This window comes from Anoplopoma fimbria, chromosome 13 (genome assembly GCF_027596085.1).
Source record: "Anoplopoma fimbria isolate UVic2021 breed Golden Eagle Sablefish chromosome 13, Afim_UVic_2022, whole genome shotgun sequence".
Classification (NCBI taxonomy): domain Eukaryota; kingdom Metazoa; phylum Chordata; class Actinopteri; order Perciformes; family Anoplopomatidae; genus Anoplopoma; species Anoplopoma fimbria.
The window spans coordinates 3,947,183-4,075,926 of NC_072461.1; the positions used below are offsets into that span (position 1 = coordinate 3,947,183).

The 128,744-nt window shown below is 41.0% G+C and overlaps 8 protein-coding genes across 9 annotated transcripts in view; 5 read left to right on the forward strand and 3 right to left on the reverse strand.

The window, feature by feature from the left end:
- Positions 1 to 10,953, forward strand: part of ssh1a (slingshot protein phosphatase 1a) — an 18,375-nt gene extending 7,422 nt beyond the window's left edge. The window contains exons 3-15 of the mRNA XM_054610486.1: positions 1,091 to 1,191; positions 3,031 to 3,095; positions 3,822 to 3,943; positions 4,141 to 4,209; positions 4,381 to 4,446; positions 4,756 to 4,950; positions 5,083 to 5,176; positions 6,021 to 6,149; positions 6,346 to 6,392; positions 6,490 to 6,636; positions 7,119 to 7,319; positions 7,543 to 8,236; positions 8,355 to 10,953. Coding sequence (XP_054466461.1) covers positions 1,091 to 1,191; positions 3,031 to 3,095; positions 3,822 to 3,943; positions 4,141 to 4,209; positions 4,381 to 4,446; positions 4,756 to 4,950; positions 5,083 to 5,176; positions 6,021 to 6,149; positions 6,346 to 6,392; positions 6,490 to 6,636; positions 7,119 to 7,319; positions 7,543 to 8,236; positions 8,355 to 9,446 — 3,022 coding nt within the window. The 3' untranslated portion in view covers positions 9,447 to 10,953. The remainder of the gene's footprint in view (positions 1 to 1,090; positions 1,192 to 3,030; positions 3,096 to 3,821; positions 3,944 to 4,140; positions 4,210 to 4,380; positions 4,447 to 4,755; positions 4,951 to 5,082; positions 5,177 to 6,020; positions 6,150 to 6,345; positions 6,393 to 6,489; positions 6,637 to 7,118; positions 7,320 to 7,542; positions 8,237 to 8,354) is intronic.
- Positions 10,954 to 17,317: 6,364 nt separating this feature from the next.
- Positions 17,318 to 50,231, forward strand: coro1ca (coronin, actin binding protein, 1Ca). Its single transcript, XM_054610781.1, has 11 exons — positions 17,318 to 17,454; positions 29,951 to 30,147; positions 42,334 to 42,456; positions 43,828 to 43,957; positions 44,111 to 44,292; positions 44,626 to 44,745; positions 45,149 to 45,253; positions 45,352 to 45,497; positions 45,727 to 45,784; positions 45,928 to 46,161; positions 47,438 to 50,231. The coding sequence occupies exons 2-11, from the start codon at positions 29,953 to 29,955 to the stop codon at positions 47,555 to 47,557; spliced, it is 1,413 nt and encodes a 470-aa protein (XP_054466756.1). The 5' UTR covers positions 17,318 to 17,454; positions 29,951 to 29,952; the 3' UTR covers positions 47,558 to 50,231.
- Positions 50,232 to 51,926: 1,695 nt separating this feature from the next.
- On the forward strand, positions 51,927 to 57,114 carry tmem119a (transmembrane protein 119a). Its single transcript, XM_054611494.1, has 2 exons — positions 51,927 to 52,040; positions 54,463 to 57,114. The coding sequence occupies exon 2, from the start codon at positions 54,478 to 54,480 to the stop codon at positions 55,213 to 55,215; it is 738 nt and encodes a 245-aa protein (XP_054467469.1). The 5' UTR covers positions 51,927 to 52,040; positions 54,463 to 54,477; the 3' UTR covers positions 55,216 to 57,114.
- Positions 57,115 to 59,625: 2,511 nt separating this feature from the next.
- On the reverse strand, positions 59,626 to 61,275 carry iscu (iron-sulfur cluster assembly enzyme). The gene is made up of 5 exons (XM_054610268.1): positions 61,148 to 61,275; positions 60,857 to 60,970; positions 60,666 to 60,776; positions 60,496 to 60,574; positions 59,626 to 60,142 (listed from the first exon to the last, which is right to left on the reverse strand). Exons 1-5 carry the CDS (start codon positions 61,247 to 61,249, stop codon positions 60,048 to 60,050), a joined length of 501 nt encoding a protein of 166 aa, XP_054466243.1. The 5' UTR covers positions 61,250 to 61,275; the 3' UTR covers positions 59,626 to 60,047.
- Positions 61,276 to 61,818: 543 nt separating this feature from the next.
- Positions 61,819 to 71,681, forward strand: sart3 (spliceosome associated factor 3, U4/U6 recycling protein). The gene is made up of 19 exons (XM_054610266.1): positions 61,819 to 62,144; positions 62,961 to 63,087; positions 63,189 to 63,293; positions 63,383 to 63,567; positions 63,879 to 63,984; positions 64,557 to 64,681; positions 64,796 to 64,951; positions 65,924 to 66,062; positions 66,183 to 66,290; positions 66,380 to 66,457; positions 66,549 to 66,607; positions 66,887 to 66,996; positions 67,122 to 67,234; positions 67,338 to 67,414; positions 67,864 to 68,035; positions 68,141 to 68,598; positions 69,049 to 69,201; positions 69,350 to 69,522; positions 69,636 to 71,681. Exons 1-19 carry the CDS (start codon positions 61,932 to 61,934, stop codon positions 69,826 to 69,828), a joined length of 2,850 nt encoding a protein of 949 aa, XP_054466241.1. The 5' UTR covers positions 61,819 to 61,931; the 3' UTR covers positions 69,829 to 71,681.
- Positions 71,682 to 71,763: 82 nt separating this feature from the next.
- Positions 71,764 to 74,129, reverse strand: ficd (FIC domain protein adenylyltransferase). Its single transcript, XM_054610267.1, has 2 exons — positions 73,552 to 74,129; positions 71,764 to 73,261 (listed from the first exon to the last, which is right to left on the reverse strand). Exons 1-2 carry the CDS (start codon positions 73,820 to 73,822, stop codon positions 72,180 to 72,182), a joined length of 1,353 nt encoding a protein of 450 aa, XP_054466242.1. The 5' UTR covers positions 73,823 to 74,129; the 3' UTR covers positions 71,764 to 72,179.
- A 14,365-nt stretch (positions 74,130 to 88,494) lies between these two features.
- Positions 88,495 to 90,876, forward strand: cmklr1 (chemokine-like receptor 1). Its single transcript, XM_054611190.1, has 2 exons — positions 88,495 to 88,546; positions 88,673 to 90,876. The coding sequence occupies exon 2, from the start codon at positions 88,692 to 88,694 to the stop codon at positions 89,736 to 89,738; it is 1,047 nt and encodes a 348-aa protein (XP_054467165.1). The 5' UTR covers positions 88,495 to 88,546; positions 88,673 to 88,691; the 3' UTR covers positions 89,739 to 90,876.
- A 1,237-nt stretch (positions 90,877 to 92,113) lies between these two features.
- wscd2 (WSC domain containing 2) lies at positions 92,114 to 124,831 on the reverse strand. 2 transcript variants are annotated; one of them, XM_054610854.1, is made up of 10 exons: positions 124,497 to 124,831; positions 115,613 to 115,729; positions 106,424 to 107,330; positions 102,660 to 102,774; positions 100,689 to 100,873; positions 98,259 to 98,380; positions 98,007 to 98,181; positions 96,790 to 96,954; positions 96,486 to 96,686; positions 92,114 to 93,932 (listed from the first exon to the last, which is right to left on the reverse strand). In XM_054610854.1, the coding sequence occupies exons 3-10, from the start codon at positions 106,812 to 106,814 to the stop codon at positions 93,580 to 93,582; spliced, it is 1,707 nt and encodes a 568-aa protein (XP_054466829.1). In that variant the 5' UTR covers positions 106,815 to 107,330; positions 115,613 to 115,729; positions 124,497 to 124,831; the 3' UTR covers positions 92,114 to 93,579. The 2 variants fall into 2 exon arrangements, with proteins under 2 accessions (XP_054466829.1, XP_054466828.1); XM_054610853.1 differs by lacking the exon at positions 115,613 to 115,729.
- Positions 124,832 to 128,744: the final 3,913 nt, after the last annotated feature.

Below are 128,744 nucleotides of genomic sequence, written 5' to 3' on the forward strand. Positions count from 1 at the left end.
TTGGTCAATGGTTTGTGTGTTTGGAGATGTAGGGGATGTATCCATATAAAAGTTTAAAAAAAGGATATGCACTTATGTAGGTTATGCTGTTGAAGTTGATACCAATTTACCATTTTTCCACTCGTTATTAGTACTGCAATACAGATTTTTAGTATTATAGTAGTGCAAACTGCAGATGCAGAACAGGTTAGGCGTTTCCAATGTCAATCTTACGATATCATCAGTGTATAAAATATTAGGGCTGATTACAGTTTTGCTCTTTAAAGCTGACACTAACTGGTAATGCTGACACTACTGTATATCAATAAATTGATTTCACAATAGCTGTATTTAGAGATTGGTCTATCTTTTTTTCCTGTTTGCATTTTGTTTTGTTCCTGTCATTCCTCCGTGCCGTCATTTGCTAATGATGTCCTAGTTTGCGAGACTGCACACAGAGAATGCATGGTGCATGTGCTCCACCCTGCTGCCAGGTAGATTTATGAATGTGCTCTCATTGTTTTTCAGTGAAACACCTCACTTATTTTTATTGCAGTTCCCTACTTATGTCATCTGTTGACAGCTCCTAAGGCCTAACCTGAAAAACGCACGCTTTTTACAGGCAGGTGTGAACTGGTAATTGCTGCTCTTCGACGATGGTGAAAGTTAATCATCACAAACAACTGCAGTGGGGCTCATTTTTTGTTGCATTACACCAAGCCAGCAGAGGCCTGACGAGTCAAATCTGAGAGCAGCTGTTGCAGCAGAAAAAAGACAGATAAGCATTCAGGATCAAAGCTTGATTCATGGCTGCTGCAGACCTGAGGTCTGCTTCTGTAACGTGGCAGCTGGGCTTTTCCACTCAGCTGTTGAGGTAATTCACCGGCAGCAGGCTGCCATGATTTATGCTCAACTCGCTGGCTGTGTCTACTGAATTGAACGGTCCTGTTAAAACTGAATATCTCATTTGTCTTGTGTCCCACTTCTCGGCCTCGCTGTCCAATGAATAAGCCGGAACGATTGTGCTGAGCTGTTGCTCTGCGGTGTGGTGTGTGATGTATAGCGTCTATGTTTCAGTGCTTGTAACTCCTCTCTCCCATTTGTTTTGCAGCCTGAGTGAGAGCTTCTTCATGGTGAAAGGTGCTGCTCTCTTCCTGCAGCAGGGAAGCAGTCACCAGGGCCAGAAAGCACATCCTCACCACAAACACGCAGGTGAGAAAAACCCTGTTATCCACATGATTTACCCAAACTGTAGTTGTGATCTGATTAATCTCCTCATCAGTCTATTTTTCCAGGTTATGCAGTGCATTTGTGTAGTGAGTTCATGTGTTGCATGTCTAACACCACAGCAGATGTTTGTAGCTGAGGTAAAAGGATGGAGGCTGCTTTGTTGATAAGCATGTTCCAACCGTATGGCTTAGGCAGATTAGTGTTCACATCTAGCGCGTGGTAGCATTGTGAGCACAACTTCTGTTGATGCTTAAAGGAGGGAATTGAGTTTTGTGTTTGTTGTGGATAAAGTTACTTACAGTGTCCATTCTCTGAGAGTCTTGATTGATGGTTGTTTTACTGTGATGGCAGGTTGGGAGCTGATAACAGCATCAACTTAAACCTGGTGATATATGGCACCATTTTACTGATTGACGGCTGAAGTCACATGACAAGTTGGACTGAACAATGAACTGGTCGGATTAATTAATCAAAGGCTGTCACTATTGAAGCCTTACCTGACAGTCTACTGGCATGCTGGGAAATCAGCATCAGCCAACAGCCGAAATGCTGCCAAGTCATTTGGCATGTCATTGCTGTGGTTGGCAGCTTTAACCACTCTACAAGGAACTTTGTCAGGAAACCCTCATTTAAGCTGGTTCTCAAAATGATTTGGTTGGGGAAATGGATTCCCAGCAACCAAGGCCCTCAGAAAAGAAACCGATAGTGAGGTGATTTTTGTCATCAGCCAGTTGTCACTACAGATCTTTGATGCATTGCTGACCAGAGCTGTGATACTGGTTTGAACGTCTCACATCAACATGGACACATAATACCAATTTGACTGCAGATATATTTTGTTTCTGTGTATTGAACCTTGCAGCATCCACTTAAATCAATCAAAACCATAAAATACACACTTAAGTTGGGTTTTTTTACCAGTTTTTACCAACTGTGCAACTATCTGCCACCTTAATTGACAGTACCACAGTAGTTGCTTTATAAGTGGCTTAATAAACTTCAGAAGGATTTATTTATATATCAGTTTCTATCAATTTAGTTTGACATTAAATGCATATACGTTCCAAACCTTTATCCAAGCAAGATTTATTATGATTAGACAAAGACAAAGACATGTTGTGGAGAAGCTCATGTACTGTTACTTATAACATGTTTTAACTGCAATTTTACTGAAGATAGATGCAACTGTGATATGAGATACAATGACGACATGGCCAAGCAGAGTCAGGCACTTTCTGTTTCATTGCCAGTAGCTGTCTGTTAACACCAGTCAGGGTGACATGATTTGTCTATCTGTTTTGACATATTTCAACATAGTTGGCTCCGTATCAGCTGCTTCTTTGCATTGCTGTTGTCTCATCTCCGCACCCTGTTTTATTAACTAGTTTCACCGACATGTCTTACACGCAGACCTGTCACAGGAGCACTGAGGGATGTAAAATGAACAAAGACAGGCTCTTGAATTGTGGCTTTGTGCTACTAAATTTCCTGGAAAATGTGTTGTCAATTAATTTACTCTTCAATGAACACATGTCAAAAAACATGTTATGGGTAATTGTCTCCAGGATGAAGGTTTTAGTGTTAAACACTAGGGAGCACTGTTACTTCACATACCTTCACTTCACATCTGCAATGCCTCCATTTTTTTTTCTCCAGCATGCATTATGTTTCAATGAATATCAGTTTTTTTTATCATCTTTGGATCCTCTATCCTCTAGAACGTATGAGTATGTATGACGAGGCAGACTGACAGTATAATCACTGACATCAAGCAGCCTCTGCTCACTAAGGATCGTTTCTCTTTATGACCTTCTTCAACAGGCGACTTACCTCAACACTTGCAGGTGATGATAAACATTCTTCGCTCGGAGGACAGAATCAAACTGGTGAGAGACAACAGAAGTGTATATTCAAACATCAAAACATGGACGCACACACATACAGGAAAGTGACTAACAACCTGGCACAGGAAACCCTTCAGAATGCATTTTATTGTGCACTTAAGACGCCTATTTGTTCACTGTAATTATTAGGTCATGAGAGGAGGTTTGAACACACTCCGGAGAGCATTACCCAATGTTTCCATGGTGTGTGTATGTGTTAGTGTGAAGCTTAGTTATTACATTTTATGTTCAACAGCTCTGTGTTCTCTCAAATCCTCGGGACTCAGTTACCCAATTACATGAAATGTGTATTCCATTTTTTCTTTGCACATCCAGCTGTGAGACTTTGTTCGAGGTAGATTTCAGCAGCAGGAGGGTCAGTGCGTTTGACATTTTTGCCTCTCTTGGGCATTTGCTGTTGTGTCCAATCAGAGTTTTAACTTTTATGTAAACGGGGCATGAAAAGTGAAAAAAAACTGCCACACAAGATTTATTTGAAAAATGTGTCAAGTCTGACTGGTATTATCTTGTATTTAACATGTTTAAATTAAAGCATTTTCATGCCAGAAGTACATTTCAGACAAACTGTGCCTTTAAAAAACACAGCAATTGAGTGTATTTAGCTTGGCAGCTCTCAGGTACTACGACTAAAACAGGAAATAGGATTTCTTACTCTCCAAAAAGTTCTGGCTTTGAAATGAAAATGTAAAATGTCTGAACCCTATCCAGGCGGTGCGGCTGGAGAGTGCATGGTCGGATCGTGTGCGGTACATGGTGGTGGTGTACACCAGTGGGCGACAAGACACAGAGGAGAACATCCTACTGGGAATCGACTTTACCACCAAAGACTGGTTAGAGTAAACCCTTTGTGATCAAACACTCACCCACAGCTCTCTGCCTCAAACTGGAGCTGCTATACGTGCACTGTACAGTCAGAAAATATTACAGTAGTTTGTGTTTCTTTTTCCCAGTGGGCAAATGAGAAAGTAAGAAAATACTTGCTTGTTTCAAGTAAATCAAACATGATTTATATCCTCTCCTCTTCCAGCAAAAGCTGTTCGGTCGGCATGGCGCTACCTCTGTGGAGTGACACAAAGATCCATCTGGACGGAGATGGGTGAGTTGTCTCTGTCAGTGTGACCCCTGCTGTGCGGCTGCTGCATATAAACCAGTGATATTTCCCTCTTTAGCAAACACTGCAGCTACACCTGACACTCTGGATGAACGTGGTACACACATAGCTACACTGTGCTCAGAGGAATAAGCATCTGTTCTGTTTCCTCCTCAGGGGCTTCACTGTGAACACGGCAAGTCGGACTCATGTCTTCAAACCCGTGTCGGTGCAGGCTATGTGGTGAGTAATAAACAACCTCTGGAGCCACAGTGGCTGTCTGAAGAAATTAAGTGTCATGACACACCACCATAAATCTCCTGACGAACACATGTGCCGCTCTGCTGCAGTGAGGCAGCTTGAGGCAATGCTGATTAATTCTGCCACCTGCTGACATGAAGACGCATGTGCAGAGAAATGCATAAAACCTTTAACAGATTATTGAGACTGTTGGTAATATGAATACTTTCACTCAAATTCCTCGCCAAATTTGACTTTAACTTTAATCATCTACAACTATGACCTTTACCTTTCCAAACAAACTCAATCTAGGTCAGCCCTTCAGGTGCTGCACAAGGCATGCGAGGTGTCACGCAGGTACAACTACTTCCCTGGAGGCATGGCTCTCACCTGGATGGGCTACTATGAGAGCTGCATCGCTTCAGAACAGAGCTGCATCAACGAGTGGAACGCCATGAAGGACTTGGAGACCACACGGCCTGACTCACCCACCATGTTTGTGGACAAGTCAGTACTGTTGTATTCTTTGTGTTAAGACTTGTCCAATCACACCTACACCTGTTGTTGAAATAACTCGACATTGCACAGGACTGGACTTGTGTAAGTGCTGAGATTTTAATGTGACTTAATCTTTGGTAGGCCTTCAGAAAGAGAGAGGACAGGGTGCCTCATAAAAGGCAAACTCAGAAGCATCATGACGTGCAGGGACCTCGAGAACGTCACCTGCAAACAGGTAAATATAGTAGTAGTAGTAGTAGTAGTAGTAGTAGTAGTAGTAGTAGTAGTAGTAGTAGTACACACACACACACTGGAATAAACCACTGCTTTGCATTTCTTTATCGTGGAGTCATTTTCATTGGCTGCATTTGCATTTTGCTCTCTAAAGCTGGAGACATAACTCACTCTCTTACTAGTTTTCAACCCGGGGAGTTGACTTTTATTGAAGTAAGTCTGTGGATGCCCCTTGGAGAAGACGAGTTTAAAATTACAGGGATCTGACTTATACTATACGATATAGAATTATATCGACCGGTGAATCCGATCAGGATGAAAAATTGATCCTGTTGAATTTCCGTTAGTGGGATAATTATTATGAATACTCTAAAATGAGTGACATTAAAAAGCTGTCTAGCTTGCCATCATGGTAAAGAAGTGAAAAATAAAGCCTGATTTAAAAAAATAAAGAACAGACTCACACAATGTTGCTATTTGTACATATTAATTAATGCAGAGGGACCTTGTGTCCTTTCTGTGCTGCAATAAAAACAAGATTGGATGGAGTTTTAAGCATATTTTGATGATGATCAGAATAATATCATCAATCCCAATTATTTTGGCCAGGATAAAAATGACATGACATTTTCATATTGCCCTTTGCCTACATTTAAATTGGTTATGATATACAATTTAAATGTCAATGCTATTTGAAACTTCAAAAGTATTACCCACCCAAACTTTTTAGGGAAATATTTTAAAGTAAACTTATCCCAGTGATTATGACGGAGTACCTTTTAAAACAACACAAGAAAAAACCCTCCACACATGAATCAACACTTACTGTAAAATTCTCTTGTCAGATCCGTACAGAGTTGGAACAACACATGAACTGTAACCTGAAGGAGTATAAAGAGTTCATCGACAATGAGATGCTGCTGATCCTGGGCCAGATGGACAAACCCACACTAATCTTTGACCACGTCTACCTGGTGGGACAACTGATACCGTCTCTTACAGTCACACAATATCTGTTACATCTCTTCTTTCCTGTAAATAACTGAGATAAAAAAAAAAAGAATCCCTCCCTTTCAATCCCAAGGGAAGATTGTTTTTGGAGCAAGATCAAACTTACAAAGATTTGAAAATATACTGAGTCACACAGTTATTTCCTTCATTTGTTTGTAGGGATCGGAATGGAATGCATCTAATTTGGATGAGCTGCAACAGTCAGGGTGATTTATAAGAAATAAGCGCTAAAAAACACATTTTCATTATGATTTGAGCAAGAAAGAATGTTGCTGATGAGTTAACATTATCCTTCCTCCCCAGGGTTGGCTACATCCTCAACGTTACCAGGGAGATAGACAACTTCTTTCCAGGCACATTCAGTTATCACAACATACGCGTCTACGATGAAGACGCCACTGACCTGCTGGCTCACTGGAATGAGACGTACAACTTCATTGTTAAAGCAAAGTGAGTCCTGAGTGGAACAGAAAACATGTTGCTCATGTTTGTGTCAGTTTATAAAGACAGCTCATCGTCAACGGTCAAATGATCCTAATGTCAGTCAACAGATTTACTTTATTTAAGGAATCAGATTACTTTTCTACCTCTATTTGCAAAAAGAATTATGATAATTTATCCGACTCCTTGAGTGAATGAATGAGTCAAATATTTCCTCGCATTGCATTCATTTTAATTTAATATTTTTTTTGTAATGTGCTGTAGCTTTTTTTTTATACAACATTATTGTCAAGCTTATATGTTATGGATATGTTTTAACTGTTTTTATTGAGCGTGAAAGATCATTCTTGACCTTTTGGAAGCAGTAGTTTGACCAAAAAAAATCTGAACTCAAGCTCCAAATTCCTAAAGCTATTTAGTGGACATTGAGTTAAGATTTATTTTGTCAAAATACGTTTATTGATTTATTTTTTTATAATTCTTCACCATAGAAAGAACCGCTCCAAGTGTCTAGTTCACTGCAAGATGGGTGTCAGTCGGTCTGCCTCCACTGTCATCGCTTACGCCATGAAGGAGTTCGGCTGGTCGCTAGAGAAGGCTTACAACTTTGTCAAGCAAAAGAGGAGCATCACAAGACCCAACGCAGGCTTCATGAGGCAGCTGGCCGAGTACGAGGGCATCTTGGATGCTAGGTACAGCGTGTGTGTGTGTGTGTGTGTGTGTGTGTGTGTGTGTGTGTGTGTGTGTGTGTGTGTGTGTGTGTGTGTGTGTGTGTGTGTGTGTGTGTGTGTGTGTGTGTGTGTGTGTGTGTGTGTGTGTGTGTGTTACAGTGTTGTTTTCTAGTTGTCTTCTCTCAGTGGATCTATTTTTCTTACTTTTGCTCTTCTTCTGCACACTGTATTTGTATCTTTCCAGTAAACAGCGTCACAACAAGCTGTGGCATCCAGACATAGACTGTGAGATGGCAGAGGGGCAGCAGGGGTTGTCTCAGTGTTGTGGAGGGGAGGAGGGCTGCCACCTGACTCCAGAGCCAGGGATGTCTCCCTGCTGTGAGGAGACGCTGTCTGATAAGGGGGCTGCATGTCCCTCCCCGCGCAGGACTGCACTGGAGATCGACCCCGCCTACAACAACTACTATTTCCGCCGACTCTCTGACTCCGCACTGGACAGCGAACCATCAACGCCTGTACGTGGCCCTCCCCTTATCGGGATGGAAAAGGTCTTTATAGCGATCGAGGATGTGGAGCGCGACGCTCTGCTGGATGATGAGGCCTTCGATGGGCGTGAAGGTCTGCCGCTCTTTGGACCTTCAGCGGAGGGGACTGCAGCCCAGACGTGCTCTCGGGGCCCTGAGCCGCTGGAGGAGCTGCGTTTGAGGCTGGAGTTCAGCACAGTGCAGGAGGAGGATGAAGAGGAGGTGCAAAAGGAAGAGGCAGAGATGGAGGTGCTCATGCAACCAGATGATGTAGGGGGTGGGGAAGGAGGCGGAGGAGAGGAAACGCAAGATGTGGAGGTAGAAGGGGATACAGAGGGTAATGGGATGGACCTGGCAACCCTAAATGAAAACTCCAACAATAACAACCATTTGAGCACTCCACATAACCTCAATGTAAGTTTGAATTATATGAATACCCACTTTGAAAATGCTGATATTGATTTCATGAATCCACTTTGAAAAAACAAAACAATTCCCTTAGACATACATTTTTTTTTCTGTCTTTATTTAGGAAAAAGCTTCCCCCCTTCCTCCTCCAGTTGATGCTTCCACACTGTCCTGCAGGGATTCCAAACTGAAAGAAGACTCTCCACCCCTGGTTTCTAAGCTTTGCCTTAACCCCAGTCCTCCTGAAGTTCCAAGTGCTTCATTCCCACTGTCCCACACCTCATCTAAAGGCCTCACATCTTCAGTGGGACTGCTGTGCCCCTGTGGCCCTCTGTGTGACTGTGCCAACTGTGCTGTTTTGCCGCCCACAGCTCTACTTGACAGAGAGGAGCAGCCAGGAGACTCACTGCACTTACCGGATGGTAGTTTATTGGAAGTTAAGACTAAGAGTCAGAAAAGTACATCTGCAGCTGCCTCAGAGTCTCTGCCTGAGCTGATGAGTATGGACTTGGAGGAGGAGAAGCTTGATGTGGCTTGTTACGTTGGAGACCAAAAGGAACCCCTGTTACAGCTGCAGAGGTCTGGACTGGTCCGCCGGCGTGCAGAGAGACTAGAGAAACTTTCAGGTTTATCCCAGGAGAGCTTGCTCTCTCCGAAGCTTTTGCAAGAATGCCAAGGGTCCACAACCAGCCCTATTCACACAGAGGAGGAAGAGAAGTGCTCCAGCTTCACCGGAGACCTCCCTAAATCTTCTACACCACGCCAAGTGTGGTTAGAGCCGCTGGTGGTGCCACTGACCAACGAAGCCTTGTTGGGGGTGGTGGGGTCCGGGTTGCTTACGCCCACCTCCTCGCCGCATGGCTCCACACTGACACGCAGCTCCAGCAGTGACAGTCTGCGCAGCGTGAGGGGGAAACCCGGCCTCGTGCGTCAGCGTGCGCAGGAGATCGAGACCCGCATGCGTCTGGCAGGCCTAACCGTGCCCTCGAGGCTGAAGCGGTCCAACTCGCTGGCCAAGTTGGGCAGCCTCAACTTCTCCTCGGAGGATCTGTGTTCAGCATGTTCCTCAGACGCAGGAACACTACTGCTCCTCTCACTGTCCCCAGAGCCAGACCCGGGCCTGGAGTGGGACTCCCCCACCACCTCTGCTCTGCCCCGGCCCTGCAAGGACCTGCACACTCCAGAGAGAGCACTACCAGGTGAGCCCAGAAGCTGACATATCAAGTGGAGGATACATACACTCCACCCATCCCCTCATCTGTCACCCTGTGTTGCTGGATAGTTGAGTCACAGGAAACAAATGAAAACAAAAAAAAACAATGCCAACTGTTGTTATAGTGTACACTCTCCTTTGCCACATTGTTTCTCAAACTGCTGTTCATAGTGATGAAAGTCATATTGTTGTATCTGACAAGCGTGTAAGGCCATCAGTTCACCTCTAACTTTGTTTGATTCATGGACAAACAAGTGCCTTACCTATGAGACCAGAGGCACAGAGCTGTATGTGAGACTGCAGGATGAGACGGTACGAGACGCTCTATAACCTTTAACTTCAAAGCTGTTAGTACCTGATATTTACCAAACTATGGTATCCATTGGCACTAAGATTATTTTTACCTGTCTGGTACAAAGTGGTAGCCTACATGGACAAACTTTCCTCAATGGAAGTTTACAGAAAGCAAAGTGTTAATAAATGTAGAATTGTTTACCGCACACTTTATGTTTTAGACGCTAGAGGGTTGTTAAATTAATGGTTACCTCATGTTGCATTCATGGAGCTCTTCCACGGGCTAGAGTTTAGACTCAGTTCATTTGCTGATGTTGAATTAAAGTGAGGAAATCATTTTTGAGGTGTATGATAATGCATTAATGTGTGACTATGTGAGTCTGTGAGTGAGTGAATGGGATCAAAGTGAAGAGAGAAGGTTGTGACTTTGTTTTGCCAGAGGCACGCTCACTGTTTTCAACAAACAGAACAGAATCATTTCTGAGTTTGTTGTTCCTTTGCACTGCTTTTTTTTATATTGAGTGGACACAAGCAAGCTATCTTCCAAAATAACATCAGAGTAATGTTATTGACCTCATCATTCCCTAAATGTTGCTGGGAGAGCAGAGTGAGGAGTCATGTTGCATGGCTCCAAATCCCCTAGTGTGACAGGAACTGATGATTTATGGCAGTCAAATCACATAATGTATTTGAGGCTAAAGTTATCTGGATATTTCTGACGAAATATGAACACAAAACATGAAACATTTTACATCCAAAACTGTCGTTACCTTAAATTAGCTCATCCTTGAGGGTTGCCAACATTTTAAACTCATTTGTGCTTTTTGAAATGTGAAAGACCAAAGTTCTTTGGCTGTCTCAGCAAATTGAAAACACCATTGAAGCTGTACAAAATATGTGAACCATACACATATCATACACACACATACACATCTTTTTGCACCTTCTGGGAGAATTGAAAGAGACTCAGTGTAGTCTTAAGGCTCATAGCTGTTAAGTTTTTATGCTAAAATCATCAGTGAGTCTGAAAGCTTTTGTGACACTCACTCGACGATCACAAACGGTTACTTCACAGTTTTGTAACCATTTTTCTTTTTATATTTAAGTATGCAGTAACTTTTGTACTGTACATTGCTGTAGTTTGAATGCATATTGCACTTTTTATGTTGGTCAAAATAATGTACTGTATTTGTTAATTATGGAAATAAACATTTCTTTTACATAATAAACCATGGAGCTGTGTGTTTTCTCATTACCCACAATTCATTCAAAACTAATATTATAGGTTATGTGACATCAATGAACAACAAACAAAACAGAAATGGGATTTTATACTGTATCACCCTGCATGTTATGAATGTTTTGTTTAAGACCTTCCTGAATGGGAAAACTATCACAAGCATAACTAAATATCTGTGCAGTGACTCGACCTTGATGGTGTGTTTATCCTTTAAATTACATCATCTGTGCCCCCATCTGTATGCTTTGGCGTTTTTTTAACAGCCAAGTTATGTAACATTTGGCTTCCCGACACTGTTTGCATGACATCAGTGAATTTCTTAAGTTACACACTCTTGTTCCTCCTTTCCTATGTGACGTGTCTGTTTAATGAATGGAAGGCCCTGTTTACAGTATAGCATGTGGTTCGGTATTGAAGCAGCAAAGACGTTACTTTGTGTTGTTTATGTGTGAATGGAGGCTGCATGTCAACTCCTAATTTTTTGTGCACATACCAGAAACCTAATATTTCCAGAAATGGAAAACTAATGTGTCTGTTAAAAACATTTTAATGACAAAGGGACTAACGAAGAAGCTTTATAAAACTCATTTATAGTGTGCCAAAAAGCCTTTGGAGTCTGTTTTTAATTAATGATGATCTTAAATTAGAGACAGATTGCCTTTTGTCTAGACAAGTCTGAGGGTGACCTGTAACACTTTTCAAACACGAGGCTTGCAGGCGGGTTGTCTGCCCACACAGCAGCCTGCAGTCCTCAGCCTCTGGGTTTGGGCCCGCCCCTCTTTCCCTTCTTCTGCTGGTGAATTCTTGGCTGACCTCCACTTTTATTTTATTATCTGAGGATGTATCCTGTTTTGGACGTCACTATAGAGACCAGGAGAAACAAAAGGATAAAGTCTGAGCTATTTTTCAGCTAATTTCCTTCACTCCTGGACTTACGCATGTTGGCTGCCATTAATCACCATTTATCCCAGACACAGGCATCCTTTTACCATCTCCTACTTATCTTAATTAGGTTGCTGGAGTGGAGCAGCATGAACTGTGCAGACCATGACACCAGCATGCAAACAGAGTTGGGTATGAGACACAAGTAAAATAGGACAGTCCTTATATTTTCTCATTGTGTCAGAATGTGCATTGGTCACTAAATCATCAGGTTTCATTCCTGTCTTCTACTTTGCTACAGGGTGAAACGGTAAACACATATGTATTTAAAATCTCCACTCATGATGAAACTTATTCACATTCTCCAAGTACCTGAATCCCATAAACAAAACAAAGAAATAGAGACATTAAAGATAACTTTTTCACGGTTTCACAAGGCAGCAAAAAGTGAAGCTACGAATCTGAGTTTCCCCTGATTGAATTAGTCAAATGTGCTGTGACATCACTTGGATGTAATATAAGGCTCCCATTGCTTGTGCATATGAGGGAGGACTGAACATCTCAAAACATCCAACAAAGAGCACTCTGTCGGTCCTGAGGGAGAGCAAACAACTCCGCTACGACGTCTAACTGGTAAGTGTCCGCCGCAACATATGATGAAATCAACATTATATGAATTTACAATGTAAGCGTAGTGACCTGTGACGAGCCAGGCCTGTGCCCAGCTTGTTGTACTAATCGAAGCTCAGAAGAAATTGTAAGTTGTCTATTTTCAAGATGCTGAAACTTGCGAGAAGTTCTTAGTTTTTCTGTTTTTAATTCCTTTATGTGTGAGTATGTTGAGGCAGCAGAGCACATGGTGATCAACTGATCAGCTTCAGGCATTCAAGGGGGATGAGACAGGATAACAGAGCAGCTGTTAACAGGGGTGGACTGTTTTAAGAGAAGGAGTAGGTGGTTAATGATCAATGACTGCAAATACCATGGAATTCAGTTAATGAGTTCTGTAACTTGTATTCTTTATTATTTTGTCTTATCATGTATTCCTGCTCTCTCGATATAACAGCCTGCAAAACAACATGATTGTATCTTCTCACACAGCTGTGCCACCATTGTATGGTGATAACATTAGCTCCCTTAGCCATGTGTCTGGCCAGTGTGCAGGCCTGTCAGATGATAAGACAACAGCAGTCATATGTTGTCACACAGGGGCATGAGGCTGCAGACAGGAAACACACTCATGGTCCAGATCATTGTTCATTGTGCAGCACCATTATTCTCTGCTTACTGCTGCAGTTTAGTGGGTGAAATCGTATTTAAACAATTAGACAATCTCATGGAAAAGTTGGGTGCTGCAGCATGGTGATTCAGGTATGGCCTTATGTTTGTCTTTATAGTTAACAACAGCTGCTCTCATTCCACCTCCTCCTACTGCTTCTACTAATACAACAGCAATAACTGCAGTCACCAGCACAGGATACTGTTCCTCTGAGAAGCCGGAATAAAAACAAAACACACACAAAGCTACGTTAATAACATGCAGGGCTTTATCAAATTCATACTTTTTTGTCAGTAAATGGAATACTTGCATTGACATTGTTTTTGAAATGCTAAATGTCTACCTCATACATGCAGGAACACACAAAAAAAAACTGGACTGACTGACTTCAGCTGACTTTTACAAAGCACACTGTGGGGTAAATATTTGCTGGCAGACTCTCGTAAGACTTTGTGATCCTTCAATACTAACACAGAATGATTAATCAATCGGTCAGACTCAGTGTTCCTGTTGTCCCTATCTGTAGCGACGTGGATAATCACAAAACATTGATCACAGATTTTACATGAACACTGTTATTCTGAGGATGAGGTATTTATATCTTGAATATTGATACTGCTTACCAGTCCAGTCCAAAGGATTAAAACTCACAAGTGAGATTGATGCAAAATCTTGTGACTGACTTGAGCTACTGTGGACATTGCAAGTGCCTGAATGACCCAACAGACGATATACTATAGCAGTTAAAGTTATTAGATAATCTAGATCAGTACTTCCATGAAAATAGCTCCTGTCTGACTATGAGTTGTTTTCTGCATGGTCTCTTCCCAAGACCAGAACTCTTTTTAATGTGTAGACAGTGATGTTAGTTCCAGGTGTAAGCTCATTCATCTTACTCTTCTGTTTCAGCAGCTTTTTTAGTGTATTATACAAAGAGGAAATATGAGAGGGGATCAGCAGACAAAGAAACTACTTCTGTGCTGGCGTTTCTAAAACGTTGCATGATTTGGGACAATTGGTCTTTTGGTTAACACCATGTTTTTCTCCACAGACAAGAATGGGACAGAACCAGGATAAACTAGAAGGAGGAGAACAGATCCTCGATGAAGGGTTGGAGGAGACAAGGCCAAGCCCTGACTCTGGAGCAGCAGGCAGACATACAGGTGATGTCATGGAGGGAGGAAGCTCCGGCGAGGAGGAGGCCGGTAACTACAGGGAAAATTCAGAGGAGCCAGACGCTCATGATCCGGACGTGAGCCCCGGCCAGGAGCCAACAACACCTTCTAGTGAGAAGCAAATTAATTTGTGGGTTAGTCCTTTCCCTGCAAGGGAGGTGAGGCAGGGAGGGGCTGCAGGAAAGGAGGGAGGAGGAGTTGGAGGAGGAGAAGAAGGAGGAGAAGGAGGAGGAGGAGGAGAAAGAGGCAGGGCTGCTCCACTGGTTGCACAGAAGACGGACAAGAACCAAAAGAGCAGTGCAAAGTTTGAGGAAAAAGCCGGAGCACACAAGCTGTTCAATCAAATAAGGAGAGAGGAGAAGAAGACTGAGGAGGAGCTTAACACATCCTCAAAGACCAACATGGAGTATCAGGATGAGGGAAGCATCCAACATGAGGAGATCCAAGATGAAAACTTCTCGACTGGACCTTCATATAAGAAGTCTGGCTCTGCTGTTACCTCAGAGAATGCAACCTCACTTGAAAACACAGCAGAGGACTCTGTTATGATGGCGAAGACGAGCAGGTGTGGAGCTCATGCAGGAAGTGAAGTGTTACTGTCTGTTCAACCAGATCAGCATGGCACCATCATGGCTGAAGTGGAAGATATTAACGTCCGTATAGGAACAGTGGGCCACTTGAGTGAGAGGAAGGAACCGCCTACAGCTGAACCCCAACATCCTTTGAAAAACAGTCTACAGAGAGAGTCTCTATTAGACGTGAGTGATACCATTCACCGTAGACCTCCACAGGAGAGAACAGAGAATGATACAAAAGAGGAAACCTATGAGGTGAAGCCAGTTTGGAATGACTGCTCTTCAGAAAAGCCAAAGGTCACTGACACTGATGATCAAAGTGAGTCAGTGAGGCCTTATCTACCAATGGACACAACTGAAACAACCAAAAATCAAAAGATAGACTCTTGTTCAGCGTCAAATCCAGCCACTGAACCCAGTTCTATTTTGGAGAAGTTACTGAAGAGAGACAGGAAGGACGCAACCCCAGCTCTATCGATTATAGAAGAGGTTGACACAAACGACAAGGGCAGCATGAATGTTACTGGAAACGGGAACCTTGACTGTGCGGCAACAGAGCTATCCAGCGCTAAAATCAATCAGTCAGGTGTAAATACACCATTGTCAATATGTGGCATAGAGGAATTGAATGAAAAGATGCCTAAAGAAAATGGTGCAACCAAAGATCATCATATTAAGGACGTGGACATGAAACAGACAGCTGCCACTGACAGTATGACCTCAGATTGTTTTCAACATGGAGTGAGTTGGAATACTACGTGTGAGAGTTCACTCACAAAACCCCATTGTTTCAAAGATGATGGTCAGAGTGCAGGGGAGAACATCAACTCAACAGATGCTTCAGTCAATGAAGATATGGAGATAAAGCTGAACACGGGCCCCTTTAAAAACCTGTCTTCAGACAACTTACAATCAGCTGTTTCTCACGAGAGAATGTCATGTGAAGTGAGTTGTGTGATAGCTGAGGACTCTGCACCTTCATCAATATCTGATGTAAAGTCTACACCCACAAAAAGTGACAGACAAACTGCAGACTCATGCTATTTACTTGCTGGCGAGAAGAGAGCCACCACAACTGTAAGACCACCTCTTCAAATACAGTGTGACAGTGAGCCCAAAGCTGATCCGCAGTCACCTGACTCTACGAGCTCCGTTGCTCAATTTGTGAATAGGAAGAAGGAGAAGGACTCTACTGGGGACATTGCTGCACCAGCTGTGGATGCTGGCTCAGATTTGGTTGCAGCCGACACAGTTATCTCAGAGGACAGCCACCAGGTCATGAAGCAGGATCAGAGTATGACACTTAACACAAAAAATATAATGCCAGACCAAGCTGATGAACAACTTGACAAAGCAGGAGATGACAGTGTCTCAATGAGAAATAAATCTCAAAGCCCTCCCAAATCTAGGCCTGTTTCAGAACTCATAAAGGAGACCATTGAACTGCATGAAAAGCTGCAGCACCAGGACAGGCAGAAGCCAGCTGAAGTCAAGTCTGATGAGCAGGGCCAGTCTGTGAAGGTGGCACAGATGAAGGCGGCTTTCGACTCAGTTCAGAAATCCCCAGACAAGGCGGTCGAGAGGAAGGCCTCGGTGAGAAGAGGTAAGAGTAGAATATATGTTACGGCAATGTATTCAACAATAAAAAATGAATAGAACATATGAGAAATAACTCAACGGGTAAATTAATCAGACACATTTGTCATTAATACAATTTACCCATGAAGTCTGCTTTACTCATCCGTGAACCATGATAATTCAGCTGCAAGATTCACCACAAACACTTGCATCAGCCCTATTTAACCTTGTTAAGAAGAGTGGTTTATAAGTAAAGTTTATTATCATGTACAAGACTGGAGGAGGGGGGAATAGATGGGATGATGTAATACAGCTGTTTTCTTCTGTCAAAGTTTTGCATCACTGTGAATGTGTAAAATAACGCCATCTTGTGGTGCTGTATTACGCTTGTGGTACATTGTGTTCTTCAGGAGAAATGGGATTTATTTCTGATGTTATAAAATGTAGAACAGTAATCTTGTATAAGCATGTTCTATTGATTCAGTGCGTATCATAAACTGGATATTAGAGTTTGTATTCATGGAAATTAGCAGGAGCCTTCATAAAGCAATATAAGAGCATCAAAGGAATTACTTTCTCTCATAATATAATACTAATAGGGAGATAATTATTAAAAATATATAGTAATAGGAGTGTGGCTATAGCACCACATGAGATTAAAATGCCATAAAGCCACCATAAACACACAATTGATGGTGGTTTTCGATAACTGGGAACCTGAAGAAAAGAGGCGTGAGCTCTGTGCCTTGTTATCAAAAACGCCTCTCTGATTGGCTGTTGGAGCTGTCGGTCAAAAGCCACTGATCCATACAAACCTCGCCAAGCCCAAGGAGGGGGCGGGACTAGCGTCAGAGTGGGCAAAGAGCACACAGAGAGAGCGGTGTCAGCACAGCAGCGGCTCCGGCAGAGGGAGGAATCAAGAGGGATACGCGTAGGACTGTGTGCTACCATTAGGCTTTCGGGAATACTTTCATTTTCCTCTCAGAAGGTAGGTTACAGACTATGTGGATTGTTTAGACTGTGTTTGATTGGTGTCACCCCACCTCCTCCACCTCCTTTTTTAAATTAGGGACGATTAGTCTTCGTTTTTCAAGCTGTTTTTTTTTTTTAAGCTAGCACGATCCTTCTATGGCTAACTGACATTCCCCCCTAAAAAAAAAAAAAAAAAAAAAAAAAAAGTTTCTATCCAATACCAAAGCAATAGATGTGTCTAAGCAGGTTAATTTGATTTGTTGTGGTTGGGTTGGGTCTGGTGGGTGATCTGAGCTGCTCCACGTTGGTGTGCTGGGTGGGGTGACGTTAGCTCACCATAGTGCGGCAGGAAAACTTCTCCCCGGAACCATAGATCCACAGACACGAAGGTGCAGGCAGCACAACCGCGCCCTGGCCCCTGGCACCCTGACTGTGGCTAACAGTGGCTCCTGGAAACCGGACAATAGACTCAAACCATCCACATTTAAAAGAATGAACTCAATTTTGTCAATTGAACTTAATGATTTAATTAAATTATCAATGTTCATCCAGATTCCTGGTTCAGATTTGACCCACTAACACACTGTATGGGGGGAGAGGATCATAGCATTGAAGCAGTCGCTGCTTCCATGTAACCAGTATGAATAATCACTGTGTCCTCCACCAGTGCTTCCATGTAACCAGTATGAATAATCACTGTGTCCTCCACCAGTGCTTCCATGTAACCAGTATGAATAATCACTGTGTCCTCCACCAGCTCTGCTTACTGGGCCATAGCACGTGTAGGATTTGTTGGTATGGAATTATGCAGGATCTCTGCAGATATCTGCCTGAACCTGCTGTGGGCAGACTGGACTACCGTGTAAGCAGCACCTGAGTCTGTTGCTGAGTCCATCGGTGTTATGCTGACAGGTGTTTTTAATTTGAGTCCTTTTGCAGCACAACACTGGTCTGGTTTAGTGTTAAAGTTAAAGTAAGAGGGCACATGACTTGGCCTCCTGGCTTGCATCCAAAGGCAGCTGTTGCCTTATTAGTCTAATCTACCTAACGTTACTTGATGTTTTTTTTTAAGTTTCCAAAATTGGACCAACTATGTTTTGATAAAATTGGGTTTGCACATTGTTTTGACAGGGAAATGTATTATCGGAGTGTGTTTATAAGTAGGGCTGCCACTTTAGATTATTGATAGATTTTTGATTCATCATATAGTCTATAAGTGAAATAAAAGTATATTTTCAGGATGTGTTCAACGATCATCCCAATGCCCATACATATTAAGTGAACAATCATACAACATAGAGAAAAGCAGCATATCCTCACCTTTGAGTAGTTGGAATCTAGAGAGTGACGAGCTGTGAGCCCTCCATCTGTACGCCACCACCGACTCATTCGCTTGTTCATGACAATACGGCAGTAGGATTTGTAACGACTGTGGCTAGTGTCCCAAAAGAGCATCATTATTAATATTATTATTATTATACTTGGCCCCTGTCTTGAGCTAGGTTGGTAAGATCCCTTGTGCAATCAGCCTTGAGGTTGCAGGAGTTCCGCTTGCCAAGACTTGCTGTGGGATGCAGAGCAGGTGAAGGCTGACAGGGTGACCCCAGGGTGAATAGTCAACAGTACTACAGCTGTGTTTGGGCACGTTAACCATTCCAGACGCATCAACCTCTACTGGTTGTGCTGCAGTGCAAGGTCTTTAGACGTGCGTAGCCTGCCTTTCTTTACCAGAGCTAGAGAGGAAGTGGGTCAGGAAGCAGAGGGGGGAAAAAAAGCACAAGATGTGAGGGAGTGTTGGCTCCTATCAGCTGCATCAAGGGGTGCTGATGTGGGCTGTGGTGAAATCACACGTGCATTCTTTTACAATTTGAATTGGTTTCAGGTCAGGGAGATAATTATGTTTTTTTTATTTTATTTTTTTATCCAACATATTCATTACATGTATTTAATTGGTGTTGTTGGTGGTTTGACTCAGTCCAGCTTTTCCTTGCTGGCCACCTGAAGTCATTGCTCATTACGGTACTGACAAGGTTAAGAAGTTCAGGCTTGGGCTTTGTTTTATGGACGAAGGAATGTTTACTTTAGATAGAACTAGCTCAGCAGCAGTTTGATATCTTCCCGGTTACAGTTGGTTCTTATATCACGCTACTGAAATAATCAATAATCATGTGGAAATAAGCTATATATTTGGTCAACAGTTTGGCATCTTCATCTCAGTTGGACTCAAATTGTGCATTCTTTAAACATGTCAGACATACCTCAGTTTGTGTCCAGTCCTGTCTGTGCAAGATGTTATCTCTGTCAACACTTTGTAGAGGACTTTCTGCCAGAAACTCTTAAGAATGAAGTTTTATTTACACTATGGGTTTCCTGGCTACAATTTCTTTTTTCCAGACAAAATGTCCGGTAGTTATTTCTGAGTACAGGTGAAATAAAACATCTCATCATCCAACCACCTGCTTAGCATATTAGTGTGTTTTATATGTTTGAACCAGACTGAGGATGAAGAGGATCACATGCCGCTAATTCTTACACGGTAGAAAACAAACACATGGCCCTCGGACAGCGGATGTTGTATGAACTCAAATTGTTTAAGAATACAAGCCATCACTCTTTAATAAGCCATGATTAAGTATTGCATGTTAAAAGTCAAAATGGTTGTCTTTCTGGTCTTGTCAGATGTTTAAGTGTGTTTGTTTTACAGACATGGTAGACTATGATTTCTGGCCCTCTTGTATCTGTGTTCTAGGGTTTTTAGAGATAAGTTTGCTTGGAATCCAAGAGGTATTTCTGATGCCCTCTCCTGTTTCGACAAGCCTCTTCCTGCTTTGTTATGCTTTACAGTTTAGCAATTGGCCATACACACACACACACACACACACACACACACACACACACACACACACACACACACACACACACACACACACACACACACACACACACACTCATATCCTTTCTTCCATTGGTCTCTCCCACCACAGCTGACAACATCTGTTGAAATGGAGCAGTGGTTTGTGCATTGCTCATTGGGGGAGGGGGAAGAAGATGATCATGCTATGTTCTCTCAAGCTGTAATATTTAGGAGTTTTGCATTTGTCCTCTTGTGGTGTCCGTTGTGATGATCACCTGATGGGAAAGAAGCAAGTGAAAACGTAGGTAGAGTATATGTTCATGTAGTGTTGCTGTAGATACTAAAGTTATCCTGCAAACAAACCCTCACGAAACTAGGGTTTTTCCTGTGAGTCATTTTATGGGACTTAAAAGTGGTCTCGTTTAAAACCATGACTTTTTTAGGATAATAAGTTTAGGAGTTCATCATTTCTCACCATCACAGTGAGAAATAAAGTTTTACTGATGATCATTTTCCGCCAATATTCAGTAAAATATGCTATTAGACCCGTTTAACACTAGCTCTAAGCAGCTTATAATACATTATTAAAACTACTCTGACAAGATTTGTTTCAATCAATACAAAAACAATCTTTTATTCTTTGAATTGTGTTTTTATGAAGAAAACAAAAACTATAAATTACTATAACAAAGTAAAAGTATAACGTATAGAATTGTTTATGGTTTACTGTCTATGTGTTATCTAGCATTGAGTTGGACTTTGAGACACATTGCTCTTGTGTCTGCGAATCTCATTTCCTGCTAAGTATAAAAGAATACGGTAACATTCCTTGAAACACTGGTGCGTAATTTGTTCCAGTTGTACTCAAATTGAGCAGAGCACACACTGCATGGTCACTCGGGGTTGGAGAAAGGTGAAAAAGCAGCACCTTATCTCATTGTAGCAAAAAGCACTGGAATGTAGCTGGAATCTGATTACAATGGTGGTCCGTGGCCTTGGTTACAGGAAGGGGATTTAGGTGGCGTCTCATGCGGTCTTGGTGACAAAAGGCAAAAGGCAGTCAGTGTATGGGGAGCACTGAGGCGACATCACTGGTGTGTGTGTGTAGTGGCGGCGAGGGGTGGCATGGGTAGCAAAGTGTGGGAAAGAAAAAATCTCGCTCTTAAGTCGCTAAACTTACAATATTAAACTTTCTGACAATACATTTTAATACTGTGGATATACCCACAGGCAGCATCCCCTCTGTACTGTAGGCATATAAACCTACGATTTTGCAAAACAAAAAAAAAAGAATTGCAAAATTAAACGTGTAGCAGATAAGACTTGTTGAGAAACATGGTTGAGTCCTTGTTTTTATTGCATGTATCCACAAAGGGCTTTATGCATGCCAGTGACCTTGGCTTTAGACTAATTAATGGCTCAATATGAGACCAATGTTGGGATGAAAATCACAAATGAACAACGGACGAGCACAGGAATACTCTTCTGCTATGCAGTCAAAACAAGCTTCATATTGTAGTTTCAACTGGTATTGCACATGCAACAGCTGCTATGTTTTTTGTTTGTTTGTTTGTTTTTTCATATTTTCAAGGTGTTGAAATTTTAATCGGTCAAACAGTAATTCTAAAAATCTGTGGTTTAGTCAATTGCCAAGGCTCATAAAGCTTTGTTTTTCATTGTCTCTGGCTTAACCTTTAAGGCTGTGGGAGGACTCGTGGGTTTTACTGTCAAGTCCAACCTCTTGTTAGAAACAAGTCTATTTTCTGTCAACACTACATATAGCAATATCCATTCAGGGCAACAACCTCAGGATGAATCATCTCAGAAATATATACACTCGCCATGTTTGATGTTTAAGTCTTATGGAAAAGTAATGGAAATATTTTCATGCTCATACACCTTTTTTTTTTTATACAGTAGTTTTCTAAAAAAAAACTGTTGTGGAGAATGTTCAGGCTTTTTCATAATGCTGCTCTAATTCTGCTGTCCCTCCTTTCCTACATCAGCTCATCCTGATTTGTGGCTGGGATTTTCGCGTTATGTCACAGCTCACTCACTAAAGCGCACTATAAAACACAGTGCATCAAGGATAGTTTTGAACCCCACAAACAAGTTGATGAAGAGCTATAAGGCTATCTATAAAGTTTGTATTGCAAAACATAGTTCACTCTTGTTTTACATTTTGCAATGGAACTGCCGGGCTATTCATTTCTCCTCCTTTGGTGTTGTTGAACTTGTACATGAAGTATGTCACGGTTGAACTTTGTGTTAGCCTATTTGTCCTGCCTCTCCGCCACTGTTATTGGAAGTGATTTAACTTAAATTGAACATTTTGAACTGTCAGCATCCAGAGGAAAAAAACCCACCAAACTTGCACCCCTCAGCAGGCGGCAACCTCAAGGTCTTTAAAAAGGGAAGCTTAATCTTGTTTAATGTATTTTTCTTTTGTGATAAAATACAGTTGTTTGAAGGTATATACAATTATTAGAAAGGGAATTATGACTTATTTAACTTCCCAACAGTAGCTCTAAGAAACTTATAATACATTATTAAAACTACCAATGGCAAGATTTTTTTTCCTAATTATTTTAATTGTGTGTTTCTATTTAATTAACCATAATAGATGGCAATAACAAACAAAAAGATTAACATTTAGAAGTTCTGACGGTAAACACTGACTTTTGGGGTGGTTGAAATGATCTTTCGGGAGGATGGTGAATTTTCTTTTGCTGCTATAATGAAACAAAAACAATCTGTGTAGAGATTAGAGGAAGACGATTTCATGGCCTAACACAGTGAGCTCAATGGCGAGCATGAACGGTCTAAATTCTCCCATTATCATCTTTTTCATACCAAAACCTATTATCCAAACAGTGCTGGTTAAATGAGAAATGTCATGTGATTTTTCTGACACAAGATCACCATTTAGTGATCTAACAAGGAGAAGGACAACCACATTATTTGTGTTTTTATTCTTAGCATGTTCTGAATAACCAATGAAAGTGAAGTATAGCACTCAATTTTTTTTATAAGACCCACATTTCCTCAACAGAATTGCCAGATATAAATGGAGTTTAGGAATGCAGAGAAGGATGCTGAAAAGTGTGTCACACTGGTCCCATTTCCTGTTGGTCATTTCCTCAGGCTGTGGGGTCCTCCTTTTGTCTCTGCAAATCAGGGTCAGCTCTGCTGGCTCAGGAGGCAATAAGGTGCATAGCTCTCCTTTCATCTGCTTTGCACAACCGATACTTGCAGTCTTTTTGCATGAATTATGGCTGGATCAGTGAGCTGTAAATCTCTGGACAGTGACACTGAGTAGCATAGCATTCCCCAAGTGTGTGTGTGTGTGTCTCTCTCTCTCTCTCTCTCTCTCTGCTGTATGTCTGAGGCCGTCGGACTGGTGGCAGCGTTTTACTGCCTCAACACAGCCCCTGTTGACATTGTTGCATGCAAATGTCAGCCGTGATCATTATGACGTTAATGTTTGGGGAAGAATATTGAATAATTGATATACAGGATTCATAGATAACTTTCATTTGGCTCCTACATTTATGAGTTTGTTGAATTTAATTTTGAAAGATTCAAATTTATTTAATATTGAATAATTGATATACAGGATTCATAGATGACTTTCATTTGGCTCCTTTCATTTGAGCAGAATAAATATCACCCCCCCTTCTTGCCGCGATATCTCACTGTAGTTGGTGTCTAATGAGATGAGGACAAATATCGTACTTCAAGGACTTTTTACTTTTTTATTAAAACAAAAATGGCTACAAAAAGTGCAATAATCACATCAAATACATAACATCAATAACCCATAAAAACAAATTAGCTCGTAAGGTGGCCTATAATCAGCATCTATCGATCTCCTCCGCTAGATTTCAGCACCTGGGACAACACACACACACACTACACACACGTCCATTGTGTTTTGATATTTTAGGCCACATCGCCCAGCCCTGTGCTGCTGACATAAATGTTTTGATTGACATATGGGAAAATTCCCCAACTGTATAAAAATAAATAATTACTATGCAAAAAACGAACCCTAATGTTTTTTTTTTGTTGTTTTTTTTCTCCTTCCTTTTCTGCCTTACCACATGTATCAGTTGGAATGGCTGCTAACCAAGGTGAACATCCAGTGACTAAGAAAGGGGGATTTCTCCCTGAAAAGGATCGTCAGGATACACAACAAGGCTTATTCACAAAGACCCAGTGTTGCATAGTCCGCTGCGACCCAATCCAGGTTGCTCTGACCTACAGCGTGTACACTGAAATAGCCCAACCCTCTCTTTTGTAAAGTTTTAATACCAAACTGTCAGCTCTGGTGATCTTGCACAGGACTTATTAATGCTTTTTGACTGTATCATAGGTCCCATTTAGCTATCATCTTGGGCATTTAGGGCCAGAGCTAGTCCTGAGTTGTTTCCTTCAGAGTGGTTGATTGTAACACCAGTAACGTATGATGTTGAACATTTCCTGCTGTTTGTAGAGCTAAATCATAGTGTGACTGGGGATCTTTGTGCAGGCCCAGACTAACCTCAAGAATGCAGTGATTGTTTTGTCAAGTCTAGTCACACTATTGTGGTGCTAAAACAGCACATCTTATAAAGCCCTCCTTCATAAAACAATGTACTGTTCTGCTGCAGATAACGGAGCCAACAGCAGCCGGATAGTTTCACTATTTGTTCTGTTTTAGGAATCGTAAAAGCTCGATAGCAATCATGTCGGTTAGGTGTGTCATCAATAAGAAATACTGTGTAGATGATTGGTCAGCATTTATCCCACAAACAGGGGATTAAAAGGAGATTTCCTTAGCGACATCATCATGAATCTGTACTGTACTTGACTTCATATGTTACCATTGTGTTTTACCAACATGGAAAGACATGATGGCTGTTTTGAAATATTTGACCATTTAAGTAGTATGCAAAAATCTGTTTTCATTTTAGGTAAGAAATGGGCCATGCGGTCGTGCTTAATTTTATATCTACAACGCTTAAGTAATTCTTTACAAGGTTCAGTAGTTGAGAGGAACGGTGTAAGCGCTCTCCAAGTAAAGCTCTGCTTGTTCTCATCATCATCTTCCCATAGTTTGCTGATCGGTTCAGCTTCCAGTTTCTCAGCACAGTCGAGTGTCGGTGGATGTTTTCCAGACTAAAATCTTGTAGAAACCTGAGCTTTGGTCTGGTTTTGCGAGGCAAGGAATAATTCCAAATGTGGAGGAATAACTAAGTTTAAGAGTTGTTTGCAATTTGACATTATAAGCAATCTTTTAAGACTTACGCTTTTATTTATTACTCTTGTATTGTGTTTATTTCCTGTGGTGGTATTTCCCTGATGTTGCTAAGCAGCATGCCTTTGTTGCTACACATGTCTTGGAGACAGATTGCAGCCAACCCAAACAGCCATACAATTGCCCATGGCATAAAGTAATTTTTGGAAAATGTTATTTATTTATTTTTAACCTTTTGACAAAGCTATGTCTATGTTGCAGGAAGTTAAATTCACTGTCATCGTGACCCGTTGCAGAGAAGCATTGTACCCAGCATAAAAAGCTGTATGCCTGAGAGAGCAGTCATTAGACATTTTCAGTAATGCAAAATGGCAGGGTGAGGAATATTAAGGGACATTAAGGGACCCCTGATGGACACCCAGAGGTCAGTATTTATGATAGGCAGACTAGACAATCACCATATTCATTATATATACTGGCCCATTGCCACATTCTATCTTCATGGAGTTATGTCTTCTAAATAATTAAGATCAAAAGCACATTTTCACAATTTAGCCCAAATTCAATACAGTCACAACATACTTGAAAGGAAAAATGGTCAAACTAGATTACCTTTCTTTCTTCTGCCTATTAAATTGGCAATGGCCTCATGAATCAGTTATTGCTTTGTTTCCCCCTTTTCACAACGAGCAATAACCCCAGCTACGAGAACATATGGTACCATTAGTCAACCAGTAGGGACTAGCTCGAACACTGACCACTAGCACTGGACAACATTTAGCCAAACAACTAGTCAAACACTCTACAATCAGTCAGTTTAACATATTATCCAAATTCAACTTTCTTCCAATCTAATGTAATATTTTCCCCAATATCTTACCCTAAAGGTTTATATTCCATATTTGCTTAAGTAAATCGTGAAAAGAAGTGTGATTAGCAGGGACACATTAAAATACCATGGGCCCTGGAGCTATGACTTTTTCAAGCCCCTCCCCCAAGCACCATAACAACTCAGCTATTGCCCCGTCGAACCTTCGCATACACTTGCCACGCTGAATTTACATATAATAATGCATTATCAGCAATCACTCTATTAGACCGCTGCAGCACCAAATACAAGTCATATAATCATTATAATCCCATAGTGAAGCATACGATACAGGTATTTAGTCAGGCCAATATCATCCCTCTCCCACATAATGTACGCATATGCGTGCAAAAACATACACACAGCAGCTGCGCCAGACAGTTTTGATTGGGGGAGCGATCGCGGGCTGGATTGTTTATAGCAGATGCTAATACATTTGATGCAGAAACACATTACATAAGAGGAAACGCCTTTAAAAAATGATCACGTACATATTTTAAATGTTAATTTTATTACTGTTTTAAATAAAACAATCATGGTTAATAAACGGAGTAAAAACCTAGGAATTTCATAAAGCAGCAGCCGTTTCTGCTGGAATTTGACACTGGACACTGTTGCTACATCTCCCACTAGACAGGTCACTGATTTAGGTGTCTCTTCACGTGTAGCTTCTATTACGCCACGTTTATGACAAATCTGTAGCTCCAAAGTTAAGCAAACAATTCTCACTCCTCATGACCAAGTTGTCCTTGTTGAATGTTGCCCCAGACTACTTTTGCTTTACTGTAAGGAAGAGCAGCTTTTCTTCTACTTGATGTGTATCTTAACTGATTATGTAATGTTTTCTCAGCAGTGACAAAATGATGATTCTTTGCTGCCAATGACATGCTGTGAAATTAGGGCATAATTCCGTTTTAAACACATTTTGTAAGAGATAAAAAAAAAATGTTTTGCCTTGAGTGTCTATTTTTAAATGTGATGTAGCTACCAGAATTTCTGGAGACTGTCTATAGTTGGATGTCGGTCCCTTGCTCTTGGTGTGCGTTAGGCTCTCACGGAGTAATCAAATTCAGTTTCCTAGACGAATGCCCTTCTGATCCAGATAAATTTAGAGGAGGATTTAGAGAATCTTATGTAACTCAATGAGAACTGGAAAATCCTCAATTTAGAGAAGATTTAGCCTAACACTCAAGTGTCATTAACTGAAACAATTTTCTCTCTTAGCTCACTGTCTGTGTTTTGAGACATCAAAAAATAAACAGTTGTAATGACTGATATGTTTAACAGAAAGGCAGTTAGGACACTCCCACATCCCTCCAGGACGAACTTCCTGCCTGTGTTGTTATCCTTGTCCTGTCGGAAACTTGCCATACAAGCTTTTCTTGCTCTCGCTCGCTCACTCACTCTCTCTCTCTCTCTCACACAAACACACAATGGGAAAACCACGTCCAAACGTATCCGAGATCCTTTGCTGTGCTTTTATCATGTTGGCGATTCAGGCTGAGAGCTGTTACCATGTGCTGTGTCAAAAAAAAAAAAAAAAGAAAGAAAAAGATTTGAGGAGCTTCACAAAACAAAGTCCACTTAAGAGCTTTCGTCTTTGTTCAGGTTGTAGATTGGATTGGACCTCGGTTCTGACCTTAGTTTATCTGAAACTGGCCAGCTTTCCATTATCTTTGGAAGCGGTCTGTTATTTTAAGCACAGCACTAGGACTTGTAGCTTTTGAATAGGCTTGTTTTCCAAAGCTCTCTTGTCTGCCAGCAGATTCTTGTCTTGGTGAAGATTTTAGCTGAACCAGCTACAAAGTTTGTTTCTGTTTGTTTTGGGTATGTCCTATTTTCCTTTTTAGAAACGGCGTTTTGTAAGTGTGCCACATATACAGCGGATTAGTATTTCAGATGTTTAATATTTGGCAACAACTGAAGATGAAAAGAAACTTGCAGTGAGTCATATGAAATATCAACAAGCATGTTTGTTATTCTTGTTCAGTATTCATATGCTAGCATTGGAGCTAACTAGCCAAAGGGAATACAGATAACATCACAAATGTTTTTATGCTATGAACATGACCTGTGGAAACCGTCTGCTGCTCACACACTATAACAAAAGTTACTCACCTTAAGGAAGTTCTTGTAGGCTCACTGCTGAGCTGCTGCCCAGTTACATTTACATGGCAGCCGCAGAGGCCAGGTAGATCTGAGCTATGAACTCCACCATCTCATGCTGTGGGATTCAACACCTCCACGGCCATCCATGGTGGTCATGGGTGGAAGGTCACTCCACCTGACAAAGCCCGGGACCCCCAGGCGATGCTAGCGTGACCTGCCTTTATCCATAATGTGTCCCCGCTGGAGCTTCTTCTGATCCTAATCACTAACCAGCGATGTCTGCTCCTGATCCATCCAGCGGTGGCCGTGTGACGTCCTCAGTCGAACCCCCACTGCACATTTTTTTCTGCTGCAAACTATCCCTGCAGCGACCACTCAGCCGTGCTCTCTAGATCTTGTCCCTCAGTCTGTCCGAGCAGTACTGTCACTGGAGGGTCCTTCAGCTGGGTTTCTTGTGGTTCTAATGCCGACTCTTCCTCCCAATCAACTTCTTTAGAGCAGCCAGCCTGTTCTGCTGCAGACAGGTTGTCTCCCTCTACATCACCTGGTCACCAGCAGTCTGTTAATCTGCAATCTTCTCTACAGGGGCAAACCCTGCAACATTATCCAAAGTAGATCCACAAATCCTGGTTAATGGCGACTCCATTGTCAAAACATGTCAGTTCCAGGTTGGTTAAATTCTGGACCCGGCACAAAAGGGGGCATCTTTTCTTTAAAGGCACCCTACTATTTAGCGTCCTCATTTCCAATCCCACTCCCGTGTCTCGCCGTGGCATTGTGACACATTGTGTTGCCGGCACGAAAGGCACAAAAAAAAATAAAAACCTGTTGTTGGTGAACTGTGGTGTATTGCTTATTTTAATCTATGATTGAAGGAACTGTACATGCTTGCTGTGTGATCACAGGGCTGAGGAGAACCCACAAGGTGGATACTCGATAAAAGTGAGTGTTGCTTGGCGATCTGGCTCTGGTTTTCTTTTGGCCTGAAAATATCATATTCCCCTCTTCTTAGCCAACAGACGAATTTAGAGTATTGAAGCAAAATGTAGAAATGTCTGTCAGAGGAGCAACACTTTTTATGAATGTTACAATGAACCTGAACCATCATACTCGCACATCATCATCCCCCTTTCAAAATGGGAAGTCAGATTAATATTCTAAAACTACAACATGTGTTGGTAAAACTCTTCTTTGAAACTGTCGGCACTACAAAGTAGCAAGTTGCCATGGTTTGTTACAAAACACCCTCAGTGAGAGAGTCAAACACGTGCTGCGGAAAAAGACTCTCATATGATCTTAAAGCTTTGCTGCGGTTTGTGGATGGGATGGGATGTCTGTTCTCAAGTCTTTCAAGTTGTCTCTATATATATATATATTGTCTATATGTATATTTGTTCATATTGCTAGCCTATATTAAATCATCCTCTCTGCTCTTTGCACAGATATGAAACGAGTTGTACGGCAGAGCAAATTCCGTCACGTCTTTGGCCAGACGGCAAAAAATGACCAATGCTACGATGATATCCGGGTCTCAAGGGTCACATGGGACAGCTCCTTCTGTGCAGTCAACCCCAAGTTTGTCGCCTTAATTATTGAGGCCAGTGGTGGAGGAGCTTTCCTCGTTCTCCCTCTTCACAAGGTAAGTTTCTATTGTATAATGTAAGAGAATTTAATGCCACATTGGATAAGCACTGCATTGTCAGGGCTGGCCTCTAAGACTGCTAGATGGAGATAAACCATATGTGTAAGCATGTTTGCATATACTACTTATTTATGCTACATCAGTAGCACACGGTGAGGGCCTACCAGTCCTACCAGTCCCTCAACAGTGTTTTTAGGTCATTTGTATTACTTGCTCTGAGGTGAAATCGTTTGTTGTAGCTTACTTGGGTTTACGATTTTGTGCTTTAATAAGTATTTTTACAAGAATGATAAAATTATCAGTATGGTGTCGTCTCTATACAAAAATCTAAGGTTTGTGGGGTGAAATGAGAATTTATGTTTAATAACCTTTTGAGATTACACTCCTCACTTACAATCTCTGTTTATTGGCTTGCTTTTTGATGTTAATGTTTACCAACTGGCTGATCACCCTAAAACTTATGCATTTAGGAGAACTGGTTTGAATGGCTAATGTCTTTCACCTTTATTCTGGGAAAATTAAGCGTTTAATAGTCTAATGCTAACCTTTTTAAAGGTCAAGTCTTTTTTGAGTGCAGTTATGCAAGTCATGTTTTTGTTACAAATTTAAGTGGATTAAATCACGTCTGGATATTTTTAGATGGAGGGATGGGGGTGAGATTAAATTGTCTTAAGGTCAGTGATGACATAAAGGGAAGGAAATCCTTTCTCTGGGATCATATTTGGACTGACCTAAACATAAAAAGCTTAAAGGATAGGGTGAGTTGAACTACAAATCTTGATTTCTCTCTTTATTTCCTGAGAGTAATGGCTCATTTCCCATGTTTTTTGTACAGTAGACAATCCTCTGCATTGAAGACTACCTCAGAGAAGCAGGACTGTTGACTCTTTGTGTCGGAGTACCTTGGGATTAATGTTTAGCAGTGGGCGGTTTCACACACCCTCATGTGTACAACAGAAACTTCTCAAAAGCCCTGGAGCAACAGTCTCCTGATCCTTGCCTCCATATAAGGAGTCGCTCAACTCCATCTTGAATTACTTTTGGGTTGGGCAAGACGGCATTTGAAGAGTGTTTAGCTGTAAACAAGTTAGTTGGGTGAAAACATCACTTGCTTTTGTTTTAACTCTGCTGATTGGTGTAACTAAGTGCGATAGAGATCCAAGAGGGGACTCTGGTATGTCCCATAGAGAGCCCATGGGTGCCGTAGTGGTGAACTGCCGGTTGTTGTTGTTTCTGTTTGGCAGCTCCAAGCAATGGCCAAGTGGCATGTTCTGACATAGTGAGTGACATAAGTACTGCAATATTGTTGACAGATCTAACCTGGGCCTGTAATTAGTGTACACCAGCAGACTGCCATGTCATCTGAGAAGGCTCTGGCCTAGGGCACCGGATCCTTAGGCCTGTCATCACACAGCTTACACCTCTCAGCACCTCATTCAATACGGAGCTCGTACTGGAGGGGGGCTGCAGGCTCGACCAGTTTCACAATCCTCCCGCCCTCCGCTCTGTGTCTGTGTTTGTGTTTGAATGATCTGCCCTCTGGATGTCATGTCCCAGTACAGCAATGGTGTTTCTACCGAACAAAGTCTACTTTCACTACTGAACTAAAAAAAGTTGTGAGAGACTGAGGTCTTTATGTGCAGAGCAAACCTCGGGGAAATTTCCCCAAGTGAGAGATTAAAAAAACTCTCTCTTGATTTTTAGATCTTCCCACAAACAATTTGGCAGGCGTGACAAGGACTAATCCTTCAGATATGGTGTTTTCCTCATTTCAACAGGCCATGCATTGAGGCACTGGAGCTGAAAGGGGAATACCATTTTATTTAAGAATAATAGTATGTCCTTATGCATGTTATACTTTGGACAGTGTGACCAGTATAGATTGCTACCAAACCAGTTGTATAGCCTAGCATGTAAAGAGAGTCAGTTGTTCGGACATCGGAACAACATTCATTTCAGATCTTAAATTAATGTTCATTCCCCTTTTATTCATTTTTGGCATTTATCACCATGTTGTTCTCAGCTGGCAATGCAGGTCTCAAAAGTGGGGCGAGTATGACTAGACCACTGCAGTGGATCAGCTCTTAGCACCAAAGATAGCTTCTGATAGACTGATTAATCAAGGATCATTATGTTGTTAGAAGATGGTTAAACGGATTTGTATGTGAATCAGTATGCTTTTTATTTTTATTTATTTTTTAGGGCTGACTGTTCAATTGTTTTACAATGCTCTGCTTTACGGATGAAACTGTCTGATTGAAGGACACGTGCAGTTTGAATCACCCGGGTCTCATTTCATTTTTGTTTCAAGGGCACACATTCCCTAAACACCCCCACCCTCCCACCCACCCCTTTCCATCCCTAATGTGAGGGTGCATCTGTCCGGCTAACCCATCTGCCCAGACTGTGTTGCTCCCAGTCTCTGCGGGCAGCCAGCTGCTCTGGGCCTTTGTCCCACGCTTTCTCCCAGCGCAGCTCTTTGTCATTACCACACTTCGGATGGGGGGAGGCAGAAGGGTGATGATGCACCTTCCCCCTTCACAATTAAGCCATATGCAACTGTGCACCGTCTTTGTTGAAGTGATGCAATAACGTTAAGAGGTTGAATTATTGGATTTATGAGCCCCAATGAAAAGCACGGTACTCCTTCGGGTTATATTCTGAAAAACCCTACTCTTTGTCATCATTTTATGTACATGAAAATGGATGGCAAAGCATCTCTTGGAGATCAGAGGTTGATGTTGTGGCACTGTGACCTGACCTGAGGTCTGAGCCTCATTTTGAGTTGTCAACCAATGGAGCCATGTCTTTGTGTGACTCAGTAGGGTGAGGTTACAGCGGCAGGCCGGCGTGACTCAGCACAGCCACGAGTATTGTTGCTTCCTCCTGTCAGAACACAGGGATTTATAGAGAGGGCATCAGATGTCCAGCTCAACACATGTCATTCCCTTGCCTCATGCTTTCAATCTACTCCTTTCTCTTTCTTAGCAGGATGCCTGCTAATTTATTCCCTGATTTCCATATGAAGGAAACTGTGGGAGTAAAAGGGGCTGCTAGCAAGTGTTCAGTGAAACATTCCTGATAATTCCTCTTTGTCTGCTGAGCATATGAGGAGGGAAGTTTCAGTAAATCATTACAGTTGCTGTGGTTTTCATGCCTTATTTGTTTTATCTAAGCATGCCATTGTTTAAAATTCCCTGCTGTCTGTCCTGTTTTAGCCATTAGTACATTTATTTTCCATACAGACGTCGGGTTAGTCATTTTGTCGATTGTTAGCATCTTTCGTTTCCTCTTTTGCCTATTTTTTTGTTAAGCTGGATCTCAACTACAGCCATAACACCAGAGAGTGCATTGCTTAACCTAGAAGGCATGTTGCCCGCTAGTGCTTCAAATGCTGCCTCTGTTCAGAAGAGGATGATCAGATATCGTGTGTGTGTGTGTGTGTGTGTATTTTGATTTGGATTCAATCCCTCAATGCACCATTCATCCAGTGCTCAACCTTTGCTGTTGGTAATCCCTGGGTGTGTGCACAGTGACGCATTATTTCTGTTGTCTCACATGCACCAGTTTGGCTGCTAACTAAGCTTTGCTCTGTCTCTACTCACAAAAACCACACTGGGTGTTCATTATATCCAGGGTCTTTCTCCATACTTTGGTCAGTTTCTATACTGCTCAGTTGCCTCTGCCTTTGCCGCCTCTGCCGCTCAGTCCTGCTGACTGCAGATTTTACCATATATGGTCATTCACTGCTCCCTGCCTGACAGCCTTCCAAGACCATTTCCTCCCTGCCTTGCCATTGGCTGCTTCGTGCAGTGTCGGCACACATGTGAATTCTGGGATAGGCCGAAATATGAAGAGCGGCCAAGATTAGAGAACTAGGTTGAAGTCAGATGTTGTCTCTGTCACAGAGTCACTCACTGTATCCAAGTGCCATATTAGAATAATTGTTTTAATGTGATAATCGGCATGACTGCTGGAATACTAAATACTATTTATTACTATTTATGGCTGTGAGCCCTGGTAGCTTTTTAAATAAAGCAAAGCTATGCCATGTTTTTCATGATAGCAGATGGTGTGTGTAGAATGCCATTTTAGTCATTTAATGCATTAAAATCTACTGCACAAGAGCAATTAAGTCACAAACGAACTACCTTTGCACACATATGCACCAATCTTGCACACAAAATCTTTTGGGGAGGGCTGCCTTTCATATGGTCGAAGTTGTTTTTAAAAATATCTTTTCATTCAAATGTTGTTCCAGTTGATCATTTTTGGGGCCACAGGATGCAGCGCTGTATCACAGCATGCACTGGGGAGACGGTAGGAAGATGTGGAGACACTGTGGACAAATGGCCATCCTCCAGAGAGTGTCTACTCTGTGCAGTCTCATCAAAGACATGACAGAAGTTAATGACTCCCCTGATTTTTATAAGTTGTTTTGTCTTAGATTTTTAAAATGACTTGGAGTGGAACTAATCACTACGGCTAATGGAAACACAGATCGTGTGTCATCAGTCATCAGCAACCACCAGCCAGTGTTGGTCAATGGCCTTCTGTTGTATGTGCACCTGAATACTAATAGATGTGTTTAAACATTTCAGCTGCTCGTAATACATCCTAACTGGCAGCAGAGCAACCGTTATAGTAGTAAACCGTTTACTTTTCTAAGAAGCTATCTGGAATAAATCTTATGACCTAGATAGTATCACTAATCATGTACTGGAAATACACAGTACTACAGTCTATCTGTAGTACATATCTGTATAGGTATTTCTACTTTATCTCTCCAGCTATATATAGCTCAGGTTTCAGTCGGTAGTGTGCTGCACTGCATTGTTCCTGCCCTATCATACACACACACACACACAGACTCTGAAAAGTGGAAATTTCCATGGAGCACTGAGCAGCGCTGGACAGCATGCAGACCCTTTAGTGGTGTGCATGTGTGCATCACATGTTGAGCTGCAAGGAAAGGAAGTGTGCAGGCCTCTTGTTTGAATGAAAAGAATGTCCTCTACTGCCTTAAGGGATGTCGTTCAGCCATTTTTTTGTGTTTCAATGTTGAGCTTTGTATCTTTTGCTGTGTGATTCACTCATTTTCTGCAGCCTTACTTGTTGCTATGCAACTGGTTGTTTTCTAGGCGTCAGACATTCCTTTGGAAGGATACAAATGTCTGTAGTGTAGTTATGTACATGTTAGGTATTCGACTGCTGAGTTTAGCCCCTTTCTGTTGGTGTGGGTGGGGTTTTTTGCACAGTTATTTCTTCTTGATGGTTTTCTGGACAAAATCGTTTTGCTCCTACTTTGTAAGTCTTGCTAAGCGCACTCCCTATACCCGTAGGCTGGTTGCCTTGGAGATGATTTTCTCGCTTGGCTGGTTTAGTATGTTTGGTCCCTTTTTTTTTTTTTTTTTTTAAGCAGTGTTGTCCAAGTGTTATGTTACTGTTATGTCGGTTTAATAGAACTGTTCAGTCAAGGTCTTGATCGATATTGCAAACTGAAGTCTGAATACAAAACTGGAGGAATCTCAACAAATCAAAGCAGGAAGTAAAATGAATAGTTATAGCAGATTAAATCTGAGATGATGTTCTTATTATTGCCTTAACAAGTTTGGTTTCTTTTTTAGTCAAATAGTTTGACAAGAATTGACAGCAGGATTTGATAGACAGAATCTTTAAAGAGAATCGTCCCTCCTGCTGTTGGCCTGCTGGCCTCACTGTAGCCAGAAGGTTCCTGGTCACAGCTTAATTACCATTTAACATTTTCTTTTTGTCAGTTTTATCTTGCTTTTAATATAACCAATGTATATTTCCCTGCACTCTTATTAGATGCGCAGCAAGCAGTAGCTGTTTCTGCATGTGTGGAACTTTTCGCTGTCAAATAACTGGTTACTGCCAAAAAGCTGTAGGACAAGATGACCCTGAATTGTGCTTGAGGTTCAAATTGCACCAAATAGTGGAAGTTTCTTTTAGGTGGCTTTTGGATCTTAAAATCCACTCTCTTTAGCAGTAGGAAGGATTACTGTCAGGTTTCTTTTGTCTGAGAATCAATTGCCATGACTTGACACTAATGGACCATTATATTGGGAACTCGTATGACGCGCTCTGCTGAACACGTTCAACATGCATTTAGCACAAGTCACAAGTTAATCCCTGGTCATCACTTTTCCGCTGTAGTTCCTCACACATCAATGGTAAAGCACTAATTTACATATAACTGCATTACATAAAATAAGCAAGTAAAATTAAGTTTCCGTTTCATTTGGCACATCTCTTGTTCTGTCTCTTTATTTCACAATTTCCTTAAGTTTGAGGAGGCAGTTGCATATACAACTTTAGTAACATTAAACTAGATCCCTAATTGAAATGTCTGTTTACCAGAACATTGTCCGATACAATGGAATGGTGTTTGACTTGGTATGAAAGGGGTATAAGAAGTCTGTCAAGATTTATTAAAAAAATATCCTACAGCTCCAAACTAGCCTTCGTTTATCTAGCAGTTATGTTCATGTGTCTATTGTGTAACCTAGCCGCAAGACTTTTCATCCTCTTGTGATTAATTAATGTCAGATTTATCATCTTGTCTCTGCCTCTCCTTAAAACATTTCCTTGTGCTTTTGGTTGGTACATTCTGATTGATGTTTTAGTACAAATGCCTCATTTTAAGACAAATACAGACTTGCAAATGTGCCTCAAGTTCTGGTTTTCCAAGGGGAACGAAGGGAGAATGCAACAAGTTGCCACAGGTATATTTACCTCACTGCAATGTGGTTTGTGTCACAAGCTACCTTGTGTGCAGCTTTGGGTTGTTGTTTTCAGTTAAACTGATAATTGCTAGTTTGAACAATTACAATGATCGGACTCCATGCAAACTGCATTCCTGCATTACTGCATCAGATATTTATGCACACTCGAGGCAAGATACACTAGTGTTCGCTCTTCATACCCTGGAATTCCAAATGTGTATATCGGACACGAACACCATTAACACCTCAAAGGGTGCTACATTTGACACCCTCACGGCCCTCTTGCTCTCATTAGTCATACCCATACCAGTGCTGCCTGGGGCCGAGGTGTGGAATGTTAAGAACGCCTGGCTCTCTGGTTGAACTACTGGTCTCCTCTGCCGTTCTCTGGTTGATCAGGAGGGCGAACTCCAGAGCTTAGCTTGAGTGTTACTGGGGCTCTGTGGTTCATTGCAGCAAGTCACCATAGTAACTATTTATTTATAAATAATAACATTCCCTCTATTTTTTTTTTCTTCTTAATGTTTACTCAGGTGAATCAAAAGTGTGGATGGAAAATGGTGGAAAACTGAGGCTAATGTTTGAGGTTGTGGAGGAATTTTTGCAGCATGGCTGAACTGGACTAGACATGTGGGATGTGCTGAGAAGTCTCTCGGAGTGTGAAACGCTGATCGCTCCCGTAGGTGGTCTTAATCTTTGTGGTCTCTGTCAACCAAGTTTCTTCAAGGACGGACATAAATATATTAATCGGTGGACTGGTCTCACAATGTTAATACTTTGAGTGATGTGTTTTTTGTGGGTGTGCAGGGAGTGCAGTTCTCAACCTTTTTGGTAATTTGGTTAAAGAAAATGAATGAGAAAATGTTTTGATGCTTTCTACCGGCGCAGCGTTGCCTCGCATATCATTTTTCATTTCAAAAACCCCATTCTTCTTGTGTCAATGCATCCGAGGGAACGTTGGCTAGCTAAGAGCATCTCTGCCTGATACGTTGTGATTGCCGTGGTGACACACAAATGTAACTGGTCATTAAAATGATATATTTTAATTTGACTTTTTTGTTTGTGTGAGTTCTTAAACACATTTAGATATAAATAACTAGCTTTTTAAATTACCCAAAAATATTTATTGGGATTTTAATCTAACCGTTTTGCAGTACCTCTTAAGCCCACTAAATTGCTCCCGATATTGGCGAAGAATAGATCTATAATGAGCATGATCCATAACGCTTTGGATCCGTTAATGTGGTGAAAATAGTGTTAAATTATTAAAGAAACAAATAAATAACTTTGATCTTTGAGATTGTACAAGCCAACAATTCAGTTCTCTCTTTGTCAGATTTGTTTGGGCTGTTCCTGTTGCTACACCTGGTCATCAGTCTGTGTCCTTCCTGCTTTACATCCTGTTCCTGCTGTCTTCAGGAAATCACGTGCCGGAAAAGTCCACCGAACTCAGCTGTAATAAACATCTCTACGGCATGAGATAAAATCAATATGGACAGACATCATGTCTATCTCATCTTGCACATTTTTCTAGTTCTGTGATCAACTAAATGAACATTTAGTAGACCCAGCTGCAGATTGGAGGTCAACAAGTCTCAAATTGAATGGTAATGTTATCTGATACCAGAGGGCGGCTCACAGCTCCCTATTGACAGCAGTGTCAAAGTCTGCTTTCTTTACACTCTGCTTCAGGGTAGATTTCAGGGTGTGGTCAACAGTCAGGGTAAGGTTTAGACAAGATCTTGTGATATTCACATACAACACGTACACACATGCACAGAGTTCATTCTCACATACACTGGACTTTGATCACTAAACTTAAAGGTGGAGTTTGTGTCCCGGCCCAACTCTGTGTCAACCAGGTGACTGCATGGTTACAGGCCAAATATTTTCATATACAGTACAGAGTCACTTTCTTCCTGTGATTTGTGTAGATGTCCAGCTGTTGTAGGACTGCACTGACCCATGAAAATGATACATCTGTTCAGACTCTCTGAATATAAACAAACTGAGATATGAATCATTGTACTTGGTGTTATCTGCTGAACCACTTTAGATGTGCGCTGTAACGGCAGCAGGCTTGAAGGACCCTCTCTGGCAGGCTTCTGTATTTACTATAGCTGCTATAGGAAATGTTGGAGAGCAGGAATGTCTGAGCAACATGACACTCTTATCTGGGACTGGACTGTCCCTCCAAGGCCCAGACCAGCATCCTCTGCTTGTCTCTGGGTTTTTGATCCTCACTTTGTTTCGTACCATAATTAATAGATGCATTTCTTTATTTCCTGCTCTTTTGAACTTCTGAGCATATCGTAGTGTGCTGCAGACAGGGATTTGCACTAAAAGGCCATTATTTACAGCTTTCTGTATTCATCTCTCAGTTCCGACAGTTGCGTCCTTTTTAAAGCCTTAAGTCACATGTAATCTTTCGGCTTCAAAAGCCACAATGTACAATTTAGGGTGAGCTCGGGTCTCTTAGGAACGTTGAGACTCGATTTACTCACACCAGTAGTCCTGCCTTTTGTGCACATGGGAGAAGTTTGCCGTCAAGGCTTTCTGCCAGAAATCTCTTTCTGCCTGTTATCTCCTTAGGTTTAGGCTACAAACCTACTTGGTTAGGTTTAGTTAAAGATTGTGATTTGGGTTAAAATAAACCCTTACTGGTAGAAAGCACTGAAGGCAAACTTCTCCTATGTGAGCCTTTTGTGTCCGGGTCTCACGGACTAAAGTCAGTTCTCTCTAGTTCACTGCATCGCTGTTTGATAAATGGAATTAAATTTGACTTGATGTTAAACTGCTGTTGAACACAGTGCTGCAAGTAAATACTAGTGCACTCACTGGTGCTTACAAATCTATTCATTTTATGTCCACACCATTCGTAGGAGCTAAGTTGTAGTGCGAAAAGACACAACTCAGATGTACCTTTTTTAAAACAAGAAATAGTTTCAAAGAATCTGTCCAAGAGGCCACTAAAGAAACGAAGACATTATAGATAATGCAGAAGCAGATAACAGTGGATTAGTGTTAGTTAAAAAAAATGGCCATCTGGACAGTCGGCACACACTTTAATACCTTTATGTAAAATGCAGCTTCTTTATGGTTGAAGACATGCCCTTTTGCTGTTTTTGTAGTGTCCCGTCAGTGTAAATCCCTTGAGCATACTCTGTGCATGCATGCTTGCACCTGTCAAATGTCCGAGAGGCCTACTCTATATTTTTTTTAACTTTATTTCATGCTCTTAGTTTGTAAAAAGTCATATTTATAAATGGAGGTTATTCTGTATGATTGGTTTGCAAATAAGTCATGTTTTGTACAAAAAGATCAAGACGCTTTACAATGGTTCAACCAGACTGACAATTGATAGGGCAGCAGACAAAGATCACTCTGAAACAACCGTTGGACAAGAATAGAAGAACTTACCAGTCATTGGTAAAAGAAACTGGAAACTAGCAAACAAAGTGTGTGCCGGTTTAAATAGGAACAGGTTCCTGTTTAAATGTCAAGTGCAAAATAATGCAGATGACAAGCTGGAATATTAACAGGTGTGTTGCTTAAGCAAAGCTATTCTTAAAACATCACAACAGAAGGCAAGTGTAGGGTTAGGACTACTCGAATAGGATCCCGGAATAACAGATGATCATATTATAGACTGATGAATCACAGTTTAAACCTCTTCAATAGAACCACCGAGTACACTACAGAGGGGCCGAAGGGAAAATGTCCCCGCTGTGGGACTAATAAAGGATTTATTATTAAATTAAAAATGACTGCCCAAAATATTTAGAGCCCAAATGCACTGTTGCGTTTCAGTAATGATGTAGGGTCACTAATGCTTTTATGGACTGGAAAACAAAATTCTAATCAGAAGGTATTTGGGAGACAAAATGGTTACAACAGTATTCTCCCCTGGCATGTTTCATCCTTTCTTTGGGGCCAAAACTATTTAAAATTTTAAACAATACATTTGTGTTTTTGTCCGTTTTTAAATCGTCACTATTGATGGTAAGAGGAACAACATCCATATAACATATGACACCAGACTTTAGAGCGGTATTGTATGTAATCATGAGGTTTATGTCTAATTTGGGTTGTACTTCTTACTCATTACTACTAAATCTACAGTTCTTAGATGTAGTCACTCTTTTCCAGCCATCATTTTTTTAATTCCCAATGTTATGGCAGAAAATGAGTCTTCTTTTTTTTCTATTGGGGAAGCCATCGTGCTTTAAATAGGGTTGCAGCAGCAGGACTCTTTCCACAGTAAGTGACATCATTTCTTCTGCCCTGCGGTGGTACTTGAATTCAACACAGACTCGGGTGTGTTATAGACAGCCATCCAGCCATGGATCTGTCAAGTCACCTCATCATGTAGAGAGGGCACCTGGTTCTGCTGGCTCATATGGTTCAGAGGTCAAATCCAGCTGATTTTAGGAGGATAGAGGAGGCTGTAGTACAGTATAATTGAAGGTTGTTTGTGTGTAGGTTTGTGTTTGTGTTGTTATGCACCATGAATGCATTTGTAGCCATCCAGTCCATTAGTTGTATAAGTTGTGTTTGATACAGGGTTACCATTTTAAAGTAAGGAGATACTGTGGAAAACTCTGCATCTGTTGGCACGGCTACTGTATAATGACGTCACCACTAATAACTTTCCTCATTACTGCGGGTGGTCCAATAGGGGCTGAATTTAATCTCAGTTTGCATCTAAGCGCACTAACAAAACCTTAGCTTCTTATTTTGGCTGAGAGATTGTGACAAACGGAGCTTCTGGCTTTAGGCTGTTAAGTTTGTTGAGCCTTGTAAAAGGACTACAAATGTTTAAAAATTCCTAATCTACAGCCCTTGGCAGGAGGTTTTTTCAGGACTGGGATTTCCCCTCACAACTTAAAACATTTTGACAAAACAGTTGGTCTTATGCAACCTGACCGACTGGTTGTAAATGTGGGTAAAAATGTATTGTGTCATGTTTTGTAATCAAATCCAAAACTAATTTCCTTTATAATTTGTTCTGTCTTCAAAAATGACTTACTATGTCTGTCATCGTTTTCTTTTTTTTAAAGTGACTTCCAAATCCTCAAATAAAAGATTTTATTGTATTAAATTCAATGGAAGAGTTTTGCAAAAAAAGCAAATTCATCATACTTTAACAGACATGAGTTGGATCCTTCAAAGTTCGCCCTCAGTTCGGATTCTGTCCTCAGGCTGCGTCACTCGCACATCATTTAATTTTTCTCCATTGAATTAATCTGTTAAAGCGTCTTTTCTGAGATGTTGCGTGTGTTTGAGTGATTTTAATTTTCCAGGTGGGATTTAGGATTATACTGTAATTGACCCGTTTCAAAACATGCTCACTCCTCCAGCATGGCCAATGTTCTCTGAGCAGGATCAGAGTAAGACTAATCTCATTGCTCTGTGTTGTCTATCTTTGTCTTTACAGACGGGACGCATTGACAAATCCTACCCCACAGTGTGTGGTCACACAGGCCCGGTGTTGGACATCGACTGGTGCCCCCACAATGATCATGTCATCGCCAGCGGCTCGGAGGACTGCACAGTGATGGTAAGGTTTGCCACATCCTTTACACCTGAACACAGATCTCTTAATTGGGGGTAATGCAACACACACATTGTTGAGTTGATAAGTGACGGTGCTTTTATTGCAAAAGGCCAGACTGTTGTAACTCAGGGATGGGTGCAGACCTCACCCTCTGGATTAGATTAGACTTAAATATGTGTTGTAGTAATCAGAGCTGGGGAATGATTTAGCTGTTTATTGAGCTGAGGTCACCAACTGTTTTGAGACTGCAGTTGTACTTTCCTCCATATGTCCTTATTTGGGCAGTGAAGTGAGTTTAGTGTGCTGACTGTTTGTTTGCTGCTACTACTTCCTCACCTGAAAGTCCTGACTTCCTGTGAAACCCACTCTGAATCAATGCCATATTTAGTTCATGTGTGCAGGTGTATAAGCTATGAAATGAACAGAGAAACCATCAATAGTTCCTCTCTTCATAAAATTTGATCTTTGGAGGGAAAACTCACAGCCTAAACAGGCTCCTGTTGATGTTTGGTTTAGGTGGAAGTAGGCGCTTTAACTGCAGACTGATATGCACCATGATGTGGATGTGGCTACATCATTTTTTCTTTTTTTTTTTTTTTTTTTTTACAATTTATTAATTTATTAGCATGTTAAGAAAGGTGGTTGAATATATGCTACAGGTGTATTGCTAAACAATGAATGCTATGAGTGCTTCACTCATAGTTTGGAGATAGCTTGGTGTGACAGAAAATGCAAAATGAAATGCAATATGCAGATGACAGTTTTTGCCAGAAACGGTAATACAGGAAACCTTTTATCACCTACATATAAAACGTATCTCTTGTATATCAAATACTATGGTTTTTTTTTCAGAATGCCCTTTGACACAAGTAGCTTCAACAGTTGTGTTTAAAAAAAAAAAAAAAAAAAATCACAGACAATAATTGAACTGAGGTATTTGATGGACTTTACATACACAATAAGTATCTTTTTTTGTTAAACCACTTTCATGTGTCAACTTTGAATCTCTTAAGTTAAATAATTTATCATCAAAATCCTGTTGTGTGAGTGGTAAATAAGACTGCATTTTTATCATTTTTAGTTGAGGAAACCTTATTGTACTGTATTTTACTAAATTTGACTATGTCCCATGTCCCCTAAATCTAAAAATGCTGTTGTTGGCAACTGAACTCTTAGTCACTGCTGCCCCCCAGAGGATCGTTTTGGTAACTACCATTTTACTCATACAATTGGTAGGGTGGGGCTGATGGATTCACAAAAAAAACTTTTAGAATTTAAAAATGTTGTCCAATACCGGGGGTATTATGGTTGTCCCTCCAGCAGGCTTCACTGTCTGTTTTGTTCCTGACCTCTGTCCTGTTCACGACCCCACAGGTGTGGCAGATTCCTGAGAATGGCCTTGTTACTGCAATGTCTGAGCCAGTGGTGGTACTGGAGGGCCACTCCAAGCGCGTTGGCATCATCACATGGCACCCAACAGCCCGCAACGTCCTTCTTAGTGCAGGTAAGAGCTGTCTCCGTGTCCCTAAATCTACAAAACTCGCAGAAATTCTATTTGAACAGAAGTCGTTGCGTCGTAGCATGTCATCATAGTGGCAATACGTATTGTGTTTGGCTTGGATGTGCTGCTTTTCTGCTCACTTTCATATCACTTCAGGTTGTGACAACCAGATCATCATCTGGAACGTGGGCACAGGAGAGGCTATGATCAACCTGGAGGACATGCACCAGGATGTCATTTACAACGTGTCCTGGAACCGCAACGGTAGCCTCATCTGCACCTCCTGCAAGGACAAGGCCATCCGCGTGATCGATCCCCGCAAGGAGATGATTGTTGCTGTAAGCAGTTTTCAGAAGATTTATTTATTGTGACATTTTTCTCTTTTTTATATTTTATTGTATATGAGAGGTAACTATTTTGTTTCCTATAAATTGTATATTAAGTATGAAACCAAATTATCACAATATAGGTTGTATAGATGTAGGTTCATTCCTGTATAGAAAACAAGTGAAAGCAATTAAGTGTACACTGAATAAAATGTTTTGTGTTGGCACTTATCTAAAAGTAGAGCTTACACTTAAAATACTAAAGTAAAAGTGTACATAATAAAGTGTTCAGGAGATGACTTGAGCACACCGGTGTTATGCTGAAATGTAAACTACTCTTCACAGGAGAAAGAGAAGGCACACGAGGGCGCTCGACCCATGAGAGCCATCTTCCTCTCTAATGGCAACGTCCTCACCACGGGTTTCAGTCGCATGAGTGAGAGGCAGCTGGCCCTCTGGAACGTGGTAAGCTGCTTCATGTATTCTGACTGCACTTCATTAGTTCAGTGATTATTGGTTCTTCGTTTCAAACTGTTATAATATTCTATTCAATTGCCTGAACTATAAGTCTTGGAGTTTTCTTAAGACCTTGCAATCCTGCATTTCCACAACAGTCTTCAGACTTTTCAGAGAGCGAGCCTTTCAATTAAGTCCACAGTGTTAACAAAATAGTACACAAAAGTTAAAAAATAAACAGCATATTCACAATTTTATAACCAGGAAATCTGCTTCTTTATTCTCACCTTTTTAAAAGTAAATCAATAAACCATTTTTTCCTGTTTTTTGAAAGCCCTCTATTCTGCCCTACATTTCTGTATTGTTAGTCTCTGCAACAGAACAGATTTAATATTTTTCATGCTTTTCTTAGAATAATATGGAGGAGCCCATGACTGTTAATGAGATGGACAGCAGCAACGGAGTGCTCTTGCCCTTCTATGACCCAGACACCAGTGTCGTTTACCTCTGTGGGAAGGTACGTTTTTTTTTTTTTTTTTTTTTTTGTGGACACTCAATAGTTAGGTTCACATTTCGCTGATTACAGAAATAAAACACTTCTTTATTTCTTCGCAGGGTGACAGCAGCATCCGTTACTTTGAAATCACAGATGAGGCTCCATATGTTCACTTCCTCAGCACCTTTGCCACCAAGGAGCCCCAGAGGGGAATGGGCTACATGCCCAAGAGGGGCCTTGATGTCAATAAGTGTGAAATTGCGAGGTAGGGTAATAATAATCTCTTAACACCAGAATTTGTTTTGGATATAGTCAACCAGATCTAATATGGAGTTCCTAACTTCACCACTAGGAGGCAGAACATGATCATGACATAATCATTAACCCCGCTCGGGACAGTCCACAGTAAACTGCACTAGAACACTGTCTGTTGCCTTTGTTGTTTGGTATTCCATTGAATTGTGGGTAATTGTTGTGAATTTATATGTTGCCAGGTTCTATAAACTGCATGAAAGGAAGTGTGAGCCTATCGTGATGACCGTACCGAGAAAGGTGAGTCCTAGTCCTGAATGGCCACTTCTCAGTCAGTCCCAGACCTCTAATCTAGATGTTGAATCACAGGCAGACAAGTGAGGCCTTCTTTAATTATACGCTGGTTTTAGAAATTTCCTCAAAGCTTGTCCCTTTCTCTACAGTCGGACCTGTTCCAGGACGACTTGTACCCGGACACATCTGGACCCGACCCTTCCCTGGAGGCTGAGGATTGGTTTGATGGGAAGAATGGAGAACCCATCCTCATCTCCCTCAAGAACGGCTACGCCCCGGGCAAGAACCGTGAATTCAAGGTGGTCAAAAAGAACATTTTGGACGCCAAGAACACGGAGAACTCAAGCCCTGCCAACAAGTCTGCCTCTCCGACTCCATTGATTGTGAGTATTTGATCTTTCCAAGATCTCCAGAATGTCTGATAAATGTATTGCAGGATTACATTACATAGTCAATTTTCCACTCAGGAGAACTGGGCAATATGAAACAACAGATTTTCTTCTGCTATGGCTCACAATATCAGAAGAGGTAGTTCATTCTTTGACTGCATTAGGGCTGCAACAACAAAAAGAAAATTGAATTATCATAAAAATCTGCCAACTATTTTCTCAAAATATCGTTTGGTCTATAAAATGTCAGAATATAATGAGAATTAAAATTTCCCCAAAGGCCAAATTGACATCTTGATACAGTTTGTTTTGTCTGACAAACGGTCCAAAATCAAAAAAGAAAGATGTTCAGTTTACTGTCACATGAGACAAAGAAAAGCAATCCTGTTGCAAATCCTGATAATAGAGAAACTGGGACTAAGGAATGTTTGTTACTATTTCTCAAACAAATCCTTAAATGATTCATTTATGTAATTGTTACTGCTTTTTTGGGGGGGGATTGATCAACTTACTGTTTAATCTCTAGACATAATATTGGGAAGTCTAAGTGAACATTTCTGTGTTTTCAGTGTTTTTTAAGATGAATAATTGACTAAGAACACGTTTTGTCTACCCCACCAAAACATCCCTCACATGATTGGGATGATGAACAATAAAAAAGTTAAAACTAATATATATCCCAGGGTTATCATTGAATGGACAACCATCTCCGTCATTAATGCCCCTCACCACTGCATTATCGCTGCATAGCTGCCTCTCTGGGACTGACGATGTTAAGCAGACAAATTGTATATGTTCGGAGCAGGGCAGATTTGCTGGCTGTCTTCATTAGGTGGTTTGTAGATGTTGTTCAACCCACTCTCTGACCCACAAACTGAGGGGTCTGTTGCTGTTCTGGGCGCCTGCTGCTGGGCGTCCTGCCGCACCTCACCCACAACATAGCCACCCGCCTGGGACCCAGCCCATGTGTCTCTAAGCAGTTCTGCTCTGTAATCACAGCCCACTGGGCTCAAGCTGCTGGCGAAACATGTTAACCCTCAGAGTACCAGGCCCTGCCACATGGCATCTACAGTCCAAGACTGTAGGTAGCAGCTTTGAGACAGGAAGTGTCTTTTTTACTAGTGTGACGTACCTTTTTGGTTTGGTATTGGTTCAAATGTGACTGTAGTTGTGAGTCGGTTTCACAGCAGGGCGGTTGTAGCAGTGTAGAGATTAAAAAAAGACTACAAACATGTCATTAAGTCTCATTTGTGTCTTGTGTCTCCCACAGAAATCTGAAGCCAAGCTGGAGGAGATCTTGAAAGAAATCAAATCTCTCAAGGACCTGGTCAGCAGTCAGGAGAAGCGAATCATCAAACTTGAAGAGCAAATGTCCAAAATCGCCATTTAGGGACCCTTTACCCAACCCGCTACAATTCAGGACGTTCCATTGGCTGGGGGGTGGGCGGGATCAGTCACTGCCTATCTCAATGACAGTGTTTCGTCTGAGGCCTGCCTAGCAACGATCCCTAGCAACATTCCAGTTGAACTTTTTCTTAGCCAGCCCCCGACCCTCAGTTTAACACAGGTGGAATAAGGACGTGTGGCAAATTTAGTACAAAATACTCTTTTTACTTTTCGGTGACAAAGGACTCTATTCCTTTTATTGTGTGGCAGTCTTTTTATTTTATTTTGTCTACTTGTATAAAAAAAGGTCTTACATATTCCTTTGCATTTAAGAAATATGACCAAGAGAATTCCAATATCAATAGTCCGCATTTGCCATTGCATAGCCAAAATATTTTTTAAGTAGATCTCAGTGTTTCATGTTACTATGCCCCAAAATTATAATGTTGCCAAATTTGACATTTTGTTTACACCTCCTTATCAGTATTTCTTTCTCAAAATGCAAACGGGGACACCCAGTGCTGCCACTGGTTATGTAAGGACATCATCAATTATTATCTATGAAATTAAAATAATTTGAATATAATGAATGGTTATGCTAGGAAGATCTTAAACTCTGTAATGAGGCGTAAACAGGACCCATTTAGCTGCCACAGTCTCCACCCAGACATTACATAAATGATAATTCTTGCTGTCCGTGTTAAAGCTGCACAAATTAACTCCTTCTTTTTGCCTTTTCTTCTCATTCCTGTCGCTTCCCTTCATTCTGACTGTGGACAATAGTCCACGTAAACAAGCATTCCTCTCCGTCTTGCTTCATTAACAACATTCACTGTGTGCTTATTGGAGAAAGTGACAAACACATTCCACAAATCTCATTGGCAGGTTTTGGTGTCGGGGGGGAAAAGATATTTCTATCATGTTTTTCTCTCTGTTAACACTCTGCTGTAGTGACAAGTTCACACTGGTTGGATGTTATTGTGACATTTATGTCCTGCCCATGAAAAACACCGACTTTGTGGATTTCAGACCTTAGCTCTGCTTCGTTTCTGTCAGAGGTTCAGTCACCGACCTCAGTGTTTAGTCAAGTGTCGTGGGATTATTTTCTGTCACTGTTCCTTTGTATTAAATGCCATCTCAGATCTGTATCTTTTGTACAAACAAAAACAGGAATTGACATGAAATGACACATCAATCACATGACTTGACTATTTAAAACCTTCTGGTGATAAAACTGGAGATTGCTACAGAAACTGTTCATGATGGACCTTAAAGGCCTAGATTGTGTGTGAATATGTGCCTCATGTCTTTGGTCTTTTGGGTACCTGTCACTGTGGATGTTCCTGCTTTGTTTCTTGTTGGGGGAGGGCGGGGAGGGTTATGAAATGGACTCACGGTAGAATGTCCAAGACTTGCCTCTGACCTGGATGAATTGAATAGTTGGGTATTGCTTCACTGTTAATTTTAGCCTGTTTCTTGTTCCAGCTGTGCTTATATCCCTCTTAGCACTTCCACTTTTTTTTTTTTTTTTTTTTTTAATGGTTTATTTCTCAGAAGCTCCCGTTCAGTATAGTTATCACAAAATCAAGCAACTATTGAATTGTCCAGTCTGAGCTGTTTTGACCAGACAGCTGTGATGAAAGCTCCTCTTGATGTTTTAGATTTGTTTCCCAGTGAAGAGCTGACACGGGTAAAAGGTTCAGTCTGTTGTTTGCCTTCAATATTTGTTACCACTGTAAAGACCTGAAAGTGCCATAGAGATGACCATGGAAGTGTTTGTAGGAGACTGTTGTGAGAGTAGGTTTGTGTAGTAAATGGAAGAGTTGATAGGTGCCCAGATCCAAAACCACTTTGAGGTGCTATTGTAAAAAAAAAAACACTATGTTCAAAGGACCCTGTTGTGGATGACATCACCAAGTCCTGCCAATCCATCCCACTATGCACCAGGCAACATTACTGGTCGAGGTTTGTTAGTAAGCAATGTGACCCTGACATTCTGACACTTTGCACCTCGGTACGGGTATTTAAAACATCTTATAAAATGATGTCAAACCGAGAAGCCGTCAGCAGCCTTTTGAGTCATCGTGGCTTTGAGATGCAATTTGAGCAGCGAGTCGTAGAATATTAGCAACAGGAAATAACAGGAGGGCTTATAGAAATGTGTGTCTGACACAGAATATACTGCTCTCTCTGCCACTCTATGGGTTCTTTATAGCACTGTTGGCACGAGAGGGAAGTTTTGCGGAGGAGTAGTGAGTAGCGACCCAAAGGGACTCTGTAGGTTGGAGAAATGTGCAGTTGAAAGATAGATGTGTGTTTGTTATTTAGGTCTAGAAAACCGAGTGAAAGCTGTGTAAATAACATGACCATACTTTTTTTTTTTTTTTTTTTTTCATCTTTGTTATGTGGCTGTGCTGAAGAGGGAATTTGTGTGGGAGGTGTATTTTTAAATGTTTCTTTGTCTGTGTTCCCTGCACCTTGCCATAATGCATCATGAGTAAAGCAGAGCCTCTGTTAATGTCGGAGGTCGTACAAATATCAAGAAAGAAAATCAGACCAAAATGAACCAGGATGACGCCTCATGTTGGAGGTCTGCTCAGCATTTTTGTTCATTATTCTTGCTTCAAGCATCAAACATTGATTATAAGAAAAAAATAATAAAGACTTTTTAAAATGGCCTCATTCTCTCTTTTGCTTTCGGTTTTTGAAATTGTCCTCATTAAACGGATAGGTTTGAGCCTTTTCGATGCTAGCTCAAAGTCCACGGTTTGAGTACAACAAATCTGAACCTGCAGTCAAACAAAGCGGAAGACAGTCATGGAAATAAAGCCTCAGATTCTTTGAAGGTTAAGGCTGGTGTTGGACTATATTTTTTCTTGTCAACAAACTCCATGAAAAGACCAAAATCAACAAGGAATCCAAATCTTTGATAATATACTACTTTGTTAGCCTGTCAAATGTGTTATCTTGAGAACATAAATCTTGAAAAAATTGTTGTTTCCTTAAACAGCTGGGCACTGTAGTTTTGAAGAATTATAACTCCGACAAGGGTACATTTGTTCTAGACTATTTTTAGCTGCACACTTTCGGTGCTCCAGTGAGTTTACGCCAGCAGGACACTGTGTGTGTGATTGACTCTAAATAATCTACACTGTCCATGTTTATTGTAAAGGCGGGGGGAAATGTCAGCTAGTGCATCAGTGTTGATCATTTATTTGTCTTTAATATTTTTAGGACAAATGTGGCTTTGTGGCGCAGAGGAATAAGCGACATCAGGCTTTGGCTAAACAGAAAATATTTAGTTTGGTTTTGATGTTTTTCTTTGGATTTGGTGAAATATTACCAGCCAAATCATTTTAAAGGTCAGATTAACATTAGTGTTATGAAAACTAGACATATATTCTTTGTTTTAATTATTGCCATTCTTATTCATAAACTGACCCAAACTCTACTGGCAAACGCTTATTAAACAGACTGCCAGAAATAGATGTTGGAGTGTACAGCTGATTGAATATAAATAAAGTTAACCAAAGAACTGCTGTGTCTGAGCCACCAAAAATAACCAAACACTATTTCAGTACAAGTCTTTGGTCCAGCTAAACACAAAGAAATGGTATCAAGAATCCCTCACTCAAGATTGTTTGCATCCTGAACCCGGGGAATTGCTCCCCTTTCATAACTAAATCTCATGCTGATCAGGTATAATATCAATATCCTGAAATAGACAACCTGTATATTTAGAGACACATCCAGAGATAAGTGCTGCTAAAAGACCATGAAGTTTATATATTGGCTCTGTACATGTGTTTTGGGATGAGAGGGCTTGCTTTCTCTCTGCGCTGGTCTTGTGTGCCCTGCAGAGACAGGCTGTAATCAACGGGGACTTAATTAGAGAGGACTCAGTGGGACTCGCCCCGCGAAGGACAGAAATACCCATTTCCTTAAAACATGGGACTCATGTTCTCACTGCAATGCCTCTGCAGTGAGTTTCAAAGCTGAAAGCTCAGGCTCGGTTTAAGTTTAAACAGTCCAAAGTTGAATGAATCAACACACATTGTGGTACATTATAAAAGCATACAAACTGAAGACCCTTTCTAGAGACCTTTTAGTATTTCTCTTGTATGAGAAAATGTCATTATTTACAGGATACATCGCTGTTCTCTCTATCATAATTCAGAAAAAAAAAGTACAGTAAAAAGGTTCAATCCCAAATGGACACCCCGTAAATTCAGCAGGAAGAAGAATGTGTAAGGGAGGTAGAAAGAGGGAGGAGAGGTTGGAAATAGAGGGATGGACATAGTTTTGCAGTGAGCAGACTTTTTAGAGCTCAGTAAAAAAAACAGTCAGTACATCTCAGCGAGGAGGACGGATGCTGGGAAACTTTCACTCTTACTTTCTTCTTGTTACGTTGTCTCCCCTTTATTTTCCTCTCTGTCTTCTGCACTGCGTTGTGCTGTTTAGAGGAGAAATCCAGGATAACACGTTCTGTAAGTATGTGTTTATATTTGTAAAGAATTTAAAGCAAGTTAAAACCACAGAATTATTTATTTATTTCATAGCAATCTGTGTATCCAAATCTTATGATCCATTGGTTCATATTGTTTAAAGTTAAAATAAAACTAAGATGTGGTGGTTGAATTTAAATAAGTACATTTACTCAAGAACTGTAATTTTATGATACTTGTACTTTACTTGAGTATTTCCATTTCACGTTATACTTAAACTCCACTACATTTCAGGGAGGAATATTGTACTTTATAATGCACTGCAATTATTTAATATTTACAGTTACTTTATAGATTTTCAGTTTTTAAGATATGGTAAACAAGGACTTTTACATTTGATATTTTAAGTATATTTTGCTAATACTTTAGCAGTTTTACATAATTAAGATTATGTTGGGCTTTAAATTGTAATGGTATATTTTACATTGTTGCAATGCCACTTTTACTTATAAAAGATCTGAATGCTTCTTTGGACCCTCCATTAATGATGTAATGAATATGTAGCCTGTGTGTCTAATCTACTGTACTGCGGGTTACCAAATATGTAATATGTGTATGTTTACAATGTGTTAATATCTAAGAATATGCTTTAAAATGGTATTACCTCTGCCAGTGGCTCCATCTTTGCAACTTAATGCTTATTTTAATTTTATGGTTGAGACTCTAACTTTTCCAAAACTACTACGTCTGTCAGACTGAATTTGGAGTAACTGTGTAATTAAAAATGGCCAAGTCATCTAGGACATTTCTATTTGAAGTAAAGATGCAGCCGTAAAAAGATGCTGCCGTAGATTTAAGGAAAATTCAAAAGTTAGAGACATTAAGCACTCAGATGTCACAGATTTGGTTAATTGCATATGTGGTGACTGATGGCCTTCAGTTGAAGGTAATGTGGACCCTCCAGTAAAGTACGGGGAATGTAATTATGGCTATAATTATGAGGATTCAAGGGGCAGTGCTGTCCTATAGCTTTACATCCAAGGAGGAAGACCCAGCCTACCATGTGGTCCAGCAGAGTACATACTGTATGTTCGACCACACAGGGAGGGGGTTTCACACTGTGTAAATCAGAGCAGCAGGTTCACTATAGCATGATGCTGATTAGAAGCTTGTCTTTACAGCTTAGCACTTTGTAATTATACTGTCTGTTCTAAATGGTAACAGACCGAGCGCTGCACCACTGGTTTTCTTTGTTAGAGCTTGACTTCACATTGAGAAGAAGAAGGATGGAAGAAAAGTAATATTGGGTCTGGAAGTTTATTCACTCAGTTGTACTGTCAGTAAATGCTGGTTTTACTGGAAGCAGAAATATCTTCCTCAGGTCTGTGCTGCTGTGGGCTGGTGTCGCCTACTGCAGCTGCTGCCCAGTGTAAATATAGAGGCCACAGCCTCTGTGCTCCCCTGGAATATAGCTTCCTCCTGGCTTTGGTGTGGTGGATGGGTGGCCTCCCTCTCCTTTACAAATTATAAGGCCTACAGCACCAAACTCACTGTCTCCACCCCAAATAAGTAATGGCAGCTCAACGGCCTGCTAAAATAGATCTGTTCCAAGATGGGCAACGGCAGACACCCTAGAAAACCTGAGAACTTGAGGATTGAATACTAGAGTTGCATTTCAGATGGAAACAGATGTTAAACACATTGTTTTATTTTCTTAGTATGTTTCTTTTGCATGAAAGACTGCTTGACGCAATCAAGTGTTGGCAATGCGTCGCAAGAAAAATCTAAGGGGTCACAAGATGATTTAAAAGATAGGCAACACACACGTTTTTTTAATAGTTTATTCAGACTTCTCTTTAACTTTTGCTTTTACAGTTGTGGACTCACTGTGACATTTCTTTAATTTTCAAGAAATTGTTTGCCATTGAAGTTCAGTACCCTTAGATGAGAAGATTTATACCACTTTCATGTATATTCAATAAATATGAGGCGAGAGCCAGGAGGCGAGTAGCTTAGGTTAGCATAAAGAAACAGCTAGCCTGGCTCGGTCAAATTAAAATGTTCAACTACCAGCACTTTTACGGCTAGTCTCTTGTTATATTTTGAGGTTGCTAGGCAACCAGCAGACTTCAGGAAGTCACTGCAACAGGACCAAGAAACGTTGGTTGCCAAGAAATAGCAACAGCGCATAACTCTTTTTAAATCTGTTCTGTGTGTATGTGGATGAAACAAACTAGATGAAGTGTTCATTAGTGAGATGGTTGCTGCTAGTAGATGGTTTCTGTATCATTTAGACAGAGCCAGGCTAGCTGTTTCCACTTTTACAGTCTATTACTAAGCTAAGCTAACCACTTCCAGGCTCTAGCCTTTAGTGGTCTCAAGCCTCTGTGTTAGATTAGATATGGAAATACATGTATTTCCTCATTTGATCCTAAATTCAAGATAGCTGTTGTTGTTGTTGCAGGACTCAAAGGAGAAGATGAAGTCCCGTTTGTTCTTTGTCGTCACCTGTGTGACGCTGCTCTCGCTGTGTCACGCCACTCCTCTGTTCTACAACACATCCATGGACGGCAGTGGTGATGAAGCAGAGCTGGAGCTTATTTTTCCAACCTCTTTCTCCACCCGAGCACCTGTTCAGATCTCCGCTGCCACTGGAGCGCCCAGCCTCACCAACTCCATCACCACCACCATGATCCGCCTGAAGGACTTCGTCTTCACTCGAGTTGTGGACTTCCTGCAGGAGAATTTGCTCATCATCATCGTCGTGACCTCTCTTCTCATCGTCATGGTCTTCATCATCTGCTGTGCCACTGCCATGAGTCACAAGCGCAAGCTGGAGGCCTACAAACCCCCTCTTCATCCAAACAAGAAGAATGTGGCTGATAAAACAGGCGCACGCAAAAATTCAAGCGAGCCCCAGGAGAGGCCTTACGCCGTCGACCACGTCAAGAGGGTGCAGACTCAGAGCATGGCCTCCCCCAAGCACCTGCGCATGCCCTCCAAGGCTCTGGTGGGTGAGAGGGGCAGAGACGTCAGGTCGTCGCCGCGCCAGGAGGTCAGAAAGGTCAGGGAGGCAGAGGAGGTTGAAAAGCGGAGAGAGGAGCCCAAGCCCAAAGAGCAGCCTAAGTACAGGGAGGAGGTGCAGCAGAGCTCCAGCCCCAGCACCAGCTCCGGTCATACAGTCTGCACCTGCCACCTGAAAAAGGCCCACCACTAAGGCATGATCACGGCTGATGTTGGCTTAATGGGTGAAACGTTACAACCATTACATAAAAACGAGATCAGACAGGTTGGTTATACTGCACAAATATGGAAATAAATATATAAATGCATTTGAGATTCAAATCTGGTATGGTCTTTTTTCGACTTCCTCCAAGAAAATGTTTTTACGAGGCTCATGCCGTTAAAAACATCCAATGATTAAACAGTTAAATCTAAATGTTCATGAATATTTGAATTTTTGATTCAAAAATGATTTGTTAGAAGATGTGTTAATAGGAATCAAAATATTGAATTGTGTTGCTGCATAAATCCTGTCTATAAATGTTGCATGTCACAGTTTGATACCTACACAGATTAAAAAGCCAACACTTGATGTGGAAAATGTCTTTGAATGCTACATGCCAACAACCTTTGAGTTTTAAGTGGCTCAGTGGTCTGCTTGTCCTTAGTCCAGCTGTGGTCAAACAGTTGTTTGTTATCAGTGATTACCACAGTAAGGAGTCTTAACCGCATAAAAGCATATCACTGTGACATCGAAGTAGCATTACCTGAAACTGCAAAATATGTTATTTTCTTATGGATACGTTTTTTCGTGGAGAAAGATAAGAAAAATATATTTTGAAAAAATTAGAATGGGCAGCCTTTATTTTGCAATGCCCTTCCAAATTGAAATGACAAAAAAAGTATTTGTGTGTTTTTTATACCAAGATGTAATACTATATATGCCTGCCTAAAGACAGAGGGGTCTCCTCAGTATGTCCTGCTGTACGCTGTGGCATCTTCCCAGCAGCTAAAAGCTTTGGCAGAACCAGTCTGTCATTTAAAAAAAGTGAGATTCCAGTAAACTTGATTTGTTGGATAAGTAACATAACTATCTCTTTATATTTACATTCATATATACTTCATTTTGTTTGCCTCATGTTATTTTATGTCATATCATATTGTATTTTATTTTGCAAACCTTTTTCACAAAGCTTTACTCCAAAAGCACAACTTGCAACAGTGTTATTTTCTGGGAAGTTTAAGTAAAAACATACATATATATAAATCTATCTGTTATCTATCTGTCTATATATTTATTTGGTTGATAGTTCTGATGTGCCTTCAACATGAAATGTAGTGGTTTTTTGGGGTATAAAAACTTTGTGAATCAGGTTTGTTTTTTAAGAGGTAATACTTATGTTTAGGATAAATCATGTGTTTTGTTTTTAATGTAATAATTTGTAATAAGTCAAAACTTGTGTACGGAGATAGGTAGTTGGCCTGTTTTGCTGGTGTAACAGGTTTAAATTGATATATTTGTCAAATGAATCTGATATCATTTGAATAAAAATTCAGATTACACTGGAGAGGCTAATTTGTAAAAACTCCAACTCACTGTTCCATCAAGGTAACGACTCCAAGCATCTAAACCAAGTTTGACTTTTTATGAATCAAGGGCCAGACTTTTGTCATGTTTAAAACTCTTTAACCTCAGAATGATGTCTTCTTATGTTTCCATTCAGATTATTCTTATAAGTGACAGTTTATTGTTTTTTTTCAAAATACAAAATGTTCTTATGTTGAATAAATTGTTGATAATGATGTTTCTGTCATTATTGAAAATGGTGGAAACAGTTTCATAGGGAAAGACAATGCTGCCCAAAAGAAACCTAAGATCAGAAAAGGATACTTGATATGTGCACATCTACCTTAAAGCAAAGCAATAGTATATAGTATATAGTTGAGCTGCATATTTTTATGCACTTTTGGGGCTTTTTGTAAAGTCATTCTGGGGGATTAAAGAACTGGAGTGATGTGGGCTGTTCTTTTGGATTTGGTCAAGACTCTTGCAGAACTCTTGTCACAAGTCCATTGCAATAATCAATTTTGCTTGAGATCTTCTAACTTAACATTTCGAGTCACACACACACGGACACACACACACACACACACACACACACACACACACACACACACACACACACACACACACACACACACAGTAATACTAACTCCTACATTGGCGCTGGTGAGGCAGCTGGCACCATCACACCCAAACACAGGCCTGCAGAAGGTATTAGAGCCTGGAGATGACGCGAGACCCCTTTGTCCTTTGCTGGCTATGGTACAACATTGCTTAAATGTTTCAACAGCAGTACACCAAACTGTTTTTAAAAAACATTACAAATTTATTAAAATGTGTTTAAGCATTGCTTAAATGTCTGAAGCAGATCGTAATCATCAATGGGTCAGCTCTTGGAAGATCAAACATCAAAGATGACAGCACAACAGCAGAAAGCAGAGCGTAACCCGGTGCTGGATGAAACACGAGCTCTGGCAGCGCCTTGTACCAGGGTCAGATTCCCCGCTCTTTTGTCAATGAGGTGCTAAATAATTCGAGCAAATACAACCCCTTCACTTTCACTCTTCCCACCAGGTGATGGGAAGACACACGGCCTCAGGACCACCCACCAACGCACACCGTCCACCCCGTTTGCTACATTCACTGTCTGTTCGAGTTCAGGGAACCTTGGTAACATCAGATGAGGAAGTATTTGATAGACCTGTATCTTTTATTTTTTTATTTTATTTTTTTTAAACAGATTATCTCTTGCTAAAGTTCTTGCTGTGTTTATGTTGACCCTTTACACTGTCTGCCACTGACCAGCATTATGACTTCTAAATCAATTTGAATGGTGAAGAGGATCCAGAATAGGTAATACAGCACCTTAAGGCTGTCGTTAAACTTTGATGAGCATCTGCCAGGAATTCTCAACAACACCAGTGGTTATATCTTTAGCGAGAGAGTGGATCATATAAGGACCATACGGTGACAGCCTGCCCATCTCCTCAGAGGAGCAGATAACACAGGAGGAGAAATGGTAAGTGTTAAGCCTTTGTTAATGTATTTGTTGGTACTGCAGTCCCTTTGTCAGGGGTCTACATAAAGTGATTTGTTACAACTTTTAAACCATTCATAAAGGGCGCTTTAGTATGAAGTTGTACCCCTTTTCTTTTTGTTAAAGCAAGTGAGAAATGTGTCTCATGAGGTTGTCTCTTTACCATTATTCCTGGCAGTGAGTCATGCTTTGGTGCAGATGTGGTGTCCTACTGGTCCTCTGTCCTCTAGCCTGCCTCGTGATGTTTCCCTGTCCTCCTGGCTGCTGCTGTCCTCGCCCAGGATTCCTGGTTTTGTGCGAGTCCCTGGGTCTCAGGTCACTCCCTCGCTCTGTCCCTCTCAGTACTTCGGCTCTATCAGTGGCCAGGAACCAGCTCTGTGACGTGGACCACCTGCTCGGGCCCTTCTCTGACCTGCAGGAGCTGAGCCTCAGTCATAACCTGCTGGCCCGCTTCCCTCGCGGCCTCCCCTCGAGCCTGGAGTCCCTGCTGCTGCAAGAAAACCGCATCACTTATATCACCTCCGGCGCCCTGCGACAACTGGGGAATCTCACCCGCCTGGATCTGGAGGACAACCGCATCCGTGCCATTCAACCCGGGGCACTTCTGGGTCTAAACAAGCTACAGGTCCTGACTCTGAAGGGGAACAGGCTTTCAAGCCTCCCTCTGAATCTTCCTCCGTCACTGACCCATTTAGACCTCTCTGCAAACTGCATCTCTGTCCTGGACCTGCCCTCGCTGTCCGCCCTGGTCAACCTGCAGGTCCTGAAGATCAACAGCAACTGCCTGCGTTCAGTCCCAGAGAGTGCCTTTGACGGCCTGCCACGTCTTAGATCTGTTGACCTCGCCAACAACCTGTGGGTGTGTGAGTGTGACATCTTGTATCTCTACCGCTGGCTGCTGAGTGGTAGACTGAGGATGGCCACAGACCTGGTGTGCACCGAGCCGGTCCATCTTGCTCACCGCCTGCTTCTGAACCTCTCCGTCATGGCTATCTGTCCTCGTGTCCTGAAGCCTAATGAGAGGAGCCACCAACTGGACCTTAACTCTGCACTGGAGAGGAAGCTGGAGACGCTGACAGCGAAGCCCACGGGACCAAGCTACGTTCATAAGACTCGTGTGTTGCCTAATCACTACTCTCTAGAGAGCCTGACCTATGAGGAGTGTTTGTCCCTAAATAAAACACAATCAGTCAGCCCACCACTTTTAAAAAACACCACTCCTACCCCTGATGAGGAACAGAAATGCAGAGACAACTTCACAGGTCGGACCACCCAGAATAATGCAACCTCAGTGGAAGGGACACGCTCTTTGCTCGCCACAAATAGAGATGCACTCCTGCCCACTCGCAACCCACAACCCTTCACACAACAAGACTCCGCAGTGGTCATCTCTCTGCTCGTTGTGTTATGCATATTAGTAACTCTCCTAATGCTGGCAGTGCTGCTAGTACTAAAAAAAGTACTATTGCGCCAACAGAGGGTGGCTCCGCTTGACGTAGGTTGTGGTGGATGACATCGGCACAGACATTTTTTATTTTTATTTTTAAATATAGAATTTGAGTCGCAATAAACACACAGACTCATACAATATTCTGTATCATGATTTTGTGTGTGTACTTAAGCCGCCGACCGAACTGCATCTATAAACAGAATCCTCCATGTGGGACCAGTGATTTTATACAAACAAGCCAAATACTGCCTAATTGCCCAAAATAAAAGATAAACACATCCTGGTCCATAGTTTCTGATTTGTGGTCTCCTTTGTATTCTGTGTAGGAAACACCACCATCATCTGCTATTTTTAAAAAGATTGATAAAAGGGTATATCACTCCCAAAAGAGGTGGCAAAACCTGATGTAGTATTATGGTGACCAATCTTCCAAACAGCACTGAAGAGAAACATTACATGGCTGGTACTGAGACATAATAGATGTTTAATAACTCATTAACTGCTGGCATGGACATGTTCCTTCTTCTTCTTGTCCTGTTGTTTTATTCTGTAGTCTGACAGCGCTGCTTTTATGGCATCTTCTGCAAGCACTGAAAGAAAAAGAGTGCGGAGGTTTTAGAGGCACTTTGAGCATGAAATGAAGCATTTATTTTACCAAGAAACATCCAGCCAGGTAACAAATTATAGGAAAACCTGAAAGAAGTGAGTTGAGAAATGTCAAACTAAATAGTTTAACATGTTTGAAAACTGGGGAAGCATGGGACATTTTGAACTTAAACAGTGCGGAATATCTTTTGGGATAATAGTGTTCATTCCTTCAGTAGAGTTTCAGTAATGTGTATGGTCTGTAAAGGAGCATTGACGCCGCTAAAGACATTTTGTATTGTCCTTTTTGCCATCCATCATGTTTATTAGGCAGTCAGGTGTATAATTAAGAACTCACTGGAGCAATGAAGCTTGACTGGCGGAAGGCAGAGTTCTTTGGCAATGTCTGTGTTTCTGATCTTTAGAGCTTCATCAACCTACAGGACGAAAGCAGACTTCATCAATAAATATCAGGACTTGTGAATCTATTATTCTCCTCTCCTTTTCATCAGTTTTATACAAACTCACCGACTTCCCCTTCACCCACTCTGTTGCAAGAGAGCTGGAGGCGATGGCTGATCCGCAGCCAAATGTCTTAAACTTTGCATCAACAATCTTTCCATTTTCATCCACCTGGATCTGAAAACAACACACAATCAAACGTAGTTGTATGATAGGAAGACACCAGTCACGACAGCTGCATTTGACCTCCACCTTACCTGTAGTTTCATTACATCGCCACAGGCTGGTGCACCCACCAATCCAGTCCCCACATTCTTGGATCTTTTGTCTAGAGTTCCCACATTTCTTGGGTTTTCATAGTGGTCCACCACCTTGAAGAAAGTGACGAACAAAAGATGACACATCACTGCTTTGTTGTTTTGAGTGTTGAAAAGTCCAGACACAGCTGGTAACGTTATCTACCTACTGTCAGACAAGAACCTTAGATAACGATCAATATAGCATGCATTGGTTACAATTAAGAGGTAGAATAATATTTAATTCGTTACCTTTTTGTGGTATGAACAGAGGGCATTCAGCTCCGGGCTGAATAACCGTCTGGTGCATAAAAACAACGCGGACGTAGAGCTTCGTAGAGAGGCGATCGCCATGTTGAGGTACCGATGGTTCACGGAAACGCCCGAGTGAGTGAGCCCGAGTGAGCCCGAGAGAGCCCGAGAGAGCCCGAGAGAGCCCGAATGAGCCGAGAGAGCCCGAATGAGCCGAGAGAGCCCGAGTGAGCCCGAGAGAGCCCGAGTGAGCCCGAGAGAGCCCGAGAGAGCCCGAGAGAGCCCGAGTGAGCCGAGAGAGCCCGAGTGAGCCCGAGATGAGCCCGAGTGAGCCGAGAGAGCCCGAGAGAGCCCGAATGAGCCCGAGAGAGCCCGAGAGAGCCCGAGAGAGCCGAGTGAGCCCGAGAGAGCCCGAGTGAGCCCGAGAGAGCCCGAGTGAGCCGAGAGAGCCCGAGTGAGCCCGAGAGAGCCCGAGTGAGCCCGAGAGAGCCCGAGTGAGCCCGAGAGAGCCCGAGAGAGCCCGAGAGAGCCCGAGTGAGCCCGAGAGAGCCCGAGTGAGCCCGAGAGAGCCCGAGAGAGCCCGAGTGAGAGAGAGCCCGAATGAGCCGAGAGAGCCCGAGAGAGCCCGAGAGAGCCCGACGACGGACTCTCTGTGTTGACAAACACCGGGGAAGGAGCCCCGACTAGCGGCTCCCAGCGGCCGGTACACCGTGGTGAGTTCAGGCTCCACCTCTCACGATACTCCCGGGTTTGTGGGCTGTTACCAGGCAGACACACGTCCAACATGGCAGCATCGAGCAACGCAGAGCAAACGCATTTGCAAGACATGGAGGAGGAAGATGCGGGGATGGAGAAGAGAGATATGGAGTCGGACGAAGAAGAAGAGGAGGAGGAGGAGGAGGAGGGTATGGGAGTAGAAAGTTCAGAGGAAGAAGAGGACAATTCGTCGGAAGACGAGAAAGAAAACGAGGCAGAGATCCAGCGTTTGGAGGAGCAGGTATTCAGACAATTCAGTCCACTCGTTAGCCGAGGAGCTAATGTGAATGAATGGGGGGGTAACCTCAAACCAGCCAGTAATCAGCGTAAACATGAGCTCTCTCTGGTCTGCTTTAATTAAAACAACAAGTACACACACACAGCTGCTGCTATCGAGATAACCAGGCGCGTCTGAAACGACGTCATTCACATGAACCAGCAGTCGTGATTAGCTGAGCTGCTAATCTGTGATGCTAATAGCTTAACGCGCCTTTTTCTGTTACTGTTCAGCCCAGTGGGTCGTCACAGCATCCAGTTTAGTTTAGTTAGGAAGTACATGTGCACACATACAGTACATGTCGTCCTCACTTTATTGGGTGTCATAATGTATTTTTTTTTAGAAGTAAATTTGGTGCAGTGATGCAATAAATGCATTCGTATTTGATTTCACTAAAAGAGTTGAGGAAAAACCACATGTGTTACATTAACTGTGTCACACTGAAAGCTGCTGTAGGCTGATGGGACAACCCTGCAGACAATCCCAGCTTCATGAGGTTACACTTGCTTTTAAAGAGCAGCTGGTTTTCAACTTCATGGCCATTTTTGAGGCTGCAGTTTGTGCATTAGATTAGTGTTAGCTTGGGACAATTTAATGACCAAGCAACTGAGTGTCAAAGAAATGCAGATTGTATCATTTTTTTTTATAGAAATGATGCATGACATTTTCTTTGGAAGTGGTACTACTAATAAAATACATGCGGAGGAAGAAGCATTAGGTAATTGGGAAATTATTAATTGTATTGCTTAACATCTTATCCTTTCATCTCTGTGTGATCAGCTGTCAATCAATGCATTCGACTACAACTGCCACGTTGATCTCATCAAACTACTGAAGCATGAGGGAGAACTTTGCCGTCTGCGAAAGGCAAGGCAGAAAATGAGTGAACTTTTCCCCCTCACTGAAGGTTGGTGCATGTCTGATACAGTTTTTGGCTCAGAAGTATCAGTTGACAAAAGCTCTGACTATTATCTGCAACTGAAAACACATTTTTTTAAAACCCCACAGAGATCTGGCTAGATTGGCTCAAGGATGAAATCCGTCTGACTGAAGAGGAGCAAAACCGGGAGAAAGTATATGAACTTTTTGAGAAAGCTGTAAAAGACTACATCTGTGAGTGCATCCCACCATCGTTACCTGCTTTTGATTCGACATCCAGTTAATTCCTGATTGAACATTTAACTCCATGTCTTTATACCCAGGTCCAGATATCTGGCTTGAATATGCTCAGTATTCAATTGGTGGCATGGGCTCACCAGGTGGGATGGACAAAGTGAGGTCCATCTTTGAGAGAGCTGTGACGAATGTGGGACTTCACATGACCAAGGGACACACGGTGTGGGAAGCGTACAGAGAGTTCGAGAACGCCATTCTTTCCACAGTACAGGTTTGTGTTTCAATCACTAGGATCTCATCGGTGGTCAAATATAGGGTCTGATTTTGTCACAGTTTTCAATATTTGCTCCCAAAAACATTTTCAAATAAATAAAAAAAAGCATATTATATACTTGCAGGTGATATCAATCCACCTTTGTCAGGTTAATATTGTGTCAAAGCATGCTTTTGAATAATAATCCACTAACTTTAATCAAAATGAATATAAATACCCTTAATGCTGAATTTGAATTTCTGTCATGTTAGACTAAATGGACCTTTGCCTAATTTTGACAACATTTTCTCTGCTGTTTCTCCTCCCAGCCTCCCCCAGGAAGGATTCCTACTCGCGAGGAGCAGGACCGACTGAAAACTCAGATTGAGCGTATCCATACGCTGTTTCGTCGCCAGTTGGCCGTCCCCTTAATGGGTAATTATGACGCCCCTTCTGTCCAGACGAGCTGCTGTAAAATGGGCAGGATTTGTGTTGCAAGGATCTTGTGTCCAAAAAAAACTGAAACACCGTGAAGTACTCCATTTAAAATGATAACGCTTCCTTGTGGGATAATCTAAGCGTGGTATGGTTGTGATGTGTCCTCTGAAAAAAGAGATACAGATTTAGAAAGAGAACACTCCTCTTCAGTCTCTGACCATGCTCTCAGTTTGTTGCAGGAGTGGGCGAGATAAACCCAGCTGGTCTAGTATGTGCTGTTATTTTCTGTCCCAGCTGAATGGACACCAGAGACATTTCTCTAGTGTTTCAATTCCTTTATTATCTAAACATCTATCTTGTTGAATTATTCACATTAGTATGAGATTGAGATTTGGCAGTTTACATTGAAATATTTGCGAACTTACACATCCCGGTTACACACTAACATAAAAGTGAATCTTTTCAATGTTACTGTTTTACATTTTGTACTGTATGTGGTGTATGTATCTTTATTGATCATGTTTAAAAATGTCAGAAGTTTGAGAAAATTGTGCTCCATTGCTTTGTAGACATGGAAGCCACCTATGCAGAGTATGAAGAGTGGTCTGAAAATGGGGTGGCTGAGACGGTCATACATCAGTACAAAAAGGCTTTGCAGCAGATGGCGAAGTACAAATCTTTTGAAGAATCACTGGTAACTGACTTGATTTGATATTTCTGTCTGTTGCAGTTGTCCTCCTTTTCTATGTTAATAATTTGCATCATTTTTGTTAATGCATATTATCTGCGTGCTGTTGTCTTGCTGCAGATAGTAGCAGAACCTCCCAAACTGGCAGAGTATCAGTCCTACATTGAGTTTGAGTTTAAGGAGGGCGACCCTGCACGGATCCAGATCATCTTTGAGCGGACTCTGGGAGAGAACTGCCTTGTACCAGACATGTGGGCAAAATACACCACTTATCTTGTGAGTATTGGTCAGTGTTTGGCATGGTGCTGTCCTTTAAGGGCTCCCAGTCTGACTGTCATGTTTACTGTGTAGAGTTTAGACTTGTTTCACACGGCATTGCCTCCTAGACTGACTGCTCTTATTCAGCACCTAAAACTGGCCAACTCTATCATCTGCCAGCAAGAGCTTTACAGCCATGGTCAAAATGTTGCACTGAGGTTATCTTGGTAAATTACAGCCGTGGATTTCTCAAACGGCTTCTCTTGAAATGGATTAAAATGTTTGTGATGTGGTTACAGATAATTTAAACACTAGCCTTGAGCAATAACCAGGTTGATAATCCTTTTACTTAATACAGCGACTTTTTGTTCATGTGAATTCCCCCAGTGGCCTTTGTGTTGTTAAAGTAGCCATGTCTTGTATGGAGTAGGTTTTTATCAAAGTAATGGTTAACCACTGATCTCCCTAGAACGCTGCATCCGCTGCCGACGTTACTGTCTTTCTCAGTTTTAAAAACAGGGCTCAACATCCAATCAAAAAGAAGAAGAAAAAACTCCAGAAATCTCCCAATGTCAAAAGTTTTTGATACCAAATCCCAGTATGGATTTTCAATGGCGTTCCTCAAGGTCTTGGTGACTTGTGCTTTATTGAAGGGGTTTTTGACCAATTTTATATATTTTTTAAAAATGTAGCCAAAATCTGTGTTACAAAAACAGAAATTGCAGATAAAAAAGTTGAAGAGTTTAAAGTAGTCAAATCCTTGTTTGATTAAATGTGATTCTGTACGACTCGTATTTCAATGTTAAAGGTTTGGCTGGTGTCCTCAGTGTTTAGTAGCGTATATATGTTAATATACTTTACAGTAATTAAGGAAAATCCGGTGCGACATGAGCAAATGGTTGCTTATTAAAGTCACTCATTAAATCTTATCTTATAAATCTTTCAGCTTCGTTAAAGGTTCTTTTTTTATCTTTTTCTTGGACTCTACAGGATCGTCAGCTGAAGATCAAAGACATTGTTCTCTCCGCACATGAACGTGCCGTCAGGAACTGCCCCTGGACGATGGGTCTGTGGAAGAGCTACCTGCTAGCTCTGGAGAGGCATGGAGCTGACCACCAGACAGTCTCAGGTAACTAAAGTGGAGCAAGAAGCTGTTCAGATGATGACTCCACTGCTATCTTCATGCAGCTGTTTGCTTCCTATTGGAAATATCCCCGACCAATTAGTATTGTCATTGTCTTCCTCACAGAGGTTTTTGAAAAGGCGCTGAATGCCGGTTTCATTCAAGCGACGGACTATGTGGAAATTTGGCAGGCATACCTGGACTACCTGAGGAGACGTGTGGATTTCAGCAAAGGTGAGAGCAGTTCAATATATCTTTGTTTAGAAAGTTCACTTGAGTCCCTCATTGTTCCCTTGCTCAAAGTGATTCCTTTTTTTCTCCAGAATCAAGTAAAGAGTTGGAGGAGCTTCGAGGAGCTTTCTCTCGATCTATAGACTACATGAAGCAAGATGTTGAAGAAAGTAGGTGGATATTAGCCCGACTGAGATTACATTTTTCTAGTATTCTTGGTTTGTTTTTTTCATTCAAATTCATTGTCTTGTGTCACTGTAGGATTTGGTGAGAGTGGAGATCCTTCTTGTATCATAATGCAGATCTGGGCGAGGATAGAGGTAAGAAGTGTTACTATGACAACCATTTTAAGGAGTTGAATTTCTGTTACGTTGAATTGTCTTTAACCCTGCGTTTAGTCATTCTTTTTTGTGTTATTTTGTCTGATTTTATTTATTATTGTCTTGTCAATGAAATCAGTGGTCAAAGGCCATACGCTTGTGTATACAAGTACTCAATGATATACAAATGACCTTGACGCATAATGACTTTCCCATGTGTAATATGGAAACAGTCTGCACAAATTAACACATCATCTTTTTTTTTTTCCTCCCCACCAGGCCCTCCACTGCAAGAACATCCAAAAAGCCAGAGAACTGTGGGACAGTATCATGACAAAAGGGAACGCTAAGTATGCCAACATGTGGCTGGAGTACTATAACCTTGAAAGGTATGTCCATCAATGTCTCAGTGGGGGAAAAAAAGATTATTGAAGTCAAGTGTTGATATCATTTAACCAAAACTTGTATATGGTGTCCTTGAGATTTATTCATTTATTTTTAACTTCATCTGTAGGTCTTATGGAGACCCTGTTCACTGTCGGAAAGCTCTCCACAGAGCAGTTCAGTGCACCTCAGACTACCCTGAGCATGTGAGTGAAGTCCTGCTCACATTTGAGAGGGTTGAAGGTGAGTACAAACAAAAAAAAAAAAAAACATAACTTAAAAATAAAGAAGACTTTCATGAAATACAGTTCTTTCATGTCTCTGTATTTTGCCTCATCGCCTACAGGTTCTCTGGAGGACTGGGACGTGGCGGTGCAGAAGACAGAGACCCGGCTGAACAGGATTAATGAGCAACGAGCAAAGGTAGGAGCACATGGCATCGAAAAAATGCACACAAAAAAACAAACAAGCTTACCTCTGTGATAGATGGACAAATTAGTGACTGACATCGAGGTTGTCAGTGAGTATAGCATACACGGCTACAATACAATAAAATTACATTGAGCATGAAGCCATCTTTGGTCTTCTTATCACTATAAACAAATACATAGAAATTTGTATTGTATCAAAAATAGAAATTACATAGCCATATTGAAAGTAAATTCACATTTTTGACATACGATAAGAGGAGAATACCTAAGAGACATATTGTGGGATTACATTTTTATTTATTTTTTAATCCTTGGCTTTTAAGGGCCCAATGGTTTTGCCACATTTTGAACATTCATTAGTTTTTTCACAAGCATTTCAATGGACAGGTGTATCATTGAGCTGCTTTTGGCAGATGTTACCATGTTCTGCCCATTTGTTAGGTTGCTGAGAAAGAGGCCAACCTGGCTCGCCAAGATGATGAGAGAACTGATCAGCGGCGGAAGACCAAGGCAGACAAGAAGTCTCAGAAGAAAGTCCAGAAGGGAACGCGAGCTGGGGAGAAGAGGAAAGCCGAGCAGGATGATTATCATAATGAGTGGAACGATAACTCTGGTAAATAAACGTGATTTGTATTATAATAAAAAAAATGTTTAAAGCAAAAACTATGCTTAATAAATGTGTTTGCAAATGTTTCTCTCCCTTTTATAACATAACTAGCCACTAAAAGGCACAGAGGAAACGGGGACCAAACCAGAGAAGAGCACATGGAGACGGAGAGCGGACTCTTTGGGAGGAATGCTCCCCCTGGCTATAAGCCTGGCCCACCCGGCGCTAAAAGAGCCCAGCAGAGAGCTGCGGCCACCGGCCACAAACCGAACGATGACGATGTCAAGCCGGAGCTTCGCAACGATAAAAGCAGCGTGTTCATCAGCAACCTGGCGTACACCCTGGAGGAGCCAGAGGCAAAGCTGAGGACGCTGTTCGAGACCTGTGGTCCCATCGACCAGATCCGCCCCGTCTTCAGCACCAAAGGGGCATTCAAAGGCTACTGCTATGTCCAGTTTGAATCCACAGTGTCTGTCGCTGAAGCCCTGAAGCTGGACAGACGGGAGGTGGATGGCAGGCCCATGTTTGTGTCACCTTGTGTAGACAAAAACAAAAATCCTGACTTTAAGGTAAATATGAACTCAATTAACATGTTACATTTTTAGTATAAGAAGAGTATCTGTAGGTCTTGAAAAGCCTTTAAAAAAAATAAATTAAAAAAAACTTAAAAAACCTCAAATTGAATTAACAAACTCTCAAATATTTTCTGTAGCCTTGAATGTATGATTCTTCACTTATCCAGGGTTCAATCCTCAGTAATTTAATTGTATAATTAGGAATAATTGTTATATATTTATGAGGTAATGGGAAAAAAAGTTATGTAATAATCAATAATTCCCGGTCATAATGTCTCTGCCTGTTTTCCATTTCCATTCCACTTTGGCCAGTATAATTATAAACCAGGACAAATGTTTAAAAATAAAAATGTCTTACCAAGTCTTAGATTTAACTTGGAGAACCCTGCAGAAACCCCGATAACGTGTATTGCAAGTGACCACTCACCATTAATGTCTGCTTAGGTGTTTAAATACAACACAAACCTGGAGAAACAGAAGATCTTCATCTCTGGGCTGCCGTTCTCTTGCAATAAAGAACAACTGGAGGAGATCTGCAAAAGTCATGGCACCATCAAAGAAATTCGTCTGGTCACGTATCGCTCAGGAAAACCCAAGGTGAGACATTAAGAGGAGGACAGTGTCCAGATGTTTGGCTGAAAATAGTCATCCCGATTAAACTGATGATTACCACCTTTGACCACGCAAATGCTCAGCAAAGTCAGCTGTTGACGTATTAACCCTCTCTTGCTGTGTGGCTCTGCAGGGTCTGGCATATGTTGAGTTTGCAGATGAAGCCCAGGCTTCTCAGGCAGTTCTGAAAATGGACGGCATGTCTGTAGAGGACAACAAAATCGCTGTTGCTATAAGTAACCCTCCTCGCAGAAACATGGATAAACCTGGTTTCATGACAGAAATGCCTCGCCAAGTCTTTGGAGCGTAAGTCTTACCGGCACATTTCTCTTTCATGCCAACTGAAATGTTCTGAAAGTCTGCCATTCTGTGAACTGTAACTGTAGAGAAACAAAGCTTCTCTTCTTTTGTTTTCCCAGGAGAGGAAGAGGACGCACCCAGCTCTCGCTACTTCCTCGTTCACTGCACCGACAAAGTGGGACAGTAAGCAAAGCCGAGAATGGAACTGCGGCTCAGCAGGTGCCGACAACAGAAAGCGCAGCAGGGAATGCAGCTGGAGAGACGAAACCTTTGTCCAATTCAGACTTTGCCAAGATGCTTCTCAGCAAGTGAGGAGATGAGCGAGAGAATTACGACCGCCTTCACACTGAAAGCCATCTTGTGTCCTTACAAATGAGTGTTCGTGACTTTTCTGTAATTGGTTACCCGGCTTCCCTTTAATCTCAGTCTATTCTCATCATCCGTTCTGCAAATTTGCCTTAATCACAGACTCCTGCCCTCCATCAGGACTTTTCACCAGTGTGACAGATTGTTTTTTCCTTTGGTTTGTTTGAAGGTGTTCTGCCGGATATTTTATTAAAAAAAAAGTGTATCATATTTGTGTGTAAATAGACTGTATCTAAAATTGTTTAAAAAAGTGTTTTTTTGTTTAAGTGGAAAGGATCTGGGAGAAGCATATGGGAGAGATATTTTTTTTTATAAATATTATAAACAGCCAACCTTGTGATTGTGTTTAAGGTTATATGCAAAAGTTCAGATGTGCTGTAATATAGATGGTGTGTGTGTGTGTGTGTGTGTGTGTACGGAAGTTGGGTGTTCTAGAGTTGGATGTTTTTAGGAAACCTAGGATTTATGTTATGTAACTTATTTTGAGCCCTGAGGAAAAGTTATAAAGGACAGAAATTACTTTTTACTGTATAGTTTAACTAATGATTATTTTTACATATTCCAATCCATGATTTACCTTCTGCTATTAATCATCAGTAAAAAAAACTGCTCTGTTATGTCAGACTGCTAAGACTGGATATCAGTTACAATATTTACAGAACTGCTCGAATCAGTTTCTCATAATTAATCCTTTTACATTCTTCACTGTTAATGTGACCTGTGTGTTCTGAGTAAAAAAAAAAACATCCATCTTAAAGTAATTTATATAGTTTTCTATATTTCAGTCTAACTTGTGTGCTTATAACGAAAGAAAGATTCAAAGGGAAATGAACCATATTCTCTGCACCCTGTGAAACTCGAGGTTGCCCATGTGAGCAGGGTGTTAAATGAGGCTCAAGACGTTTGGCTAATTGGCTGCTTTCAGCTTTAGGCGAGTCATCAAACGACTGAATATTTACTGGCAGTTTCCAGCATCTAAATTGTTTCCTTCTTACATTTTGTTAAATAGGATTTATTTGGTTTTTAAAACTCATGATAGGACAAAATGTACATGTGATGACATCTTAAGCCCTACGAAATTGAGATAGGCATTTTTCATAGTTTTCTCAAGTTTTGTAGAACGAACGATAAAGAAAAATAATTGTCAAATTTATCAATCATTTAAACAAAATAGCTGTACTTGCAGCCCTGCAGGATATGCTTGATAGGAAGAGGCATGCATTAGTTTAAGGTGTTAAAAAGGGTTATGATATAACAATAAATACTAGACAGTATGTCTATTTAAGTCTGCAGCTCCTTCGACACAAGAGAAGAGAATCAATGCAGTTTTTAGTTTGTTAGAAGTCGACCATATGTCCACTTTTCATGTTTGGATATTAACTATTCTGTTTGTGTACATAAAGTTCAGTAGATTAATTTCATAAAGGACACCATAGTTTGTTATAAAAATAAATCTAAGTTTTCAAAACAGATGGAATACAAGCTATATGTATTGCTCTCACCAAAGTGGCCTAATCTTAAAAAAAATAAATCACTTTCCGTTTTGTGTCAATACTAAAAGATGGTTCGTGTACATTGCTCCGGTTTTGATTACGTTCTATAGTCAGTGTTTTGAATTTGGTATAGAAGTAAACACTAAATAGAGCTTTGTTAGGTGTTCAATCACAGTAATTATTTACCTGCTTGTTTCATTATCTACTGTTTTCTACCCATGTGTTTTGGTTTTCTGTAAAATAGAAAAGGAAGTAATGTATTTTTTCTGGTCTAAAACTTGTTTTAATAAAGTCATGTAAATCCTCTTTGTTCCCAATATTAAACATGTTTGTCAATCCTAAAACAGTTTAATAGAACTTTAATTTAAAATAGTATAAATAATCATATACATGAAAAATACTTTACAGTGTTACAGGACATCACCTTCATCCCAAAGGTAGACAATTAACTGAATGTTCACACACACACACTTCACTGCACTGAAGCATCTCAAGTAATTTGTCATAAGAAAGCTGCCTTGCCTCCTCACATCACCAGTAGTCAAACTTCCGATTGTAATCTGATCCATCATAACTCCTATGGGGACATGGTTACACACTAAAAGTGGGTAAAAAGCAAAACCTTCACAGGAAAATCAATTTTCAAGTCAAAATCCTTCAGAATCCCAATCAATGGAGCAAGTCCATGAACCAAACAGAAGCAGAGGGTGATAAGGGATATAGCCAAAGGACGAGGCAATTCAAAACACAATATGATACGATTGATTTTTAAGAGCTTTTGAAGATTCTCCTCCCGTCTCCAGCTCAGTTGTGAATGGGGATGGTCTGTTTGCAGTCCAGGCAGGCGTGGTCCTGGCTGGCTCCCGGCAGCCCTACAGCAGGCTCAGTGGTAGAAATCAGCAATGTGTCCAGTGTCATCTCTGTACATTTGGCTATGAAGCGAATGAACGGCCGTACATCGCCCTCATTGGCTGTGTCTAGAGCTGAATAATACTCTGCCCTTTGTTCTTTGCGAATAGTGATCGGTGGGTACCGCGCTTGCATGAGCACAAGATTCATTAGCAGCCGTGATGTGCGTCCGTTTCCGTCCACAAAAGGGTGCACATAGACCAGTTTGTAGTGGGCTAGAGCCGCGTACTCTACGGGATGCATTTGCAGGGCCTCCTCAGAGTTGAGCCACTGAACCAGCTCCTGCATGTGTCTCTGCAGGTCCTGAGGGTGTGGAGGGATGTGGTGGCCCACAAACACCTGGTTGGTGCGCAGCCTGCCTCCCTCCACGGGGTCCACATAACCGAGCACCCGCCGGTGAATCTCCAGGATGTCACTGACGGTCATGGTTCCTGTTCTGGACAGCAGCGTGGTGTTGATGTACTTCATGGCTGCATCCACACCAATGGCTTCATTCTGCTCCTGCAGGCTTTTCCCAGGGACGGCGTAACGGGTCTCTAAGATGTGGCGGATCTCAGACAAAGTGAGCGTGCTGCCTTCAATGGCCACCGTGTGGTAGATGTGGTGGTAGTAGGTTTCCTCCATCACCCTGCGTAGTGCAGAGTTGCCTTTAGGTATGGACATAAGCCGGCGAACTTTACTGTCGATGATGCTAAAGTAACGCTGGTCAATCTCTTCCACCAGGGGAAGAGTTCGGTCCCGGCTGACCAGAGCTCTCTCGTTACATGGTGAGATGGCCAAGGCCTTGGTGTAAAGGTGGTCTGCCTGGACGACATCCTTCTCCTCCTCCAGAATGGTTCCCAGCTCCGTTAGGGCGTCCACAAAGTCTGGATTCATGCTGAGTGCGTGCACCAGCAGCTTGTGAGCCTTCTCCCTCTTCCCCAGCTTCCTCATCTCAAGAGCCAGCTGCAGCGCCGCTTTGGCCTCAAGCTTCATCTCTGCAACCAGAACACGATGGACAACGTCAATGCAGACACACGTTAAACAGTAGAGAGGTAATAGTGCAGCCGGTCTTCTCAACAACAGGGCCTTGCAATATTGAAAAGAAAATACGAGATCCAGAACCTCATTCCAGTAGTGAATATTATATAGAAAAGCATATGTATCTTACTCTCAATTACAACGCCCTGTCTTTTGAGACTCAAAATACATTGGAAATGGACATTTAGGGAAATCCTCATGTTATAATGTCTAATGTTGAACTGTGAATGAGTACACCGCTTTGTACCTGTGCTCGGCTTGGACCTCAGAGGCAGCACATCAAGGGCAGTGAAGGGGACCGTGAGGCTGGTGGACTGCACAGCTGGAGGCTGCTGAGAGTTTCCCCACAGCTGGCAGCGGATCTGAGAGAGGCCCTTCAGGGCGGCGCAGCATTGGTCCTCCTCCCCCACCAGGGGCATCAGGACGGCCACCAGCAAGCCGAGGAGGAGGCACAGCAGCGGGCACCACACTCCAAGGTAACGGCCGCTGGGGTAACGACTCACCGTCACAGCAGCCATGACAACCCCCGGTCAAACCCTCCATCTTCCGGTGATACGGTTCCCCATGTATTTGCACCCCAGCTAGGAGAGCCTAAGGGCGGCTGACAAGAAGGAGGACATGGTCAACATTCATTCCCACACTGCAGAGGAAATTCAGCTCAGTTAGTCTACTTGTACCGCTCGTAAGTTATCTAACAGTTGCTAGGTCAACGTAGCTCTCTGTCACAATTACGTGACTCTAAAACACCGACTAAGTGAACGTTTAGAAGGCGGCTGAGTTTTTCCCGGCGTCTGTATAGTTGTGTACACAAATTAGACACATGAAACGTCATCCACTTCCTCGATTCGAACGTCTGAACATCCTTTAATATCATTGGTCGAACTTTATTGAAGGGGGGCGCTGATTGGCTGGAAATGTAGCAATACAACAAATGGTTCGTAAAGGTCTCTGATTGGCCAACGCAACAAAAAGGATGCAACTTTTTTTTTTTACAGCTGCAGCACTTAAAAATTGAAATAGGCTGCTCAAAAAAAGAGAGTTTCTGCTGATTAAATATGTCAGGTGGCCCACCGTGTTGGGTGTTTCTACATTTTAACAGACAGCAACAATTAAAATTGAATAAATAGGTGGTGTAAATACCTATGGAGCTGGCCAATTACAGGGATAATATTTACTTTAACCACAATTTTTGTAGGCAAGCCAATGGTTTTGCCATTTCAACCACAAAACGTACCAATTTGACACTTCTTGCACTTCATTTGCTCATCACAGGAAGCCAAACATTCCACCTCCTATGACTGACAAGCAGGTATTTATTGGATATAGAAAATAAATTGATCTGAATTTTATTTGGCTTATCAGAGTTTTCTTGGATGAAATACATATTAAAACAGGTATTGTGCCTTGATGGCATTGTCCTCCAATGCTTTCTAGGAGTTAGAAGCTAAGTGTTTGATCTACTTTTAAATTATTTGAATTAAGGAAGTGAATACAAAGTTGGTTTTGCCATGCTACGTTAAATTACCCAGTATTCTCCTCTTTAATTTGAATGTAAGTATAATAACAAACAGAAGAGGGCAGCGTTGCTCTGTTATTAAAACATCACAGCAGGCATATCCTCTGAACACTGCAGCAGCAGCACTCTTGGCCTCAAAACCACGTTCAAGATTTCTTCTTATGCAATCCAGTTTGTGAATGCCATAAAGAGGAATCTATGTTTTTATGAGGCTTTGTACGGAGATTTACATCTTACCCCTCGGCCTTATGTGCTTCTTCTTTCTATTAACATTTGGTAATCCTTCAATTCTATTTATATTTGTCCTTCATGTCATTGGTATTCAGTTTTGTTAGGTTTCATGTATTTTTATTACATTTTTTGTATGTGTTATCTATTTATAATGAATATGCCTTTGGGACATTTCCACCAGCTGGGAACAGCCTGTGGGGATGAGGATTGATTCCTGGCTCTGTGCCAGAGCCAACACTATTATACATATCTTCAGCAGATGGCAGGCTAGCTGATAGTCACCCAGCCTCAGACTGCTGCAACATGCTGTCGCCACAGACAGCGCAGAGGAAATTATGAATGAACAACCATGTGGATGATTTTGTGTGGAGTTTGAGATTTAGTAGGTCTGTCTGATATCTGGGGGGTTTGAATTTGTCAAGTCATGATGCACACTGTACTCACAGTGAGCCGTAGAGCTGCACACTAACCTCATTTAACACCACAGAGTCCCACTGTGCTGCTCTGACCCACAGCAAATTTCACCTTGGAGGATAATGGAGTAGCCATGCTCGAGCTGCATTATTTCTTTACTGTTATTCATGTGCTCTATCACACAACTCTCAAAGCAAAGAGGGGGCTGTAGCGAGCTATAGTGGCCAAGAGTATGTTTGCATTTATGGCTCATTCAATAAAGGAAAGAAAGAATGAAACCAAGGGGGAATATTTAATCAACATGCTGATCATTTACTGAAGAGGGATGATTTACAGTTGGGATACTGGATCTGAATTTAGAGTATCTGTGAATCAGACATAGTGCTGCATAATTTTTTCATTGCACCAAGACACTTTTATTATTACTTTTGGCTTCAAAAGCAGCTTTCACTCCATAATGCATGAGACCATGCAGGCCCACAGCTGCTTGTTGCAATGATAAAAAAAATACCTCATTTGTTTTTACCAAGATGTCTCCCAGATCTTCCACTTCCTGAAGACTTATTCAGTAATAAATAATAGTAAAAGGCATATTTCGTTTTTTACGCAATGTGTCAGCAGTGAACAGTGTCACTGATAACAAAACCATACATCTTTATAAGATAACATGATCAGACGATGTATATAGCAGTATGTGTATTACTGGCTATTTTAATGATCTAAAACTACAGGTAATGAAAAAAATCTGAAAAAGTAACTAAGTCACTGCAGAGAGGAGGACATATACAGTGGGCAATATGAGAATAGTGTCACGCAGAAAATGTGCTTACTAAAATGCAGAAGTGCTCTCTGAGGAGGTCAGCAGTCTTGCTAGGTTTACTCGCCATGAGGAGCAATTCAACTGCTGTATTAAACGTGGTATAATGTTTTCTGTAAGTTTTCATGAGGAGCTTTGTCAAATCTGAGAAAACAACCAAGATGATGTGATGATGATGTCGACTTAACAGTTTTTTAACAGAAAACCTGAGTTAAAAACCTGCAGTGACTTTTAGATCTCTTTGGATTTTTAAAAAAAAAATGTTTTGAAAAAACAAAAGTTTGTGTTTTGAAAAAGTTAATTTCCATTTTTCCAACAAGGTTTACTGTGAAGCTGACTTTGTGATTGTGATCTAGTATTTATTTTATTTATAAGTGAAAACCTTTTTTTTATTTTTACTGGTCAGTTGTTGGCAAAAAAACAAAGAGAGGAGCAAATAAATTTAATCTGTTTTTCCTTAAATGGAGGGCTAACATAATGAATTGAAGCTAAACTAATGTGGGACATCAGTTCTACTATCGGGCTGCAGTCCAGTTGCTAAAGCCACAGATGGGCATAAAAGCAGTCATATCTTTGCCGTTTCTCAATTGAGTTTAGACTCGGCTTTAGTTGAGAAAACCAAGGACAAATATGGCAGAATGGGCGACTGATGAAGGAGAAATGATGGCATGAAATGAACGGCCCTCGGGTCATTTTGTGGACTAATTCTATGCCCATCTGGCATATGCTCATATGAGCTAAAACCCCCTCAGCTGTGGAAACAGATAAAACTGAGTCTGCAGTGAAAATCAATGATGAGTGCTAATTCTGTTTTTGCTGTGTTTATGCAATTAAATGCCTCGTGTCTCTTTGGGATAATTGTCAGAATGGAGCAGTCTCATGAAAAGTTAGGCGTCTGTTATCTGTAATGCATTCCTGCAGCATGCTTTTATCTCCCTTATCAATGTTGTTAAATGACTGTGATGCATGGAACATGAATTACACGCTTTCTCATTAAGCTGTGTGCAGAAAAGAAATCCTAGTTGTCTCCACTGAATATTTTTCAGAGTATGCAAATGAAGAGGTTGCTTCATGCATCACCATGATCCTCACACTTTAACTTGAAGCACACTCCAGAGATGACCCTCCGCAGACTGTTAAAATTACACCCTGTCTTTTTCTTGCTGGAACTGTGCTTCAAGAGGTAGAAAATCCATCTGCCCACCTAGAAAATATGACCTGTTAGGGCAGGAAATAAATCCCTCTGGCAGATGCTCCTCGCCCCCTCCCATACCGGCTCGTGCTCTCCTCCCCGGCCTCTGTGGAGCCATCAGCCTGCTTGCCTTTCTGTCTGAGAAGAGGCTTTGTTCTGGGTGACAGAGCTGGGTGTCCACGATAGAGGAACTTGTTAGACAGTCAGAAGGGAGAGGAATGGTGGCTCTCTTTCCACTCTCTGAGTATGGATGGCTCAGAAAGCAGGGATGAGGGAGCTGTAAAATGGATGACAGAGTGAAGGAGAGCTGCACTGGGAGCAACAACTGTCCTCGACTGTTACCACCCAAAATATGTAAAAGGAGGGATTGCTCCAAAATTCAAGATCCACACATGCATTGGCAGACTGACAGGTGCTGTTACAAGATGATTTTGGAAGGTCAGGCAGTCTGTTTTTGACTGGTGACAAGAGCAGAGGACAGCCTATCCAGGAAGAAATCAGAGAGAATAAAACACCTGCATCAAAATAACCAGTGTACAAGTTCTAAACCACTGTTTCACAGCAAAAGTAATCTGATGTTTCCTCCATCTCCCCTCTTTCCTCCACTGCAGGCTGCGACTCCCCTCTGCTGTCTTCAGAGTAGGTCATGGGAAAACAAAGAGATGTGGCTGCCTCCTCGGGTGTCAAACGGGTCATTTACTGGAGCTCTGTCCTTACAGTTTCCTGCACTGGAGGAACAATCAGTGGGTGTCAATATCAAAATATTCAGTAGAATCAAGTTTGCCATAAAGCTGAATATCTTCTCTACACTCGACCCAATAAATACATAAAAAACACATATGACATACAAACAATTGACAGTAAAAATATTAGGTGGAATGATTTTTTTTTTAATAAAAAGACTTCTGAAATAGACCAGGTCAACATCCCTTAGCCGAATCTCCGGAATACCAACTGTTGATGTTTTCATACACAATGTGACATCATTGCATGAGGCTCCCTGTCCCTGAGCTTTGGTCTGTAATACATCAATGTATGAGAGATAGTTCAGGCAGAGTACTCAAGTGGGGCTTGAGAATCTTCTACGGGATACAACATGCAGTTTATCCAACACAGGCTTCACATTAAAGGTTTTCTGTTTGAGATGTTAGTTCTCCACTCCCACTCTCCTGCTCAGTTATATTGTAAACTCTGCTGCAAAGCCCTGCATACACTTGCTGCTACCATTCGTGGTTCTCATCTGGGATTCCCTAAAGAAGCTGTCCTACAGTCTGTCATGTCCTAAAGCTTCATTAAGACTCTGTGCAGGAATATACCTGAGTTGGCGGACTGAACTTAAATCTTGCAGAGAGTCCATAAAATGCAGCAATACATAAACCAGGAGGATCATGGATAATTAATTTTACTGAATGATTGTGCAGGAGGCAGCGCGGATGGATTTTCTTCATGACTTCTTGCCTAAAGCCTGGAGAGACTGGCCATGATTTATTCAATCCATTCTATATAGCTGTCTGTCCTCTTTCTTATTGTCTCAAGGCCCTAAAGGGAGCCATTTCACATAGAAACACCCTTTATGAATGACTGTACAAAACGATGATTTTTGTTTGTTTTGTGGAGCAGTAGAATAGACAAGCAGGTTTTTGTAATCGTATCTTCGGTCTTGGTGATAGGCATGATGCGTTCAACATTGTCAAAGGTGCTTGTTTGTTAGTTGTACATTTACCTTCAGATAAGAGGTTCTCCCTCAGGCCCTGTCTCTCATGCTCGGTCAGGTCCTTCAGGCTGGTCACCTGCTCGAGGGCCACAGCAAGGCCAACAGATAAGTAAATGATCTTTTGGACAGACAAGAGACAGAAATAATAAGGCCTCCACTGAGGGAAAGTCATTACCAGGGACCTCCCTCGAGCTCCTTTTGCTGTTTCACTTATTATCTCACATCCACAGTGGCCTGTGCCGCTCTGAGAAGGGGGTGTGCAAGCCGCCAGCTTTGTCAAATGTACCAATTCCAGCACTAACGGGTATATCTTTCAGCACACAGCGATGACTCAGCAGCTGTGGGTGGCTCATTATTTTCTTCAGCAACCAAGAGATGACTGGGCCAAGACTTTGTTTGGTTTCTTTGGTAACGTTCATGGGGGAGTACAAAATAAAATGATAGCTCCTTATACCATGATTAAATACAATACAATACTACCAGTTGACAATGTTTGAGTATGTATGTTTCCCTTAAGCTGTTTCGTAACTTGTTTATGAGACTTTGCAAATGCCAACATGATTTTGTGGCGGGGAAAACTAACCACACTGTCTGAGTGAAACTGCTCTCTCAGCGGCACTTTGGATGCTCTTTAAATGTACCTGTCTACAGCCGACTGTCAGACACAAACATACAATATTAGGAGAGTCCATAATGTCTGCATCAAATGCCTGCTGCCTTAAAAGACACAAATCAATCATCAACTTTGTCACTGTGCTTTATGGAGTTTGTGATCGGTCTCACAGTTTGTTACCATAAACTGGTCAGTGACACATAAGTGAACAGTATAATGTTGATTCTATCATATGAACATTAGTGTTTTAATCAGAAAAATACACGTTAATTTAAATCACCTGTCTTGTATACATGACTTGGGTCTAGACTGAAACATCTCATTGGATACAGGACAGATTCTAAGGATCTTGGGGACCGTCTACTTTTCTTCTTGATCAACCAGCAGGTTAAAATTCTAAATTTGTCCAGTTCATTGATTTATGACCAAATACCTTAAATCTAATGACATTCCAATCAGCCTCGGCTGTACTTTGTGTTTAGTGCACATTAGCATGCTGCCATAGACTAAGATCATGAACAAGGTAAACATTATACCTGCTAACATGGGTGGATTAAGAGATGATGGGCCCCTGGGCACAGATTTGCACAGGCCCCACCAAGTCTCCAACAAACAAGCAAACACACAGGCTTTATATTTGTTTAGCTTCTTTTTGTTTTGTGTTGCTTTGTAATGGTTACGCATCTCTCTGTGGTTTAGTGTCTCTTTGTCACCATTTTATGTCTCTTTTTAGTTGTCTCTTGTCACTTTTTTTGGTCTTTTTGTAGTTATTTTTTATCCTTAGTTGTTTTGGCACTTTGGGCCCCTGGGCCTGTGCCAGGTAGACCCATTCAGTAATCCATCCATGCCTGCTAAACATCAGCTGCCATCAGCATTTAGCGCAACAGAAAGATTTTAAACATACAAGCATTTAAGAATCCTCTTATTACTCTGATTTATATGATGCTGCAGATATACGTGTTTTCTGATATTTAACTAGGAGGTACAACCCGATGTTGTGATTACAGGCAGAAATCCCAGGATCATGAGCCTGGAACACTTTGAGGATTAGAGTTGTTAATTGACTTTTCAGTGCCAGGATCTGTTTTGATCACTCTAACAGGATTTAGATGGTTAAAAGCAGCCTAGATGATCACATAAAACCATAGATCCAGAGCCATATTGGATTATCATAGCTGTGCAATTTATGTTATTTATACTTATCCCATTAGTTCAATTTCCCTGATCTAAAAGCTAGTTTTCACACACATTCTTTAACGTAAAATGTGTCTGCTGAACAATACGATTAAGTACTGGTGTTATGGTACAAACGCATTTATGCAGATTTTCCAAAAATATGTCAAGATATCTTAGCTTTTTGTAAGATGTCTGCTTTCAATATAGTTATACAACGATGAGACGAGATATGGAAGATGCTGCAGATGTTATAGCCGGTTGCTCAACCCCTATATTTTGCACTTTACTTTCCCTCAAGCTATATTAATGTCTATCAGAGGTCACCAGTACAGACTGACCTGTCGTTTGCTGTCAGCTCTATTTTAAAGTTGTATTCTCCTTAGAAAGCAGAGAGGTCAAAGGTCAGCAGAGAAGCTTTTTTTTCCAGCCTTTCAAGCTCTCATGTTTTCTCTTCAGTGTTTTCCCCTGCAGGGGAGTTCACAGGCGGTTGTTCTCTGGAAGTATCTTGTAACTCATGAATTTATAGTTTTTCACAATGACATAACAAGAACAGCAAGACTTGCAATGTGGAAAAGATGCAAGGTAGTTTCATTTTCCCAGAAAGCTACAGCATATGCATGTGGGGTTTTTCTTATGAGCACAAGCAAACTCAATGAAGAACTACTATGCCTGGCAGTAACTTTTTTCAGCTTTATATAGTGTGAATAACTTATTGATGTCATACTGTGGGGAAGTCAGGGATGATGATGTAGTCCTACTGTCTCATGTATAAATGAGAGGCAGCTGTATATCTAGATGAACTCTTCTGCTCCCACTGTGGTATGGATGGATTAAATCCTGTTAATGTAAAGATTTACCATGGAACCATGTTGGTCCATCTGTGCAAACAGCCAGCTCTAATCCTCCTGATTGTGTATGTGTGTACACACTCACATATGTCAATGCATTTCCTCTTCTGTCTCTCTTTTTCCCTCGCCTCCCTTTAAACAAAATCGCAAGTCAAATAAACATTCTTGACTGGAGCCTCTTTTGATCTCAGCTCAGTTTTCTGAAAACATTTCGGTACATAATCCATTCATCACAGCACTTTAAATAAGAAAATACAAAACAATGGGCTGTACAGTTTCTAATGAGCATGGGAAGTCAGTTACTAAACTTGTTTTTCACACACGCAATATGATTTTACTGTATAGGAAAATTCTTCCATATGAATAATTAGTTGAGGAATCAGGGTCATTCTGATTATATTGCAATTTCAGAAAACCTCTGAAGGAAAAGATTTTATGAGAATTTAAACAGGACATTTTCTATGTGTTGCAATATATTTATTTTTAAAAGTATAAAAAATGTAAGATATTGTTGCAGAAATTCAGGTCTTTCTTCTTCTCTTATGGTCGTGCCTAGTATCGTTACCATTATAGCACCATTAGACGCGGCGGTTGACCGGGTTCTCCCAAACGACGGCTCGTTTGTTTTTCACTGCTTTTTGAAATGGAGGTTTGATATATGCAGTATGAGTCTCGCGGTCAATGCTTAACAGTTTGCAGCCCTGGAGGCATAATTAATCAATGACTTAATCCATCACCCACCGACCACGACCAACAAACACTATGTTACGTCACCAACAGGTGTGCGCTGTGTTTGTCTAACATACTAACATGTTAAAATGCTCATGGTGGCTCATTCAGATGACTTCTGCGTTGGCGTTCCTACTGTTATCTTCTGAGGGGAGTGTGAGGCCTTTCTGTTGTTTGTGACTGTAAATCCCTGATGTGACTGCAAAGCCTCATCAGTATATTCTACACTGAGAATGGACGAACCGAGATGTTGAACCTGCAGCAGGCGGTGGGGGACTTCACCTCAAAGAGTACAACAAACTCACTGTGATGGTTGTAATGTCAACTGGAGGTTGTGCCATAACTATGCATGCAGCTCACTTTGGCTTTAATGTGTTGGTTTTGCTGCTGCTGCAGCCGCTGTGGAGTTGATATTGTTTATACATCTTTGTGTGGTATCTCCTTTTAATGATGTTTTATTTTGCTGTTGATTCTATAAAGAAGGGCGTTATTTATTGTAATATAGCTTGTTGCACCCGCAGTGGTGTCCATTGTTCTTTTTATTTGTTGTGTAATTGTCTGAGTTTTGTCCATCTCCTTTGGTTGAATAACTGAGGTATCAGTTGTATGCTCAGAATGCAAAGTGCCTCTATAGAAAAGGAATATATTGTTTGTTTGGACATAAGGGCTCTGTGGTGAGATGTGTAGGCGTTATGTTGACATGTTATGCATTTTATTTTATAGTCTAAATGTGTTCTATAGGTCTATCATACACCATCATCCTATATATTTGTAACAATTATCCTCATTCTACCCACACAACATCCCCCTTTCCCTCTTAAAAATGCAGTAACTTTACTAAGAGTAAATTTTGTAATTTTACTTGTATGTGAGCAATGTTTTTCCAAGTAACGGTAAATGTTTTAGTACTCTTTCCAACCTGATAATGAACAAAAGCTTCCTCTCAATGCCTTTTCATTTAAGCTTGAAGAACAATCTAAAGGCTTGAACAAGAATCAGAAAGATAAAATGGGGCAAGGCAGTTTAGTGTTTTAAATACTGATAAAATAATGTTACAATCAATTCTGCATGCTTACATGCTCACAGTGACAGCACTAGCATGTTTAGAAGGTTCAATGTTCACCATGTTCACCCTCTTAGTTTAGCATGTTAGCATGCTAGCCTTTGTTAATTAGTTCTGAACACAAAGACACATCCCTGGAGCCATGCCGCTAGCGTGGCTTTAAATAGTCCTGCTATTGCCAATGGCTTTTTGTGTTGCCAAAGCTTGAGAGCAAAGCTGTAGAGGCTGCGTGTACTAATATTTGTATGCAAAGAAATCTTGACAGTTGTTTATCTTTGCTTCTTGTGTAACAGAACGGTTTTGAAGGGTTCAGCACATCAGGGAAATTCAGATATCGTCAATCACAAAAACAGATTTACAGTAACTTGAGTTTCACAATTCTTTGCCACATTCTCTGTGCTATGGAAAGCAAAAATGTCTGCTGTGAAAAGGTCTTTTTTAGCCCAACTGCTTTACAAATTCAAATATGCACTTTGTAGATTTGCCTCACGCAGAAATACTGCACTGATAGTGGTTCTAATAATAACTGGCGTATGAGTTCAGACATACTCCTTAGGTTGATAACAGCTCTTTGTTCCCCGGATCATCTCAACGCGATTACTATCTATTTCTGATATTGTGACTCAAAGACTCAGTCCACTTTAATCTGCATTGTGGAGGTGGATTTTTGGTAAGCAGATTTATACTGTTGATGGTGCATCTCTGCTACACTCTACTCTATATAATGGGTTTCAGGCAGAAAACACTAATGTAGTGATAATACTCAAGTTACTTTGAAACACAATTGAAATGGCTCACTGGCTGGCAGGAGAGGAAGCTGATACTGTAGCCTCTGTCAAACTGCAGGGGACCACTGGGGGACCAGTTTTGATTGCAGGAATACATTCATGTGCTTGCTGGTTTGTTGCTGGGTTTTAAAGCTTGAAAAACACAGTATATTTCACACAGGAGAGTTTCATAAATGAGGAAACATGCTGTTATTTTTGTATAGGCTGTGGCTGTCAAGCTTGAGGACAAATGATTTAAAGCATAAAATCTGCCTATTGATGAGTAGTGCAGGCCGTGAACTATGTACAGTCATCGGTGGAAATGAGTAAGAGGATTAGTTCTGGTATTCTTGTGACCACAGGGATGCCATGGAAACCACATACTTCAATTCATGATGTCAGAGGTTATAGAAATAGGTGCTTTCATTTCCTGAAAAGATTTAAAGCCAAGATTCATAATTTGACCCTGAAAGATCAGGAAATAATGAATTTATATTCTGTAGAAAAATAGATTACAAACAAGCAGGTAGAACCTGTTGATATTACCATTGATCAACTCGCTTGTTTCATTTACATTCCATGAAATAAAGTTCTAGATTTGGCTTACTGTCGAGGGAGAACATTATTATTTTTCCCTCATCAGCCATGTACGTATATCCTGTCAAAATGTCAGTGAGTAATGTAGGAGTTGCTCAATGACAGCATCATCAGCTGAAAGTCTGAAAACCTACACTCTAAGATTTTTTAGGAAAAAACATGCATGTATTTCACAAAACAAAAGAGGCATTAAATAAATTGACCTAATGTAAAATCGTATTATTGCATTTTTGAATGAGCGTATTTTTATGAACTATTATTATCTCTGCTAGGAGTGTGTGTGAAAGTGTGTACATCTTTGTCTGTCCATGGCTAATGTTGCATACTGCTGCACCAAACTGCATAATATTTTAGGTGCTTATTCATGGATGCATGCTCAAGGACCTTTTGTGGCTGCAATATGACTCACACTTTCTCAAAGCACCGTTTATTGCCTTTTTGATACCACCATTGACTGGCTGCTGACTCACTACTCTAAACGGGCCCCTGGCCGGTAGGGGCCACAAGAAAGACGCAGTGGGGGAAAATGGTTTTCTCAGTTTTATTGTTTTGGACAGTTTGTTTGCCGCTCAGCTAACAGCGAACCAGACTACACACACTGCTGACTGCATCGCTGCCGCCGCTCTGCGGTTAGAGATACAGTTATTCCGTGCCTCTTTATTGGTCATCAACCTCACTATAGACTTAAAGCCTAAACAAACACTTCAAGTTGTGGTTTTGCCTAAAGATGGAGTCAGGCAAATAAAAACACGTCTGTTAAACTTGCAAAACTGTTTAATTTTATACAGTAGTGTAATTGTTCAAATATGATAAGAAACATTTACAGATACATGCTCTGTTTTAAAAACAGTTCCTGTAAAAACATACAAAATACTAAAGGGATGCTTGAGCTTTGAGCTTTGGATTTAACAACGTGTTTGGACTCTAAAGTTATGCATTTGTTAGCACACTGGACAAGACATCTCTCTAGGATAAAGGAATCTTCTGTATTGTGAATCTTCCAGTACATTGTTGCCCGGTGTGATGCAGAATAGTAACATGCTTATTCCCTGTTTACACTAGAACTCCGCAGGACTACTGAAAACAAAAATGAAAGGTATTTTTGTGCTTTATTTATCCTCAGAGTGGAGTTTTTTTATCAGCTTCCCTGCTCTAAAGAGAAGTCAGAGTGCAGCGCAGCTCCAGTTTGTCAAACGATGCTTGAACTGATGTCATCTGTTGAAGGATGACCTCCTTATTTTATCTGTGCCTCCCTGCTGAACCCGGAGTGTCACTGTCATACATTCAACGTAGAAAACAAAAAGCTCTCTGTTCGGTATAATATAATGCAGAAGTGACCAAGGAAACGTGTAAATTTAATGCCAGTATGGATTTCTCTATACACTCTACTAAACCTCAAGAATACTATTTTTGAAACCAACAACATGCTTAGTGCAGTGAGTTCTCCTTAAATCACTTAACAAACTCTTTACTGTATTTTTAAGAGGAGTAGGCTGAAAAAACCCTGTAGTTCTTTATCAAAGTTTAAAGTATCCTCTAAAATATTAAGCCTGAATTAAATTTCCTCACTAAGCCTAGCAGTGCATTTCCCAGAGAAAGACTATACATGGTTATTGTGTGTTTGATTATTTATAACCTCAGCCTTTATCAGGAAATCTAATCTGCATGGCACCAGCAGGTCTGTGCGTCCTCTGCAGTAAAAGGGATTTTGCTGAAATGCATCTAAATAGGTCAGGTGGGCATGCAATACGCAATTAAATTTTTCCTAATTAAGCAGAGAGCTGCATGTGGCTCCGGATTTACACACACAGGCTTGTTTCCAGAACATGTGAAATTTGCACATTCATCATAATAACATGCGAGGAAACCCAAAGGAAATGTTTAACATTTTTTCTCCACTGAACATTAAACTGAGGTGCTTTGTTAGCGTCCCAAACCATTATTTTTAGAACAAGGTAATACAGCTCATAGAGGAATAAACTTGTCATTACCATGCTAATTTCAACAAAGTAAACAGTAGAACAGCAGTTGTCAATGTCACGGAAATTGTTAATAAATGTTCCTCGTTGATCAGACCTGCTCAGGTTGTTGTGGGCGAGGTAATGCTGTAAATGATGTGAGATCACTGAACTTCATCCTCTAAAATGATTGATAAAGGTGTCCAAATTGATTAAAATCACCTGTGTGTTTACAATGGGTGTGCAGGGCCTTTAATACAGTATCTCTCATTATCTCAATATCTTTAGTTACAAACAGTGTGGAGGACTTGGCACTCTTCCATCCATATTATCATTTCTACACAAAGATAAAATAGGGGAAATTTGAATTGAGTAATTGTAAATAAAAGTTATAAAGATTGTTTCTCAATATATACTAAATAGACAACAATTTATTCATCTTTTTTTTCTCTTTAGTCTTTTTTAACCTTTCAATATCTGAGGTATTTTTTCATGTCGATGGCATATAGAATCAAATCTCTAAATACTACTTTATGTGAAACCAACACATTCACCTCAAATCATGAAAAGAAACAGAAAACAACATGCAGTTTCACCCTAAAGGTTCAAACTAATTCTATATTTGTGGACTTTTCTGTTTGTTTTTCTTTAAAATCCTTTCTGTCTCAGATTACGACTCTTCATCCCACTGAACCTAATCAGCTTATTATCTTCTAGAAATGTGGGAGTTTCAGATGAAATCAGGACTCAAGGGTAATGTTTGAGAACATTACTGTCCTCCTCACTCATTATAACATCTTTCAAATTGAGTAGCTTTGCCATCTGCGGTTCTTCATCTCGCTGCTGCTTCGGATGCTTCTGCCTCGATAATCATCACTCTGTGAAGCAGGACAACCATAGAGAGCTGATTCAGTCATTAACGATGGCAGCAGAGTTCTGTGGCCTGTATTTACAACAGCTGTTGCTTTTTGTGTTGTGCTATTAGAAACAGCTGCATGAAAAGCTGTGGCTGAAATATCAAATTAAAATCTGTGTGTTCATTGCCTGAGAATGCTTTATAGTTTAATGAATACTGTGCCGTTACATGCCCTCCCCCTCTGACTGCCTTGAACAGTTACAGCTGGCCAACAACATGTGTCTGGAGAGATAAGGGTATCATGAGTGCCATCACCTAAGAATAAAGAAGGAAGTATAATATGAATGTGGGTGTTTTAAGATGCTTCCCTTTTCCACAAACCAGAGACACAACATAATGTAAAGATTCAATACTAAGTTTTTTATAGAATTTACTTACAACCAACAACAAAATGAGAAATGACAGAACACTTTTAATAACACGATCATGTCTATGTATTATGGTTTAATATAATCTATTTAATATTTTTCAGCCACAAAACAAATCTCATGCAATTTGGTCCTTTTAAGTCTTCTAAGACATCAAAATGCAGTACTGAAAGTATTTGAGGGATGGAAGTATTGAGAAACACCCGGTCAGCTGATTGCAGATGGGTTGTGTGGTTCTAACAAGTCTAAGGAAACGACACAGCCCTGTTGACACAAACCTCTGGACACCATCAGGCAACAGCAGCGGAAGGTCTGTGCTTCAGGTACGACGTTATTGATATAAAGCAGCTTCATTTGATTCAAAAACATTTTCATCTAGTCAGCTTTGTTGGAAAATTATTTTATATGTGATTAAATTTTAAATTGTCTCCCTTTTAATTTTTTCACAGAAATCTCTAAGAAGCCAAAATGGATTTTTCAGATGATTATGATTATCCAATGGACTATAACTACAGTGATAAATATGAAAACTACACTACAGAGAAGGTGCTAGTTTTTCAGCACCAATCGACATGTGTAAAGGAAGTTTTGTGTGTGTCCTTACTCGTGGTCAGTGTGGTCATTTGTCTGCTTGGCTTCTGCGGAAACGCTCTGGTCATCTGGATTTCTGGCTTCAAGATGAAGAAGACCGTCAACACCACCTGGTACCTGAGCCTCGCCATCTCCGACTTCGTCTTCTGTGCTTTCCTCCCGTTCAGCATCACCAACATGGCGATGGGGGAGTGGATCTTTGGTCGCTTCATGTGCAAGATCGCCTCCTCTGTTATGTTCCTCAACATGTTCAGCAGCATATTCCTCCTGGTCGTCATCAGCATCGACCGCTGCGTGTCAGTCGTGTTTCCAGTTTGGGCTCAGAACCATCGTACCATCAAAAAGGCGTCCGTTGTTGTTTTCATTTCCTGGCTTCTCGCCATCACACTGAGCTTTCCCTCTGTCATCTTTCGGGAGGTCAGCACTCACATGGGGATAACCGTTTGCTACAACAATTATACATTACACCAACACAGTCACAAGATAGTTGTATTGAGCCGCTTCCTTGCAGGGTTTATTGTCCCTTTCATTGTCATCATCATCTGCTACTCCATCATCATTCTCAAACTGCGAACCAACAGGATGACCAAATCCCTCAAACCGTTCAAAGTCATGTCGGCACTCGTCGCTGCTTTCTTCATCTGCTGGTTCCCCTACCACGTGTCCATCCTACTTGAGCTCAACCATCAAAGCTACAACCAAAGCATTTTGATTGCCGGACTCAAAGTAGGCAGTTCTATGGCGGCAGCGAACAGCTTCCTCAACCCGGTGTTGTATGTTTTCATGGGCAATGACTTCAAGCAGAAGTTTAGGAGCACCGTGCTCTCAAAGATGGAGAACGCAATGGGAGAGGAAGGCCGCACCACCAGCCGATACCTGTCCAGGTCCAGCTCCATGGACGGCAGAGCTTCCACACACATCTAGACCAAAACGTTTTCACTCAGGTGACATCCAAAATACTGTTTTATTCATAAATGCAATTAATTAACATAGGACTAAAATATGTATAGATTCACAGTGCTAATGGGCATTTTCGTTGTACTTTTCTACTGTTGGCTGCATTAAGAAAGCGGTTGATAATTCAGGCTCACAACACATTATGTAGTGAAAGAATCTGCGAACTTGAATTAATATCTAAACATGTGCTTCACTCATTGTGCACGGACGGCATGGGTGACATCAATCACATGCAGCAGATTATTTTGCTGCGTGATTATTTTGTGGAGAGGTTTGCAGGCAGTTTTAACTGCAGCACAGTGGGGAATTTCTGTTGCAAAATACAAAGACTGTAAAATATGACGGATGCTTTCTGTTAATAAATGTATCATCATTATATCAAGCATTGTTTGTAATTATATTAAGCTAAAGGAACATTAAGTGGGCTCCTTTCACTCACAGTTTGCATGTATTTTTGATCACAAATGGTGGCGGAGTCTTTCAGCGCTCTTGCATGAGCGTTAAAAAATAATTTTATGGCATTATTTTGATTAGTGAAACCAAAAGAAATGTGTACAAGAGGAAATAATCACATTTTTCCTAATTTGGGGCAAGGGGCTTCAGTAATTTTGCAGGAAGTATTTGCTCATCGGTTTGTAGAATTGGTTGTTGTAAAGTTTTTTTAATTTGACCTGAACTAAAATGATACGCACCTGGCCGCACAATTGGACACAAACAGAAGATCACCAAGAACAATCTCTGAAGGAAAAGAGCCAAGAATTGATTACTGGTATTTCTTTTTTTTTGTACATAAAACCTCAACTTTCCAAAGAGGGATGTGTTTAGGTTTTTATTTACTTGCACCACAGTACGCAATAATTTTGTGTTGCAGCATTAATGCATGTTGTGTCAGACTGACCCAGATGCAATGCACAAATGGGTGGAGGACTGCTGTTGAGATATGTGCAGTGTAGTTTGTTCACCAAGCTTTTATCCTCAGGTGACAAAAATAAGTGTGTTGAATATACTTTTATTTTTGTTATTTCATGTGGGAGAGCTGTACACTGAATATGATCTGTGCAATAAATTTGTATTTCTTTCCCGAAATAAAGCTGTTACTATAAAAATCAAATCTTTGACGTTTTCATTTGTCAATATTGAAGCAAAATGTATTTTTTTTCATCGAGAGCTTTAAGTTGAATTAAATTTGATTTATTTGCAGTCAAAAATAGCCGACAAGCATCAGCATTTCATGGACAGCATAATTTATTTCACTGGTACCTCACTTGCAGTAACAAATGCAGATATCCACCCTCTCATCACTGCCCACCAGCAGTCGGAGTAATGTGACCTCTTTTTTTGAACACTTTTGAAGACTGAAAGAGAAATATGAGTTAATCTTGTGTTAGACAAAAAAACAAAGAGGTGCAACATCTCAAAGGTCAAAGCAATTCCTCCCCTGAAGGCATAAAATTCTCAAAAAGAAATGATTTACATGCTGTGAACGGTGAACCTTTTTGAACAGAAGTAATCTCACTTCCTGCTCAGTAACAACAAAAAAGGAATAACAACCACAAGAGTGCCTGGTACTTTTTCATGTTGAAACAGCAGAAAGTAGGGGGAAGACCCAGATTGCAAAGGTTACAGGAGTCACCGGCAGTGAACCACAATGACACTTGGGCAGAGTTTACTTTTTAAAAGCTTTTTATTATGAATATTGGACTGAAAAATAAATTGTATTGTTGCTCTGTATTTGCTGGATTGCATGCTAACATTTTCGCCAAGGATGTTGTTTTTACAGCTTGTTTTGCTGTATTTATTATAACTAATTTGTTTGTTGCTACAGATCAGATCAGATATCAGATGTATTGCCATGACAGTTTGTACCGACATTCATGTACCCTCAGGTTTAATCATCTAGTGCCACCACCAGTTCTTTGGTTAACACTCAAATGCCATTCCTATGAGCCTCAGCTGTACTTTAACTAGTGCTTATTGGAAAATGTGAGAATGCTCACAGGCTAAACTGAAATGCTGGACATGGTAGATTTATATATCATATTCCATTAAATTTGAAGTTGCTTCAACTTATCTGTGTTATACAGGAGGTCCTTAATGTGCACACAGGACCTTAAAAGCACTGCATGTAGTAATAATTTAACTTTGACTAATATATTTACATATGTTAGGATATAATAAGTCCACTAAGTACTGCTGAATAATGGAGGAGCCTAGAGAGACTGTACCATGTTTAATACATGTTTTTATATTTTTAAAAACACACAATCACCTTTTAACTTGTCATCTTAATTCCATATTTTTTCAGAAAAGACAGTCGACCGTGCCACATCATTTTATGAACTCATTTATTGGGCCTTATCACATTACATTCATTCCATAGAAAATACATTCATATGTGACACCTATGTTCAGAAAGTGCCGGCTTGTCAATGAAAACAAGAGCCAATAACGTTTAAAGCATGTGTTAAAAATAGAAACAACTTCTCCCCTTTTGCTTGTTGCAATACAAATGTTATCGATGTTTCAGCAAACACTATAAAAATATATTAATATCATTCTAAAAATGGAAGTCAGTTATTGTTTACTGGCCCTCAGTCACCAGCGTTTTATCTATATCTATATAGATATAGATAGAGATATTTATTTAATATTTTTAAGCATATGGCATAGCGCATTGAGTACCGTTATAAGACGTGCTGCTTATAGAATTTGAGCAGAATTTTTCACACATTTGTAGAGTTTTTTTAAATTATGAAGAGAAAAATGATCACCAGCTTTAACCGTTTCATAGCTCCTCTAACAGCAAAGCAATCGAACAAAAACAGTTTGTATTGATGATTACAGTAACTGTCATGAAATAAATCTATACTGATCACTACTGCTAAAGGTAACCTCCGATCCATAACACAAGTGTTACGCTAATTTCTCTGTGATCTTTGGGGCAAGTGTTGCACGGCAAAGTGCTTTTTGGATTTCTGCATGGAGTCCAGTGTTAAGAAAACATATTCACAACCAAATTAGTTGACATGTGCACTGCACGGCAGGGATAAATAAATGCTGTTGAGATAAATCCTCTTCTCTCCTTGAGTCAGTGCCTTCAAGAGGGATTATTCATCTTCTTGAATACGAGGAGCTGAGTTCTTTACCTCTTCATCATTGAAAATAAGATTCTTCTTACTAACAGTTAGTTGAATAAATTACAGAAACTTGGAAACACACCGTATCATCATCATCAGGCAGTTATAGCCTGCATATTGCATTTTACCCTGGGAGGTCCCTGGGAGAACAGGCTTAACTTATTTAAAGTTTTCATGTATAAAATATTATATTCTGTAACTGTGGTAGCAGCAGAAGATTCATACATTTAAATTTTTTCATATCACATATTTGTCTTTTGCACAAAATAAGCCCATGTATATTTGTTTCTTCACTGGCACAGTCAGATGAGCCTCTCTGTAGTCACAGCTATTGTACCTTCTTCATGTTAAGGCATGTGCCCATGCCTACACAGCACATGTGCATAGAGCAGGATAAGGAGTGCTTTTCATTTAGCCGAAGAGAAAAACAAACCTCTGCAGTTAAAACTGCCTCTTTTATTAATGCATGAAGCTGCTGAGGTTCAACAGAAAATGAAAGAACATGAATAGAAAATGAAAATAGGAGGGTAAAGAGACAGCTTCAACCTATGTTCACAGAAAAATTATTGAAAAAACTATTTCAGTAACGTAATCCTACAAAATATGGTGCAGTCTGTTGACAACTGTCCAATTAAAGAAGGGGAAAAAAGAAAATGAAGGGATCACGTATATCATCTTGGCATATATTCCTCTGGAACTCCAGAAATGTTCCTTTTCCTCAAGGCAGCATCTACTGTTCTGACCAGTTCATTGATGTTCGCTCGCATTTCCGGGGTATAGGGGTCATACTCAAGCTTTCGTAGCCCAGATCGCTTGAAGTTTCCATCCTTTTGGCCCTCGACGCAGAGAAGGCGTTCCTCCGAAACCTTCAAACCCAGGAACTGCACCATTCCCTTCAGCTGGGAGAACAGGTCCCTCTTCACATTCTCAAAGTGGACCACGTGGACGTTCTTCCCATAATTCAGCCAGTCCAACGTGTGGGACGCCCACCAAGGGGCATAGTTCTTCACAAACTCAGGCCACTCTGCAGGACAAATGAGATTGAAAGAGATACAAAAAATGAATGAATGAATTAGTCAAATTGAGGACTGAATGTGTACATGGAGTAACTTCTGAAAGAACTGGACAGTAAAGTGGACATTCTTGGTTGTCAGTCAAACTGCAGAGGTACTGTAGAAAAAACCCTTCGCTTGCAACTTTTACTCATTGATAATCTACTGGCCCATAAAAGCGTCTTCTGGCAGGAGCCGTGCTGCATTAGCAGCACACATCTTCACAGTTTGGAGAGGTTGTCGTTAAAGTTTAAAGCCTGCTGAGTTTGCAGTGCTGTCAAAGAAACCACTGAGAGAAGCACAGCAGACAGAATATTATATGCTGCATGTGAAAACACAACCAGCTGTACAGAGACGCTGAGGATCTGCCGGGTCTGTTCTCCTTTCTATCAGGCTTTCAAAAGCTGCCAGAGCTTAAAATAAGAAGGAACCAAAATAATTGCAGCTCTATTCTGAACATCCTGTTCAGCTAATGTTTGATTGAATATCAGATTTAGTTAAAATACTAATGCTCTTATTAGCTGGGGTTTGACTTTAAAAACCCCACATAAAGGGGTTTATGTAAGAGCCTTTCGCTAAAGCCAACTGATAACACTTATAAGTAACACAGCACTTTGTGAAAGGACATGGCCTCCAAAATAAGCTACCCTTGCCCCTGAGTTGACTTTATGGGGCCACTCTGGAGGGCATCGGTGTCAGTAACATCATCTGAGCCCCACAGGCCCCCCCCCGCAGAGGTGAGTGCATCAAACTGTACATGTGGCGCCCTGAACACAATGACATGCTGACTCTCAAATGGGATCCAGTCGCTGTATTCAAAGTGGCAGCTGTCAAAAAGCTTTCTCTTTACTGATGTCACTGCATCATTTCCCGACCAGCAGAAGGAATAAACATTTATTGGAAATGGCAGGCCAAATGTGCTGATGTTTCCACAAAGAGAGACAACTGCTGGGTCGGCAACTCTCCAGCCTCCGGAAAATCGATTAAACCTTGCGGAGAGTCAGAGAGACGGTACGTGGTCCAGACGAAAACCAGTTGCCATGGTTACGGAGACACACTAAGGAGGGTGAATGAGCTGAGAAAAGCGAAATATGCATAAAATATAATTATATGTCAGCAAAGGGCATAACATTTAATAGACAAAGGGTTACTGGACCCTGAGGTTTCATTTCTTTAAATGATGCCGTGAAAATTGACCTTTTTAATATCCATTTTAATCATCAATTAAACTCAAGAGGAATTTAACTTGTCTAACGTGCAGACACATTACTAAATAGTTGCACAATGCAGGCGGACACAGGACGTAAGACAAAAGGTCCAAATGGTCTATACGTGATAAATTAAGTTTCTAACAGTGCAGCATCTTAATGTAAAATATGAATATCAACAACTTTATAAATTAATTTGCGATTTATTTCAGAAACGATAACGATATACTGGTACCTCTTGAGCATAATGTTAGAGGAAGTTTCTTTGGATACACGTAGATGCTGTAACATAAAGGACTGAGGTTGTGGTTGGTTTGCCAATTGTTTCATTTCCCATTTTGATATCATGTTCAAAATGCTTTTAGGACGTTTTCAAAGCGTTGTGCTGAGCCATATCGGTTTTAAGGTTAAAAACCACTAAAACAGCCTGGTGTTTACTGCTTGTTTCTTCCATTTCCTAACCATCCTACGTCACCATAGACCAATTCTCAGTTATTTTAATATTACCACAGAATAACAGTGACGTCATTGGTGGCAAATTTTATTCTTTTTTATTTATTCAGTAGGCCTGGAGGAAGTTTTATTTCCTTTTCTGATTGTATAATATTAAAACTGCTGAGGAACAACAGTGCAGAGTCTGAGACTCTCATTTGTCCTTCAGCTGGATAGATTTTGCCTCTATGTTCACAGAATCTTACATTGCGCCTCGTAAACCGAACAAAAATCTCTTGCTTTTGAGTTGTTTTAATCACAATACAAGGTGTATTGTTACAAATACTGTACAGTGTACTCAAGACCATATTTTGAAGGTCTCTTCTAGGATTCGACCACATATATACTCTGTTGTCTCAGTCTCTGATTAAGATCACTAAACTGCCTGTGCATTTTCTAATTTATTTGTTAACATAATTACTGGGTTTGCTCAAAGAAAAACAAAGGAAAATTCCTAAAATTCACCTCTGCAATGCCTTTGGATAATCTTATCAGGACATTTCTCATGGAACACTTATACATAAACACACGGCAGTAAAAGAAGAGATCCTTCATTTGTTTTCTGTGGGTGATTTTGGGGAATGTGGATCTTCCAGATCAATGTTAAGAGTGCATACATGGTTTGCATGTTCCACATTTAATGGTAAGAGTGACCTGCAGTGTGGTACTCGTACCGATGTACTCTTTGTCTTGACTTGGTCTGGCCCTGCCTACGTCTTGGTTTTGACTTGGCCTCAACCCCTCAAAGTCTTGGTCTTGTCTCTGTCTTGTTACACTCTGGTTGAGGTAGTTTTGACTACAACACTAGTGGCTACAGCAGCTCACCTTTCCCTTTCCAGTGGGCTTGAGAAGCAAATCCAATGTGACCGCCATATTTTCTGTTAAATTCAGCCATGAGGGCTTTGTAGGGGTTTCGGATCATGATGACGCTGGAGTCAAAGGATTCGATCTCCTTCCTGCCGCTCTCATGCGTCTTAATGCAGATCGTCCTCCCACTCCGCCAGTGGTCTCGCTCCCCTTTAAATCCTGTGAAACAATGACAATCCCACAGTGGATATATTTAATCCACAGAGGTGTATTCATAAATGAATATGTTTGTGAATCATGTCCAATCAATGTCAATCTCTACCTTTATTGTAAAGGGAGCCATCAAAGTAATAGCTGCCAGTGTAGAAGCCAGTGGCCAGTTCTATGAGGTGGCGAGCCCAGGTGTTTCCAGCTCCGGGGAAACTGGCGAGAGCCACCAGCTGCTTGGCACGAGTGGGAAGGAAGTGCCGGTCCATGCAGCGGTTATCTAACAAAACACAATGACAAAGAGGCTTTGTTATTGTTTTGTTTTATATTTAGAATTACTGAAACATTCTACAGTGATAAACATTGGCAAGATCTGTGACAGTGCCTTGAAATATGGGGTGAAAGACGGTGAATAATGACTATGCAAAGTATTTGCGTTAAGTTGCTCAACACAATCAAGCTTCAAATAGATACTGAAAGTTAGTCAGTTCCAGTTTATTGTGTTATTTTGTAACAATGGGCGAAAGGCAAACAAATAATGTTGAAACATTGGACATTATTGGCAAAGATAGTAACTATAATCGGAGTAAAAGGTCTAAATACAGGAATTAAGACCTATTCTGGTGTTATGTTTTGATGTGCGTAGGTTAGTTTAGTAGGACTGTTTCCTCTTCTGCACAAATTGCCTAACAATCGTCATGTTCTGACATTAAAGTGTGACATTAATACAAAAAAAAGATTAAAGAAGCCAATAGGTGCAGATTTCTGAGAACAACTTGTCCAAAATTGTTACATAAAGTTCACTTCCCCCTGCAGCTTGTTCTTGTTTTTTTTGTTTTTTGCTTGACAGGGTTAAACCTCTTTTTTGTTGACTGAGCTCTGTGTTTTTGCTGATCCAAGATACAGCTTCCTAGTGCAACGAGGAAACTTTGTCCACAAAAATGCATATCGTAGAGACAAAAATAATTTTATAAAAACAAAGAAATGTTTCTACAAAGACGCAAGATTAAACTGTTATGATAAAGCTAGACTTCATCTGGGACAGGATACTTTACAGCTGAACTAAATAAACCTTCAAATAACAGTAACGTTTCATGTATGATGACAGTACATGTTTATAATCAACTTTATTGGGAATTAAATAATTTCAAATGATTAAAAACCTAAAAAGGAAATAAAAACTCAGTTGATATAGAGTCGGGTATTTCTTAGTTTAGAAGAACTCAGCATATTCACACTTGGTACACTCTGTCGATGTGGATGTATATTTTTCTTGCACACATGGTGTGGCTGAGATGCCTTTATATGCTGCTGTGAGCCACCAAACGTTACCTTGAACCTGCGTTTGGTACACCACAAAGTACTTGTCGTTCCCGCAGCTCTCGAACTCTTCTCCTTGGCAGCGGTGGAGACACATGGACTCGTCCTCCGGCTCATGAAGGGAGAAGAGAGGAGTCGGGAAGCCGCAGTGACATCGATCTCCAGCTAAGACGGCCAGCGTTTTCTCCTGAAATACAGCTGCTATGAAACACTATAGACACACTCAGGTGTACAAATGTACAATGCATGAATCCAAACACTCACCTTCTCCATGCACATGTCCACACATTTGTCCACAGACATGTTTTGGATGACCGCGCTGAAGGGAAGTGCCAGAGTGACATTGTCTGGACTGTGGAAACACCCTTTGAAAATGGCACTGCCATCTGAAACAGACAGAACAACCCAAAATGTTATTCCCAAATAGGAAGAAAAACAAACAAACAGAATATACTCCAGTTTTATGGTTACTGAGCACAGCTTCCATCAGATTGGCCTCTATTCACTGACCCTCATGAAGAGATCCCTCTGGGACTCTCCCCAGTCTACTGAGGCCCTGACCTGCCAGCAGTCTCAGCCAATAACAGCTCTAACCTCCCTGGTGTGTGTTGATGACCCTTTAATCTCAGATCCTCACTCTGGTCAGATGGATAGACCATAAATCACAATAGCAGAGAAGAGCTGCTTCTTTCTTACACAGAAAGGGTAAAATTCTATTTCATACATTTTCCTAGTTTCAATTTTTTTTTAATTGCTACTACTGCACACACATCTTTATTACAGAATGATTGGACCGCTTTATCCGATGAATAATCAATCACAGCGGGGAAGTGGTTTTTAACATGTGCCGCTTGTGACAGGAAGGTCGTGGGCAGCATTGCTTCAATACAAGTTGAAAAGCAGTGTTTTAGGTTTCTGCAGAAGAAAATCTTAATGTTAGCCTGTCAACATGTCAGCCGTGCTGATGTAAATATGAAGCTCTCAAAGACCGTTAAGCATTCACAACAGAGGAAGAAAGCTAAAAGCTTTTTACTGTGACAGAAACCACTATGAAAACCGCCTGCTTGCTCCAACGGCGCTGAATAAAATATGCACATGGAGCTGCAGTATTTCTTCCTAGTTGGATTCATGCAACCTGCACCTCCCACCGACTGCTGAGCTCGTCTTAACTATCAGTGCTGTGAGGCTCTAAAACAAGGTGGCGCCGCTCGCAAATTAGCTCTAGCCATGAGGACCTAATGTTTTATTTATTTTTGACCTTTTTCCCTGACTAAAAGTTGCATTTTTAATGTCCTGTCCTTGCCCTCTTTATTTACCGCCAGTATATCTTCCCTGCATGCTCTTTCACGTTACCCTTTTTTGTCCTCGCATGTGGCAGAGCTTTTTAAATCAACCTGAGATGCTTTCAAACGCATATCTCAAACAAGGTCTCAAGCAAATAAGATCGCTGATTAAAATGCCTAGCTGAGTTAAACGTAGAAGAACATAATCTTGGGTTGTATAACAACGAGGCAAAATAAATTAATGCAGAATAATATTTTGCAGGATCATCATAGCAGTTAACTTTTGCTAAACATGCTCAACCACGGGACCGTAATGGTCTCCAAGTGATGAAAACCGCAAAACAGCCACCTCGACACATTTCCTGCATTTCCTCTTTGATGTTCACATGACGGAGATCAGGGTCAGAGGTGACAACACAAACATGAAGAGCTTATTCAGCAGTCTGATGGTAAATAGAGGAAAGAAAAGCAGAAATGAAAATCATAATAAACAAAGAGCCCTGAACTGGACGAGGACAGTGGGATCATTTTAATTGAACAGTTCTTAAATAATCACCATATATGTGTATACTAACTCTTTCCTTTTTCATAAGCAGATTGTTTCTAATAAGCAGTTGGCAGATAAAGAAAAAGGAAGAGCAAATACAAAATGGAAAAGGTGTGAAAAGTCCCCTCACTCCATTGAAGGGACTTTTTTTTAACAAACCAGCTCAACAAACAGATCTTTTTCACTTCTGTTAATTAGCCCTTCACTTTACTTCTCTAGTTTTTCAGCAGCAGTTAGTGTTAAGGACACAGACCACGGCTGGCTGGGCTACGTAGGTAACACAGCTCTCCTGGGAAACAGGTAAACACAACCAAGCAGCCTGCTACCAACTCTGTGGCATTGACAAAATAAAACAAATATTTTTCCTTGAAACAGCCTGGCTTCTTAGATTTCTGAATCAAAATAGCATCTTGGTGCCTCAGTGGACACTGTTGCTTTACACAGGTCTGCTCCTTTTCAGCTCATGGACATCAATTCCATTGTTCACCAGGTCTGTCCTCAAATTCTCAGTTGACTAAAACAACTTTTCTCCATAAAGAATCAAAACAAAACCATCACTTAACATCTTGTGTTACCAGAAACGTGCTCATCACTTTTGATTCAGCATGAAAAAAGGATAAAGAATGACTTATCGACTAAAGAGATCTCAGTCGACTGAGTAAAGAATGTCCGATTGGTCGACTAATTGAAGAAGAGGCAGCCCTAATGTTCAATTTTATTTTTTTTATAGCAAATTAAAAAGAGCAAAATCTCTTTTATCAAGCTCTCTTGTGTTCACTTGATAAACCTGTGTTGAACCACTAGTTCTTCCTTATGAGCCTCTTTGGGGAGTTTTTTGTTGTTGTTGCAGAGTGTCAGACTCACAGCGGCGTGCCGACTCCTGGCTCAGCTCCAACCTATGGATGGACAGTCGGTTGGCTCCTCCGCACAGGTTGCTCTTCTCTCCTTTACACTCCATGTTGCATTCGCTATCCGAAGCATTGGGGGCCTGGATCTTGTGACCGCAGTAGCACTCCGCTCCGAACTCCAGACCTGCATACATGTATCCTCTGGAGGGGAAGAGAAAGGAAAAATCACGAGCATCGTTAGTTCAGGAAAGACAGAGTTTAAGTGATTGTTTTGAGCCTTCATGACATTTCTTAATCCTTCACAGGCCAATACAGATTAGCATGCGGAGCAACTGGATAAGCAGTAATCAATAAAACCAGACAAATGGGGCACAGAGGATGTTGAAGTTAAGATGAGAACACATCCAAACGTTACTCTGGAATAACATCTCTCTCTTTGGTGTAGATGCTATGATGCTCTTGGGGCAGTTATAAATATACTGTATCCATCCCATAAGGTATATTCTCTCCTCTCTGTTGCTGCATGGAGGGTTTGACTCCCTAGAGGCCTTTTGGTTGCAATTAGACATCCAACACGCCCCTCACACAGGAAAAATCCCCTCGGCTGTCAATCAAACCCAAACCTCTGTGCTCTGCTATGTGCCGTTGCCCCTCATTTGTTTGTCGGTTCTTATTAACCCGCTGCTCTGGGAGAGGAGGCGAGCAGGCTACAAGATCGCTCTCTGCTCCTATACTCTGTGAGTCACTGATGGGTGTAATTCAATGCATTCAATAGACCCGTCTCTGGTATTCCACAGGGAGTGAAAATAGGTGAAAGAAGAAGGGTGAGGTAGCAGAGATGGGGAGATAGGATGCTAGGAAACGGGAGACAAATGGATCATAGGAGCAGAGACATAAAGGCCTTCAAAACTGGAGCATACATAACTGTTGTTTGTGTTTTAACCTCGTACAAACTGCAGGTTTGGATTGGATTTGTATGCTAATACGAAAAATTTAGATTATAGCGTAAACAGCACCAGTTTTGGGAGGCCTTCCCAGAAGTTTGGATAGGTATTTGATCCAATTCAGCCAGAAGAAAATAAATGAAGTTGAGCATTGATGTTGGTCTTGCTCACAGTCGGCTCTCCTATTCAATCATCAAATACGTTAGATACACTGCTGGACTATTAACCAGGCAAATCAGGCAGCTACCACCGAACCAAAGAACTGGTTTCACGCCCTTGAAACCAGGCTTTTCAAAAGATAGTGTCCAATCTGTGTGGCTAAAATAAGCAGCCTAATTTCTTAGAAAAATTGCATGCACATGGACAAAAAAGAGAAACAGGCTTGTGGGTGATTCCATGTGCAAAGAATGAGACAATAAAACAAAATGTGACTTAAAGTGTTAACAATGTATCGCCTTTTGCACGTGGGATAAATTGATTGCATCTCAAGAGCTTCATTTGTTTTCATCAGTGTGTGGGCAATTTTCCTATGAAAGGGGGCGAATGTGGCTAGTGGTAGAGCGGGTATGTGATTCTTTAGTGGATGTTTTCAACTATGATAAAACCGATGAATGACATTACAGTCTCACCCTGAGGCACATTTAATGGCTGTCCTGGAGCTTTCGATCATATCACATACTCTTCATAAGCAGATGCATTCTGCCCAGTTGTCATGGTGTTGAAATACATAGATGTTAAAATTGAAACTCAAAAACTGGGAAAACTCAAGAATGTGATATGACCGAAAGCTCCCGGACAGGACATTATTTTGCACATCAGTATATATGCTGATGTTAATATATGTGACAGGTCTGTATTAGTAATCAACCATTGGATCTATGATTCTGGTTCCAAACACCACACATGACACATTTTAACCACTGCCAGGGGTTGTTAGTTTCCATATCAGCTCTACTTTTATTTACCAGTCTGACTGGTAGTAGAAATAGAAAAGAGAGGATATCTATTGGAGGAGTGTTTCTTCTTGTTTGCTGCTGTCATACCTTTCTGCACAGTTGTCCTGGCAACGAAATACAGTCATTTTTTTGTAGTCAAAAAAGGAAACTCCTCTCAGCGCTCTTTTCTGTGTGTCATCGATGTAGCAGCCGATATACTTTGCTGAAAAAGAGAAAACATACATGTTAGTTATAGAGAAAGACGGACACAATAAAACAAATATATGACGTTTGCTTCAGTTCCGACAACACATTTAATTTAAGAAACAGCCACAAAACAGGCAAAGGTGAAAAGTGTCCACAACAGTATCTTCCTCCAAGGCCACACAGTCTAGTAACGGAGCACATGAGGAGGCAAAGTGGGGCAGAATCTTTATTTATTTATGAAGACACACATCCCCTTCTAGTGGCTTGTAACTGTAACTGTCATCTCTCTGCATTTTTCCAGTAGTGTGTGGGGGTTGGGCTTCAGTGCACCTCTGCAGAGGGATATTGCAACAGCTTCTTCCTTCTCATTAAAACACTGTCTCTGTTTAACTGAGCCGCACAGGCTCCACTATACCTTTAACAAACATCTCACCATCTGTTCTGTGCCATTACCCATCTGAGCCTCTGATGATGGCTGAAAGAGTCCTAGTCCTCCGCGTTACTTTAATTGGTGTGGACTAAAGACCTGCATTTGTGCAGCATGTGGTGTGCTGCAGGACTCAGCTGTAATCTTCCTCCTAACTATTGTTGAGCTGGAAAATAATCTGCTTTATGATGAAAGGAAACGCTGATTTAAATTAAGCTGGAGCCTTATTTTGAATGCTGTATTTCTGCTTAGTATGACATGAGGGTTAAAGATAAAACAGCGCAAGCTCCCTATGATGTATTTTATTCTTTCTATAAGCAATGCATCGTATTACCTGTTTTATTCTTTCTACAAACAAACGTTCCACAATAACTTCCCTGTATCTGGTGGGTCACATTAATAAATGTTCAGCTGTATTTTATCCTCTGTCCACTCCTTCAATTTTCACTTCACTACAGTATGCTTCTGTGCCATTGCACCACACAGTGCAAATGTGTTTGTATGCTGCGGTCTGCATCTTATGCTCCAGTATCCCCTCCAAATTAAATCCAGAGCCAGTGAGAATGAGTGCATTTGCAGTGAGAGGAGAGGAGAGGAAAGAAAAAAAAAACAGCAGAGTAAAGAATGGAGCTGGATGTATGGGAGCAAACGGATGCTTTGAAGCTGCTAATTACTCCATCATCACTTTCTGCTGCAGTCCTGTGAGCTTAGTGTTTCTGGACAGGAGGGGAGGAAGAGGACCGAGCCAGACTATCAGATAACCCAAAGCCTCAATAGACATTGTAAACATGTTTGCTTTCTTGGCCTTGAATTGGAAAAAAATAGCTCAGCAATGCACTGGAAAAAACATTGGTATTTAATACTCTCTTATGCGCAGCGAGGTACTGAACTGTGACTCATCGTTTTTGTAAAAGAATCACTTATTTGTTTTCTCTTCTGGCTTCACTCTCTTCAGGCTCAGAGAGGTTGGAGTTTGTCCCAGAGTAGAGTGAGATACAAATCAGGAAAGCTGCCTCCACATTTTGTCACAACGCTAACACAAATGGAGCAGCAGACTCTCACACTTGGTTTTCATATTCATGGGCAGTTTATATTCTCCACCTGCCCGCACTGCACCCTGGAGGGAAACCAGAAACCCACATGACCACAATGGACTTGTAGTGAAGATTTATGGCGTTGTGGATATGAATAAATAGAAACACCCGAATAGATTGTGTGGAGTCTGGTCTAGATGTTAACTGCTGAACTTTCTGGTGGGATAATAACTTGAAACATTTACTCAGGTGCTGTACTCACCTATGATTTTGAGTCGTACTCGTACTTTAGCATTTGTTATTTTATGCTTCTTTTTTTCTACTCCACTACATGGCAGGGAGAAATATTGTAAATTATACTTACCAATTCATGTATTTGACAAGTTACTTACAGATTTTACAAAACATGTCACCAGTTTTTCGAAATATGATGCATTTATAGATTAAACTGTCCAACGTACTGCTTTAGGGCAAATTATATACAGTCACAATTTGTAACATAGCAGATTTACATTGTTGTATTGCTGCCCTTTACTAAAGCAAAGTATCTGAATAATTATTTGACCTCTAAGTGGGGAAAGGCCTTTTGCATGCAACCTGCAAAGCTTTAGTTATTTCTGTTGGCGGACTGGAAAGGAAATGTGATCGGTAGAATGTTTTAAGTGTCTAAACACCTGCGGTGGAAAGTAACTAAGTACATTTACTCGAGTAATGTACTTAAACTACAATATGTTGCTATATCCATTTTAAACCTCTATTTCACTACATTTCAGAGAAATATTTTGTATTCTACTATTCTACTCCACTACATTAATCTGGCACCTATAGAGTCTAGCTAAAATTAAGATTTAAAAGACAAGACACGTGATCAATTTGTGAAACAGCCAAATAGTATATACAAATATATGGTATTCTGAATGGGTGCTTTAAGTACATGTTGATGAGGACACTTTGAATGAGGGCATTTAACAGAGTATTTTAATAATTTGATATCAATCCTTAATTAACACATCAGAGTACTTCTTCTTCCACAACTCCTAAACATTATTTTCTCCATGAATAGGAGTCTGGCTCTACTATCACAGGAGGGTTTTCTTGAATACATGTTGGAGGAATCCACGGTTAGACTTTGTTTTTAATAATTTATACGTAATCCAATAGTGCAGAGTGTTTGACAGGGTAACAATAGCCAAGAGGAGAAAGAGAGAAGTGAGTCAGGTGTAAATGATATCCTCTTATCAGCTCATTTGATCATGTTTCATTTGGAAAGGAATAAGTAAGCAGGATATTCGTGCCATCCAAGGTCAGAGACGTCGGATCAGTCAGACACTTCCTGTCCTCACTCCAGTGTTTTCAAAACATTTTTGTGACTTGATAAGATGTCACATAACAGTCAGGAGTTTATATGTAAACGGTTTCTGTCAGCATTATGTAATCCCACAGTTATAAAAAAAAGCGAGACAAAACCATAAATCGTATGATAATGAAGTTATATAGATGTTGCGGTTGTGTAGCAGCCGAACATGTGCCGAGCGGCACAGAGCCAAAGCTGCAGCTGAAGCTCTGTGGGTTAGACCCTTGAAGGATTCACTCTGAGACGAGACAGAGGACTTAATCATAATCATCATCTCACTCCACTCTGAAGAGATTCCCTACATGACCAATTACAACTTGAAAATTATCAGTCATTAAGATGATGCTGTTTGTAATTAGAGATTACTTTGGATCAATTTCATATTAACATAAAGTGCTGCCTGTGTGTTTGCCAGCGAATGTGCATTACAAATCAGCCCGAAATAAAATGTCCTACATTCTTACAATTTGTTAAATTCTCATTAGCAACTATGACACAAAACAATGGCTTATTATAATAAATGTTCTAATTATCTTACGCAAGAATCCAGTAGTAAACACTGGGTAGTCATTAATGTTGCAACATTGCAACTGCTGGCACATATTGTGATTATTCCCTCATCTAAAATTCATTTATTATACCAGTAAATTCTATTTATGCTTTAATGATCTGCTTAAGTGAGCACTGCATTGAATTAATGTATTTCTTTTGATAGATTTCTTTATGTGGGAAAAAGCCTAGGGCAAATTACAATCATGTTTTATATTTATCTTTTGTTGAATTTGTAAAATTGTCAGCTGAAAACAAAACCATTGCAACAGTATAGTAAAGTATTGTTTGTATAACCCACCTCTTCCATTGTCCACATCTTTGGCACTGCGTCCTTTAAGGGCTCGGTTCCAGTTGTTGGTGTAGTCTCCCCCCCTTCGCACCGTCTCCTGGCCCTCCTGTCTGGCCTTTTTCATCCACGGAGGGCCATACCTCCGTCCAGACCTGCGGGTTTCTTTAAACACTCGACTCATGATGCCAAGCCCCCGGGCGTCTGACATTGAAGTACGGCCTCCCATATCTGAAGCTACCACAGCGTTTCGGCCGCCTCTGGCCCCGGGGCCGCTGTCCCCCACGAAGCCAGAGTGCAGGAAGACGAGGCTCCCGGCGGTCAGGTAGAGCAGGATGAGGGAAAAGAATCGGACAGGTTTCCTGCGGAAATAGCGCTGTATCTTCAGCAGAGGCTTGGCCATGCTGGCTCCCTCTGCCACTTAGACACACTGTCCCAGTGATGAAAACTCATAAAGCAGAAGAATCAACACCAGCTGTCCCCGTTTTCACCACACAAAATGAAGAAAAAGTTGGCTAAAGTGTCTTTAATCCTGTATGAAGGTCCTCCGAACAATAGCATGACTATTCCCTCATGTGAGCCTCTTCAGTCTCATGAGGAAGAGGCTTTACACCTGTGCACTGTGCTGCTCTGTCGATCAAGTCCACGTGAGAGCCTCTCTGCCTTCCCCGCTGACAGTTCAGCCCTGAGAGCCGGCTCTGGGGCCACGGCATGAAAGTTGAGTGGCTCAGAGTGAAAGATGATCCCTCAACACCGCTCTCACTCCGGTTATCAGCCTTCAGAGATGCCACACCAGCACCACGGAGAGGCACTTTCTCCCACGCTGTGAAGAAGGACGTTTTATTTACAGGCTGAGCTGAGATCCTTTTGCCTTGTTGAGGGCCGGCTATTCACTGAGAGAGAGGGCGTGACTCTCCATCTGCAATAAAGACACACACACAAAAAAGAAATGCACACCTGAGTAAGTTTTATCGCACATGGAAAAGGAGAAATAACATGAGCAGGTTAAGAAGGAAGGATGGAGTCGGTGCATCACCTTCAAGGCAATACATCAGCCTTATAAAGCTGTTGTTAGAGGGAATCACAAGTTAAACTGTCATATTCTGTCAAACTCATTAACCAGAATACAATTTGGTACGGAGATTCATTTGATTAATTTCCCAGGCCTTTGGTTGAGGATTTATCTGAAAAAAACAGAACCAAACCTCGGCCCTGTAGCATTTTCCCTGATGGGACTAATGTCTGCTTGAATTGAAGAGAATTAAAAACATTATTCCAGATGATCTAAGGTGATGATGATTTGTGCGAATGTTTGACCGGAAAAGAGCAAAAAGGCTCACTTGATCACTTGTTGGTTTTTTTTTGGGTCATTCGTTAAATCTTGAGCGTACACTGTCATGGTTACGCTCACTGTCAGCGTGCGTGCGTGCGACTCATTGGCTTCCCCTGCTTTAGGCCGACGGCACATGTGAAGATAGCAATGTTATTTTGACCGGCTCTTAGAGTTTAAGTAGCTTGGTTGAATTTTGCGTATTCTTGACCTGCTGTAAGTTTGTAGTTGGCTTTTAAAAAAAATAACTTATGACTGTTAATGTAAATTGTGTAGAGTCGTAGACATGAAAATGGTTTGAAGCATGTGACAACATCTTACACATTGCAATTGATGATTTTACACTGGTGAATTGCATTTTGTTTTTCTGGCTGAATCCCGACTTCCCGAATTCTCGGCAGCGTCTCTCAAAGGAGTCTCTGTTCTGGGACGAGCCCGGTAGGCTACATTGGAAGATGTAACGCCACACTCCTCAGGGTCAGGGAATTTTCCAGAACACTCAAAGGAACACTCGCCCTTGTGGCTCTCTCTGTCTGCCCGAGACAAATCTGTAGAATACTTGTCACCTGAAACTTCAATGGCCCAACAGACCCCCTTGGCTTTCCGCCCCCTCTACTTTTCCCTGAGGTAGTCTGGGAAGAGGCAGGGACCCTCAAGGAGAAATGGATCACATTCTGATCATGTGCTTGAACCAAAGACAATCCACATACTGTCTGACTTTGTCTCTGTATCTTGATCTGTACTTTGTCTGCATTTTAATTATTCAGTATTTTGTTCGTTTTAGGATCATATCACTTTACCTGAGGGTGTTGCAGCTGACGTGTCAAAGAACACAAAGTAAATCATATTAGTGGGGTTCACACTCAGGACATGGAAGATATGAAAGAGTCTCTTTGTCTAGCCTTCATTTCCAAATAACAATGTCTTAGAAAGAAATCTGGTGTCTCATGCTGGTACAAGAACACTCGCAAAAAACGTAGAAATATCTTTTAAAGAATTTATACCCTTTATTGCCAAAGGTTAGATGAGAAGATATACTGCACACTTATTGCTGTACGTTATATATAAAGGCGGCAGCTGGTTAGCTTGCTTAGCACAAAGACTGTAAACAGTTAGTCTTGCTGGCATGGATTAAAAAACAAAACCTTTTAAAGTTAACTAATTACTAGAAAATGTTCTGTCTCGTTTATATACGCAAACAGAAATGTAAAAAAAAAGACGATTGTGGTGTTTTATATTCAGTATTTTGCTCCTCGTCAACAGAGATATGATCCATATTTCAGGCTGAACGATACAGTAACTATCAAACAATTGAGACTTTGTTTCAAACCCAATCATTTGTTTGCCTTGGAGTAATTACATCATATCGAGGTAGGTTTGCTATAGGGTTACCAGGCCTAAATAGAAAAATAAAACTGGATATTTCAATACTCCTCTCTCAGTGACCAGGGCAACAGTATTCTGAAAATGTTTGGCGGCCTCTTGCATGGGATATAAATCCCTTGGCTGTGTGAGCACAGGCCGTGGTGTGGTGGTTTAAGAGGCTCAGCAGATGGAGAAAATGACAAGTACAAGTGACACCTCCCGACTCGGCCTCTCATGTACGCTGCAACAGGCCCACCCACAGGTTAATTACTGCCGTTAATATTTCATCCTCCTAGTTACAAAAATGAAATTGAACTCGTGGCTAATTTGCAGGTTCAAATTACAGTAACAAGAGCGGGGATGGACTCTTGCTGCAATGTATATATTAGTCATATTGTTTGAGGGTAAAATAAATGAGTCAAAACTGTGACACAGTAGGCACAGCGTTGCTTTGAGCTAAACACTAACAACGGCATGCTAACATGCTCACAATGACAATGCTAACATGCGGATGTTTAGCAATTATAATGTTTAACGTATGACAAAAATGTCATTAGCTTTTTAGGCCATAAACCAAAGTTTTGGATGAATTCAAATGTGCACTTGATGGCGCCAGATGGAAAGTTAAGAGATTACCAAATCCATCCTATAAATGTTTTGATATTTAATTAAAAAACACAAATATGTAGGTATTGCTGGCACTCGGGGAAAAGTCAGTGTGTTTTCAAAGTCATGTGTATATGAGATGTTTCAGTCTGGACCAAAGTGGTGGACAGAGCGACTTACAGACAAACATTTCCATCCGTAGAGTCTGACGCTAACGTGGCTTAAATTCCCAGAGTCATGCCTTCACATTCAAGCTTCACATACTGCAAGTCTGTGCCAATTACATTTCACATCATTCACATTTACTGTAGAGCTAAAAACAGGTATCTTGGATACCAATCAGGTGTGAAACAGACGGACAGATGGAGAGGAAATGCAACAGACAGTAGTAGGGGGTGCAGAGGTCTTTCTGCCAAATCACGGCAATTACTCAAGTGGAGCCGACATGAACCCACTGACTGACCATTAATTCACATTCATATTAAATGAGCCAGCAAATATTTAATCAGAGCGGATTTAGGGGGGGGAAACGTCAAAGTTAATCTTTGTAGCGCGGGCCGAGAGACAGCTCAGCTTGTGCTGCAGGCAAATGGCTCGACAAGTCAGACCATAAATATTCTTCATATCTGTCCTGGGACTCATTGACCGGGGGGGCAGGGCTGAGCAAGAAAGAGCTGTGGTCAACTCTGTGACACCTCTCGAGTTCAGAGACAACACCAGCACGGACAACTGGTATGCTCAACAAACGAGCCGCCGCCTGACCTTTAGAACAATTCTGGTACGACAAAGAGACAGTAAAAAACTTCTCAAAGTGTGATTGTGCATTTTTGTTTTGTAGTTTGAAGGAAAGAAACTTCCAAGAAAAGATGTAAAAAGACAATAGATGCATGTTTCTGATTTGAACTCTGTAGAGGTTGAATATTTGGGAGTAGGATGTTTTGACATGATAGAAGCAGATAAAACATTGTTACTTGGTTCTGCAGATGTAATCAATTTCCATCGCTTCCCCTGCCAAAAAAGCCATTCTTTTCACTCCAACGTGGGTGAGGTTTTCGGTCAAATCACGCCAGCTGAATTAAATTAGTGCCGTAGTTTAAGGTGGGTTTTCCTGCTGTGTTTTCCCAGTGGTAAAAGTTAGAAAAATATAGGAAAATATATGTGTGGTGAAATCTCAGTGAAGTCCACAGTAAAATTAACACTGATAGTCATTAATAGTGGGCTTCTACAGGAAGAAACACACATTATTGTGTTAGAAATGGTCAGTGTCATCAGTGGCAGGAAGAAGAGCTTATCAGGTACACCAGCAATATTGGGAAAGGAAACCATTTGAGTCATTGTTCTTTTGTCCAACTCCCTGTTTGTGTTATGTGCACACGCACTCAACTGTAAGTCCCATCCTGTAAAAGTACTGCACTGTAACATACTTTCATTTCTTCAGCAGCAGAAGGGTTAACAGTGTTGGCTGACCCTCCCCTCACCCTGGGGCCTGTCTTTCCGCTCCCCTGGTGTGTTTGGCCTGCCAGTGCGCATTAGCCGTGTTTGTCAAATCAAATCAAACTAAAGATCACATTCCTCCCCCGGTGATAACACTGGCCGTGCTTGCATTCAAGTTTACACAGATTATTCCTCGTCATCCTACTTGAAAAGTTGCCTGGTGCCTCATTACCATGAGGTCCATGAGAAAACTCACGGCCAGCAAGAAGGTTGTCGAAGAGCATCACTGAATGAGGATTTAAAATGTGTTCAGGAATAAAACAAAAGAATGTAGTAAAGATTTTTGAAGAAAAAGACTTAAATTCACACGTAAAACTGAGAAAGCTCAAGTAAACCAGTAAGATGCCAAACTCTTGCTGCTCTGCAGAACAGATTGAAGCTGCTCATGACCTCTGAAAACTGGAGTGTGAACATGACTACTTTGAATAACAACATCGCTCTGCCGGAGCTGTGTTTTTTTTTTGACTTAGGGTTTGGCAAATGTTTCTGTGGTATGTGCTACAGTTTTGGCTTCCCATTTTCATGTCAGCCATTCTAATTAAACTTGTGTTTGATCTCAGCGTGTGCTCGCATTAGTGATTGGCTCAATGCCCAAAACACTTAATTACTGGTGGCCACTCAAAAGGAAGCTCAACAGCAAAGATGTTTGGAAGAATCTCCGTACAGTGGAAGATTATACAAAGCTATGAAAGCAGTTTTAAGCTCCTGACAAGCTTTTGGCTACAAATTGTTTCTTTTTATGAATATGAACCATTTACTGCAGAGGACACCCTCCTCTGAAGTGCCACTTCACATTCCCTGTGACAAAATGTCTAATAATAGGGTTCCACTATATGCCTTGCACTTTTTGGTATGTATCAGTTGGCTATATGTGACTACAACATCTGTCTGAAATCTGTCAGGAGGTCTTGAAAATGTGGAACAAACGTGAGATAAAAGTAGACAAATCAGTGCTGTAATGAGTGTAGACAAGCTGCAGATTGGTGGTTAGACATCCAGTGCCCCCACGCTCTTTTTATTAACCTCTCATTAATGGCCTGCTGAGAGGTTGATGATTCAAGATGTTAATGAAAATGTCTTACTTTTCATTTTAAATGTATTACCAGTGTGGATTGATTTTATAAAATGTATTAATTTATTATATGTAACAGTATTATGTAACAGTATTATTCTATCTTTATTTTGTTGTATAGTATGTGTATTTATTGTCTGTGTAGTTGTATAGTATGTGTATTTATTGTCTGTGTCTGTGTAGTTGTATAGTATGTGTATTTATTGTCTGTGTAGTTGTATTGTGTAGTTGTATAGTATGTGTATTTATTGTCTGTGTCTGTGTAGTTGTATAGTATGTGTATTTATTGTCTGTGTAGCTGTATGTATAGTATGTGTATTTATTGTCTGTGTAGTTGTATAGTATGTGTATTTATTGTCTGTGTAGTTGTATAGTATGTGTATTTATTGTCTGTGTAGTTGTAGTTGTATAATATGTGTATTTATTGTCTGTGTCTGTAGCTGTATAGTATGTGTATTTATTGTCTGTGTAGTTGTATAGTATGTGTATTTATTGTTGTATTTAGTATGTGTATTTATTGTCTGTGTCTGTGTAGTTGAGCTGCTGCAACACTTGAATTTCCCCCATGGGGATCAATAAAGGAATATAATAATAATATTACGTAATTCCTGCCAGGTTTGGTATGAACAAAAGAGACTTTAAAAATCAGACAACTGAATTGTCTGACAGTAGAAAAGTATGTATAAATGGTAAATATGTGGTATAAAGTCCCAAACCATCAAAGGTTTACAGTATAAACATTTGGCTGGTTTGTTGTTTGTACTTCTTTTTAATTCCTTCAGCAGCTGAGAAGACAATCATTACTTAAGGACGAGATGGGAATGTTGTATGTAGCAAGGGAGTACCCAGATGGTCTTTAAAACCCTTTTTCTACCAAAATCAGTGTGTATATACATGTTTATTGAACACAAGAACACCCGCTAAAAATAGGCAATAGACTCCTTTAATTGCAAGTAGAGAAGTTTGTCACGGTCGACGTCATGGGTGCATTGGCCGATAATAAAACAGGGACTACTTTTTTGTCCCGGGAATGAATGCTGATTGTAACGTTTCCCACTAAAAACAAAAGCCAGGTGTTAGTTGGTGTAAGTGTGTTTTTGTGCAGTGAAAAGGGGACTTTAGAGAGTATATATAAATATATATAGTTAATAATTGGTATTTACTTTTTCTAAATGCGGTCAACGTACACCGATAGATCCTGTGTGGCAGAAATCATGAGATTTGGCCCTTTGTGTTGTGTGGTTTGAATTTTCATGTTTGTTTTATTTGTACAAAATTTGAGATGACAGGCAGCTACTCAAGAGATCTATTGCTGTCATGAAACGATCGCTGTGTTTAGCCCTGTTGGTTACGCTCTCCCAAAAGGTTTGGTATTGTAGAGGTTGAACAGACCAATCACAGTTATGGTTTTTAAGTGAACCCTATGAAGCTTAAAAAAATAAGCCGATGATGGCAGGGAAAAAGCTCTTTGTAATCCTGATGATACTCAGTGGTCCATTAAGCTCAGTGGCAACCTTTTATTCTAAAAGAGAAGAGGTAAATTAAAGGGTCTAAAAATAATGTAATCCTGTTCTTTGACTGGTGCACAGTAGCGTTAAGCTGCGGCATTGTAACTGAGTGACTGATGATCATCATTTTCAATAGTACAAGTTGATAAGCAACTGACATAGTCGGAAAGAAAATGGGGCGGAAGGAATGAACGCTCCATGGTGACTGTGGACACAAAGCAGTTCTAATATAGGAATGAGCAGAAAGACAAAAACTGAACAAGTCATTTGCACAAAATCAGGATTAACACTTATTATTCTACTTGTAGACTGTTTGGTCTGTTTGTAAATCTAAGAGAAAGAAAAACATGAAAGGAGAGAGAACGTCTACTATTTAATGGAGAGATGTGCTACAAAATAATCTTTGATGGTTATGGGAAAGACATGGATGTGTCACGCAGCTCCAAACAGAGAGAAATATCCCAGATTGCTGCTGTGTGAGCTTCAGACCAGCCCTCAGTAGCTGCCACTCCCAGATCCCAGTGGGCCACACGGATGGACATTTGAGAAACAATCACTTGAATCAGTCCTCTCTAATGGCTTCATAAAAGAAGTAATTATTCTGCAGCCGGGAGGCGCTGTCAATGGGAGATCAAATGATGTCTTCCACTATCCAACCTTAACAAAGCTCTTCATTCAGGGCCTTACAGAATATCTGCAGCTCAGTTTTTTTTCAAGGAGGAAAAGAGCTTTTCCCTCCTTTTCTTCTCCCACCTTCACTAAGCACAGACGATCTCTCTGCTTTAATTAAAAGTGAATTCTCCCGGCTCAGTTCTGCTGCAAATCTCAGTCTTCTCTGCTTGAATAGGCTTAAGAGGGGATTGTAGTGGCGGGGGGGTGGGTCGGTGCCTTTGAGTGGAACTTGAGGCAATTTTCAACATCACATCATTAAGTTAAAGTTTGAAAGCACAACAGAGGCAATCAACATGCAGCTGAGAAATACAGTTAATCATTAACTGAGAATCGGCCACTTTCTTTTTCCATGTTGGACAGTCGGGAAAGAGTGGGCGTTTGGCTCAGTTATATTTGGATCAACCTCCTATTTAATATTTTGAACATTAATGTCACTCAGTATTTACTATTTCTGAGCTTGAACACCTGTTCTGTTAAACAAGAGGCCAGGAAAACATATCTTCTCTCCGCCATGTAAATGTTGAGTACATGTTTGAGGTTTTGGTGTAGGTGTTTCCCCCACCTCCAGCTTTTATGCTAGGCTAAGCTAACAACGTCCGGACTGTACTTAGGTCAGTGGAAACATTATCGTCTTTCAAGTTGATTTGGAGAACTTGTAAGCAAACAGTTAATTCTCTACAAATCTGTAACATCACTTACAGGGCAACATTAGCATTCATTTGAAATTGTGTTTCTGGACAGCTGGTGTAAAAAATGTTTTGGTCTCCACCAACTTGTGATACAAATATCTTTTTAGCTAATAAATGCTCCTCTATGTTCACCAGCTGGTTCTTATTCATCATTCATCATTACAAGCGATCACTCTCACATTACACATAGACATTTGATCCATTGGTAATATAAAAGACACTTAACCCCAAATTGCTCCCGAAGGCTTGCCATCGGTGTGGACTGGATGTTGCATGAATGTTAGTTGTTAGAATCTGATGGTGGCACCTTGCATGGTAGCCTGTCATCAGTGTGTGAATGGGTGAATGATATGTAATATACTACTGATTGCTTTGGATAAAAGCGTCTGCTAAATGACTGTAATGTAATGTAATGTAATGTAATAAAATATTCATTAGTGCAGCTTTAACAGAAAAATATTTTACCGAGATGAACACTGCAGCATCCTACAGTTGTATAATAACCATGTTGTTGGGTGGACCTTATTCACGGAGGAAGATCTTGACACAACTGTCCTTCTGCATCACACAGCTTCTTCTGCTCTGTTGGGCAAAGTAAGAGCAGAAAAACAGAGCTGAGTGCTCAGCGGTGCAGTGAGAGGGGAGACAGACCCTCTACACATTCAAGCTCCTGTGTCAACGAGCTCACACTGTCCTTAAGCAAGAAGCTCAATCCAAAGGCACCAACTCTAACAGTAAATGTGAGCTTCAGAGGCACCGAAGACAGTTGGGGCGAAATGCGATTGTGCCAGGGAGGCTGGTAGCGTTTGAAGTTATCAGTATTGAAAAAATCTCACTTCCCCTTTGCTTCAGTCCACTATTTCCTTTTAGAAAACCACAGTGTGGTCTCACAGACTAATCTTACAAAGCTGAATCCATTTTCAGCTAGAAAAAGTCATTGCACTTGCCTCGTTGATTCATTGCATTTTTCAGCTTTAATATATTGGCCAACGTCTATCCTTGATAAGTAAATATGTCTGCAAAAAAGAGGATTAGAGAGGCTACTAAAGATGTTGTCTGGAATAAAGGGCTGATCCTGCCCACAGCACCACATGCTGGGATCACTTCAGACAATACAAGATCCTGAAACTGCATGTTGCTGTCTCAGCATGAAGCACAGGAGGTATTCAGGAAAACAGTCAAGGTTTTTTTGCTTTTTATTTCTTATTATATTATTTCCGTCTGTCTGTGCGCAGACTTTACACAGAGATGATGATAATAATAATAATAATAATAATAATAATAATAATAATAATAATAATAATAATAATAATAATAATAATAAAAATGATGATGATAATACTAATAATGTTATTTATAGAGCACTTTTAAAGCCATAAGCACACAGCAGTCCTGAGGGGGCTGTTTGGACAGAACGGTGTGAGGAGCTCAGTTATGTACTCTAGTGCCAGATCATTCAGAGCCTTATTTGTGATAAAAGCACTTTAAAATGGCCTCTAAAACAGACTAGATTACAATGCAGTGAAGCCAAAATTGTTGTGATGTGTGAGAATCGCTTTGTTTCGGTCAATAGTGTAGCTGCGGAATTTTAAACAATTTGGAGCTGCTCCGTTTGTTTGTTTAGACAAGTGAACAAAGCATTACAGTAATCAGGGCTGGGGGATATAAGGGCATGTATAATGTTTTCTTAGTGTTGCTGAAGATAGAACTAATCTAATTTTGGAGATATTCTTCCATTGATAAAACACAACTGGACTCTATTCCAGGTTGCTCCAGGCTCAAGTTGCTTTCTAGGATAACACCCAGATTTTTTGTGGCTGACTTCATGTTGGGAGTGAGGGGGCCAAGGAGAGGCTGTAATTGTTTTAAGATAGCGTTGCAATCGTGCAAGATGCAGTCACAAACCTTTACAGTTACTTAAGGTCAAAATTAAGCCTGGATTCAGGATGGGTGTGTTCCGAGCGAGAGCACCGGAAGTAAGGAGGAAGGAAGTGGGGAAGTGCCCCCCTGCACTTTACCCATCTGGCATGATTTGCCGTCGTGTCACCCACCGCATGATACCCCGTAGTTTGATTCGACTTAACATTCTGTGGTGTGTAGTTTAATCTCTAAAAATGCGAAATATTTTATTTGCAAGTACATTTTACGTACTTGGGTACTTTCCACCACTGACTTACACCGCACCAGACTGGAATCCATGTCACAAAAGGATGTGTTTTATAAACGCTTGTTGCAAATGTGCATCTGCTTCCTCACCAGATTGTAATGAAATAGTTGTAAGTTCTTTAAGCAGAAATCAACCACAAAAAGAGCAAGGGGTCCCAATTTTTTCACAGACTGTAGCCTCAACAGAACAGAGTATAATGCAGCCAAAACACATGTTTTGAGTCATGAAACAACTCGGTTTTTTTCACCACTAGAAAAATATACTCTTGCTATTAGTATGCAGGCAATACTGCTTTCACCACCAACACAAACAACCCACAGCAGAATCGAAAGCACTTGATGAGAATGCTTGTGGAGTCGGGGAAATGAACACTAAGTGAAATGAAGCAAGATAAGACGATGGAGGGAAGTAGAGAACTTTACCACAAAAGAATCTCCGACATCGTCACAGACTGATACTTTATTTTCCTTTTATTAAAAGGAGAATGAAAGGATGGCATGAGAGCAGTCAGCTCCTCTGCCACTCTGAGTGTTGGTGGACACAACCTATTTAGCTGTTTTCTGACGAGCTCTTCAATGTGCACAGTCACGCAGGGCAGCAGGCTGGGTGCACTGGTCTGGATGCATTCATCTAAAGTACATGGAGTCTGTATGTAGAAGGGTGCTCTGTACGCACGTCTCGCAAAAGTGTGCACTGAACCGTGGGCCTCATCAGCATCACGCAAATCAGCCTGTAAAGGTCGAGCAGCACCAGAGGCCTGCTGTCAACATTTCTTCTTCAATTAAATATGAACGTCATTAGAAACCTTGTTGCTCATATGTCATATATTTTTAGTCAACTATTGTTGTTGTTGTTAACATGTTGTCATTACTTCCTCTTTCTTGGTACCATCAGCTCTACATGAAATGGCAATTCCATGACGGAGCAAATAAACATGTATTTTAAGTCTGGACTAAAACTAGGTGGGGTTAATGGAAATTTAAGCCAAATTTTGAAGTAATGGGAGTACAACTTTTGCATGATTGCAGCTTGATTCTCTTGAATTGAAATATATACATATTGAAGTCTACAAACGAGGCTTTGAATGTATAAGTGTGTATACGCATGTGTGAATACAATATGTGTATATACAGACATGTTCCCTGCTCCTTATTTGAGCTACATGTTTTAGTCTGTTTGTTAGTTTGTTTTTTAACCACGTTAGACGGAGCAATGTGTCCGACCTAACTTAGGGGAAATATATATAATCAGTAGCCATTATGAATACTATTGTTGATAATGTACTCACTGCAGGGCTTCAGTAACACACAATAATATTAATGATTATAATAATTTTCCAGAATGTGAAAATGTTATCATCAGTTATCACATGGTGCTAAAACCTGAAGGAAATTGAGAAAGGGTCACTTCTGCAATGATGGAAAGGTTACATATATGTGTGTACACAGGGGTAGCACTATAGTGTTGGCTTTAAATGTGCCCATCTTATATGTGTGTGGGTAGAAGTAGAAATGGGTAAAGTGTCTGGGGATTCAGGCTTTCTGGCAGCTGCCTGCTTTGGGCTTGCAGTAAGGAGCGAGCCTCAGTGCTGCTGCCTCTCCTAAGATGAATAAAATATGAACAGCATGCAGCTCTGTTTCTCCATTGCTCTGATGCAACATGGACAACATCTCTGAAGCAACAGAAGAATGACTCTTAAGGTTTAAAGAGTGTTTACGACTCTGTGTGTGTGTGTGTGTGTGTGTGTGTGTGTGTGTGTGTGTGTGTGTGTGTGTGTGTGTGTGTGTGTGTGTGTGTGTGTGTGTGTGTGTGTGTGTGTGTGTGTGTGTGTGTGTGTGTAAGAAACAGAAACAGAAATCTCTGAAATTACAGAGCGACCATGATATCCTTATTTTTGTAAAAGAATACCTAAACTTCAGTCCAACGTGATTATTGTTACTTTTACCTAAAGGGTCAGTTCAATTATGTCCAAAAAATATATTTTCGCAGTTCCCTGTAGAGGCCTCTTGCCATGCAGATAGTTGGCTTTATGTGCTCAGGCTTTGACTTTCATTCTCTGAAACTTAAAGGGGCTCTTTCTTCAGTGGAAAGCAGTGCCAAAGAAAATGTTTCTCAGCGAGGTCTGTGGATTTTCCTGAGAAACTGAGACATTTATGGAAAGACCTTTTTTCAATTCTGTCAGCAACCCAAACAAAATTCCCCACACCTCAATTCAATTGGAGTGAAGGCAGAAGTTTCAGAGGCAGATATCTCAAAACTTCAGCAGATTAAACTGAAACTATCTGCGTGGATAGATCACAGTACTCATAAGTGAATGAACTGACCCTTTAAGCTTCATTTAGTAAAGAAAAGAGTATTGCTCCTCTGATTATGAACTTAAGTATAGTGTTATAGTCACAATCAGCAGGAACCTTCCAGCTTCGACTGGCTGACATGACGATCCTCCATCAAACCAGTCAGTTGTAACACCTGAGTATCTGCACTGCCCCTTAGCAAATAAGTAGAGCCGAAAAAAATGAAATGGTTAGAGTTTCCACTACTCAGAATTGAAGTGGTATGAAACACAGACAGAACACAGAGAAAAAGGGAGAGTGAGCTTAATCATCAACAGTTCTAGTACAATTTGTCATTTACAGATGCACAGCCTCTCCGTGTTTTTATTGGTGGTGAATTATTTTTGGAACAATTCCATGAAGCCGTTCCCTCTGTTGGAGAGGTGCTTGAGCCCTTCTCCTAGTTCTGCGGTGGTGCGTCAGACAAAAAATAAGGTTGGGCAACACTACATTCGAGGGTCCAAAACAGCAAATGGTGCTGCCTGTGTCGTGACTTCAGTCTAACAGTTCCGTCAGACCACGTTCAAGTTGCTGCGCTTGACTGAGGAGAGGGCTGAACCGGGAGTCAGTGAGGCGCTGAGCGGGAGCTCGAGCTGAGTCATCCAAACCCTCGAGCAACCTGGGAAAGACATCTGCACAGCCACACAGGGAGAGAGCGAAGGTGATGAGGGTTGACAAGGCGTGGTACCGGGACTTGTGGCTGACCAGGCGTGCTTCATTTACTGCATGTGATAGTTCCTAACATCACGGCCAACCTGGGCCGCTCCTCTGACAGATGGAGGATATTAGTGTCGCAGAGGAGCTCAAGTGTGCGCTCTGCTTGCTGCCAGATCAGAAAAGTAGCTGATAAGGGGATAGACTTAGGCGCTCATCCCGCTTGCTGCTGGAAATTAATGGAACAACATGTAAGGCTGAGTGTAAGAATAATAAGCCCTTACTTAAAGTGTGTATAAATAGACGATGCTTGGTTACTGTTGCACATCTTGCACAGGAAATCCCAGTAGATGCAATTACTGAGAAAAACACTATCATGTAAATGTGCTGCTGTTTACCCTGTAATGACAAACTCCCAACAGGAAATAAGCAAAAGTAGTTTATCTGTTAAAAGGTTTGAATATTCTGTTATTCCGTGACAATCACAGCGGTGGAGGGGCTGAACAGAGGGATGCACATCTTGATTTGGCCGAGTGCTTCATTTCACAGCAACCTGACAAATTTCTCTGGCAAGTGTGAGAGCCCAATTAGGTCCGGGCACACTGAATGGAGATCTGAAGCCTCTGCAGACACTGACTGCACAGCTGACAGACCCAGGGGGGGCTCCACCCATTCTGACTCTGTATCACATTGGGGCGCCTGCTGCTGTATCGCAGTATTGTTGGGACAGGGCTTATCAAAACCTCCTGACGTCCTCTTTTAAGCAAAAAGCCTGTCTAAATCTTCATAATGCAGTCTGGATTCGGATTGATGTGTTTTCACGGATCAACTAACACAGCTTGAAGACCACAGGGCCGCTCACTTGATATAATATCTACTTTACCGACCTAATAGAGCTTTAAAAAGTATTCTTTAAATGTTGCTGTCAATAAATAGTGCATTCATAGCCATTAAAATGATCTGTAATCTTTATTCCTACTTTATTCAGTTTTCTTCAAGCTATTAGGAAATAAATAAATTTAATGTGGGCACTCTTTTAGGAGTATAAATGGTGCTTTTAGTTTGAGTCAAGCTAACAGACTAACACACAGGCAGCGCTCTTTTTTAAAGGCTCGTCTGTTGCCAGGTCACAGCTCTGTTGGTGCAGCAGGTACAGAAAACAGAGCCCAGCTCTTTAACGCCAACAAAAGCCTTTTTGTGAGGCGGGGATCAAGTTGAAGAAAGGACAAGGGGGTCTGCTACTCGAGGTGAGCAATTACAGTGGTGATGTGCTAATCTCGGTGACTGGCCCTAACTCAAGGTCGGCCGTGGACCACAGAGAATGTAGCTTTTTATTCACTGTTTTCTCCTTATCATCTGCTCCTTGTCTCCTTTTTTCCATTTTCTCCAATGCTGTTACACTCTCTTCCCCCGTCTTCGCTCCTCAAGCCTGATGTCTCCTCTGAGCCGTTTCACTCCATTTCAGGCCTCAAATTAGCCTTGGTTGGATTAAACAACAGTCGTGTCCTCAGCAGGGTGCCTGTCTCTGTCTGAGAGAAAAGTCTGAACAGCAGGTCTGAGTTCAAAAATATAATTGGCTATTTAGGTTTTCTTCAGCCATTGAATTATTCATGGAAAACGAAGGTGTTTGTTTTTTACTGTAGATGGACTTTAATATGACGTATTTTTTTGGCTGTGTTGTGTCTGAATTATTGGTTTGAGTCTGAGTTTGAGCCATTTAAGTTGATATGTGTGAACAAAACCTATAGACTCAGTTAAAAGTTTAGGTTTTTGGTTCCGTCTCCTACCCAGTGTTTCCTTACCCCCTGTCTGGGCGGTGATTATCTAAATACGTCTGCCGGACGAGGTGCTGTTAATAATCCTCCTATAAGCTGAAAATCTGGCTGAGATGCGCATGCAACAAGGCTGACCCACTCCTCAGATCTGTGTGGCCGTAACACAGATTTAAAGATGATCCTCTTTCAAAAACATCTTTTCTTTCAAGGAAGAGCAAAATAAGTTATTCCAAGCCGTAATAAATTAAGGCGTTTTCTTGGTGTTTCACACCAATAAAAATAGAATTTGAAGCAACTTAGTGTGAACGGCTATTCTGCTTTTGAACGTCATACACTAAAAAACAGTTTGAAACTTTCAGCACGTCTTTGGCGAAGACAGCAGAGTGTTTAACACCAAGCTATTTTTGTAGGCGCTCTAATGAGGATCTTGACATCCTTTTCTTGATGGTGATATATCAGGAGCAAGTACACCAGTCAACCTACACACAGCTCACACTGCACCAGTGGTACTGTGCATGTAATGGTGGCTAACGCGAGCATGCAAACTGTAGGTTTTCCTGTCAGTTCCTCTGGCGATCTTCAAAGCCTGCAGGCCATTGGATATGATCCATGTCTCGTCCCTGAGAGGTCGCCAAGGGGATGACGAGATCAGCTCTGGAGGAATTCAAAGCCTTCTCATTCTGTTGCTGGCCACCTCGCCGTTACAATAGACACTTCATATCTGAGCCACTTTCTGAAATTCCACATCAAATTTACCAAAACATCTTTCTATAAGATAAATCTTATCGGTGCAATAGATTAAACTGACAGTCAATTCCATTGCTGCGACATTGACCCTGATTGTTCACTAAAGCAACAGCAGAAGTGGGAACAGCCCCCTCTCATATGTACAAATATGTTTCTCAGTTGTTGGCATATTCATCTGACGTCTGTTCACTTCTGCCTCAGGGAGGACTGAGCTCGCGGGACCGCTCAGCCGCTGTTAGCAACAATAGATCTTTGTGATTTCATTTTTTTAATTAGCGTCCACAGATTTCTGCCATTTCTGCTCAAACCCCATTATGTGATGTGTTAGAGACTCGCATTGTCAGAGGGTGAAATCAGAATTAGAGCTTTGATTTTTATTTCACAGTGACGTTCATGGTATTGATCAGTTCTGCTTGGTCTAGATTCAGGAGCAATGAACTGAGTGCTGCGCTGCCATAACAAGAGGTCTGTCCTGCTCTATGCTTTCCATTTACTGTCATGCCAAGTGCTGAAATAGCAGCAGCATGAGCAATTAGTGCCGTTCATGAATTGATTTTAACAGCATAGTGATCAATCTCATCAACCACTATGTTCTTTTTCTTCCACTTCACACTGGGCGGCCAGCTCAATACAGTGATCTACAGTACACAGAGGTCATCAGAAACAATGAAGGGAAGAGCAGGCTACTGAATTTGCATAATTTCCTTTAAACCATTTATAGTTACCCTTTAAGTAAAAATGCTTGCACAGCTGAGGATAAATATTATTATATATATTATTGATTCATCTGCATAAATTGTTGATGTTTTTTTTCTAAAGCATGTCTGAAAATAGGGAAATATGCCTTTTATAATTTGTCTTGTTTTACAAAAACAGAAAAGCAGTGTTCCTCACATCTGAAAGCTGGAACCAGAGATAGTTTAAACTAGAACTAAATGAAAGGTGGAAATGCAGGCTGTTGTGACCTGTTTATTATTTGCAGCTCTGGGTTAAAAATTTGCAGTAGTGCTCTAATGAAACTTCACACATTATGGGGAAAAGGAAGTTGTTCAGACTTTGTGCAACAAACCAACCGTGCACCTGGTTAGAGACTAATGCATTTCTACCGCCCGCTGAACATGATAATGTATTTGAGTAGAGAGCAGGGACTCCTTCACGTCTTTTACACAGCAGCATGCAAATGTCACAGCAAAATATCAAGAAAAACCTCTCAACTGGATTAGCCAACAAGTCCAATAAACATAATAATATATTTAGATTGTTCTCTGTAGTGTACGGATCAGATTAGGCCACCAACTCTATCCCTCAGGTATTTGTATCACCTGAGGCTCAGTCTATTCAAAGCATTCGGCCTTTCAATAGACGAAGCTAACTGCTGTTAAGGTTCAGGTTTGTCTTTAACTATTTGGTATTCAAATGCCAGTGATCATTCAAAAACTGTCAAGATACTAAAACACATTTCGGACAACTGATTTCTGGGATTGTTGAAATGGTTTATACCTTAAAGATGTAAACCAGCAGTTATCTTAGTTATGTAGTGATTCCAGATACAGACTTCTGTACCACCACAAATAAAAACAAACCTTTGCACACATTTTAAAGAACTCTATGACATTAAATCTTTCAGTTCTGAGTTCTCATCAAATCCAATGTGTGTAGTGACTTCTCCTTACCTTAAACACGAGTCAAGGGGAAGCTTCAGCAGATGGTTTGATGCAGTTCACAAGACGCAACTCAGCCGAGGATCTCTCAGGCTCTGACATGATGTTTCATCTCCACGATCATGCTCTCTGGTCACCTGCTTCTTCTGTGCTTTCCTCCGCAGTTTGCCAATCTCATTATCTCTCGCAGCCACTTGAGTGCTGCTCAATAATGCACTGTGCGGTACTGCAGATCAACCTACGCGCTTCTGTCTTTCAGCCGGAGAAGGAGGGAGTAAGGTGAACGACCGTGTAGGCTCAGCGGTCCACACGGTCCTCTCCTCGTTTCACTCTCTGCAGTCAGCTGGTCAACGCGTAGACGTGATGCAGGCGGAGGAGCGACCTGTCTTCTCTGCCGACTGTCCGGTGTGAGGGGAGGCTGTCTGACGCTGCTCCCACACGGACCAACAGCACTGCCTGCTGTACTTAAAGAGACACAGCAGAGCACCCAGGGGTGCTTTCGGGGTGACACTGTGTCTGCTAACAGGGCCATTTTTAGTTTGCCTGATTTGATTGGCACCATGATGGTCAGCTTTCATCTCTCTTTAAAGTACAAATAATCACAAAATCTTTCTAAAGCATTCAAATACTGTTGATTTGAAAAGGAAAGTTACATTACATTATATTACATTACAGTCATTTAGCAGACGCTTTTATGACTTACAAAGTGTATTCAACATAGGTATTCAAGAGAACTACTAGTCACCAGAAGTCATAAGTGCATCTCCTTTCTTAAACAAGCATCTCAAAGTATAAGCCAGAGCAAAAGTATAGTGCAGAGGCAGATTACTACGAAAACAATAATTGCAACAGACTAATCCCAATATAGTAAGTGCTACAAACTACTACGAATAGGATAAGTGCAGTAAACAAATACAAATTCAATAAGTGAACTGATACGAATACAGTAACAGCAATGAAAAGTGCCATAAGTGCTACGAGGAAGTTGAACCAATGTGAAGTCCTACCGGTGCACTGTATAAGGCTCTCTGTTGGAACCTGATGTTTGCAGTAACAGCAATGAAAAGTGGTAATACAAACAGATGTGCTGCAGCAATACTAGTGATAGTATGTGGCGTAGTGGAGAGCAAGGTAGTTCTCCAATCAGAGGGTCGGTGGTTCGATACCCGGCTTCGGCAGTCGATGTGTCCTTGGGAAAGACACTTAACCCCAAGTTGCTCCTGAAGGCTTGCCATCGGTGTGGACTGGATGTTGCATGAATGTTAGTTAGAGTCTGATGGTGGCACCTTGCATGGTAGCCTGTCATCAGTGTGTGAATGGGTGAATGATATGTAATATACTACTGATTGTAAGTCGCTTTGGATAAAAGCGTCTGCTAAATGACTGTAATGTAAATGTAAATGTAACCAATGTGAAGTCCTACCGGTGCACTGTATATGGCTCTCTGTTGGAACCTGATGTTTGCAGTAACAGCAATGAAAAGTGGTAATACAAACAGATGTGCTGCAGCAATACTAGTGATATTAATAACAGTAGGCTCAGGGTTAGTTTAGAGTGCAGCTTGACCCTGGTTATGGAGAAGAGACACGCTATCATTTAATGTAATAATGCACCTCTAGTAATAATACAGGACAATATACTGTATCCTTGCACAAACGATGTACAGAATATAAGCATGGCCCTAGTTTTTATTTCAGTTCAATGATTTTGTTTATGTCTTTTCATATACCTCTTGAGGGACCTTACATAAAACTCACTAGTGGTTAAACATGGTGCCCCCATGTTTAAAACAGTAGAGAATATGTGATGCAGTGCCATATAGGCTGCCCTACATGCTAAAAAACGTTCTGCATACCAGTGCCCACATGCAGCTGGTGCCCTTTTTATTTAGGCCCCTGCTGATCGGACAACCAAAGTCTGCTACTGCTGAAATACTGCTCACTGTTTGAGATATGTGTGTTAATAGCGTCCGTAGATTCCTATACAGAGCTATGAGATAAATGAATACATGTACTCACGCTCACTTCTGCCTCTCTCTGAGCCAAACATGTCATAAACACCACACCACTGTCACATTTGATTAACTTAAGAGGTTTCTTTTTTTGCTTGCTCTGCATTTTCATTTTAATCCTGATTTCTGCTTCACCCCTCTCAAACCCACGTCCAGATGTTCAGCTGTTGTGCATTTCCCTGCTGCACGCAGTTCGTGGTGATCATCCATTCTGTTTTACTGCAAATCTCCTTGTGTGTAAACTGTGTGCTTTAATCAGTTTTATCGTTCTGTCCCTGACAGCCACGGCTGTTAAATCGATGGCTTAGAGCAACTGCATTACACAGATCTTTTAAAGGGCATGTACACAAATAGACATTCACATGCAAGCAGAATAGATAGTGTACAGTGAGGTTAGAGCCTCCAGGGCACCTGGCTGGTGTGTTTTTGAGAAACTGGCTCTTACAAAAAGATCAAGTTTTAATGAAAGACTGTTGTGGGTTTGTCTCACCTGTGAGGTAGCCTGCTTAGTCCCTTCCAGCTCCATCACCTGCAGTTTGAGTAGCCACTCAGTTATTACAAGATTAAGGCTGGTCTGGCTTTAAGGGATGTTGTGCTGACACAACAGAGGATGACTCTGCATATTTCAGCGGCTTCAATTCATGGTTTGGTTGCTGTCTGTGCTGTCTGTGCTGTCTGTCCCCGGTAGCGCTGTCACCTACAATTATTCTCATCTACATGGTGACTCAGCAACGGACTCCAACTAAGAAGGACACTCTTGAAATCACCAGTGTGCAGCAGTGATATTACTCATGCTGAATCAGGCAGACATGAAGGGACAGCAGCCAAACAATAGAATCCTAAAACTCCAGGCGGTTAACTGAGGAAGTCTAACTAAACTGCTGAGTGTTGCACATAGATGCGAAACATCTCTCCTATTTTAAGTTGTGTTTTTTTTCTTTTTCTCAAGGATATAAACACACATGCATTCATTGTTTGAGGTCAAGAGTGGGGAGTAAATCATGTGATGCAAGAGATAAAACTCCAGGCCAACTAACCCACATACATCTGCATCACAAGCCAGCAGTTGCTCCATTGTGCGTATATTGCGTTGGCCTGTGCATGACCACCACTGGATTATCTCCCCGTCAGATGCAGAGGACAGAAGTAAATAGACGATAATGGGCTCATTGTGTAAAATCTCTGCTCTCTCATAGGGATGTGTAGGCGGCGGTATGAAAAAGGGAACAAATGTTCTTTTTATTTTCAGATTGTGACCTGTTAAACGGTGCTTCTGGTGAGCCTGTTTCATGTCACATCCTGACAAATGGGTACTGTGAGTACAGATAGCACACAAATCAACAAAAAAATAAAATCGTGAAAAATGCTGATGGATTTTTCCCTCTTTCAGATTTGCACATACAGTGCAGCACCCCATATCTGAAGCACAAAGCATGAGACCAAAGTCTGTCAAAGATAAATACATGCATAATCCCACACATCACCTGTTTATATTCAAAAGGTGTTTTCACCAAAGAGACCTACTGGAGCTATGGTTTGGGAACAACTTAGTTTTTGCTCCTCATTAGAAGACTTTCAAAATCTTACAAGATGCTGAAAGAATGAAAGATAAGCTGTCATCCATGGAGCTTCACTTTCAGAAGTCAACATATGCCTCGTCGTCACTGATGATTATTCAGTTTTAGGTTTCCTACTGGAAACTCTCATACAACAAAGACCAAAACACTACTGTCAGAGTTCCTTTGCACCTGTTTCTGAAGTGCTAGGAGATCAGCAGGACCAGGTAAAATGCACAGTTTAAGAACTGTCAGCGTTGCCTCCAGCACATTAGGAACAACAAAACATCAGCTCTGTTACGCAAGCTCGTCATCCGGATCAGTTCTGCATAGTGAGGTGTTCAAATTTCACATGTGTCATGTAAATATTACATTCATATGTATAAATGCACACATACAAATCTCAAACACAGTATATTTTGTTTATGCTTTCACATCACACTATCACTGTGCACATTGCGGTAAATGATTATGAGTTCTCTTAGAAGGTCAAATACTCCGGACAGGGCATTCTAGTGCCTGATCGTACGATGGAAAAGAACAGAGACACTTAAAGAAGGAATGTGCTTTTACTGCAGAGAAACCAGATAACAGAAGCCCTTTTTACGACCAACTGATGAGGCCCTCAGAAAGTCTAAAAGTCTAAACCAAGAGCCGCCTCTCTCTTTTTTGGACCTATCATATTCAACTCAT

Excerpts from the sequence above, each read along its gene's own strand:
- tmem119a (XM_054611494.1), top strand. The coding sequence starts at position 54,478 with ATGAAGTCCCGTTTGTTCTTTGTCGTCACCTGTGTGACGCTGCTCTCG.
- coro1ca (XM_054610781.1), top strand. The coding sequence starts at position 29,953 with ATGAAACGAGTTGTACGGCAGAGCAAATTCCGTCACGTCTTTGGCCAG. Across the intron at positions 44,293-44,625 it reads GCAAGGAGATGATTGTTGCT|GAGAAAGAGAAGGCACACGA; the intron begins GTAAGCAGTTTT and ends TACTCTTCACAG. Across the intron at positions 46,162-47,437 it reads CCTCTCCGACTCCATTGATT|AAATCTGAAGCCAAGCTGGA; the intron begins GTGAGTATTTGA and ends TGTCTCCCACAG.
- iscu (XM_054610268.1), bottom strand. The coding sequence starts at position 61,249 with ATGGCGATCGCCTCTCTACGAAGCTCTACGTCCGCGTTGTTTTTATGC. Across the intron at positions 60,777-60,856 it reads GCGATGTAATGAAACTACAG|ATCCAGGTGGATGAAAATGG; the intron begins GTAAGGTGGAGG and ends TGTTGTTTTCAG. Across the intron at positions 60,143-60,495 it reads AGTCAAGCTTCATTGCTCCA|TGCTTGCAGAAGATGCCATA; the intron begins GTGAGTTCTTAA and ends TTTTTCTTTCAG.
- cmklr1 (XM_054611190.1), top strand. The coding sequence starts at position 88,692 with ATGGATTTTTCAGATGATTATGATTATCCAATGGACTATAACTACAGT.
- ficd (XM_054610267.1), bottom strand. The coding sequence starts at position 73,822 with ATGGCTGCTGTGACGGTGAGTCGTTACCCCAGCGGCCGTTACCTTGGA. Across the intron at positions 73,262-73,551 it reads GAGGTCCAAGCCGAGCACAG|AGATGAAGCTTGAGGCCAAA; the intron begins GTACAAAGCGGT and ends TTCTGGTTGCAG.
- sart3 (XM_054610266.1), top strand. The coding sequence starts at position 61,932 with ATGGCAGCATCGAGCAACGCAGAGCAAACGCATTTGCAAGACATGGAG. Across the intron at positions 64,682-64,795 it reads AATCTTTTGAAGAATCACTG|ATAGTAGCAGAACCTCCCAA; the intron begins GTAACTGACTTG and ends GTCTTGCTGCAG. Across the intron at positions 67,235-67,337 it reads CACATTTGAGAGGGTTGAAG|GTTCTCTGGAGGACTGGGAC; the intron begins GTGAGTACAAAC and ends CATCGCCTACAG.
- wscd2 (XM_054610853.1), bottom strand. The coding sequence starts at position 106,814 with ATGGCCAAGCCTCTGCTGAAGATACAGCGCTATTTCCGCAGGAAACCT. Across the intron at positions 96,955-98,006 it reads GTACCAAACGCAGGTTCAAG|ATAACCGCTGCATGGACCGG; the intron begins GTAACGTTTGGT and ends GTGTTTTGTTAG. Across the intron at positions 96,687-96,789 it reads TGGCTCCCTTTACAATAAAG|GATTTAAAGGGGAGCGAGAC; the intron begins GTAGAGATTGAC and ends ATTGTTTCACAG.